This window comes from Lycorma delicatula, chromosome 5 (assembly GCF_047948215.1).
Source record: "Lycorma delicatula isolate Av1 chromosome 5, ASM4794821v1, whole genome shotgun sequence".
NCBI classification, from domain to species: Eukaryota; Metazoa; Arthropoda; class Insecta; order Hemiptera; family Fulgoridae; genus Lycorma; species Lycorma delicatula.
Window position 1 is genome coordinate 90,031,676 of NC_134459.1, and position 144,179 is coordinate 90,175,854.

At 29.5% G+C, this 144,179-nt stretch overlaps 4 protein-coding genes across 7 annotated transcripts in view; 3 read left to right on the forward strand and 1 right to left on the reverse strand.

Moving 5' to 3' along the window:
- Positions 1–465, forward strand: part of LOC142325702 (uncharacterized) — a 6,453-nt gene extending 5,988 nt beyond the window's left edge. Inside the window, exon 3 of the mRNA XM_075367732.1 lies at positions 279–465. Coding sequence (XP_075223847.1) covers positions 279–465 — 187 coding nt within the window. The remainder of the gene's footprint in view (positions 1–278) is intronic.
- Positions 466–3,114: 2,649 nt separating this feature from the next.
- On the forward strand, positions 3,115–55,223 carry LOC142325186 (1,5-anhydro-D-fructose reductase-like). The gene is made up of 7 exons (XM_075366617.1): positions 3,115–3,247; positions 26,378–26,545; positions 29,682–29,879; positions 32,227–32,474; positions 33,426–33,582; positions 49,394–49,491; positions 54,893–55,223. The coding sequence occupies exons 1-7, from the start codon at positions 3,125–3,127 to the stop codon at positions 54,924–54,926; spliced, it is 1,026 nt and encodes a 341-aa protein (XP_075222732.1). The 5' UTR covers positions 3,115–3,124; the 3' UTR covers positions 54,927–55,223.
- Positions 55,224–56,321: 1,098 nt separating this feature from the next.
- Mms19 (MMS19 nucleotide excision repair protein) lies at positions 56,322–120,889 on the reverse strand. 3 transcript variants are annotated; one of them, XM_075366614.1, is made up of 20 exons: positions 120,687–120,887; positions 110,180–110,418; positions 105,841–105,985; positions 100,771–100,958; positions 96,463–96,624; positions 90,690–90,903; positions 89,012–89,124; positions 86,695–86,809; positions 84,930–85,119; positions 82,414–82,508; positions 81,351–81,501; positions 79,943–80,134; positions 77,369–77,477; positions 74,639–74,807; positions 69,348–69,505; positions 63,554–63,666; positions 61,152–61,305; positions 60,551–60,718; positions 59,682–59,762; positions 56,322–56,557 (listed from the first exon to the last, which is right to left on the reverse strand). In XM_075366614.1, exons 1-20 carry the CDS (start codon positions 120,778–120,780, stop codon positions 56,441–56,443), a joined length of 2,967 nt encoding a protein of 988 aa, XP_075222729.1. In that variant the 5' UTR covers positions 120,781–120,887; the 3' UTR covers positions 56,322–56,440. The 3 variants fall into 3 exon arrangements, with proteins under 3 accessions (XP_075222729.1, XP_075222728.1, XP_075222731.1); XM_075366613.1 differs by having other exon boundaries at positions 74,639–74,810; XM_075366616.1 differs by lacking the exons at positions 56,322–56,557; positions 59,682–59,762; positions 60,551–60,718 and having other exon boundaries at positions 61,169–61,305; positions 63,540–63,666; positions 74,639–74,810; positions 120,687–120,889.
- Positions 120,890–125,755: 4,866 nt separating this feature from the next.
- LOC142325187 (uncharacterized) overlaps positions 125,756–144,179 on the forward strand; it is a 168,070-nt gene continuing 149,646 nt past the window's right edge. The window contains exon 1 of one of the 2 annotated variants that reach the window (XM_075366619.1): positions 125,756–125,923. The gene's annotated coding sequence lies outside the window, so the exon portion shown is untranslated. The remainder of the gene's footprint in view (positions 125,924–144,179) is intronic. The other variant, XM_075366618.1, reaches the window with a different exon arrangement.

The window sequence follows — 144,179 nt, forward strand, 5'->3', positions numbered from 1 at the left end:
CTAGCAATTCCATTGACAAAGCAGATGTATAATTAGAAAGAATCTTGGGAAAGTAAAATTTCCATGTAATTTGAAAGTAAATGTTAATTATTTTTCTTTTCTGAACAAATGTTATCGTGTTGATCAAAACTAGTTCTGAAATAAATAAAAAAATAAAGATGAAAGGTGACAATATTTATAATTAATTAATCTATTAAACATTCCTTCTGAATCTGTATAATAAAATAAAAGAATTCCAAAAACATTTTGACTATTACATGATTTGTTTTTTTTTGTAGGTTCATGAAATTGTATGGAGGAAATTCTCAATCTGTAATGGAAATATTTAGAATGGCTGCTACTGGTGAAGTAAAAACATGTGATCAATACATATGTTGGACTAAAACTGATTCACAAGATTTAAATCCATACAAATATAATGAAAATGATACAAATACAAACATTCCTAATGATAAACAAAAATAATAAAATGTTATTTCATTAATTTATTTCATTTCATTTAATGCAAAAATAATTTATTTTTTCATGTTCTTTAAAAAAAGAAAATAATGATTTTTTTTCAATTTATTTATTAATACTATATTTATTTATTTATTTATTTAGATGTAAACAGTACAATATAAAATTTATGTTCTATGTGAAATTAAAAAAAGTTCAAAAGAAATTTTTATTTATTTTTAATCTTATCACTTTGAAAATAAAGGTTGTAATCAGTAAGAGTAAAAAAAATTGAAACATATGTTATTTACATCTCCAAATCAATCATTAATTATTTTTCCTAAAACATATATATATATTTAATGATTGATTCACTACACAAAGTTAAATCTTGTATATGAGAGTATGGAACGGAATTTTTGAATGAGATGAAAATGTAAATCTAATTAGAATTCAGAGACCTTCCAAATAAAAGGCTGTGACATTTTCTTCTGCATAGAGATCAGAATTTATAATAACTTAAAGGCTATTAAACAGTTCAAATAAAACTGAAATTATAAGTCCTAAAAAACAAAGAATAGTTTTTGAGTAAATAAAAAACAAAAGAATCAAAAAGCAAAGTAAATTTTCTTTAACATAATTTTTTTTTAAATATTTACATTACAGAAATTTTTTACTCATGTCAAAATATTATTAGTAATATACAAGTAACTTTCATCAGTTTTACTAGATTTAGACATTCCACATTTGGTTTTGAGATAACCAACTCATTTTTTTTTTTTTTTAGTCAGCTTTTTTAATTAGTTCTGTATTACGACTGAGTAGGCTAAAACTTTATTTTTAACTGTTAAAATTTTAACCATTTTATAAAAAACTAATTTAAAGTATATAATTGGTATTAAACAATACTTGTTAACTCACTTGTATAACTAACATGTACAATTAACTCACTTGTAAACTTTTAAATGTTTTGTCAGTACAAGATACAAATGTAGAGGAAAAGAAATATACAAAAACTGTGGGAGAATCCCCATTGTTGTAACATTCACTGTTCCATTTCCTACAAATTTATTTTCTAAACTACAAATGTTTATTTATTTTACTGGGTAACATTAGTTTATCACATATGCTAAAAATTTGATATGCTTGTGAATATGATGTAGAAATTTTGTAGTGTATGAAAAATGATAAACCTGACCAGAATTTGAACCAGATTACTTTACAACACATTTTACTTAAGAAATACAGTTTAAATATGCATTATAAATTCTTAATTTGACAATTATTTTTTTTTAAATTAAATCATCATGTTTTCTTTTTTTAACATTTTGGTACATTTTTTAGGTTCCGTGTAATATATATTTTGTAAACCAGCAGGGATTCTTGGAATGTAAAAGTTATTATATCCTTTTTGGTACATATTTATTAAAATAAGAATTCAATGTCTCATACAGTACTTTCACATCTTAATTATGATTTGAAAAAAAACACATACCTGATTCCAAATAATAATATGTGAGCACACTCTAAGCAGATCTAAAAAAATATCTTAGTTAAAATTGTAACAGGATTCATTCTTATGCAGATCACTTCCCATATGGTTAATACAAAGACCAGATTATATTACAGACCAGGTGATTAGTACCCTCACTCACACTTCATTACGAGTGATGTCAGTGACAAAATCACTTGTAGATAGATGTAATGTTCCATTACTAACTACATGTATGTATGTATTCATACATATATGAAATTCAACCTGTTAAAAATGTTACACTGAACAGAAAAATTAAGTATATTTTATTCCATTTAACTAAACTCAGGGATAAAATAAGGGTTAAAATGTAGCGAGTGCTTGATATAACAGTGGCAATCATACTTATAGAAAACAATTAGCAAATTTAATATTAAAATAACAGTTTCACTAAAGTTTTTACCAGAAGAAACCAAATTTAGTAACTTACATTCTGATTTTCCACCTGATAAAAACTACAAAAAAAAAAACTTCTCAGCGTTTTGAGTTTGCTCCTAATATTTTCCCTATATTATATTACTACAAATATCTGGAAAATTATTTTAGTAAAAAAGAATTATTAATATCTGAACTAAATACTGGTTGTTAAATTCCGGTTAGAGTGGTAAACTTCAACTTTATGGTTTCTTAACACTTGGGAATTTCTCAAAGATAATATGTCACATATCAAATCCACTTTTAATAAACCGGTTCTTGCAGATCACCAAAGCTTAACAACAATATTAGAAGCAGTTTTAACACCAATTTTTTTGTGATATGGAAATGATAACATTTATTGAAATTATTTATTAAAGAAAAAAAGTTAAGTTTTATTCGTATACAAAAAAAATAAATAAATAGTGAATTTGTATTAACATTAAATTTCGACAGTAGAATTACAATAAAATATTATGGATTATTAGCAAAGAATTAGATACTGATACTCCTTCAACTGCATTCATTCATTTATTCATCGTTTAATCGCCTGAATCCTTTTTCTTCTTCTAACAATAAATTAATATGAAAAGGATTAAAGAGGTCATAAAGTGAATGTTATTACATTGGAAACCAATAGCTACCGTACAGTACACAAATCCACGCCAGGCTTCACGTACGCCCGTTATATTAGTTTTAGGTAGGGTATGTGAAAGCGGAGAAACAGTGGAAATTGTAATGGGTTGTCACGTTTCTTCTACGAGTCGAACTCAGTCGACACATTGCTCTCGAACAAATAGCACCATGCAGGTATTCCAGAACGGAATTAAAATGCCCTCCATCGGATACGGGACATGGCTGGTAAATTCATATTATTATTTTTTTTTTTAGGATTTTATTTTAATGTTAAATTTTTAAAACATGATAAATTTTTTTTCTATTTAAATTTATGTAATTCGCCGTTATCATTTTTTTACCCAATATTAAAAAGATATTTTTCAAATTAAACACTTTTAAGCTTAAAATATTTAAAAATTGATTTTCAATAACTTATGGTATACCAACCCAACCAAGGTAAACCCCAATTTTTTCCAAAGACCGATATAGACTTCGTTTAAAATTTTAAAAATGTAATAATGTTAAAATAAAATAAAAACCTCTAGAAATTGTATTTTTATTCAACAATTTTTATATTTCGAATATGTGAAATATGTACAAATAAAATTAAACAGTATTAAAATACTCGTGTGTATATATACTATTATATATATATATATATATATTTTTTTTTTTTTTTTTTTTTTTTTTTTTTTTTTTTTTTTTTTTTTTAACTGAAGTTGGAATCAGCCAAAATTACAAGTATTTTTCTTAATCCGTAAATATCATTGAAAATACGTATATAATTATTTACTTAAATGTGTCGATAAACCATATTATCCCATTATTTCAAGTCGTTTTAAGAATCAACAGAGTCCTTTGTGGTCTATTCTTAAAATAAATGTTAAAAAATTATCTTGTTATGTATTATCGTAACAATTTTTTTTTTTAATTGAAAACAAAAATTTTTTTTTAGTTTATAATTATTTGCCATTTACCATTTCATAATATATATTTTAGAATTCTACATGTAAACATAAAGAAAGAAGTGCATGACATATTCCTGAAAGGTCCAGTTTTAAATATTAATAAATAATTTTTTCAGTTTATAGAACGTAATAACCTAATCTTAAACAAAAATTACAAGTGCAGGTAGCAATAGGTTTAAAATTTAATAAAAAACTTATCAATGTTTACAAAACTTTGAGTATATCAAAATATGCTAAAAGACGACATTTATAAATAATCATAAAGCAAGAAAAAAGTTAAGTAAGGATTCAAAAATAAATAAAAACATACCCAGATATCAGACGATACACATTCAATCAAAGTCATTTTATAATTATCATTTTCTAAAAGTACCGTTAGAAAAAAATGAGAAATAACTACGTATAATTTTTATCACAATACACGACTATTGGGATTAAATTCTATTTATGTATGGAATCACTTAATAAGTTTTGTCATATTTCCCAGATTTTCTGAGCTTAAATAAAGTGCATTTCGCGGTGTATTTGGATGTTCTTGATATTAACCTATCAGAAAAATTTACCAAGATATGATGAAAATTAAGAGTCACCTACAGGATTTTAAAAGTAATTTATATCCGAACAACTTATAATAGAATATTTGTACGGGAATAAATAAAAACGCATTGTAGCTAAATATAGTCTGATGTATTAATTTATGGTTTATATTTAAAAAATGTTTAACCGCTCAATTTCAATTAGACGTTAAGGAGACAAACGTACGCCTCCTTCGTCAGTGGATAGCATTAAAATGATAAACACAAATATTTATTGGAGTACCACAGAACTCCACCAACAAAGTGTCCGTATTACCTTCTAAAACATCTTTTGGAAGAACAAATCTGTCAAAAATTTTTCCAAGTAATTGATTACATTGTCCGCAAGTTTCGAAGTAAGTCGTTAAAATTTGTATTTATATTTTAAAAAGTTGCCATCACATTTCGTTACGCGAATGAACTCGTTTAATAATAATTAAAAACGATTCTGTATATTTAAGAAGCACCATTCTGACATCTTAAAAGTGAAGATAAGCCCGTTAACAAAGTAAGTTAACGATTTGTTCTTAAAAACCAAATCATGCCCATACATACGCAAAACTATCATTAAATAAAACATTAAAAAACCCTCTAAATGTGTAAAAACACGTTATACAACAATTGCATAAAAAGAAAGATTCATTTAACAAATAATTACACGATTTACAGCTTCTCATTTTAGTACACTTGCAAATACAAAATTACATAAAACAACAAAATTATACAACTTCTGGACTCGTAATAAACTTAAAAAAAAACCACGAAACATACATTTTGTAAAACCTTCCCACCTTAAACAGCGCCATTAACAACATATCTAGATGTCGTACACGAAAATCTTAAACGTTTCACTGATTATAACCTGACATATTACTAACAAAGGTGTGATTTTATATTAGCTTTCAATAGATATTCTTGAAAAACAAATTATAATGCGAAAATGTCATTAAAATTTTACCACGTTTCGTTATGCTAAATAAAGAAAAATGTATAGTTTTTCAGGAAACAAGACTTATAATTTTAAAATTTATTGAAATATAAAATAAACGTTTTTACCTGTAAAATTCTCTGTATAATTTCTCTTTTGGTTTAATTCATAATTAAATTAGATTATTTCTTTTCAAATTAGTCTACAATTTTTTATACAAATATTACACAGATTCGGCCGAACTGATTTAAATGGAACTTGCTAAATAAAATTATTATCTTCTTTGAATAAATCTTAACTTACTTTCTTTTTCCTGTTTAGCCTCCGGTAACTACCGTTTAGATAATACTTCAGAGGATGAATGAGGATGATATGTATGAGTGTAAATGAAGTGTAGTCTTGTACATTCTCAGTTCGACCATTCCTGAGATGTGTGGTTAATTGAAACCCAACCACCAAAGAACACCGGTATCCACGATCTTAGTATTCAAATCCGTGTAAAAATATCTGGCTTTACAAGGACTTGAACGCTGGAACTCTCGACTTCCAAATCAGCTGATTTGGAATAAAGCTTAACTACTTATCTTAAACTTAACTCTGTTTAATACCTTAACTTTAAGTATTTGTAGTGAAACTCCCCGCTTCTTATGAGGAAAAATATTTTTTGCAACTGTAATTTTTAACGTTTCAACGTTTATTCCATCAGCAAACAATAAAAATTTTAGTGCAGTTTTTTTACGATTTACTCGCTGAAGATTCACCTTAACGAAAAATTTCAAGGTCTTAAAATAAAATCAAACGTTCAAATTTATTTCAATTTTGAACTTCCAAACCCCCTTGTAAATAACAAATCACCAATTATATATAATTTTCTCGTTGAAGATACCTTTAACAATAGATTTTGGAAGGCGGAATAAAAATTAAAAGAATGAAAAGAGATGCAACTATAGTATACAATGTTTTTTTCAGATTTTAATTCGAGGATTCTCTATTGGGTAATGGAGGTTATCCGAGGAATGTCGGTATACCGACATTATGCGCATTATGCTCATGCATCCTCATATCCTCATGCTCGTTATGAAGTAATGAGAAACGTTTATCAATTTTATTATAACAATTTTATTCATTTTATAATTAAACATTACACATATTAGTATAAATGCGAAAGATTGTCTGTTTTTTCTGTTTGTAACAGCATCACGCGAGAACCAACCGACCGTTGCTTTCAAATTTTCAGGATACATTCGTGTTATCCCAGAGAAGGTTTTAAATTTTAGATCGAGCATCCAGCCTCCTTGGGGGCGAAGTTGTGAATTAAAAATATTCATTAAAGAAACAAAAATTAATTTTTTTTTTCCATTACATTTTTATCATAATGGCAACAGAAATATATTGAAGTGAAGTGATTAATTCTTTTTTATTTAATGAATATCTGTAAAATACAGGATACCTGCAGAATTACTGTGCAGTGCAGATGAGGAAGCGATAGATAGATTACACAAACCCACCGGGTTGGTATAGTGATGAACGCGTCTTCCCAGATCAGCTGATTTGGAAGTGGAGAGTTCCAGCGTTCAAGTCCCAGTTATCTTTACACAGATTTGAATTCTAGATCGTGGATACCGGTGTTCTTTGGTGGTTGGGTTTCAATTAACCACACATTTCAGGAATGGTAGAACTGAGACTGTACAAGACTACACTTCATTTACATTCATACATTTCATCCTCATTCATCTTCTGAAATATTATCTGAAAGGTAATTACCGGAGGCTAAACAGGAAAAAGAAAAGAAAAGATGGATTATACAAACTGATATGTAATATTTACGAAAAAGGGGAAATTCTGTCAGACTTCAAAAAGAGTGTTATTGTCATTATACCAAAGAAAGCTGTGAAGAATACAGAACAATTAGCTTAACTACTCACGCATAAAAATCTTAACTAGAATTCTGTACAGAATTTGAGAGAAGTGTGGAATAAGTATTAGGAGAAGACCAATTTGGTTTTAGGAAAAGTATAGGAATAAGGGAAGTAATTTTTGCGCTCAAATTAATAGTAGAAAGAATATTAAAGAAAAACAAACTAACACACATAGTATTTATAGACTTAGAAAAGGCATTTGATAACGTAGACTGGAATAAAATGTTCAATATTTTTAAAAATTTAGGGTCAAAGTATAGAGATAAAAGATCAATTGCTAACATTTTTACAGGAATCAAACTGCACCAGCAATAATCGAAGAATATAAGAAAGAAGCCGTATTAAAAAAGGGAATCCAACAAGGATGTTCCCTATCCCTATTACTTTTTAATCTTTACATAGAACTAACAGTTAATTATGTAAAAGAACAATTTAGATCCGGAGTAACAGTGCAAGATGAAAAGATGAAGATGCTACGATTTGCTGATGATATAGTAATTCTAACTGAAAGTAAAAAAGATTTAGAAGAAATAATTAACAGTATGGATGAAGTCCTGCGCAAGAACTACCACATGAAAATAAACAAGAACAAAAAAAAATTAATGAAATGTAGTAGAAATAACGAAGATGGACCACTGAATATAAAGATAGGAAGAGAAAAGATTATGGAGGTAGAAGAATTCTATTATTTGGGAAGTAGAATTATTAAAGATGGACGAAGCAGGAGCGATATAAAATGCCGAATAGCACAGGCAAAACGACCCTTCAGTCAGAAATTTAATTTGTTTACGTCAAAAATTAATTTAAGCGTCAGTAAAAAATTTTTGAAAGTATATGTTTGGAGCGTAGCTTTACATGGAAGTGAAACTTGGACGATCGGAGTTCCTGAGAAGAAAAGATTAGAATCTTTTGAGATGTGGTGTTATAAAAGAATGTTAAAAATCAGATGGGTGGATAAAGTGACAAATGAAGAGGTGTTGCGGCAAACTGATGAAGAAAGAAGCATTTGGAAAAATATAGTTAAAAGAAGAGACAGACTTATAGACCACATATTAAGACATCCTGGGGTAGTTGCTTTGATATTGTAGGGACAGGTAGATGGGAAAAATTGAACAGACAGGCAACGTTTGGAATATGTAAAAAACATTGTTAGGGATGTAAGGGTTATACCAAAATGAAACGACTGGCACTAGGTAGGGAATCTTGGAGAGCTGCATCAAACCATTCAAATCTGTAAAATATTTAATATTCACACTACTATAGTTATTACTATTCTGCCTTTTATAATTTAGTTTTTTTCAAGTATTTTTTAAGTCTGTATATTTTCTTCTTCGACATTTCCTCTTTTTTTTCCTTTTTTATACATAACGTCCCCTTCCATTATTCATTTTTCTTCTTTATTCCATGTGGTTTTTTAAATCTTTTTCATTATTTCCTCTACGAATAGATCGGATCTAGGATGATCATTAAGTACCGTTAAGCGTAGCCGAATTTCACGAAAACAAGAAACCAAAGAGGAAAGAGATCGAGTTTAAAGGCTGAACGAGCATATAAACGCAAAAGTTTCTCACAACCATAAATAATGAACGCGTCGGTGCTCCAGAGGGCGCGGTTGGGCGAGAGAAGTAAGCCCTGACCGGCTAGTTATCATTATATAAAATTATAATTTTAGAAAATAAAAATTAAAAAATATCCTGATCTATGTACAAAACTTTTCGTCAGTATTATCTTTTTTTTTAAATAATTTATTTATTACTTTTTTATCTCCCAAAAACAAAATTGATAGCGGAAAATAAAATAAAAATGTAACTAGATTTTTCTAGTACGCACTATCATAGGTATTTTTTTTCAGTGGAATGGATGCAATGGTTCTACATAAAATCCACGTTGTATAAAAGTGGTTTACTGGGTCACTAGTTATTTTTTAGACATATAGACTCAAAAAATATGTATATATAAATTTGGTAAAGAATTACCATTTTCTCCCCTTTAATCGTTTCATAAATTAACTTTTTTATTTATTTTTTTTTTCATAAATTAATAAATAAATGAATTTATGAAAAAATTACTGTTCATTCTGTAATGATTATTCTCAGCAACAATAATATTTCAATAAGTTACTTACAAATCAAAGAAAAAAATAAGAAAACTTAAAAAAAAAGAATGAATCATATTACCACATTTACTAAATCATCCGACATGCCTCCACGTACCAATTCTTATCTATTACACAAAGGGTAATTGGGGAAAAAATTGTTAAATGATTCCTACGAAAGCTACTTGAATTTGTAATTGTTTTAATGCTTTTACACTAAAATATTTTACTAATAAATTTCTAGAAATAAACTACTTTCACCAGAAAAGGACAGAATTCCCGACTTAAATTTCAAATATTCAAGTGACAGTTTTTTTAAATTAATTTTCTTTTTTACCTTGAAAATCTTCTCTAAAATCTATTTTCAAAGAGTAAATAATAATAACAAAAAAATTAATTTCTTTGTATCTTCAAGATTATTGTTTTAAATCGAATAATTTTTCTAATCTGAGCCTGTAGATGACAAAAAGATTTTCCTTTATTAATCTGGCTCTTAGTTATCTATCATGTTTATATTACAATCTGTCTGTAGCAGTCAAATCAGTTTTTGAATTTACATTTACCTATCCACTACGTTAAAAAACACACCTCTTCGAAATTATTTGTACGCAACCGAAGTCAGGAATTAAAATAGAAGGTGAAAAATGCAAATAATTATTATAAAAATAATTTGAAAAAATAAAAACAATTAAAAAGGAAATCAAGAGTAAAATCTCGGGTACCTAGTCTTGAGGTAAATAATTTAGATGGCGAGAGAATGTTAGAACGAGCGAGAGATTATAAATTGTATGAATGTAATGGACTTAAAACATAAATGAACGGGAGATAATGCCAAAATATAATAATAAATAATAGACCAAATATTAATTTATTCTCTAACTTTATTTTACAAGTATACTTTTAAAAATTTCTCTTTTGTTCAGATTTTATTGACAATAGACTAGCAATGCCTATTAATTAAAAAAGATTTTCACCCTTCTATAAATAGATAATTTTTTTCTCTAACCATTAAAAACATTTAGCTATTACAAAAATAAAATAGTAATTGATCAGTTTCAAAGTAACTTAAAAATATAATTTTTAAAGTCTCTACAATTCAAATAATTCCGTAAAAGTCTTTATTAAATACAAAATGAATGAATAATCAGTCATATAGGCATATTATTAGATTATTAGTATTATTAGATTTAATAGTACCACGTTAGCATTTACGGAAAATTTCAATATCTGTAAAATCCCCATCTTAAAAAATGTTTCTACTTGCCATCATAATATTTATTTGTTTCGCTTCAAATACATATTTAAATCATACATGCAAAAATAAACTTATCTGACATATATTAATTTAAGTTAAGTTTGTGACTCAACGAGTTCTGTTTTTAAAAAACATGAACTTTATTTATACAATTAATGTTATTACAATTAGTATACATGTAATCGTACATAATTAACTGTTAACATCATCATTGCGTACATGCTAAATAATAAATTGAATAGGACGATACAATATCGAACGAGTTCTTTCTATTTAAAACATTATGCTAAGAAAATCTAATTAGAACTTTATGAAGTATAATTCAGAACTCTAATATAGGACGATGTTCATCGAACGAGTCTACTATGAGAACTGAATAATTATTCTGTACACTGGTACAAGATGCAACCAAGATGCATCTTTCTTTTTTCCTGTTTAGCATCCAGGAATTACCTTTCAGATAATACTTCAGAGGATGAATGAGGATGATATGTATGAGTGTAAATGAAGTGTAGTCTTATACAGCCTCAGTTCGACCATTCCTGAGATGAGTGGTTAATTGAAATCCAACCAATAAAGAACACCGGTATCCACGATCTAGTATTCAAATCCGTGTAAAAATAACTGGGATTTGAACGGTAGAACACTCGACTTCCAAATCAGCTGATTTGGGAAGACGGGTTCACCACTAGACCAACCCGGTGAGTTAACACTTTTTATTTAAAGTTTAGTTTTATTACGATAAATTATATCAGTTAAAAGATCTTTATTATAGATTAATTACTAAAAAATGACACAATTTGATATCGGGATCCGATAGAGAGGAATTAGCCTTATTATCGGTATTCAAAACGGGAAAATTCTGCCTATTCTGAAAATATCAAAGAAGTGATATAAACCACCGCAGGATAGTTCTTAAGTAATAAAGATTTTATTTGAGTGATATATTAACTAAATATAGGTAAATACAAATGCAGTACAGGCAAAAACTTACTACAGATAAATACATTACCTGTATCATAATGAACATTAACGATTAACGGCAATAATAAATAGAAAACAAAACTTTCTAGAGTTACAAATATTTTAACTTAAATAAAATTTACATTATATGTACAATTGGCTTATTAAAAATCTATCTAATTTATATTTAGAACTGAAATTTACTTTGAAGTCAATGACTGATAAAGTATGTCACGAGTATTATTATTATTATTATTATTACCACCACACCTGTATTACACTCTAATTTCAGTTGTGCAGTGTTCAATGTTGTCTGCATGTTTCTCTGTTTGTAAACAGTAACATTAACAGTTAATTTTATTATGTATCACATTTATTGCAGTATTAAAAAAAAGATATCTAGATGTGTTTATTGCTGAAACTAAAAACCTAATGAATTTTTCGTTTGAAATTGTACAAATATCTAGAAAAAATTTGTAAACGTGGCGTAAAATAGTTTATTTTATTTTATATTATTACCAAAGAGAATAACATACTTCATACAATGATTACCGTGACATAAAATCTTTTCAAAAAGTATCCGACATCTGGGCTTTGGACCCAGTCGCTTTTCTCACACTGTTGAAAACATTTTTCGAACATCTTTTCAGGAATTTAGGATTGATATTCATAAATTTGTGACGATATCTTTGTTTCATTGTGTTTTCAAAAATTCTCTTAAAATGCTACTCTATAAACCCAAGAAAATCGTTCGGTAACGAGTAATTTTTCATAAATTCTTTTCATTATGAATGAATGATAATGAATTTTTTCATTAACGTCAGCATTCAGCTTCTTAACAATTAACTACAACTTTGATCACTTTCCACCAAACTTCTGTCGTTTTTGAACGTTTATATCGTTACTTTATTGTTTTTAATTCCATAGCATCACCTTTGATATTATAATAATACTTTTCAGGTTGTGTATCGCCGGGATTTTGGCAGCACTTAATGCTTTTCATCATGCTCGAAATGACAATACACTGAAAGTACTTAATTCTATAACATCTGACTGCTGAGTTTAATGTACGATTAATTTTTATGAAGACAGCTTGAAAAGAATTACAGAGCTCTGCAAACGTTATACTTCTATTGAAATCTTACTCATACTCAATTGTTTATTTTTCCAAAAGTAAAAAAAGGTCAGTTACTTCAAGAACTAACTTTTTTTTGTCTATAATCTCCTCACCTCCCGGAGCCGGATCCGCAATTACCCATACATAACTCAGCTCCGACGGGTGTCTCAAACAACCTCGGTAAGGCGCCCCCAGTAAGGCTGTGGGGTTGTCCCCTACAGACACCGCAGCTTAGTTGTGGAAACTTCAGCGGATTCATGACGTGGGCGAAATCCCCTTGCATCCATGGCCTCCAGGCGCATGTCCATGCAATTTGCATGCGAGACACCGAGGCTCCTGCATACAGTCTTTTTGCAAGCGGCCAGGTTCGCCACAGGTAAAGCAATGGCCGCTGCGATCTGGTACAAGACACAATTTTGCCCTGTGACCTGGCTTCCTGCACCGAAAACATAAGTCATCAAAGGTGCGCCTCATCACCCGACAGGCCACCCACCCACCCAATTCGAATTCGTCCATCGGACAGAAGCTTGTCCCTGAAACCTGACGAAGTTCCTTTAGGAACTCGTTCTTCATAGTGAGTACGTCCATGTCCTTAACAACAACGTGGACCCTCCGCCGCCTCTTCCCGTCAGAGCCGTAGTGGCACCCTATACTTTTTCGGCGACATCCTTTCTCAGTTGTTCAGCCGCACCACTATCAGCTCACACCAGGAGATGTAGGTCCTCCCCCTACCCCTGTCGTACGGAGAAGACACCGACCTCACCCGGCGACACAGCCCCCTTGACGGATCAAAGGTGGTCAGTATAGCTCTTACCTTCTGTCCTAACCACCTCCGTTGTTGTCAGCGGACCCACGGGTGGTTTCTTGCTCTTTAACGACGATGCCGATGGTACTCGTGAAATACACATATAATGCTTCTTTTCCACCCGCCTACACACGTACTCCACGGAACGCCGCAGAATCTGCCCAAGCCGACCCGAAGGCCCACAAAAGCAGACTACTCGATCCTGCCTATCTTACATCACTTGCGGTACGGACCTGTAAATGACCGAGGCCAACTCGCAATCCCCAACAGCCGAATCAACCACTAAAAAGCGTAGTCAGTCCGATCCACATCAATTTTACATCCATTGTCCCCTCCGGATAGATCACGTTCAGTGGACTGCTCCACAAGGACCTGGCCCGCCTTCAATTTGTCCACTCGGGCCAAATCCTGAATCCATGGTCCCTTACAGAACAACGGTGCATGTTACGAGTCTTCGACTCCCAACGCCATGTTTATAATCCAAGCAGACCCAACATCCTCTGACAACTGAACGGTGTCCTCCACTAGAGTTGAAGATAGGAAGACCTCCTGAGGCCAGCCTCAGAACTAACTTAATATATAGAAATTCAATTAAAACCGATATATATTTTTTAATCAGTTATTGTAAAATATACACACAATATTTAAGTGGTGGAATTAAAACAGTCAAATTTATTCAAAAAACTTAAAATTACATACTGTCTTATCAGTAACTTTTTTACTTTATTCACTACAGATTTTACCTCTTTCGAGAATGTTGAGGTTACTTGAATGCATTTTTTTTATTATTGTTATTATTTAGGTTATATATGCGTAATCATCGACGTGAAAACTGGTTTCAGTCCTTAATACTACTACTAAAAACCTACACATAGCTAAACATGTATTGTAAAGAGGTGCTTAATTGTACGGTGAAAAGCTAAACCTATTCAAGTTTATAAACCGATATTAATCCATCTAAATTATTCGTTCTCAGAGTGGGCGATAACGCTCCATTGTGGGCGCTAGAGAGGCCTCTACCGGTAGAAGACTCACAAAAACTTGGGGGCGTTCAGGCGATCTAGGAAGGCGTGGCTGATTAAAAAAAAAAGTAAAAATTATGCTTTCCTGATATTTCAAACTAAAATTAAGTACCTACCACGCTAGTATAACAAATTAAAGGAACACGTATATTTCATGATAAAAAATCGTATGATGTGGACAACACATCAGATTTTATGATGACTTCTTATACGCCTATTAAATTACATTTTCACATTTTTTGTAAATGAAAAGAACATAAAATTTCATTTTATTAAAAACTTAATATTTTTTCATATTTATTTTTTTTGTTTTTGAATTATTTATCGTAATTCTTTTTACAATGAGTGGTTAATAATTACTAACAAATCAATATATTTAAATTAAAAGAAAAAAAAATTAAAAAAAAGAGATGAAGTCTGTTTCGAACCGATGTGCCTTCCCCTAAGATCCAAATATTTCATTAATTAAATGTTTATTTGGCTATAACTCTGGAACCAATGAAAATAAGTATCACTTATGACATATCGTTGAAAAGCTCTCAATGAGAACTTATTACTGCAGTTAAGAAAAAGTCCAAAATCCAGATTATTTGGATTTTGGGCCTTTTTGGACACTTTTGGTTCAGTCGATTGCAATCAAAAGAGGAGGTGTACAACTAGATGTTACAACAGTTCCAAATCCAAAATTTTAACATCCTACGGCTAATCGTTTTTGAGTTATGTGAGATACATGCGTACATACACACATACAGATGTCACGCCGAAACTAGTCAAAATGAATTCAAGGATGGTCAAAATGGATATTTCCGTTGAAATCTGGAAACTGAAATTTTTCGCAATCAACAATACTTCCTTTACTTCGTACAATGGAGTAAAAATGATTGTATTCAAAGTACTTTGAATACAGGGTTCAAAACTTTGCAACCAAGAGGCTTAGAGAGACGAATAAAGAAAAAATTAAACCTTGAATACTCTACTTTTTGACAGCACATTTCAGATTTCAAAAATCATCAAATTAAATTAAAATCAGCGAAAAGAAAATTTTTAAAAATTTGAAAGTTTTTCTTCATGTTTGATCGAGCGCATGGGGAAACAAACTTTTCAGTAAACTGCATTAAAATCGTTTAAAAGGTTAAGACATTAGCTTTAATTTTTCTTTCTGTATGTCTCTCTACGATTTTTCTGAACTGAAATACTCCACTTTAAAGAGAAAAGGTCACTTTTGTCTTTAATGCTTCATATCTCCCGATTTAAGCAACGTATTGGTACAAATAAATATGGAAAATTAAAGGGTCTGTTTATATGCTGTTTTTAAGAGCGCATCTTAAAAACAACAATTGCAATTATTATTTTTAATAGATGGTAAGTTTAAAAATTTTGGAGGGTTGCTAGAATATTTTTGATACTCAATGTGGGCGGTGGGCGAAAAAGCTTGAGAATCAATGATCTAAATAGATTTTTATAAAACATTAATAAAGATTTACCACGATCATACTTATACACCGCAGTACCTTAATAAGATAAAGATTTATAACAGAAATAATATATTTCTACAATATTTTGATAAACAATGCATTAACCAATAAAGTTCAAGGAGGGAAGTATAAATTATACATAACAATCAATATAATTATAGAGAAAAGGTAAAAATGTGACAGTTTTTTTTTTTAGAAATGTTTTTGATATTTAATTATTTCCTTTCCTTTTTTATTAATCCTTTGACATTTATGTAAAAGGATTATTATATTATTTTAAAAGTAGCAGGCTAGGAAACAGTGTTGTTTTATAATATGAATTTTCACTCATAATATTTAAGGATTATTTAATAGCAGTTCAGAATACTAATAATCCAATGATGTAAATTTATAAAATGCTATTCTTTACGAAGTTAATGAATGTTATTTTAAACTTTCTTCATTACCTAAAAGCAACCACGTAATTCAAACAAAAAGTCTGGAAGCACGCAAACTTCGTATTGTTATTTAATTTGGTATTTTTCAAACGTTCTTTATAGAGTATTCCCATTAGACAAACCTCTTAAGCATGTCTCTTGTAATTTATTATATACAATACTTTAAACTTTGACGATTAAAGAAAGCATCAATATCAGTTTTAGTTCGTAATTTTTTTCATTAAAACTCTAAAAAGATAAATTTTAATATAAATGCTCTTAATATTTTTAGAAAATATTAACTTAATTGCCGTAAATAATCAAATAGATTATAATTCAATCCTCATAATGAATTTAAAGTGAAGTTTATCTGTATCAATTACAATAGCCAAAAGTTTCACTTGTAATATAAAGTAATTTATAATTACTGTAATAATATAAAATCATGTATATTACAAAATTACACATAAAGTTTTGAAAGTAACAGCATACGATGTACAAAAAACACAGTTACAATGTTTTAAGGAAACCCCAAAACTGCAAAATGTATAAAACCAATATAGGTATACTACATTGGTGTCAATATCATGTTGTGGACTTAGGTGTGTGTATGATGTGAGTGAGAAATAGTGAGAGGATAACTGAAGTAAATTTGTTGTGTGTGTGTGTGTGTGTGTGTGTGTGTGTGTGTGTGTGTGTGTGTGTGTGTGTGTGTGTGTGTGTGAGAGAGAGAGAGAGAGAGAGAGAGAGAGAGAGAGAGAGTTGTGAATTACAGTTTTCTATTTTAATGTTTTTTGTTGTTTTTTTTTATCTGGTACTCCTACCACAAGGGTTTGGTTTGTAGGTAGTATATTTTCATGTGCAACTACAGCATTATCTTTATCAATATCAGGGTGCTAAATTTATTGACATAGCAAACTGATTATATCAGCGAGTGGCAAATTAATTAAGTGCTTTATATTTTATTAATGCATTTCATTGTATCACTTTCGTGATTTTCTGTTTGTTCTATGTATTCATACCGAGTTTAAAATAGATTAAAAATCCATTACTTAGAAAAACAAATTAATAAAACTTAGTCATAATACAAATATAAAAAAACACACAAAAAAAAACATTTATTTAAAATAAATAAATATATACATGAACTATAATAAAACTTATACTAAAGTCTGAATGACTTAAATTTTATAAGTTTTTTTAACCGACTGCAACAAAAGAAAAGATTCTCAAGTCTACCCGCTTGTATTTCATTTTTAATTATAATTATTCGGTTAATTTTTTTTTATTTTGTGTATTTACGTATTAAACTTCACTAAATGAATCAATTCAATGAATTTTTTTACCGATTTTTCGTCGACTTTTACGAAGGCTTTTAGAAAATAACGGTATAACTCAGTCGCATGATAGGATGGAGGGTGTTAAATTAATTTTCTTTACTTTTCGAGGTATGAGTACGAAAATACCATTCACTAAAATGTAATTATGTGTATATACTCGTATATATATATGTATACCTACGCATAAGATTTTGTGAAAAATATATAAAAACAAATCTAAATTTCAGTGAAATTGATCTGTAGTTTTGGAGATTTTCGATCCACTCCAAAACTACAATACTACAATTGAAAACTACAATTTCAATGTAACTTAGATATACTGTAGTAGTGTATCTGAAGTTGTGTATGTGTAAATCTGATGAAGATTGGTTGAGTCGTTCTTGAGTTACGCTCAATTTAAGGTCGACAACAGACAACATAACCTCAATTTTTCTGCACAAGTGTTTTTATTTATTTATAGAAAACGTTTCTCTATTGGTTCCCTTTGTCAAATAACTTAATTAAAAGGTTTTTAAAAAATACATGATCGTCATGTACGTGTTTTTAAAATACTTTAAATTTTTTCGTTGTGTTTAATATTGAAATTTTGTAATGATGTATGGCTCTGATATTCAAAGTATTTTCAAACAAACATTTAAGAAAATTAGTTGAAAAGTTTTCTTTGAAAAAAATCAGTGTATCTATATTCCCGCATTACTGATTAAGTTAAATCTAACTTAATCTAGCTAATAGTCTATTTTTTCTTTGCTCTCTCTCTTTCTCTATTTCTCTCATTTTTATAAAGACTTATGTTTCATAACATTATCGTCTCTTTCAAACATTTTGTTTTTTTCATTCGGGCAGCGTTGTTAAATGCCTACCTTCATTTTGTAAAATTAAAAATTACAAACGAATATAAAATTAAAAAAAATAACAGGTTTTAAAAATATATTAAAATATATTTTAAAAGGAAAAAAATACTTGTTCAGCTTTAAATTCCGTCATTTTGAAGCTCACGCCGAGTTGAAAGTTAATTGTTGGTAGTAGCTTTCAGTTTGGCGCCGATTTCCGAACTTAGGATTAAACGATTTATTAACGCGTTTTTTTTACCTTTCCCGGGTTTGTTAAGTCGGTTTTTTTTAAAGATTATTGTATTTTGCCGTAGAAAAAGAGTACAGTCTGTTTTTTTTTTATTCTCCTACAGCAGTAATAACAACAAGAATGTAGTACAACATAGAACTTTTTTTCGAAGATTCGTTTGGGCCATGCTCATTATAATTTTTTATCTTACATGATTGTATCTAGAAAAAAAAATCAAATACATAACATTAAATGATACTAAGAATTTAACTATAAAAATTCAAACGGCTGATAAATTATGTCTTAAGTTTACTCATTCCTGGCTGTTGCAGCGTTTAATATAACGCAATGAATTCATTACTATCAATCAAACATTGACTTCCCCAATATTTCATTTTGGTATTTCTCAATGTTTTGAGACCTCTGAATTAAAACATGAGATTATAAAATTTAAAAATTATATGTGTTGACGTCTGTTTGCTTTACATCTCAGAAACGACTTATTAACCTGTAATCATTAAATTTGTTGTGGCAACTTCAGTGTTAGGGGGGTTAATTTATTAGGGTAGGGCTGTATATTAGAATGTGTAGAACTCAAAAACAGTTTTATTAGTAGGCGATATTTGGTTTATTCAAATATCATAATCTCGCAACTATTATTCAACTTCCAATATAAACTGTCGATCTTCGTAGCGGAGTGATAGCGTCTTAGCCTTTCATCCGGAGGTCCTGGATTTGAAAAAAAGGAGGTCCTGGAGGGAATCCCAGTCAGGCAAGACATTATTCATACGCTGAAAATTTCCATTATCATAGGGCAAATGGACCAAAGCGTCGATATTTTTTTAAAAATGCAACGAAAATCACCCCTTGTACTGCTCTTTATACTCTTCAAAATTAAAACCATTCTTAAGAGTGGGATGAAATTTAGCAAAACATTTTTTTTTACAAAATGTGTTTATAATATTTACAAAATATAACCTTAAATATAAAAAAATATAACCTTTATGCAAAATCTGGAGAGGATTTCATTTTTTCCCCTGTATCCCCCACCCCCTGATCTTTTGAATTGAAAATTTAATAGCATCAATGTCCCTACTATAGAAATAGTATAGCCAAGTTTGATGAAAATCGGTCAAGTAGTTCTGGAGATATAAGGCGATTTACACGTATGTACGTATGTGCGTACATACGTACGCACATTTTGTCGCGGAAATTTCGATGCCATTTTTCGGTTTTCTGGGATCCTTAGGGATCAATTCGTCAAGATTCGGTGAAAACCGGATATGCCCAATTTTGACCGATCACCAAACTTCCCCTTCTATATAGGTTATACCTTCGCTATAGCTGCTAAATAGACGGGAAAGTAAAAGCATACGAAAAACTGTAAAAAGTCATCATTCCAAAAAGAAACTGAGTTTTTTTAAATATTTTTCTCTAAATGAGGCATTGTCAAAATGAGAACAGTTGTTTATCCTTAACACAGATCTCATAGATTTCCCTAAATGTTTACTGGTTTACTCTAAGGTGGTAAAATGAGTCTTCTCTCCACGATAACATAATTCATCGTACTTAAAATTCCCTTCAAATTGCATAATTTAAAAAATAATAATATTAAGGCATCACCAATTTTTAGTTCTTAAACGCTGCATTTTTTTTAACACTTACCTAATTACGCAAAATATATATACTTTGTTAAAAAAAATTTTTTTTTTAAATTGTAATTTTTCCTGTGAACAGCAATACATATTTCTTTATGTGATTGTTATTACAGTAATAGCGTTATATCTATGCCGAAATTTATTAATTCGTATCTAATAATGGTAACAAAATCGAAGGTCTTATTTTATAACCTACTCTTTTTTTCTTTAACCTAAAAAATTTTACTTCGATAATGAAATTTGCTACTAAAATAGAAAAATAAAAAAAAGAGTATCCCTTTTTGAGTTCTTTTTAACTGGAACTTATTCTTTATTAGTTGCACACAAAAATTATATATATATATATATATATATATATATATAAACAACAATTATATATATATATAATTGTTCTATAAATGTTCTAACTGACTCATACATAATCAACGCCCAGCAAATCTACAGAATATAAATTGATGAAAATTTGTTTATATGTTCTTTTTATGGTGTAAGTGCATACTAAGAAAGGATTTTTTGAAATTCCGAGTTTAAAGGTTTAAAATTGAATTACGGTACTTTAAATTTTACAACTCTTTCAATTTCTCGGTAACAAATAAAGATAACAACTTTATTTTTGGTGTGTGTAATCTTAATCTGAACATCTAAAAACCAATTTCTAGATTTTTTGAAATTCAATCTTGAAAGGGGTAAAGAAGTATAAAAAAAAATTCGAACAATGATTGCAAATTTTCCCCCATTTAATTATACTAAATCAGATATTCACTCGATTTGGGCTTGCAAATACTCTTCAGATAAATATCTAATTTTAGTTTTTTAAGGGATAAAAAACAATTTATATTTTTTACCCCTTTTTTTGGTAATTAAGAGAAATGCTACAAATTTTGTTTCATGTTATATCTCAAACAGAAGCTGAATAATTAGAAAAATAAAAATTACTCATACATTTTTCCGTGGGCAAATGAAACCTGCAATCCATTGCGTTGGAGGTTGCGGGCCATATTGTCCATATTGTGCATCCTGTTTGCATCTTGTACCAAGTATACAGAATAACTATTCAGTCTTTATACTGGACTAGTTCGATTCACATCGTCCTGTTAGAGTCTTTGTACATCACTCAGGGTAACGTTGTTACACAAGACTCGTTCGATATTGCATCGTCCTATTCAATTCATCATTTAGGCCAATAATGATGTTAACAATTAATTATTTACGATTACATGTATACTAATTTATTACAATTAATTGTATAAATAAAGTTCATGTTTTTTTTTTTAACAGAACTCGATGAGTATAGAAGTTAAATTTTATATATATATATATACACACAACACACATAAACATTTGTATGTTTATTATCTGATTAAATGTCTAATAATTAATTTCATTGTCCTCATCTAACTATCTATACTAGTTCGGTAATGCGAAATATTAGTGTCACATAAAAGGATATATTTATAAAATCTTTACTTCCCCGATATAATTTAGGAAATTATAATTTATTTATAAAATATAATTTATTTAGGAAATTATGTTAATTGGGTTAAATTTTGCATGTTAGGGTTTTTGCAGACTTGACGTTTCATAACCCCCTTCAACAAAAAAATAAGTATAATTTTAGCATAAAAAAACTTCGGAAAGTTGTAAATATTTAGACACTATGTATGCTAACTATATGTAAGAATAAGTATATACAGAGTAATTCAGGAGGAAAGTAAACTAACTGATTCTAGAACTTGAAAAAAGGAAAACAAACGTATATTCGAAAACGGTTTGTTATTGAATTACGGCTAGCGAAAAAATTTGCCTGGATTTCAGTTCCCCCGCTGAAATCACGTAATACTGAAAATTTTAAGTCGATATATAACTTGATGGTTTCTTATGTTAATTGACATGAAAAATCGAATAAAACAAATCCCAGAACTATATCTACCGTATTTTTCATGATATCCAACGCAAAACAGAAAAATTCTGAGATGAAAAACACATTTTCTTTAAGTTTTAGGTTAGATAAGATAATTCTTACATGAAATATTTACTAGTAAATAGATTGGATATAGAAACCCGATAAATTGGCCACCTAGGCCTTTTCCTTTAGATTAATATTATGGGGATAAATGAAATGCGAGGTATACAAAAAAAAAGTAGATTGCTCGCATTCTCAGTAATGCTGCCCTCATCATGGAACGCGAAGATACCATTATTAGGTTGACGATAGAAAATGAAAGGAAAAGAGTTGAAAACGCATCGATGTCAGTGGTGGAATTTTAAAATATTTATTGTAGATTAATACATTATATAAACTTCAGTGAGTATTTTTTAAAAGTAAATTAAAAGTGTTTTAATTTTTCAAAGGTCTAAATTCAGTGAACTAAACATAGCTGTTTTTATTTTTTTACAAATTCATACATTTTTCTGATTTGTTCGTTTTGTTTTTAATAATAAAAGTTGATTTTCTTTTTGTTTTTCATAGACGTTTATTACATCAATTTTCTCAGAATTAAATTCTTTATAAGTTTTAATATATAAATTACTCATTTATTGGTCATTTAACAAAGTTATTTTATTTCAAACCTAAAAAAAGCGTTTTTTGTCATCGAATTTTTCTGTTTTAGCAGTTTTATAAAAATTACGGAAGATACAGTTTTGGGACCTGTTTTATACGATTTTTCAGGTCAAAGAACATAAGAAACCAACAAGTTTACCCCTTACATAATTAGATCCTTATTTATTATATACCCATTACAAATTGTAGTATAATTATTTTACTATGAAGTTTAATCTATGTGGTAAATAAAACCGGCGTCCCACTTTAATGTGAAATTTCTTTTGTCGGCTATAAAAATGAGTATTCTTTTATCATAAGAATCAATGATATACTTGTAGAAGAGATTCTTTTGTTATCACGCTGTAGTATTTTATAAATAGTCATTATTATATGCCTATCTACTACAATATATCTATATAGGTTGAATGTATATTTAATCGATATTTTAATAAATCGATGACTTAAATATAATTTTCTTACTAACCTAAATTTCCTTTTCATTCTTTAACAAACAATGTAGTCTACTATATAACAAACAGTGTAGGCTAAGCTACAATGCTTTATAGGCCTACATACTCAAAGTAATAGATTACGTGCTTGTCTTACCTTAATATCTTTATGTCTTACAACATAATTTAAAAAAAGAAAAAACATAATACACTAATATTATGGAAAACAAAAAAAAACTCAAAAAAACAATTAAAAAACTTTTATTTATACATTAATATTAATTATAAATGTTATTATTTTTATTATTATTATCATTATTGGTAAAATTAAGTGTGCTGTTAAATTATTTATTCATATTAGCCTCCTTCATTATTAGTTAAATAATTTGGTGGGTTGTTTCAGGTAATAATTCTTAACCATATTATCCATAAACGATCAAATTTGTAATTGTAAAATAAAGTAGATTATAAAATTACTTTAAACTAATTTGTCATAAGTTTTAGATATTATATGTATATATGTTGTTAATTTTCAATGTAAGTTATTTATTAAAATAACTATAATAATATGATTAATCGACTTATATTGCCTATAGAAATAACAAAATAGAAGCAGTGTCAGAGAAAGACATGATAGAAAGGGGAGTAAAATGAATATATGTGTGTGTGTGTGTGTGTGTGTGTGTGTGTGTGTGTGTGTGAGAGAGTGATGATCAGTGAAGACTCTGTTGACATTTTATTTTTTCTCGGGGGGCACAACGAAGTGTCGTTATCAGCGCCCGGACACAGTATTACTACAAAAAACAATTTAAGTTAACATCAAAATTAAAAATTAAATAATATTAATATAAAACAAATAAAATCAACAATTAAAACGCGCAATATCAAAACGAAAAATATTCCTGCTAAAATACAACATAGATGTAAAGTCCCTATATCGTTTGCTAACGGCAAAATAAAACCACAGTGAAATACAGTATTAGAAATCTGACTTAAAACAACAAAATTATCATCTGGCACACGCCAAACGGAATAGATAGACGACACATATTACAGTAAAATTAGAAATTTGAATACAGATGTGTGACTTTAAGAAGTAGTACGACATTAGATAACATCGTAATATTTTTCCCTAAAATATTTCAGATGTTAAATTTCCAACGCAATGCGGCATAGCAGACACAGTCCAAAAGGATCTGGTGTACCGTTAGTTGGCAGTAGCAGCGAACACAAATGGGTTCATTAGTCCTAGTCATGAGATGTTCATGAGTTAGTCTAGTGTTCCCTATTCACAAAGGGCAGATAACAACCTCCTCTTGACGGTTATTCCTGTATGAAGAGTTCAACGGTGACAGAAGTTCTGAACTGGAGAACGTTTATTTTTAATGTTAGTATTCCATTCACTTTGCCACTCATCACGAACCATTGTCTTCAGAAAACAGGCAAAATCATCCGAGACAACGCGATTTGTGAAAATAGGCTACAAATAGGCTACATATAGTTGGGGATCCAAGAGAAACTCACGCTTGCGGTACACTGAGTCATTTCAGAGATAATAGGCTGTATCTCACATACAACTAGGTGTCTGGAGTACATGTCACTAATCGTTTACAAGGCACTCATGGAATCTGAATAGACAAGTATTTGTGAAATTTTGGGCTAAATATATTTAAGGCCTTATTGATAGCTTACAGCTCCACGACGGAAACACTCACAACGCTGGGAAGGCCAAATGTGTATTTCCTAGTCTCTTATACTCTTTCTTTTCTGTTTAACCTTCGGAACCATCATAAGGTATTATTTCAAAGAATGAATGAGAATGATATGTATGAATGTAAATGAAGTGTAGTCTTGTACAGTCTCAGGTTACTATGGCCTTCTGCCAACTTAAAAGCACAACCAACAAAACGATCGTGTTTAGAGAAAATGTATTATTCATGATAAAATCGGGCCCAAATCATTTAAGCTTACTAAAATCTAGATCTAAACAAAGAATAATATAATAATTTAATTGTAGACATCCTCTCGAAGGAATTGACTTCCTTCTGATCAAACAGACAAGAAAATGTTTTACATAAAATATAATTAAAACAAACAAATAGATAAGGTTTATATGTAGATAAATTTTATAATTGTATATGTATGGTTTTTATATAGATAAGATTGTTATTACTATTATTATCTATCACTTCCTGTTATTTTCAATTAAAAAGTGACAATTAAATAAGGTAATAAATGATATCCAGAAATTAACAAATGACAAGATAACAAAAGATTAGTTGTAACCTTCAAGCAGAAAACTTCAATGTTGATAATAATAATATTTTTCAAGAAATTATAAAAAGTGACCACAAAGATTATAAATTACAGATAAGCAAATATAACTACTATAGTTAAAATAAAACTATATAGTTTTATTGTTTCTATCAACTTCCTGCATTATAAAAGAAATCCTGTAACAATCAACCCAATCATGTAAAGGTCAATGCCCGTAACTGTATTAATTCAATTGTTTCCATAAAGTAAACATAATTTCTATCTATGAATTGTATGAAAACTATGCAAGTAATATTATAAGTAAATAATAAATAGTTGGTAATAAATTCATTTACACCCGTATACTATAGACATTATTTGTATGCTTAAATACGGTAGTCATGTGACTAAAAAAAAAACTATCAACCCCCTCCCACCAAAGCAAAAAAACAATGAAATAAAAATGTGTTTAAAAAAAATGTAAAATAGTGTGCCAATTAATAAAATTACTATGGTTAATTTTTACAGGCAAATGATGATGTATTGGAGAAAGGGGTAGAAACTGCTTTAGAAGCAGGATACAGACACATTGATACAGCTGCTGCATATCGTAACGAAGATGTCATTGGTAGAGTATTAAAACGTTGGTTTGACAATGGAAAAATAAAAAGGGAAGACATTTTTATAACTACTAAGGTATAATGTTAATGTTTTACCAAATTAATGATTTTTTTCTAAATTAAAATTATCAATGAACTTTCTGATATAATATAAAATTGTTTAACTTTCTTTTTTTTTACTGAGAAGAAAAGTTTGTGTCCCAAATTAAACAAAAATACAGATATTTTAATTAATTAAAATAAAAAAACATCTGTTTTATCTGAAAATAATTCAAGAAAAATACAAGTAAAATTTTATACAGTAAAAAATTGTTACAACTACTGAAAATGACTCCTAAAAATTTCACTACGACCTCATTTCACAGGATGACTGATATCCAAGCAAAATCTTTAATTAGACGTGATTTGCAATCAAAGCATTTTAGGTTATATGCTTATATGAAGTTTTTCCATTATTTTCACGAGTAGAATAGGTCATGAAAATCCCAGGAGAACCTCGTGATACACATAATTTTTTAAAAATGTTTCAATAATTAAGAGGATGGTCCCACACATCGAAAAAATATTAATATCAACATATGTCCAAAAACACTTAGTTTACTGGCTATCCACTAATTTGTATTTTTAACATAAAGGTTTATTTCTCAGGAATGATTAATCATACTGAGATGAAATTTTGTATACAGCTACAGTACCTGGAGATTTACACGTATAAAAATAATGAATCTAATTTTTCTATCCATTTCAAAATGGAGGCCATTTAACTTTTCAATTGTTAATATCTTTGCAACTGCTGGTTTATTCTGTGTTATTTGCAAATAAGATTTTAAGCATTTTATGACAAAGAAAATGACACCTTATTTATTTAAATTCGTTCATAGATAAGAAAGTTATGGCAAAAATTATTAAAGAGAATAGAATAATAAATCAGTTTTAATTTCCTTACGAATAAAATTAAATAACTCGACATGATCTCAACTGGAATAATTTTATTAATATTATATAATAATTTAATAATAAAGAAAATATTATTGAAATCATGAAAATATTATAATAATCAGTAATATTAATATTGAAACCTAATTTGCATTCAAACAGATACTGTAATAACAAGTTATTATAAGTGTAAATAAAAACTAATACCCAATTTGTATTTTGCTAATATCGCAACACAGCACTAATATAGCAACACACACAATCTTACAGCAGTCAACCTTGCATTCCATCATGTTGCATTTTGGCATTTTATTACCAGTGATAAATGTTCTGTAACTCTGTTGCATAAAGGTCATTGTCACCAACAGATGACATGTATCATTGTTGATGTCAGATTTAAAATAACGGTACAGTGTTTTTTTCACTAATGATTTTTGCATATATTTAAGGTTTTCGTTTTGAATATATTTTTATTGAATGACATTTACACACACATTTTCACACACATGCACACACACACACACACACACACAGAGAGAGAGAGAGATAGAGAGAGACAGACAGACACACACACATATATATAAATATAATTATTTTTCTTAATTCGTATGTTGCAATCTGTTCAACAAGTTAACAATAAACAAGTCTCCCATGGCCCAATGAATGAGGATGATATGTATGGCATATAAATAAGGTATAGTCTTGTACAGACTCAGACTAACCATTCCTGAGATGTATGATTAATTGAACCCCAAGCACCGAAGTACACTGGTATCCACTGTGTAGCATTCAAATCTGTGTAAAAGCAATTAACTTCTACTAGAATTTGAATCTCATAACCTTTGATTTTGAAAATCAGCTGTTAAACAACTGATTTGTGATAAGTTAACCAGTAGACCAGCCCGGTAGTATAATAAAATATATTTGTATTAATTAATTAATAATTATTAACTTAAATAATAAACATACTTAATATTAAATATTTTAGATAGGTTGTAGTCCCAAATGGTACCCTATCTCTGTGCAGCATGATGTTCACTACATACCAGTACCTTAAAAAAATCACAAATGTCTGCAGAAGCCAGACACTTCCCTTGAAAGGAATCAAACCCAAGACCATTTGATCTAGGAGTCAACATGCTGACTACTACACCAGTTGGTGTAAGGTTTTCATGTTTGAACTTTTGTTTTTAACAATTCTTTGAGATGCAAAAAATTCAATTTTCAACTTCTCTCATATAATGTCTCAATATTATTATTAAAAGTTATGAAAAAATCTGTCTTTCTCTACACACCAGTTGTTGATTCTTTCAAATTTTTTTTCATATGGTCCATCACATGAAAAATATGTTTCCACCATACATGTGTTTCATAAAGTCACATTTAAATCTGAATTAAATATCAATGGTTTGTACAATATTAATTTTGTGTCAGTTATTGAAGAAATGAGGACAAGTTTGTATTTATGAGTTACAAAGACAAAATTATGTTTAAAATAAATATTATAATAATAGTTATGATTCCTAATGAGAAAATTCGATTAAAACCAAACAAAATATCTCTCTGAAAATATAATTATTATTTTACTTGCTGAAAATAATTTTTTAATTTAGAAGTAAAGTTTTAAAAATTTCACAAAAAACAAGCACTATTGCACTAATCTTATACAATAATGGAAAGAAAAGTTTTAAAAGAAAAACATTATTGTATAGCTAAATTAAATTGAAAGTAAATGATAAGAGAAACAGTCAATGCAATGTTCTGTTGAATCCCAAATTAGTAAGCCACCTCCACTCTAATATAAAAGGAATACTACATTGTAATGACCAGAGATTAAAATAAACAATTTAACAGATTTTAAAAATTACATAACCCTTAATAATAATAAAAAAATATTTGAACAGCTATTGAATTAGCTGATTTTTTCAGCTGGGTTTACTGAATTACCAGAAAGCCATTTATATGCATTGTTGTCAATCGCACTAGCCTCCTTTTTTCACTTTTACATTCAGTTTATCTATACTTTAGTCTATTATTGCCAGCCATGGGATGATTCACAAATCCACAACTAAAATAAGCCTCAATTATAAAATAAGCCTGTATTTTAGACTGAATTTACACACATCTAACAAGCAAAACAAAAACATATTAACCAAGACAAAACAACTCATCAAAGAATTACACCAATAAAAACTTAGGTGGTTCTGATGACACTAAGTATAGCTAGTGATAGTTTATGTAATAAATATTTACAGAATAAACTGTATTTATTACAGCTTCCTCCTTCTGGTAATCATGCATCAGATGTTGGAAAATACCTAGATAAATCATTAAAAGCATTACAACTTGATTATGTTGACCTATACTTGGTACATGTTCCATTTGGTTTTGTGGCTGGAGATGATTTGCATCCAGTTGATGAAAATGGTTTTGTAATTTTGGATAATGCAACAGATCATGTTGCTATATGGAAGGTAAGAAAATTTACAGACTATTTGTAATAGTACATCAATAATGTACTATTATTGTATAGAGTGATTCAACATCTTTTTATCCAAATGTTATATATTTTGTTGTCTTGTTTTATAATATAATTTGATTAACTAAAGAGGAATGGATGGATGTTCATTCTTGAACAATACTTTTAATCATTATAATGGAAATAGCATTTCAAGAAAGAACTGTGTACAATCATCTCTTCTATTGCCTCTAAAAAATTAAATTATGTTTGGTTTAGTAAAATTGTTTCAATTGATGTTCATATACATTATACTTGTACATAACAAACATTTTTATTCATGTTTCATAAGAATGAAGAATCTGTAGAAGAATTTTGGATGCTATAAAAACAAGACTTCTTAGTGCATCTTGGAATAATCTATAATACCTTTTACTATAACACTGTTTTGTTTTCCATAATAGAAATATGGCTTAACATTTAATTTACAAAATAATGATAACATTATCATTTTTTTTAAATTATTTAAACAGAATTCATTCGTAATGAAAAATAGAATCATATAAAAACTTATAGAAAGAATCATAATTCTTGGATTTAGAAAAGAGAAAATACTTTAGTGTACAGCTTATTTGGAATTTCTAGCCCAGCTACTGAATATCACATAATGGAGACATAGAATGTTTAATTGTAAATTGCAGAATAATTAGAACTCATTATTTCATAATGAAATGTAAGGAATTTGTTAAATTGCCTTTTAATTGTGTGTGATGATGAAAGTGGTGTGAAAGTGGTGAAATTTTTGATGAAAGTCACTGATTATAAAAGTGGTGCTTTACTATATAGTAACTTGACTTTTGAATTCCTAATACATTTATTATTATAATACCAAATACATTTATACTTATTAGCAAATAGTTGTTTGATTTTTTTAAATTGGCATTATTATATTTTGTATAAGGTTTGTGTAATAAAAAAATATGCTAGAAAGTGAGTATATTAATAATTTCCACACGTACTGTTAATGAAAAGTTAATAAGTTCAGATTGTGGTGGAGAATTATAATATAAATTTAGTTAAGGCTAAAGCTTAAAAAATAAAACACTTTTTTACATTAAGTGATATCAGTTAATATATATTTTAGCCACAAGTGTCAACAGCATACAACCATCGAATCCCGGGGCAATGGTAGAACAAAATCAAGTTAAATTTTCTCAGTCTGGCAATCTACAAAATCAGTTTGTTAGTTTCAGATGTTGGTATTTATTAATTTGTAATTACATATGTATGTTAAGGATCATAACAGTAATAGCTTTTTGTGACCTGACATGAGTCACAACTTATCTCTGAAGATTATATAACCAAGAATATCAAGTATCCAGTGCCAGACTTTCTAGGGAAAGTGAGGTATCTTCTTCACTGAGCCAAAATTTTGGCTCAGTGTACAATATTTTGGCTTTGAGTGTTCAAAATGATACTAAAGCAGAATCCAAGTACAGGAAAAAGCTGTGGGTTTTAGGTAAGAATACCTTCAATTTTTTTTTTCAAAAGATTTTAATTGTATTGTTTCTAATGAATTTTTAAAGGTACCAATTTCTGATAAGCTACAACTTAAATTTTCAGAGTCTTAACATCATTCAAAGTATAGCAACCATTCATTACAACACACCTTCTCATATTTTCTAAATTTTAGTTCGCAGTTACATAATTCACAAGTTACTACACCAAATAACTTCATACACACACACACACACACACACACACACACATGCATATATATATATATATATAGAGCGAAACCCGCAAATAATGAGCTCGCTTGTAACGAGAACTTGGTTGTAACAAGCATAATTACAGGATTTTTTTGGTTTTCTATCTCATTAATGATAAACTAACTTGCTTTTAGCAAAGTATCGTCGCATCATAAACTTAGTTATTATGAACATTTTCATTTTTTTAAATACTGTAATTCAAAAATGTAAAGTAACAACCAAATAATATCAGTGCAAGGGAAATCCCATTTCTTCATTTACAAAATATATATTTACAATTTATACATAAAGATTGTGACATTTTATCTTAGGCTTGTTCAGGTCAGGTCTGAAGGGTGATCAAAAGGTTTGCAACAGGACATTGTACAGTATGTACACTACAAGTTCCATTGCGGATTACAGACTGGTAGTTATTTTAATTACTTGGATTTCTCTGATTAAAAAATTCCAGAAAAGACTGGAGCCAAACAATGATCCATTAAAACCGCCCAAACAGGTTCATCGAACTCTTTTAATAACACTTTAAGAAAGAAAATTCCATTTTAGTTATTTAGAAAGTATTTATTTATTTGTTTATTTTTATTTTTTCAGCAAATGGAAGCACAAGTTGATTCAGGAAAAGCAAAAGCAATTGGTCTGTCAAATTTTAATGAGAAACAACTGAAAAAAGTAATTGATAATGCCAGGATACCTGTACAGAATTTACAAATTGAAATACATTTATATTTACAGCAATCAAATTTGGTAAAATTTTGTAGGGACCATAATATTACGGTAACTGCTTATTCACCTCTTGGATCACCAGGAGTAGCATCATCCAAGAAAACTACTGAAGGAAGGTACATTACATGTATAACATGATCATGAATAATTCATCATATACTAATCAATTTAAATACTTGATTTAATGTAGCTGCCAACAAGATCTGATTTCCACCATCAAAACTATTGTATTACAAAACTCTTATACAGCAGTACCATCTCACACCAATGAACTATTGTAAACAAAAATTGTAGGTTGAATACTATATATTATTAGAATTTTAGACAGAATAGAAGGATTTTAGGAAAAGCCTGATATCAACTAGTAAGAACCTCAGCCACTAATTTAACTTTTTTCTCAACCCCAAAAAGGAATCAGACTTCCCAGATTATCTCGTAGACAGAGTTGAAATCTCACTAAGTTACAATAATGAAGAAGCTGAATTGCTTCTTCATTATCGCAGAAACAATTCAATAATGAAGAATTGTTGTTATTAGTTCCATAAATACATAAATGTTGTTATGCTATTGTAGTAGCTCAAATATTGTTACTGGTCTCGCTTTCTAGTTGGTCATTAGAAAACGATAGTATTACTCTACAATTAAATCTAGGATGACAACTACACAATTTCCACGGTACCTATTCAAGGAGAAAGAGGTAGACTATATTAAAATAAGAGAGATAATCTCCCACAGGGGACCGCCTCTGATCAGAGCCGTTACCATCTCATCTATACCCTATATTAAACTATAGACAAGTTCTAAAGTTAGTATTCATATTCTTCATTCAGTGCTCCTTGATATTGCATTGCATAAAGTATTTATTATGTAATCCCTTCACTTTCCTCAATACTCCACTACAAATATCCTCTTACTTTCTAACCGTGTAAGCTAAAGAATAAACAATTAAATTATCTGTAATAATCTGTAAAAATTATGTCATTAATTATTATTGTTATTATTATTATTTTATTAAAATTATTAATTGTAATCAAATTATCTGTATTAAAGTATCTGTTTATTTTCAGTTCTCCACCATCAATTTTCCAAAATCCAAAAGTAATTGAAATAGCTGAGAAATATAACAAAACAGCAGCTCAAGTAGCGCTTAGATACACAATCCAACGTGGTATTGCTGTTATCCCGAAAAGTGTAACTCCAAAGAGAATAAAGGAAAATATTGAAGTAAGTGAACTGTACATTTTTCAAATAATCTACAGTAGTGTGCAAATTAATCCGACAAACAGGGAATCTTTTGTTTATTTTTATGTTGTGGTTACAGTGCTTGACCCACCCACTCTTTAAGTTATCTGTATAGTGTGAGGTTATTGTTCTTTGGTTATTAGCAATCTTCATGTTATAAATAATGTTGTGAAAGTTTATTTCATTTTTTTATTCCAAAAATATTTTTGTATTTTTTTTCTGTCTTGAATATTTAATAATGGACATAACTCCAAAAAAGCATTCGAAAATTGTTTCTCTTTCTGAGCATACCAGTATGACACAACAAAAATAGCTTCTGAGAGTGGCGGTGGATTAGGGACAGTGAATACTATTTTAAAACAATTTAAAGAAACTGGTTCATTTTCACCTCAAAGGAAAGGCAAATGAAGCTGTAAAAGTTAAACTACTCCAACACAAGATCAATTATTAGTGAGAAAAACGTAAACTTGATCCAAAGATATGTACTGTGGACTGAAGTCAAAATCAAAAACTAGCAGCCAGTGAAACAGATTTAAATCTGTTAGACACAAAATTCTTACAGCTGGATGAAAAGCTTGTCAACCAGCTAAACAGCAGCTTTTAACATTAGCAGTGTGCAATAAAGGACTATTGTGGGCCAAAGCACATGCTAACTGGACAAAAGAAGACTAGAAAAATATTATGTTTTCCAATGAGTCACATTTTTATGTTCAGAGGCAAACAGTTTCATGAGTTAGAAAAATACCAGATGAAAATACATCACTGGCTCATATCAAACAGTCAGTTAAATATCCCCAGGAAAATATTTTTTGGGGTTGTTTCACATTTGAAGGCCCTTGTTCATTACTTCCAGTAGATGGTAAGTTGAGAAGTGATGGATATATCAAGATTCTGAAGGAGAGGTTTGTGACACAACTTCAAAACAAATTCCCACAAGGCAGCGGAGTGTTCCAACAAGATTTGGCATCATGCCATATTGTTGAGATAATGAAAAACTTTTTCATAGAATGAGACATTAGTCCTCCCTTGGCAAGGCAACTCTCCAGAGTTAAACCCAACTGAAAATCTTTGGCCAATAGTCAAAAAACAACTCTCAAAAATGGATTGACCACAAAAGCTGACCTCATTAAAGCAATAATATCAATATTGTTTCATGATGAGGAAATCAAAAAAAATGTTTCGTACACTTGTTGAATCAACACCAAATCATGTATGTGAAGAGATTAAGAATAAAGGACATATTAATTACTAGATATTCACAAATTGTACAGGTATGATTTTTATTCTAAATAAGGTTACTTTCTATTAAATAGCATCTGCGTTCAGATTAATTTGCATGCTAATGTAATTATAATTTATTGTGAATGGTAAATTCAAATATTTATGCTAAATATTAGTCACTAAAATATGATAAAAGCTTGTAATGAAACTGCACTCGGAAATGTTTAATTTCAGTGACTGATAGAAATCAGTTTATTAAATTGCATTGGATGTGTTGGTATTTTTATCCTTATTTTTACACTTTTCAGTTTTCATGATACTATTTCCTGAGATAATCTAAGTGTTGTGGAACCATCTGACTGTAAGCAATCTACTTTCTAACCCAGGATTCATATAAAAACTATTTGTAAATTTCTCTAAGACAAAGTACAATCTTATTAAAACTTAATCTCAGATAAACTTATTACAATAGATCATTTGGCAATTTATTAGAAGTTAATTTAAATACTATCTTAGATAATTAAGTAACAATACACACACACACATACACACAACAAGAAAGAAACAGAGAAAGAGAGTGCCCACATGTTTTGCCACACACACACTCTCTCTCTCTCTATATATATATATATATATATATTCATATACACACACACACATATAGAGAGAGAGAGAGAGAGTGAAAGAAATGGAGAAACTTTCCGGACATGTTTTCTACTGGTGGAAATAATGACAATGTTCATATAAACATAGCTCTGGAAAACTCTGTTTTCGAGTTACGGCTAACTAAAGATTTCGCCCGGATTTCAGCTCTTCTAATAAAAAGAAGCTCTATTACAATTTATTGAACCCAAATTAAGCAGTAAGTTTGATGGAATCTTATGTAATTTGAACTGGGAAATCGGATAAAAGAAGTCCCAGAACTGTAACCAGTATTTTTTAAGATATCCGACGTGAAGCACAAAATTCGCTGTCGAAAAACAATTTCTTTTAGGTTTGTAACACAACTTTGTTAAATGATTAATAAATGTGAAAAATGTTGTGACAAAACTTGTAGAGAATTTAATTCTGAGAATTAATTTTAATACAGCCAATAAAAAGTATATAAAAACGTTTAAAAATCCTTTATTTAATAAAGCGAAACAGATTATTTAATACCGTTTATTTTTCAACAGACAGAAAATCGTATTATTCTTTCTGTACGTTAATAAACATTATATTTAATATAACAAAACAAAAAAATAAAATACATTAAATGATAAATGATAACAAAACCTCAGTTACAATAATTGTTCAAAATTACCTTCTTCACAGTGTTCACAGCACTACCCGACGTAAAATATTTCCGATGGTTTTCCGTATCATCTCAGGATCGTTTCGTATAAATTCAATAGCATTTCGTATTTTAATGAGTAACTCTTCTTTAGTATTTACTTTTTGTTGGTATACTGTCGTTTTCATATGGCTCCAAATAAATAATCTAGTGGTGTTGTCAGATGATCGTGATACTAATTGGTTGGTCCACCACGTCCAATCCAGTTTAAGAAATTAAAATTAGCATTCAAGTGATTTCTAGCTACTAAAGAAAAATGTGGCGTTGCAACATCGTGCTGGAAAATCATTTACAATCTAGTGAAAATGATTTTCAAAAAAGCGGCAAAATTTCTTGAAATGAACGCATGCATCTCCCGTAAGGTTTCCATTAAAAACAAATAAACCAGAATTTTGTCGTAAATAATGCCACATCAAATATTAATGTAAAATCCATGTTGCAAACTAATTTCCACAGTACCATGTGGGTTGTCTTCGCTTCATAAATGATTTTTTTTAAAGTGAAGACTCCGTTTTTCATAAAAGTGGATTCATCAGTAAACAAAGTTGAATTTACCTTATCAGTGTTGTCTAGAAGCCAATAACACAAGTTTAACCGCCGGGTGTAATCTGTTGGCCGCAAATTTTGAACCTTCTGCAAGCGGAAAGGATAAAGATTTTCTTTCCGTAGGATGCACCACACTTTGTTTTTTGACAAATCAGTACGAAATGAAATTTGCCTTGTACTAGTGCCTGGACTACGCTGAATATGCTGAATCACACGATGTTCATCATTAACATGATAATTTGTTTGGCGTTCAATAGAAAAATACACGTTGGAAATGACCTTTTCGTTCATAAATACTGATACACCGATGAATATTTAAAAAGAATTTTTATTAGGTACAGAAAGAATAATAAGATTTTCTATCCAATTTCCGTTTGTTTTGCTTCAATAAAAAAACAATTTTTAAACGTTTTTATTTACTTTTTATTGGCTGTATTTACATAATTTTATCATAATTAAATTCTCTGCAAGTTTTGTTACTAAAGTTCTCGCATTTATTAATCATTTAACAAAGCTAATGTACTACAGTATAAAAACAATTGTTTTTTGACATCGAATTTTGTGTTTTACGTCGGATATTTTAAAAGATACTGGAGTTACAGTTCTGGGACCTACTTTATCCTATTTCCCAGCTCAAATTACATAACAAACCACCAAATTTACTCCTTATTTTGGATTCCAAATATTACAGTAGGGCTTCTTTTTATTAGAAAAGCTGAAATCCGGGCTAAATCTTTTGCTAGCGTAACTCGAAAACAAAGCGTTTCCAGAGCTACGTTTATATGAACGTTTTTCATTATTTTCACCAGTAGAACATTATATTCTCCGTTTCTTCGAGGGATATTTTCTATATATATTTCCAAAATATTTAAAAAAATTTATCCACAGTAAATGCAGTATTATAAGAGCAGCTTGAAACAAATTCAAGATGATGAGATTACTTTAATTATATTATTGACTTCATTATATCTTCAATAATTGGAAAAAAGAATTGCAATATTAAATAACTTTATAATATAATTTCACAATCTCTTGATATTGCTATTTTCTCTTCTTAAAATGATTATTTTAATCTTTTGAGCAGCTTTGCGGACCAAAATAAGACAAACAGAAATTTTTTAATGAAATTTAAAATAAAAAAGTTTTTTTATAACTAACTAATCGTAAAAGATTTTTTTTTAAAGCAAAGAAATAAAACTGATCATGTATTCCTACTTGTTTAATGACTAATGAGTTAAATATTTAAATTAACGAAATGCCATGATCAGGTAGAAGAAATGTGTACTACCCGTTAGAAAAATTAAAAATTGCAAACGACTACTTTCAAATTAACAGAACGTCGTTATCATTTGAAGAAAAGAGCAGGTAGCACGACTTTTATATTTTTTTGTGTATCTGATTTCCGAACTCAATATCTTTCGAAACACCAGTCTAATAAACATACAGTTAATATGTACTGAAAATTTACTAACTTTTATATTTGCTCTTATTAAATTTCATCATTATTTCAATGATAATGGACCTTTAAAACAAATAATAACTTCGTCTCCAACACTATACATGGTAACATAAATTTTCGATGTAGGTGGTTGAAAAGAATGAGGAAAATAAATAAAAACAAATAATTATTTAAAAACCTAAATAATATCAGGTTAACTTTCCAAACACATAACACAAACAGTTTTACAATCTCTATAATGGATTTCTTAATAGAATACTCCAAGCGGCGAACAATGAACCATAAACAAGAAAACATATTAGTAACAATAATTTGTGAGCTTCATGTTTACGCCTATTGTGGTCTTGTTTAATTTTTTCTTCATGTGTTATATTGTTATTTATGCGAAGACCATTATCCCTTCTTTATCTACAGAAAACGACGTCATTTTTTAAGACGGCGAATGTTATGAATTAGTGCATGAGTTATCACCGTTGATATCTGTTTATTCAACCAAATACACTCTCGTCATTGTCATTCCGTGACAAACAAAAATCAAAACATTTTAAGTCAATTTAGAATTTAAATGGTTCTTAAAGCAGGGTTTTATTTACGGAATTATGACGTTAGTGAAATGATTGTAAATAATATCAAAGTTTGAAAATTCGGTAACTTAAGTGACATCCTAAGTTAACATAGAAGCAAACAAACTTGTTAACACTGACGGATATCTTTCTACGATAAACGTGGAATTATTTTAGATTACATACTCGGGATATCAGATGAAAACGATGAAAATAGTACAGATTATAGTAACGGAGATCTCCAAACAGTTCATCATGTATTATAATAATGAAACCACCCAAGAAGACGTAGCTCCCATGTCACGGCGGCCGATGTTAATAAACTACTGCGCTACTAGGTAAAAGAAGCTGCCAATTATTAAATTCAATATTTAGGCCAACATATAGATTCGATATTTTACATTGTGCATCCGGCCATGGCAACCAAAACGGTCGTTGTTCTGACCAATATCGTCTCCGATTCAGCCAATCAGAATTGTATTATCGCTATTCCAGCACCAATAAAAGACCGTGCTTTCAGATAAGGTTATGCTAAGGAAGATCTGTTAATTTGTTACCGCAGACATCCCACAAGTTGTACCTGAAGACCAGTTACTGCAATCAAAAAAAAAAAACGAACTCGGTTTGAGAGTGTTTAATTTTTAATTTACTAACAATAGAATAGGTATTCATTTTAAAAAATGTAAGAATTCAATTAAAAAAGGTAGAAAAACAAATTTTTTTTTTTTTTCAGTTATTTATAGAACTAGGTTTTGTGTGTTTTTAATTTATTCGTTTCTATTTATGACTAATAACTGGCACCATTTTATATTTTCTTTAAAAAAAACGGGTATACTGCAAATATAATCCCTATTTTAAATTTTTGTTGTATAAAATGAACTAACTGACTAAATAATAATAATAATAATTTTATAACACACCATACTAATTTTTGTCTAAAGTATTGAGAGTTAGAGCTAGTATTCGTATGGAACAGAAGTAAATTAACAATTTGGTTGTACTTTACTGCTCTTCACATTATCTATAATTTGTGTATCTACGTCTTGCCTGTTAATTCATCATATTCGTTTAATATAATATTATATTATATTATATTATCATTATATAATGATAAAAGTTTTCATTAAACTCAGTCATTAACTAGAATTGTAGATTTTTTTTTTATCATGCTCTCTCTAAACTAGAACGCCTACGAACAGTAGACATATTTCCAAACCCAATATTCTATGATAAACCCATCGTTATGCGATGGTCTCATTCTACTGGGAACCTTACTTTTATGACCGCTGGACAAATTTGTTTAATCTTGTAGCAATAACTTAAAGTTGATTTAGTAGCATTACAAAATCATTTTAATAATTTTAATAACAACCAAACGATTAATTAATCATTTGCTTAAATAATTTTAATATAATAATGTACTTTTGCGTAAACATATAATATACATATATATTACAGGGTGATGTTTTTTTTGTTTAATAACATAGATAAAATACAGCATAATTTAGGGATAATACTATAAATCAATTAAATCTTTACGTTACATATTTCATATAAAATTATTAAAAGTTTATTATGATAACTGAACACAAAATCTATTTGAAAATTAATTTATTTCATTAACTATTGCTGATAAAATATCTACGATATTAATTAACAATACCACTTCGATTATTATACTGTTTTAATTAAATTTGATCCTGCAATTACTTCTTAAGACGTATTAATACAGAACGACCGCACAGTATAACAGAAGCAGCACTGAAACAAAATATACTTTTTAGATCTAATCAATAATTATTTTGGTAACTGCAACCTATAAACTACCTTTACTGTTTTGAACTAGTAAAATCTTGTATATAAAATTAAAATTGTATTCAAAATATTACTAATATTTGTGAATATTATTCATTAGACATTAAAACTTAAAACTTCTCGAAAACGACATTAAGTATTTTTAATCTTAGGAGACAGAAACTAGCTTTACTCATCTCTCACTCAACACATGAGTGAGACCCCCTGCGTCAGGATGCACGAAGCGCGCGATTTTCGCCTTTTTTAAAAGAATCAATCGTCGCTTCCGTTAATAATAGTCAGATTATTCTGATTACTATTAATGATATTGACACCCTGATCTTTTAGAGGCGTCCGAGGTGTTTCCGGACGCTGCAAGCAAAAGTAAAGCAGTATTATAAAATTCACCTTTTTGACGGAAGTGGATCCTAGACGGTTCTAAATTAAACAGACTTTTTAAACAGTTTAAGTTAGATATATATTATTACGGTATTTTAATTTACTTTTTAACCGAAAATTGTTATTGTACATTATAGTATACTATAATAAAACTATATTATATATATATATAAATATAGAACTATTCTCAGTACGCTGTACTGAGAATGGTGCCTCAGAATCGAAGGCTGGGAAATCTGATAAGATCTTTAAAGACACCAGTAATAGTTGCTAAGGAACTAATCCGTGCATCACAAAGCGGTGCAGCAGATATAAATTTGTTCCGGTTCAACCAGGATATTGAAATATGAAGAAACTAAAAGTTTCTTATTAATACAATTTATTACCCTAAATACATACATACAAACAAAATATATGAGACATACGTAAATATAATATACAAAATAGTAATCCCCCAATAAAAACGACAAGATTTGTTCAATGACGTTTAAATTAAAAAAAAAAAAAAATACAGTCCAACTTTCTAAAACCGTTATAATGACCGCTATTGCATTAACAACAAGATAAAACTAGAAAAGTCTAAAGTTCATACAATTCAATTCTCTGGAAATATTATTACTTTTAATGTTTATAATAGAACTACCCTACACTTTATAAATTAATATAAAACTATCACTTTCACTACAAAATATAGTTAAAAGAAGAGACAGACTTATAGGCCACATACTAAGGAATCCTGGAATAGTCGCTTTAATAATGGAAGGACAGGTAGAAGGGAAAAATTGTGTAGGCAGGCCACGTTTGGAATATGTAAAACAAACAAATTGTTAGGGATGTAGGATGTAGAGGGTATACTGAATATATCCCTGAATATTTATATCCCCTGGTCTGCAAAACTAATACCCGCCTCATTCTTTTAATTGATGAAACGTAATAATTTTCATCGTTTGCGCCCTTACGTCTTTCTATAAATTCTTATTTCGGTCCGGTAACCCTTCTGGCTTAACAACAACTTTTGAAGGTATCATTGTCTGTATTATAAAGAAAAGATTGTTAAACAGAATTGTTAGTCTGAGAAAAGTATCCCTTTAGTTCCTTCTGGATTCTTCTTTTCATTATTATTTTCTCTTTTTTCTTCTTAATTGGAAAAAATTCGTTACATGATGGTCCGTTATACTAGTCCTGTTAGGCTATGAATTCAGAATGTACGAGTAATATCTCCGTAGTTTAGGCTGAATCATTCTGCCACTCCCACGTACAAGTAATTGTTTTTATGCGTATAAAAAATATACTTTAGCTATCACTTGTCTGGCGTCGTGGCATGCCGATGATAAGCAACTAGAAATTATGTTATGTACGAGTAATATCTCCGTAGTTTAGGCTGAATCATTCTGTCACTCCCACGTACAAGTATAATTGTTTTTATGCGTATAAAAAATATACTTTAGCTATCACTTGTCTGGCGTCGTGGCATGCCGATGATAAGCAACTAGAAATTATGTTGTCTTTTTAATATTGATAACGTTATTTGCAATGCTTTCACAGCAATATTCAGTTAAGTGAAAGAAAGAATTTCAGTCTGTGTTACTCCATACGGGACTTTAAGTTTTATGGTTCATTTTTGTTAACTATTTTATTCAGCGTTATTTTCATTAATTTTAATTTACTGTTTTTTTTTTCCAATCGGATTTTAACAATGAGTGATTCTCTTGTGAAACATAAACCCTTTCTTCTCTCTTTTTTTCCTGTTTAGCCTCCGGTAACTACCGTTTAGATAATTCTTCAGAGGATGAATGAGGATGATATGTATGAGTGTAAATGAAGTGTGGTCCTGTACATTCTCAGTTCGACCATTCCTGAGATGTGTGGTTAATTGAAACCCAACCACCAAAGAACACCGGTATCCACGATCTAGTATTCAAATCCGTGTAAAAATAACTGGCTTTACTAGGACTTGAACGCTGTAACTTTCGACTTTCCAAATCAGCTGATTTGGGAAGACGCGTTAACCACTAGACCAACCCGATGGGTTGTGAAACATAAACCCAGAAACCCTTAAAGTAACTCCAAAAAAAGTAATCACCAACGTATTTATAATTTTAAAACAGTCAGAGACATTGCTCGGAACCCAAGTAGTGCAACAGGCGTTAGCGAAAGAATAATTTTTAATACAAGAAACACAAAATTTATGGTAAACGTGTTAGCCCTAAAATGACTCGAAAGCGTGTGAAAAATATTGAAAAGTCGGACGATTTTACTAAAACCGCTATCAGAAAAAAGTTCATTCGTTTTATTTCAATAACAGGCTTCCTCACTTGAACAAAATATTAAATGCCGTGAATACCAGTTCTGAACTACCGAATTTTTAGAAGTACATTGCATCGTGTTTTAAAACCGATGAATTTTCGTTTCATGTCCAAAAAAAAATTCTTTATTGATTGGAGGCGAAGATATTATTTCATGGCGTAGGAAATATTTAAGAGAAATTAAGCGAGTACGCAGATGATTTATTATCTAGATGAAACTTGGTTTAATACGGGATACGTACAGTAAAAGGTACGGGTGGATAACAAATAAAGATCACAAAGATGCTAATATTGATGGTTAGTTGACGGTTTGTCAACTAAGGTGAAAATGGACATAGGAAGTAAAAATGGGTTTTTGAACGGTGTTTTATGGATATCTGAATCCAGATCTTCCCAAGAGTACCTCGATGAAATGAATGGTGACAATTTTATGCAGCGATTTAAAAGAAATTTTCGAAATTGTTAATGAAAGATCCATCATAGTAATGAATAATGCGCCATACCAGCCTGAAAACTGAAAAAAATCCAAACGCTTCGACCCGAAAATCGGAAATTGTCGTCGAATGGTTAAAATCGAAGAAAATCGCGTACACCGCGTCGCGAAGACGTGTTAAACGTAGTACTTATAAGATTAAACTAAAACTTAAAATCAATTAAACTAAAGTAGATAAAATAGTAAAATTAAAAAATTGCGTCGTGTTGCGTCTTCCTCCATACCATACAATTTTAACCCGGTAGAATTGATATGGGCACAAGTCAAAGCCTACATTGGGAGTAATAACACAACATTTAAATTAAGTGATGTAAAAAATCGATTGATAGAAGGTGTTTATAGAGTAGACGCAAATGCTTGAAAAACTGTATTCAACATGTAATTAAAGAAGAAAGAAAAGCATAGGAAACGGACAGATTGTGTGAAAATATTTTTGAAGATCTTGTGATAAATTCGGGAGACGATAACAATAGTTTTAACAGACAGCAGCTTACCGGAATTGTAAGAAATACACTGAGGTAACAAATATTATTTTCTATTTTACTTGATGAAATTTTAATATAGCGATTACGTACTTTCTTAGAAATGTTATTTTTAAGATAAATACATAATTTTATCACTATTTTCTCATTTTTATATTAAAAGCTATTTTTATTTCATTTTTAAGTTTAAGAGGTGTGTTTTTCTCTGATAGACTGCGCTAAAATAAATTAAATTAAAATCATCATTCTGTTATGTTTTGGTTTGCTGCACGCTTTCGTAAAACAAATTATAGGATGGTTATTTTGCATATCAGTGAGAAAATAAGTTCCATTCCAAACTGGTTACCGTATGAAGATTAGTATCAGCAGCACGAAGATTAGTATCAATAGCACAAATATTGTGAGGGTCACCATCGTGATAAGACATTTAAATTTTACAAGTGCGCTATCTACCTACAACCGTGGTGAGAAACGCTACCGAAAGGAACACTCCAACTGTACCCAAACAATCCCTGCTATAATAGCCTCCTGGCCATAGACTAAATCCACATTTGCATCTAGATCAGTGTCCGATCACTCTTTGGTTTTAATGTTATCAAAATACTCGGGAGAAGAACCCTTTGGATTTAAAATCAAATAAAAGGCATTAAACTGGTTAGTATTACACCAATATTTTTTCCTTAATAATTTAAAGTTATAAAGCTACATAAAATATCAGACAAAGTACTTTTCATCGAAAAAAGTTGGTAAGTCAGTTTATTCCGATATAAACCGTGTTAAACTTATTATGGAAGATGTTAAAACTGCGTTGCACATGCTACATAATAATTGTGCGTAAAGATATTATGTATCTTAACAGAAATATGTTCTTTTATTTTGTTCAGAATAGTCGAAGCGAAAAATCGAAACCGTTTGTCAATTGAAAATAAACAGAAAATTTTTATAAAGTCCAGTAAAGAATACCGCTCAATCATTTGTAATAAATGTGGGTAATAATAGCAGCGATGAAAGTTTTCTATGGAAAAGATACCAATGACAAATTAGAAGATTGTATTAAGTCGAATGGAACAGAACACAACTGTGTCGATAGCGATGCATTACTCCCCTATGTAATACAGTGTCAGGAAATTTTTACCTTGCTGCTGGGTGATTCTTATTTAGTAAATGTTATGACAGATACTAATAAAGTTGATTAGAATGAATGCTAGAATTTCATTACGATCTTCTTCTAAATCATAGAATTACGAGATTAATATCTCATAATTCTAGGAAACTTCATTCTCCTAGAATGAGGTTCCCTTTCAGTCCATCCTCTGAAAGTCTTTTCGGGTTAGAACCTTGGTGGTCTAATCGAAATGCGCCTGGTGCAGGCCCTAGGTTTGTGAAAGTGATTTTAAAATATCTTCGTGGAGAGAGGTTTATGGGATGGCTGCAGGCGACTGATTACTCTCAATGAGTTTTGGAAGATTAAAGGCAATATTGATCAAGAAAATACTATATACTAACAGCTTTGTAAAAATCCTTGAATGTTTAAGCGACGAATACAAGGATTCTTCCACTTCTCCCTCCAACTACAGCATTTCTTCAATTAACGCCTATTAGATTGATACTAGCTTCCAGGGAATACACACAACTCTGTATACAGGTGACCTTAAAAGATGAGGCCAAACTAGGAAGTAAACAGACAACCCTATATACAGGTGACCTTAAAAGGTAAAGCCAAACTGTAGGAAGTGATTCTATTTAAGATACTGAAGAAAAAATGTCCAGTGAACATAGGTCCGAAAACGCATATTTTTCTGTCTGTCCACCATTTTGGGTTTTCTAAGAAAATAATTATTTTTCAAGAACGGTTGGAGATAACGTAGTAAAATTTTGTACTTTAAACTAACATTTTTTAATAGAAAAAAACAACGATACTCTTCGTTGATAAATTTCAAAATGGCGGTCGTTTCAATTTTTCAATCTTAAATAACTTAGAAATTGATTAGATTTATCAAACTGTGTTGTATTCGGTACAACAAACATCAAAGAATACCCGTAACCGAGTAACAAATACATACGGTTTGTTACAAACGTATGTATTTGTTACTGGTTCACTGCCAGCGTGAACCAATATCAGCTCGATCCTTTGGATACAGGTATTTTATAGCCTTTATTTGAGCCATCGGTCCGACCACAACTTTTCCCGAGTGACGAGTGGATATAAGATTCATCTGAAAAAATTATTGGTCCTTCGCGTCTGTAAATGCTCATTTCTTTAGATAATTTACTCGTTTAATATGTATATACTGTTTTTCTACTAAAATTTTCCTGTTATTTTTAGTTTTCTTCCATGTAAAACCCATACTCCTCAGAATTTTCCATACAGTTTCACGACTGTGAATCATCTGCAAAACTGGGTGTTCGGTTTTTAAGACGAATAACTTTTTTTAATGTCAGCAGGGCTTCATGTTGTGTATGATATTTCGTAACGCGCATCTTTGGAAGTTGTCGATGTTAACTTTCATTTTCATTCTATTACGACTTTTTTCCGGCGTAGTAAAATTCTCATTTTCTCCCAGTTTATTTGATTCTGTTATCACTTAGCACAATATGAACAGATACTCCACAAAGGTCTGCTACGCGAGCTTGAATTTCTGCACGTACAACTGCTGGATTTTCTTCGACTATTTTTTGCTGTAGACATTCATTATTATACATTTACTTTTTATTGGTATTCCTCCTTCCCAATCTACGATGAATCTTGGATGTGGCATTTCGAAGATTAGGTATTTAAAAATTCCTTTACTGAAAGAAAATAAGTTTTGAAAAAACTTTTTATAAAAAAAAAAATAGTATTGAAAAATACTGTTATAAACGCCAGTAACAACGTTCGGGTAGACTACAAGAAAGCAACAAGACAAATTAATTCTTGTTTCTACTCAGACCTTGAACGCATCGCACTATCCCTTCTTCCGTACTAGCGTTGCCCACACCACTCCCAATCGAGTTTCTGCGCATCCATTTGTTTACGATTTCTTAGTACCACGCCCACCGCGGTAGTTCCATAAGGGCGTGGGGATCAAGTCCTCTTCACGCCAAGGTTTGCGCATACTATGGTCCGAGAGGCGATTTGTTACATAATGGAATATTCATTTAATTATTTTTTACCATAAATATTGTACAAATTTACTATTATATTTAAATTCTATTCTATTTATATTACAGTGCAGAGGAATAATATGAATCTTAAAATGATTAATTTCAGTAAAATAATTTTAAATGTACTATTATGTACAATTAGATAATACAGGTGATTCAAAGAAACGGGAAATTTTGAAAATTGTGTTGGTACCCGTGGGCGATTGGTACCACTTGATAAGTGGCGCCAGCCTCTCTAACCTAACCTTCAATTGAGTTGTCATGGATCCTTGGAGTGGTGCGCAACGTGCATTTGCTATCAAAGCGTTTTACAAAAACAATGACAGTGTGGAGGGAGCGCGTAGAGAATTTCGCTGTCAATTTAATCTGGGACGGCACGACCGTGTTCCATCAGCACATGCAATTAAAACATGGATATCTAATTTTGAGGAAACTGGTTCGGCAATGAAAAAGAAACCTACAAGCCGTGTAGGACTTGCAATACCATCCATACAAGTTGCAGATCGTCCAGGAACTGAAACCGAACGATGCAGTTGTGCGAGCACAATTCTGTAATGTAATGCTTCAGAAGATAAATGATAACGAAGAGTTTGTTCACGAACTGTGGATGTCAGATAAATCGCATTTCCACCTCAGTGGATTTGTTAACAAGCAAAATTTCAGATACTGAGCACAAGAAAATCCTATGCAGCTACACCAGCGTCCGTTGCACAGCCAGAAAGTGAGCGTGTGGTGTGCTATGTCATCTTACGGTGTTATAGGCCCTTATTTTTTTGAGGATGACAACGGTCTTGCGATTACAGTGACGTCGGCTCGTTACGTAGCCATGCTTGAAACCTTTGTTGTGGAACAACAAAAGAGATTTCCACCAATTCTTAACACAGTCTGGTTTCAACAAGACGGAGCAACGTCACATACTGCACGAATATCGATGGCAGCTGTACGCCGATTGTTTGGACAACGTGTCATTTCACGAAATGGTGTCATTAGATGGCCTCCCAGATCGCCTGATCTCTCAGCTTGCGATTACTTTTTGTGGGGTCACCTTAAAAGCAAAGTGTTACACAGTAGACCTGCTACAACGGAAGAACTGAAGGCAAAGATCCGAGAAGCAATTGCGGAAATTCCAGTTGAGATGTTACGTCAAACCATGAACAATTTAACGAAGAGACTTCGTGAGTGTTTACGTAGAAGAGGAGGTCACCTGCAAGATCTTATCTTTAAAAAATAAACTAAAATGTATGTATTCCTAAACATTTGAATTAATATTTTTTACCGTATAAATATTGTGCAAATTTACTATTATATTTAACTTCTATTCTATTTATATTACAGTCAGAGGAATAATATGAATCTTAAAATGATTAATTTCAGTAAAATAATTTTAAATGTACTATTATGTACAATTAGATAATATTAAACTTAACAATAATAAATTAACCGTTTTATTATCGTTTAGACTTATTTAAATTACACAACGTTCTTCTTTTCTTTATAATATACAGAAAAAATTCAGAAAGAAAACATGCATTAAAGCGATAATATACTGTAATAATTTTATTGAATATTGCTAGTACACTATTCCAACCACTCACCATGTGAAATAACATCAGCTGTACTACAACTTTACATATTATTTCTTTTCTACACGAGTGTATTGTATATTACAATTAATGACACTTGCACATACAACCCTGCCATTGATATGACATTTTCTATACATATGGTGTATTATGTACCAATCAAAATAAGTAATTTATTTGAAAATTTATAGACGTACCCCAAAAATTGATTATACGAAACAATGGGAATATAAACTATCACATAATTAAATATTAAATTCTGTAATACTTCCTGAATACTATCACATTTTATTAGGTAAATTTATCCTTAAATAAATTATTGTAAAAGGAAATAATTTGTACAAAATTTATGGAAGCAATACTTCTTAATTTGGTAACTATATAAATTTGAACAGTCAAACTTAGTAACCATTTGCATAACTCATACATGATATTGAATAATAACAAATTAATCACTTAATCGGTTACAGATTTTTGATTTTGCTCTATCTGAAGATGAAATGAAAGTTCTACAAGGCTTGGACCAAGGTGAAAAAGGAAGAATAGTTGTGTTTGATTTCTTCAAAGGGTAAGATATTTCTATTACTACAACCTGCTAATATTAAATCAAAATTAATAGGCTAATTTTCCAAAACCTGGAATTACTCTTAAAAAAATACTTTGCAATAAAATATCTCAGTTCAGTAGAACTTACTGAATACTGCAGATATTGTTTCATGATTGTATTAAATTTAATAAAGGCACCTTGACATTCTTGTAAACCTGAGAAAGCAGAAGCAAGACAAAATTATAATTATTGAAAAGATAAAGAAGATAACATTTTAATACTATCAAGTTCATCTTTTTACATATTTATTTAAAAAATTATTACAACTTTTCTTTTTCTTTCATGTTAAAACTGACATAAATTTTCAGTTGGCCAATATTAAAAGTTAACTTTAATTCATTAAACTTTAAACCACATTAAAGTTATACGATTACCCATAGTAAAATTTACACCATTTCAAGGTCAACTTAATTTTTTAACAAGAAAAAACCCACAAGAAACACTTTTATACAAAGGTTAGGTTTCAGCAGAAACCTCACTAGGCTGAAATATAAGACTGCTAAAATACTTTAGCTAAATAAGTTCTGCTTAATTTAAACTACATGTTTTACATAATGAAAATAGTTGCTTCTGTTAAAAAAAAAAAAAAAAATTGAATACAGTTAAACAATGGATATGTAAACATCTTTTATATAGTTATTTTATTTTTATATATATTATATTTTTATATTTCTTACAATCTTTTTGAGTTAATTTTTGTTAATCATTAAATAATAAATAATAGGCAGACTATTTTTAAGAATATTATCGCTTAATCTTTCATTAGATAATTTATAACCTAACCTATATTACAGGTTTACAACACCTTCTACATTGTACTTAATTACAATCTAATTGTAACAATTTTCCCAGTTTTTTAGTTATGCTACATGGACAGGAAATGTCATACACAATGCATTAATATAAAAATAATAATGCCACTTAACAAAAAATCTACCATACTGATGCCAAAACAAAAATTTAAACTTAATTTCCTTATTTATATTCTATGAATTAAGTCTGATTAAATCATGGCGTAAAATGGCGGATTAAAATCATGGCATAGAATTCATAATTCTATGAATTAAGTCTGATTAAATATGTACACTAGAGTTATCGATTAGAAACTGAATTTGTTTTTATAAATTTTAAAAATAAAAATACATTTAAGGAACTGCTTCTACATTTTTCCGCCGTTGTTACACTTTCTATAGTAGCGTTGATAATAAATTTTCCTAATCACTACTGTAAAAATGTCCTTTTAAGGCCATATATATATTGTGCAATATGCATACATATATTGTCATGGTACACTATTTATTATTTTAACAAACACCTTTGGCCACTTCTCTCTAACTTCCTGTCCCACATACAAGATTATTGTCAAATAAAAAAATTCTTGTTGAGAGTTTGAGTTTAGATACAACTAATGATGACACCTATTCTATCAGTTTAAAAAAACTTGCATACTTGGACAATGCATACTTGGGAGTGATTTCTTTGTTGTATTATTTTTTGGGTATTATATATGTGGGATGATTTTACATTTACCATGATTGTTCTATGGTTTCTACATGTTAACCATCCATCCATACTAGTTTTTTTTTTTTTTTTTTGTTATTTAATTGACTCAGAAATCTCCTAACTGATAATAGTGCCATTTTTCTACTTTCTTATCAGTCAACTGCAATACAAATTTTGCCAGAATGTAATACACGTTCAGTTTTTTGGTAAAAATTAAGGTGACATGATCCTATAAATTGTCACTTCTTTTGACAGAAACTAATGTGAGCGCCACCTTAGAGATAACATACATTACTATATCACATAGTACAATGGGTAAATCTGAAAAGTGAGATAACTAGAACACTTATACTGTGTGAGTGTATGAGAGAGAGAGAGAGAGAGAGAGAGAGAGAGAGAGAGAGAGAGAGAGAGAGAGAGAGAGACATTCACCAAAATATAGAAATAAAATAACCATATTACCTCCCTGTAGTCCCCATAACAAATAATACAATGAGATTTAAAAATGCACTAAAATGTGATAAAAATGCCATAGTAAATATATGTACTCTTATTAAAATTAAATAGACTTCTGACAATCTCCAAACAGGTAATCATTAATATTCACATCACCAAAACAAAAATCCGATAAGATCCTCATGAAAAATACTCCAAAAGTTTTACAATTATTTTTAAAATTTCAATGCAGTCTCAATTTAGGTCCTGCAGCATCACACAACAGTTTTAACACCTAAAAATTATTAATAGTAATTGCGATAACCCTGCCAGCTAATTAAAAATAAACACAAGAATAGAAATGCTGGTTAAAATAAAATCCACGAGACTAAACAAAGAACTTATCTGTTTTATGAGATTATATTCCTTAAAAGGTTATATATACACAACACGAATAACATTATTCAGCTGAAAGTTCAATGAAATACTGTATACTTAAATGTATAACAGACAATTTCAATTTGACAAACAAATTATTTAATTGTATAAATTAAATTTACATGTATATCAACAACTTAAAAAGTGTAAATCCTAGTACTTTCGGAGCTGTTACTCCATTTTCAGGGATTTTCTAAAAGATGTTAATTTAAATTCAAATCAATAATAGTTTTTAAATTAAACAGTTATGTTCATAATAGTCGGTCATCATGAATAAAATTAATTCCTTTGTCAATAAGATAATAACATCATGTTTGTAAAATGTTTGCGACTATTATCTCAGTAGTAGCATCACAGCTTAGTAAATTAAATCTAAATTATATGATATTTATCCCTAACAGACAAAATTGAGATCCTAATCTCAGTTCTAAAATCCTTTATTCCTAAACCAGCAAACCCTTTATAGTCCCTTCATACAATTTACAATATTATAGTCTAAGTATTAAAGCTAAAAACAATATCTATTTATAAATTCAGGAAGTTCAATTGTACAAATATTCTATTTAAAATTATTTTATCATGTGACCTTTAAATTTGAAAAATTATAGTTAATCGTAATAAAAATTAATATAATGTTGATTTGTAGAAACTGGGGAAGAAGTAAACACACATTTACATATGCGTACAAACCCATAAATTCTAGCAGTTACCCTCTTTCAGATTCACCCTAAATGGGATAATTTTAAGAGTTTTGATTTTTCTTGACCTGATTATTCATCACATAAAATCAAAGTATGTATATGATCCTACAAGGTACTGAACCATAGAGTGTATTAAAAATCCCCAGCCTAAAGAGGAATTAAACCCAAGAACTTAGTGATGAAAAGCTGATATGTTGCCAATTTAATGCAGTGATCAGCTATAAACCAACAGTAACCAAGGTCAATTATAATACGAGGTCTGTTGAGAAAATAACCGAACTTTATTTTTTTTAATATTTATTATTAATTTTACACATTGCTGGTCCTTGTCCCTTCAAAGTACTCCCCTCCCCCTATTCCCACACTTTTCCCAGCACTGTTTCCACTTCATGAAGCAGTCCTGGATAGCTTCATTTGAAATGGCCTTTAGGTTCCATGATGAATTTGTTTTAATGTCATCAATCAACAGTCTCAAAACAGTATCCTTTCATCACAGATTTTAATTTCGGAAACAAGTAAAAATCGCAGAGCCAGATTTGGCGAGTAGGGAGGGTGAGGGAGGACAGTCATCTGATTTTTTGCACAAAACTGACAAATTGACAAAGGTTGGTATGCGGGCGCATTGTCGTGGTGAAGGAACCATGATTTATCTTGCCACTGTTTTTTCACGTAACCATTGTAAAATACCTTGATAGAGGGCACAGTTGAGTTTCACTTCAAAGCAAGAATTCAAAATGTACAATTCCATTATAATAGAAAAACAGAGAGCATCACTTTGACATTGAAATCGAGACAGACATGCTTTCTTGGGGCATGGAGATCCTTTGCCAATCCATTGTGATTATTGAACTTTTGTCTCAATCTCAAATCTATAAACCCAGCTTTCATTTCCCGTTATGATCCTTTGCATGAACATTTCATTATCATTGGCTTGTTCTAGAAGTTGCTGACAAATGTTCACTTTATATTCTTTCTGCTGTTTGGTCATCAAACGAGGAACTAACTTTGCTGCAACTTGATACATTTTCAAGTTTGCAAACTGTCATGGCATGCTCCAATTTAGATGCTAACCTCTTCTGCAGGTTCTCTGACAGTCAATTGGTGATTAGCACATTCCAGATCATTGATTTTCTGAATGTGGTGTCATCAGTTTAAGTCAAAGACCTTCCCGGTTTAGGATCATCTTCAAGTGACTGACGATCACTTTTAAATCGTGGAAACCATTCTTAACATTTAATATGACCCAGAGGATCATCTTCATAAGCTTGTTTCAAAAGCTGAAATGTTTCGTGAAAGTTTTCCCCAGTTTCATGCAAAATTTTATGTTGTATCATTACTCCTGAAAATTGCTACTTAACCTTATACACATTGCACTCAAATAACAATAAAACAAAAACTAAATGAGATATCAACAATACAAGAAAATGTGGTTACAGAAGAGGTTACGGGGAGCAATATGCTGTCAATCGCATATCATTAAATATCTCCATTACCGCTAATTAAAAATGTTCAATTATTTTCTGAACAAACCTCGTAAGAACAGTTAAAGTCAAGGGTATCACAAAATTAATAGCATACAAGTTATTACTACACAATAATTTAATTAAATTCCAATAATTTACTAAGGAATAATGCACAACTATAATTTTAATTTTGATTTTTATATTAGGAAGATGATTTTTATCACAGATGAAAAATTAACTTAGGGGGAAAATATATAACATTAAATAAATTGTTAGGTGTTAATAAAATTAGTTTTTGCTATTTAATTATAAAATACATTGAATAGTATATTTTAAATCTTGATGACTTGAACACTTCCTTACAAATGCAGCTTCAAGATTAAATAATATTTAATTTTTAAAATGAATGCTAGAATAAATGTATGTTTTAAACATTTTGAAAAATATTTATTTTTTTTAACTAATAATCATAATATAATTTATTCAAACTTTTTTTTGTAAAGAAAGAAATCAATTTCAATAAATCATTGATTGTATGCAGCCTGATCTTTCAAATACATTAAAGATATTTTAATGTATACAAATCCAGTCCAGTGAATCTAAAAAGATGTATTACTAAAGAGATCAATGCTGCAACAGCAGGCATTTCATAGATTATATAAATAGGATTTTTACCTAGGTAAGGACCTAGTTGGTTAATAAACACTAGATAAAATGTTCATAAAAATATTTGAATGTTAGATTTTTTTTTATTATGAGCAATGTTTCTTTTAAAACACTAGTACGTATATCTATTTCAAAGTCTTATTTTTTTTGTTTCAGAGTAAAGGAAAATCATCCAGAATATCCATTCTAGTCTCATGATTTCATTTATTATTGATAATTATTTTCTTACTTAATACTTTTACATATTTAATACAGTGTTTAAGGACAAATTAAATTTGTACTTAAACCAGAGAAACAATTTATCAAAATACATTATAAAAATTAAAAAAAGAAAAAAGAAGTTTTTATTTTAATTAATTTGTTTATTATATATGTACACAAAAGTACACATTTACTATAATTATTGAATAAAGTAAAATTTTATAAACATTAACAGCTATTTTTACTTTTAATGCCATTACGTTTAACATTATGGACTACTAACAAACAAAAAACTAAGCACTATTTCTGCCATGAATATAACTTCTTTAAACATAATAATTTATTAATACAATTTTACAAAAATTAAATGGATAACCTTTTTTCTAAATACAGGAGATGTCTCCCACAACTGTATTCTTTTTTGAACATTGGTGTTGTCACATTCAGTTTTTTTCCAGTACCCCTCAGCAGAAAACATGAGGGGGACGAGGGAGCAATGTACATTCGCGGTCAAAGCCTGTTTTTCTAACAACCGTTCCTATACAGAAGTACAGTGTGCAATCTGTATTTACTTCAGAATTCAACCCACAGGTATGGTGTGGTAGAGCTTTACAGCAATCAGGAATCTGGTGAAAAAATCCCCAGGATGATGACAGAGTATTACAATCCCACAAAATGTGGAGGCAATTTGACAGTTGATTTTGACATCTCCAAGATACTCTGCTCACAAACATGCAGTCGCTCTAGGTATATTGAATCGTTCAATGCGTCGAATTCTTCACCATCTTCACTTCCATTCCTACAAGATGTTTCTCATGCAAGAACTGTTAGCACATGATTTCCAGAACTGAATAATGGTATGTGAAACTTTACCCCTTGACACAATTGTTTCCTTTATTGATGAGGTACATTTTCATCTATCCGGAAGTGTCAACAAACAGAATGTGCATAATTGGATTGGTAAAAATCCTAGAGAGGCCACTTTATAAGTAAGTGATAAAGTGACAGTATGGTGTGCATTGTCAAGAGTTGGATTAACCCTTATTTTTTTGAGGAAGACAATTAAGCAGTTACTGTCAATTCACAGCAGTATGTAGACACACAAAACTTTTTCGGACCAACACAGGATGATCCCATGGCCATCGATGACAGTTTTGAGGGCAATGCCCCATATACAGAAATCATTGTGTCTAATTTCATCCAAATCATTTAAAAATGCTAAATTTTTTTGTATGTAAAAAGGGATCAAAAAATTCAAAAACCCTGACGTGCAAAATTTGGCCCAATTAGCATATTTTCCCATACGCAGTATGTATATTGGGTAACTATACAGTATAAGTATATAACCTGGGCAGTAAAAAGAAATAATGAAAAAGAAACAAGATTAAACATAAATACTATAATTAACAAAAATATGTTACATTCTATATATTATTTTATAATTAATTATAGGGACATATATTTTACAATTAACAAAATTAGGCATCATTAAACATAGTTTTGTCAATCATCGTCTTCAGAAGGTGATCCTATTAAAAACCACCGTGATCTAGCATCAACCGCTGCTTTACGTACAAGCCGTTTTTTGTCATCTAAACAAGTTGCCAACTCATAAATCACCTGTAAATCAAATAAAAATATGATAATCACGACTGCTACAAACAATGGATTATTGATATATCACATTAACCATAATAATCCACACAACTAATCACTAGAAAAAGAAAATTTTAAAAACTAGTGCAATGGTTCTTTACAACCCGGCATCATTCTCTCATTATAGGCAGTAAGCTATCTTTGAATAGCATTTTTTTAAATTGTTTGAACATAAATCAAGACAGAATATGTAGTTCTATGTGAAAGAGATCTTCAGAATAAAAAGACAATAAACCTTAATGCAAATACATCTTCACTATGTTCAATTTTCAGTCAAAATAAAGAAATGTTGAGAAATACTGTAGTCAGGAAATTTTATTGTTTTATGTTTGTTTCATTGGCACAATGCCACAGTTACTCCAGTCTAAAATAATAATGATCACATTTACATTGGGCAGATGCAAGCATATAAGCACAGTGTATTGCAACAGCAAAAATACTACAGTAATAAACGGAATGAGAACCTACATGTCAATGTGACTATGCGAGTTGCATTCATTATTTTTAAGAGTTATCACAACCACTACATTTTTTCTGTACAGTATTTAAAAAAAGTTGTAACTATAAAATTTTCAATACTCTACTTTAAAGCAGTTGTTTTAACAACCATCACATACAAAACTTTGCTTACCTTTGAATTAGCTTACTGCTGCTGTTCAACAGTTGTAAATTAATTTTTCACTAATTCCCCAACTATTTAGACTGTCTTCAGACATGTGCCTTTTGAACAATTGTGCATCAAAGAGAAATCTTCAACACAATCCTTCCAGTATCTATGAAGTTAATTTTTTAGAATAGTCAATACCTGCCTGCTCCTTTTGAATAATACATGTTGGAAAAGTTGATTCCATGCTTTCTGACCATGATTTTCAATCCTGTACTGCTTACAAGCACTTCTTTCCCAATTTAAAAGTTAATTATTTTGGTACTTTTTTAGGTTGCTGTGACCCACCATGAAATTTAATTAATATTTTGGCTGACAGTTTGAAGGAGCTTGGAGTTATTCAAGGAAAATAACAGGCACTTACCTATATTGACTAAATGCTTATCTCCCTGTAGTACTAAATATACCCTGTAGTAGCTATATAAAGTTAGATATACCCAATTTCATTAAAATTGAAATATTAATTTTTACATTACTGAAAGCTAGATAACAACTTTAACAGCTAATCTAATATTAATAACTAATGCCTCAGTCTTCAATAAAAGAACTACAGCGGGTTTTGCACAACTTCAACAAAAAATTCAAGAACCTTTTTTTTGGCAGAAAATAAATAGCATATACTACGAGAAATTAAAAATAAGGTTTCAATTAGTGAAAAAAATGTGCCCCCCCTCTGATGACAGTATTAGTTCCCAGTTTAATTTTCTTAATATTTAGGACAGATCTAATTTACAGCCGCCAAAGATAAAAGCTTTGTTCCTTTACTGTATACATTAATTCAAAAACAGCAAATATTGGAAGAGAATTAAATTTCAATTATTCTTCTCTTGTTACCGAGTCTGTCATTGAATTTACTGGTAAAAATTACATAGGTTCAGATGTTTCCCATCCTATTTCCATATGAAAATGCAGATTTTTTGCAGTCTAGGTAGATAACACTTTCTCTTGAGTGTTTTAGGATTTTCAAGTACTATATAATGATATCACAATCACAAGAGATTGTGGTTTGATCTTTTACTATGAGCACTCTGATAAACTATCAAGGCCACAAGTACAGCTAATGTTTTCATTCACAGATCTTTCCTGTTTAGTTCCAGAACCACCGTAAGGTGGTACTTCAGAGGAAGATATGTATGAATGTAAATGTAGTCTTGTACAGTCTCAGGTCGACCATACCTGACATGTGTGGTTAATTGAAACCAAACCACCAAAGAACACCAGTATCCACAATCTAGTATTCAAATCCATAAAAAAGTAACTGCCTTTACTAGGATTTGAACCTTAGAACTCTTGACTATGAAATCAGATCCTTACTGATGCAGCTCAACGTTGATGACCTAAATGTTTCAATATAAAGTGAACTAAATTTTGAAAACCATAATGAGGTATTCTTCAAATCAACAATCTACAACCCTTGGTAGCAAATATACTCTGTGCTTTTACAAATTTGGGATCTAGGATAACCTACTATATTCTTTATGTTTTCTACCACTGACTATCACAACTTATTTAGATTGCTTTGCCCGTCATTATTGTATGAATTACTGACATACTGAAAGGAGAAATCTAATGCATGAGAACTCCTTAATTGTTTTATTTATTGTTCAAAAACTTGTTTTTTTTTTTTTTTAATGCTGAAACCACAATTTAGAGATCTCTATGATAGCCTTCCACAATAAAAATCTCTCAGAGTGACTGTGGTCTTTGATGTAAAGAAGAGTACCCATTTTATTTATGTTGAGATAAAATCATTTTCAAATAGAATATAATTATTCCTGGGAAATGGAAAAGTTGGAGGCTAATACTTATTATTTAATGAGCATGGCAACCAACTGCTAGATAAGTTTCGGAAAAATTCCTAGATGTTGCCAAAAGCACTGTTAGACTTCTTTGAGCTACATATTGTACTTAAGCAGGTTATAGAGTACACAATTATGCTATGATGTAATTTAAGGATAGAAGTCAGCCCTTAGTCAACAGCTCATTAGGCACTGTATGGTAAAAGGTAGATCTTTCTTTATTATTTATTTTTGGCTCATGCAGAAACAATACACAAGTCTTAAAAAGATATAACCAAAAATTGTTATATATCTACACTCCAGAGAATCTACAACAGGACTTACTTATATTGTTCTTACTAAGGTAAGAAAACGATTAGTTCAGGTGTTAGTTAAGCCTTATGGCAAGGTAAGATTTGATTTGATATCAAAATTTAAAGCTCATACTGAAAAAGATTGTTTCACTCAAACATACAGGCATATCCCCTGTCTTCCACCAACAAGTGGAAATATGGAAATAAATATATTATACAAGCTCTTTATATACCCTGAGTATTTTCATATCACTACAGTTTATAAAAAAATGACTTTATTTTTAATTATAAAAATACACAGTTCTAATAAAATTTTCACAAGATTTACTGACAGTCTGAACATATGGCATAAGAAGTACTTGAGAGTAGTCTGCATAATTCTTTAAACAACTCAATGCTGCAATTCGAACTTTCTGTAAAAAATAAAACATTTACATTTTTAATTAATACAGAATAATCAATAATCAATTTTATTCAATCAAATAATTAATCAATTACATTGTTAAAAACAAAGCCTTAGTAGGTTTCAACCTACTAAGTTATAAAAAATATAAGCTTAATAAATTCTTTTTTGGTTTAAATACTATATCTAAGTCATTTACAAATATATTTGTAACAAAGCAATCAATATAATCGAGTTCAATGAAATTAGATATTCCTTAGAATTCTACGGTTGTGTTTTACCATGTGTTAATCAGTCTGCCTCCATATGCACAGCCATAACATGAATGTTTGAATGTACTACCAGAAATAAAAAAATCCTGAAGGTTATTTGCACAGTACAAAATTTCAAACCGGCATGTGAGCACTTATATTATTACAACAATTTAGTGAATAATAAAAGAAAATATTGTAAAACATAATTGCAATATGTATAATAAAAATAATTTCCATTAACATCATATGAATACTCTTTCTAATAACTAATAAAATTCCTATAGCAATAATAAAATAAGCCAGTTACTACTGTCATTAGAAATTAGCAATATTCTGTGTGATCTGCATATATGAATAATCTGTATTACCTATAATCCTACCACTGTAGAGTGATCCTACTATTGTAAACTTATGGTAGATAATATCATACAAGAACCTAAACCCTAAATGTATATTAATTAAAGTTCTACTTTGCAGTGTATTCAGAATTTAACCCCTTCAAAAATTTGTTAACTATAGTAATAATTATATCATTATTAATTACCATGTAAGAAGACTGCTGTGCCAGAGTTAAAAATCGTGGTATAAATGTATCTGTATAAGATTCCAGAGCTGATTCTTTTTCCAATAATAAACTGGATAATGTTTCAAGTGTTGTTAATTCTAATTCACCTTCATCACAGTCCAAAGATTCAACCATAGGTAATATAACCTGTGTATAAACAGAAAGAGTAAATAAAAATCAAAAGAAATTTGTCCTTGGATAATTAATTAATAAATGTAATCATTTTTTGAATGAATTAATTTAATACAGATTATAATCTCTTTCTATAAAACCATTTAATAAAAGTTTTACTACAGTTTTATAACTACAGTAGAAGTTTTATTCAATACATTACATAACTGTGTTCTTTTTATTGTACCTGAAGTGAAAAATCTAATACAACTTTCAGGAATTTCATAAAAATATATATAAACCTGATTGTACAGCATGATGCACATGATTATTATGATGTTTACAATATAATTTTAAATTTTAGTTTATTGATTTATTAATAGATTACTTAATATACACATTCTTAGTAATTTTTTCTGTATTTAGTTAAAAATCCACTACGAATAACATATGTAAATAGACTATTAACCTGTCGAAGATGTGGCAGTAAAACAATTCTAGGAACGGCCTGGACAAAATATGCTATAGCTAACAAATAATTCACTTTACAACTCGGATGACAGTTCCTACTAACTGATACAAGTGCTGGTATTCTTTGAAATAACCTCTGTCGATACAGAATTCTATAAACACAACAAAAACAAAAATATTAAACAAATATTTAAAAGTTAAAGAATAAAGTAAAAAGAAATATGTAACACATAAAAAATAGTAGTAATTATTTAAAGACCAATACCATTTCAAATCTAAATCAAAACAGGATGACACGTTTTTCATGTCACGGCTAATTTCTGTATACCATGATGAGCTACGTAAAACAAGACATCTCAACTGTCTCGATTTCTACCTCTTCATTTATTACAGCACTGCAACTTTATTGTTTGTTGCATGTTATCAATTGAAAGGAAGAATTAATGATATTTTTTATTTTATACATTATAAAATGTTTTTTTCAATAAACTAGTACAGTAATGAAACAAGAAAATACAAAACGATAACATTCATGTACGACATACAAATTTATACTTCATGAACATGCATAAAACCATAAAGTCAATACATTACCAAAAAGAACACAAAAACAGTTACATATAGTGATTATATTGTTAGCAAAGACTACTGGAGTTTAATATATTATATGGATGCAGATCATGGAGTGTTTAACTGTTATTATTATATAAATACTTCAAACTTTAACTTAATTATTCTATAGAAAGGAAAAACAAAATGGAGAAATTCATTTAAAATTATCTAACACTTAAATAAGAAATAAATAAGCCTAAGACAATTTATTTAGATTATTTTTTTTATAAAACACATTTTCATAGTAGGTAAGACAAAATTCCATTTAGATCAACTTTTATGGATTAAAAATTCACTGCAGAACATCAGCATTCCTTTAGTTCTTCTTAAAATACACGCACAAGTGACAGAAAAAGTAAATCATAACAAGATGGTTTCAAAACATCTGGAATGTCTCAGGAACTTATAAAATAAGGATATGAAGGATAAAATGTCAAAGATCACAACCATGTCTAATAAAACCTATTCCTGTTGATACCAAAGTTAAGTAACACTGTGTACAGTCATGCTACAGATAACTTAATGCAGGTGGCATTTCTTAGTGAGTAACAATCATATAAGTCAATTCCCAATATAAAATGACGAAGAGTTACTTTTGGAATTTGAGGTATGCAGATAAAATAATATAATATCAAGAGTAAAAAAGATATGATTTTAATATTTTTCTAATTAAAAAGAAAAACTAGAAACTTCTTCACTGTAACAAATAGTTTATTCATCCTCAATAATAATTCATTTATTTTAATTTTAGGATAAAATTCCTTACCAATGGGCTGACCATGCAAATGCTACTGTTACAAATTTTTTCTTACAATTAAGAACATAATCTTACCATAACATTATAAAGGCTGACCAAAACATTTACAAAGCCCGTTACAAAAATTAATTAAGACAATGTTTTTATTTACAATTATTGCAAGTAATATAAAAAAAATTAATCATTTCTACCTATTGCTTAATATAAATACTAAAATAGTACAATTTAATAATAACCAATAACACATAAATTCCTTTTTTAATTTGTATACAAGACTATCTTAAAACAACCAGACTGATTTTCATTCTCTTTAACTCAATGAAGATGTTTTCTAATCAAATGAGAATTTTATAAAATTTACATTTTAATTGAAAAATTAAAATTTTATAAAAATTTTAATATATTATTATGATTTTTATATGATCATTAAGTATTTAAAATAACCATGTGTGTTAATAGAATACGATGAATGTGTAGGGAGCTTATTAAAGTAAAAGTATCCATCTCTCATAATTACATATCTGTGATGTTCATAAATTTCAAAATAAATAATTAAATTCATAAATAAAATTGTTAACATCTGAGTTTTATCATATTATAGTCATATCCTAAATGAAAAAAAATATACAATAATATCCTTTTATTATCACATACTAGTGTACTTCATTTTCAAGATAGTCATATTTCCTTGTTAGACCCAATAAATGAGAATTAACTCAGATATCATTCATTATTAAATATTTCTTCTTATACACCTAAAAACAAACTGCCAGCATCAGATTACACATTTAGAGATGATTTTAAATTATGTTCAATTAAATAACTATTTTACCTCAGAAATATAAAATACACAAATTCAATTTGGATAAGGTTAATTTGATAGAAAAACACATATGAGAAAATTATTTTATAAATAATTTTCATCTATGCTGTACACAACATTTAGAATAAAAATTAAATGCAATAAACTGGTTAATTAAAATACATTAACACAAGCCACACCTATATAATACTAACATTTATAAACAAACCTAACTGTGCAGTGACTTTTGGTAGTCAAATGAAGTTTATCTTCAGACATAATTAATCTAAAACCTTCTGCCGCAATTTTTCCTATCCTTTTATTAGACAATTGTTCAGTCAACTGTAACAAATTTATAAAGAAAAGTAAAATTATAACAGGTTACTGATTTTAACATATTTATTTTGGAAAAGCAGTTTAAACACAAAATGATACATGACTAATGAATCATGATTCACGATATGAATTAACTGAAAATCCTGTTCAATTACAAAATTATACAGTTAAAAAAAATAACAGAAATTTTCACCCACAAATGAGTATAATGTAAGCAGAAAGTGATATTAATAATGTAATGTCAATAAAATATTCAATTTTCAAAGGGCAAACAATTGTCATTCCAGTTAATATTTTTTATTTCCAAATTCTATATTTAATCTATTTAATATACAGAATATACTGCAATTCATTTAATTTAACTGTTTTTGAGTATGGTAGACACAATTCACTTGAAATGCATACATGCATACATAAATGTATATATGCGATTATGTAATACTTAAATGTACATACTTTCTTCCAGACAACACAAACACAAATATCAGAATAATCAGTATTATGAAAAATCCTATATATCCACGATATACCCTATACTGATATAAAGCACTTAAATGATATAAACCTAATGCTTTTATTTTTTATCAATCCGGCATAATTTGTTATAATTATTAGTCAATAATGAGTTAAAAGTCAAAAGCAGTAAGGATACTGCACTTAACATCGTTGTAATCTAGAGTAACCACCTTATTAAACTACCATCAGCATTTTATCCTTAATTCACACACTTCAACTTGATGTAACTCACCAAGAAATTCCAGGAGTTAAATAAATAGCCATCAGTTTTTAAGAAATGCAGTTTTTTATCTTACAAAATATAAAAAGATTTTGTAATCCAATAACCAATTTTTTTTACACATTACTGTTTTTAAAGTTCTCATTTGACTTAGATTCATGAGAAACCAAGTGCTCAACATTTAACATTAAAACTAGTTTAAAAATTACAGAGGAAGATTTATTGTTTAATTAAGAAACAAATTGACTAGTCATTTAGGGTCATTGAACGTATTTTTATACTGTCTATATTTACATAAGATATGTTTTAAAATTTCTTAAATTTGTGTAGTTCATAAATCATAAAATATTCCAACAATAAACCTTCTCAAAACTTGCAAAACATACATGGCAAAATAATACCTAATAGAGCACAAATTGAAGATCAATACTGATAGCCAGATGCAACACAAATAATATATATGCAGACAGAGTGTCCAGGCTAAAGGTACCCAAAAGTAACAACTTATAACTTACAACTTACAACTTTGTCTGTTGTTTTTTTTTTTTTTATATTAACCAGTTAATATAATTTAATAATTTTTTATTAATAAATACAGCAAACCACAAGTTTTAATTGAAGTTAGTCAAGTTCAATGAGTGCACCTTTTGTAGCTCAGCACACATCTAGATGATAATCTAACTCTTGCCAGATGTTTAGGAGCATCTGCGGTGTTATTATGTCAACAGATTCAACAATTCTTTGTTTTAAGTTATCCAAATCTCAAACTTTTCTTTAGTACACACAACTTTTAATGAATCCCCCAAACAAAAAAGTTCAAAGGAGTGACACCTGGAGACATAGGTGGTCATGCAGTTGGACCTCCTTATCTGATTCAGCGTCCAGGGAAAGTGTTATTCATGCACATGGTAACATCTTGATGAAAGTGTGGTGGACCACCATCTTGTTGGAAACTGAAGCCTGCAGAAATCTGAGGAACAGCACAGTTCTCAAGCATGTCAAGGTACATGTGTCCTGTCATAGTGAACTCCATGAAAAAAAAACAGACCGATGATGCATTTTTTGTGTAATCCTAACCAAACATTGAGTTTCAGCGTGTCCCTTTCATTTTCAATTACTGTATGGAAGTTTTCAGTACCCCAAATTCAACAATTATGTCTGTTAACATTCCCGCACAAATGAAAGACTGCCTCATTACTAAATAATAACATATAAATAGAACTGTTATCAACACAGCGCATTATCTCTGCAGCAAACTGATATCGTAGGCAGCGATCATTTGGTTTAATGTGATGTAGTAGTGACTCACTCTTTTTTCTGTTTAGCCTCTGGAACCACCATAAGGTATTACTTCAGAGGATGGATGAGGATGATATGTATGAGTGTAAATGAAGTGTAGTCTTGTAGTCTCAGTTTGACCATTCCTGAGATGTGTGGTAATTGAAATCCAACCACCAAAGAACACCGGTATCTACAATCTAGTATTCAAATCCATATAAAAGTAACTGCTTTTACTAGGATTTAAATCTTACAACTCTTGACTTCAAAATCAGCTGATTTGCTATGACAAGTTCACACTAGACCAACTCGGTGGGTTCAAGAGTTCTAAGGTTCAAATCCTAGCAAAGGCATTTACTTTTATATGGATTTAAATACTAGATCATGGATACCAGTGTTCTTTAGCGGTTGGGTTTCAATTAACTACATATCTCAGGAATGGTTGACCTGAGACCATGCCAGAGTGCACTTCATTTACATTCATACATATCATCCTCATTCATCCACTGAAGTAATACCTTAAGTGGTTCCAGAGACTAAACAGAAAAAGAGAGAGCTGAAGGAGTAGTAACTTGTACACTCACAAATGGGGCCACTTATGAAAAATATCATGAACAGTGGAACAAGGATTTGCAATTCATAACTAGCCCGCATAATTGATACATTGAACACCAAGCATGCACTGAACCTTCTTTGTGGGGTCCACATTGTGACTGACTACAACTGCATTGAATTGGCTTGCCTGTGCGTGCACATTCTGCTGAGCTTGAGAGTATACAGAACAAATTATGGAGATATTTTCTGTCCCAAATGAGCCTACAATTAAGAGATTATGACAACTGGTTTTCTACATATACACCATTACTTTTGGATACCTTTACCCTGGACACCTTGTATATTTTACAGTAGGTATTATCCTGATGTACTAATTTGTTTAGGCACTGCTTAACAAATTGAATAACCTTTCTTTTTTTTTCATAAACCCCATGCTTTAAGATCTTGATAAAAAATAACCAGAATCATAAATGTCACCATTCTACTGTATTATGTAATTAACTTTTTATCTGTAAATGAAAAATAATAAGAGAATATAATGTTTTTCACATAAACATATCAAAAGAAGATCTACATGGTGGTGTATAATAATTCTGCTCTTCCTTTTACATTCTTGAATTTACTGCTCCCTCTTAAACTGATAAAAGGTTTTTGAGTTTAATACCAGAGGTGTTTGTAAGTCCCAAATCACAAAGAACTAAAAAAGATAGTGATAGCGCTGATAATATATTATTTATATTAATTAGTCTTAGTTTCCCACATCTCTCCTAGGAAAATATATAAAGATTCAGTTAGATATATTTATAATTATATTATTGACAGTTGTCTGAATCAAGTATTGCAATTTGTAGGAAATACCTAATACATAATTTATTTGACAAACATTGATTCTTGAAAGTCAGAATCACACATGACCCTAAATCAAAGCTGGTAAATATTATGGAGAGTAAGCTCAATCAACTAGAACTGTTTACAAGTGCTTTGGTTATTTTCGGAGTAGTCATATAAGCATAAAGTCACTGAATGTTTCTAGTGGTCTGTTGATATTACAACTACAGAGAATTTGGATAAAATCCAAATTCTCTGATGATCCACATTTTCTTGATGGAGGTAAGATTGAAATTATTTAAGATTGCTAAGACAATAAGGATTTCAAACAAACACGTAAGGTGGCTGCCACTCATGCTCACAATTGATCTAAAATGAGAACGAGTGGATATTTCTACGCGCAGTTTGGGCCAGTTTCAATATAACTAATAAGAATTTTTACACAATTTCATAACAATTTATGGAACTTGGAGATATCACTACCAACTTGAAAGCAAGTAATGATTGTAATTGGAGAAACCGTTCCAAATAAGGCAAAAACCATTCCACCAACAGTAAAAATAATGAATACTGTCTTTCAGGATGCTCAAGACATTATATTAATTAACTTTTTGGAGAATGGTAAAATGATACTGTTGCATATTATGCATCTTTACTGGATCATCCAAATAAGGAATGACCTCACTGATAAAAAGAGGTTCTCTTTTACCAAATCAATCTTCCAACTCATTCTTTAGGATTACAACAGTAAAACTGTTCAAATAACACTACAAAATTCTTCCGAATTCAACCTACAAGTCAGACTTAGCACCTTTAGACTATTATCTATTTCCAAATACTGAAGAAGTGACTTCCAGAAAGAAATTTACACAAAACGATGAAGTTATTATCAAAATGATCTGGCCATTTTAAAGACTTTCCTAAATCATATTGTGAAAAAAAGGAATCAAAAAACTTGAGCACTGCTGGAATATTTGTAAGACTTCAAGAAGATTAAGTTGAGAAACAAAAAGACTTTTCCCGAAAAATTGTCTTTAGTTTTGTCCAGACTTATCAAATAAGTTTAAAAGCATTCTAACAAATACCTTAACAATGAATCTTTTATTTCATCTTTTACACTTATTAACTTTGTATTAAAAGTGATTAATAAATTTAAAAACTAACCTACTAAATAATATTTAATAGCATATAACAATATAGTAATAACAATAGACATGGATTACACATAAATTTGGTAAAACCAAATTTAAAAGTATGAGGTCATCATCTAATAAGTACTTAACATAATAATTTGGCTTTTTGTGGAATTACCAAATACAATCATAGAGAAAAAATAGCCAATTCACAGAACCAAATAAACAATGGCTGTTCTGATAGCTACTAGACAGTATTCTGACACTAAACAGTGTCAGCATGGTAAGTATACCAGCAGAACAAGAAGTTGAAATAATGTTAAGTCATAACTCCAATTTGACATAAAACATTACTTTTGATCGCGATTTGCTGCAGCATATATTTTAGTTTTAAACACAAAACACTGATTATTAAAGTGCTGAACCTGCATTCTTAGATAAGATATCCTAATCTTCCAACAGAGTTACAGACGTGATGGGTACCTGCAAGCTGTAGAAGCTTGAAGTACTCATTTGGGCAATTTGTAAAGCCAAGCTTCCTAATCTTTCATGATACATATAACTTGAGACAAGTTAAAATAGCACACATACACAAAAAAAAAAAACTACTTTCCTGTAAGGAAAGCAAGGACTGAAAAGAAGAAGAAAAAACTACATATCTGCCAGCTAATCAAAATGCAGGTGCACCAAAAGAATTGTTACAGTTCTAACCAGTAATATCAAAGAAAGCAACTTTTTACCTGATCTTTAAACTTCAATGCTTTGTTTCAATTTAACTACATAGAGATTGAAAAAATTGCTGTTTTAAAATACAAGCTACAACTTAATATAAGTTAAGTAATTACTTATATTATGTTAATTAAGTTGTTTCAATTAAATCACTGAGACAGTCATAAGTAAGAAGATGTATATCAAGATTTTGGGGAGAGACTTAAGTCATTTTATCAAAATTGTTCTTAACTATTGTTTTGCATAAAGAAATGAAAAATTGAATTTTTCATATAAAGATGAATTTATTTCAGTCAAATTTGACCACTGACTTATATACATTGAGTCAGAATTTACCCTTAATTGTTTTTTGGTAAATATACAAACAAATAAGTTGGAGAAAGTAATTTATTCAAAAACATGTTTTGAAAAAAAAATAAAAATCTAACCTTATCCAACCAGTAACTCATTAGGCCATGACCACGAAGTACAAGAGCTTTCGCTATCCAAGACAACAACCTAACAGCATTAACTTCAGTATTTTTATCTGAAAGTCGTTCTTCTAAACATTTTGCTATATTACCCAATACTGTTACCATACTTTCATCTGTAAAAATAAATAAATAAATAAAAAATTACATTAATGAATTAAATGTACATATTAATTCAATTTAAATATGAGGTCATAAAAAAAAATGTAGCAATAAAAAAAAAACATATTTCCATATGCAACTGAGATAAAGTATTAATTGTAACTGTAAAACAATTGAGATATCATCAATTATTTTTTGGATGTGACCAGCCGTGACCTTGAGCTGATCACACAACGCCTCTGCACCAGTCAGTCAATGCAATGGCAACATTTCAGCAGAAAGCAAAGTACTTTTGTGGTTAGCAGAGTATAAATTAGTTATAACTGTCCAACAGACTTTCCGGTGTGTTTATAGCAATGATCCTCCTCTCATGCAAACAGCATTAGACTGTGGTAAGAGTAGTTTAAGGAATCTGGGAATGTGGAAGTGAAAAAGTCCACCAGATGGCCCAAAATGAATGACTAAGCAGCTGAGCGTATATGCCAAAGTTGTTCAAGAAGCCCTAAAAGTTTACAGTTAGGAATTCCCAAAACAACTATTCAAAATGTGTTGTGCAAGCATTTACGCCTTCACACTTACAAAATTCTACTTAAACATCAAACTCTAATCTGCACATCATCCTATACATGTTGAATTTGCAAGTAAGATGCTTAATAACAATGATGATGAAACACTTTTAAAAGACGTTATGTTTACAAATGAACCAACTTTCCATGTCAGTGGTTGTATCAAGTGACATAAATGTAGGATATGGGGATCTCAGCAAGCCAATGAAATTATCGATTATTTCAGAGATTCCCCAAAAATAAATGTACGGTGCAGTTTGATATCCGATTGTTTGATTGGCCCATTTTTTTCGTGAGCCTAATATCACAGGGAATGTTTATTTAGACATGCTACAACTATGTTTTCCCATAAGTTGATCAAACTGAACAAGAAAGTAATGTTGCTGTAATGTTTCAACAAGATGGTGCATCCCCACACTTTGACCTAGGCATTTGACACACTCTCAATGAAAGATTCCCTAATCACTGGATTAGTAAGGCTGGTCCTGTGCTTTGGCCTCCAAGAAACCCAGCTTTGACACCCCTAGACTTTTTTCAAAAAATATTGTCTACAGTGAAAAAACAGGATGTACAACATTTAGACAACGAATCATTGGTGCTACTGCTACAGTTATGCCTGGATAGAAATCGATTATTGGCTGGATGTTTGCAGAGCAACCAACAGAGCTCATATTGAAACACTGTAAGATACATAAAAGAACTTTATAAAAAACTTTCTGAGTAGGTGAATTTAAAAAAAATAGTCATTTGATTATCTCTACTAGTTTCTGACATATTATTTTTTAAAATTGCTGCAACCTTTTTTGATAACCTGTACGTATAAAATAATAATTATTTTTCTAAAGTCATACTTATAAGACCTCCATATTCCTATCTACCAATACATTGCATTTTTTTCATAATCAAAAACCTACTTGAACAACCCAAGTACAGAATTACAAAGTAAATGAAATGACACTTACCTTATTTTTTTTTTTCTTTATTCCAATAGCACTTTCGCGGAATCGTGCATCATTAGTTATATAAATTATATAAAATTACATATCAAACGTAGAATAAAAATAAAAATTACTAATTTATATATAAAATATGAAATCAATTAAATAAAATAAGTACATATGTATACATATGATGTCACTTAAGAATTAAAATTAAATTTAAAAATAAAATAATAGAAAATTTATACCCTGTAACCTGTTTAATAACAAACATTTTATATCTGATATTCGAACAAATCTAGAAATAGTGGAATTCAAAAAAATTAAATTTAAATAATAATAGTAAAAATTTTGGAGATTATATACATATATAATAGAAATTATAAAACGTTAAATGAAGCACCAGAATACACCAATGCATTCATTACAACTATAAGAAATATTTGTCTTCAAAATTACTTTGAGTATGAGAATAATTGTTATTTACAAATAGAAGGCTTGCCAATAGGATCACCTATATCTGCTATTATGAAATATCTGAAATATCTACACGAGAATTTAAAAATAATATAGTTCATGGCATATTAAATATACACCAAATATTATTAAGGATAAGATATGTAGATGATATTTTAGTCTTATATAATCCAAACACAAATAACAAACAATTGATCATTTTAAATAAACTTACTAATTACAATAAGAATTTAAAATTTACATATGAAATACAAAATAACAGAAAACACATTCACACTCTTACTTTCATAAACAGAAAAGTACATTCTTTAGATATGGAAATTGAATAAATATAACAATATAATAGAAACCCACAACAAATAATATTACAATACATTTAAATTCTAACCATCCATTGTCACAAAAACATGATATTTAGTACTATTCATTATACAAAAAAAAATAAATAAATACAAAAAAGAAATGTATGAAATAAATTCAGTATGTGTTGTGCTATAAACACACATCTTAGCCTGTTTCATAATGGTATGTTTAGTGTTTTGTTCTGTGATTCTATAACTACCACTGTAACTTTCAAAATGGGAGAATACAATAGTTATACCACTGATTTTAATGTAACAGTTATTGATTACTGAACAAAATGGTAACAGAGCAGCCGAATGATAGTTTTCTATTAGTGAAATGTTGGCGAGAGGATGGTAAAAATTAAAGTCAAATTAAAAAATACAAATGTTTCTCCCCATGCTTTCAAAGGGGCTAAATTTGGTAAGTATCCTGAGGTAAATGTGGAAGTTTTTAATTACACTATAGAATTAAGAGTCAATGGTTTCTGAGTTACATATGACATAATTCAACGTAAGGCTCATGAAGTGCCAAGAAGTAAAAACATTTGTGGAGAATTATAACAAGGAAGAGGTGGTTGGACTTATAGATTTTTGTGGCGGCACAACTTATCCATGAGAAGACAAAATTTTATTTGCCAAAAACTGCCAGATTATAAAGAAGTTGTACAATTTCATAGTTTTGTTTTACACAAACAGTAAGCTACTTTGTATGAATTATCGCAGATAGGTAATGCAGATCAGACCCCTGTATGTTTTGATATGCCACATAATACATCCATCATAAAAAGGGGATCAACTGTAACTATACGAACAACTGATAACGAAAGGTTACGCTGTAGGAATGCTAGCTGTAACTGCTGATAGAAAAAATTACCATCCTACATAATTTTCAAAAAAAGCTTAAGCTCTTAAATTGCCACAGGGAATCCTTGTTGAAAAGCAGTCAAAGGGATGGATAGATTCCAAACACATGATTAAGTGGGTCAAATTAGTCTGGAATAAGGGCCCACCTGTGTTGTCAAAACACACAGCATTTCTAGTTGTGGACAGTTTCTGAGGTCACACTACTGATGAATTTAAACAACTTTTACAAGAAAATAACACAGAATAAATAATCATCCCCAGTGGTCTTACATGCATTCTTCAACCCACAGATGTGTGAATGAACAAGCCATTCCAAGACAATTTATGCGGTCTTCATGGGAACTGGATTGGAAGTGGAAACCACCAATTCACTGCAAATAGTAAAATTAAGCATTCTTCAATAGAACGTAATAGTTTTAAAAAGACTGGAAATTCAAATGCATTGAACGGCTATGAGGATGGTGCTTTGTGGAACACTAACTCTATTTTTGGTGAAGCTGAAGTAGTCTCATCACAATCGCCCAATAGTAGCAGTGCAGATGGGAGAGAATGTCCCAATATGGTTAACTAACTTAAGTCTGTATGTTTTTATATGTAATAATAATAACACTAATTTCAACATTTATCTTACAACCAAAATAATAAATAAAATGTTGTATTATAGGGATTTCTTTTGTTTCTTTCCAGGTTAGAAAAAAATGGCAGCCCATCTACCTAGAAATCACACGCAAAACAGCAAAATTGTTTTAAACAGCAATACTGTTTTTTGATCTTCCATCAAAACACATTATTAGAATAATAAAGTGTACTGCTTGATAATTGTCTAATGTTACTACAAAAACATGAAAATAAACTGTTTTTTCTTATTCACAGAAGCTTTTTTTTTAAATTTTCATGTAGGCTACAAAAATATTTCAGATAATAGTTACACCCTAGTTTGTCAGGAAATTTTTGGATACAAAAAGTATGACCTATATTATGTGATAAAATACAGTAATAGAGAGGAATTAAGAAGAATATACAAAATTAAGTGCAACAAATGTAATATTCATATCAATAAAACCAATAAATCATTTAAAAAAGGTTTACAGTACACAGCATACAAAAACAAAAAAGAGATATATATCTAATGTAGCTGACCATTTATTAGAATGCAAACATAGTATTACTGACTGCAAAAATAATATAGAGATTTTAGAAGTATGTAATGATGACAAAAAAAATGAATATACTTGAAAAATATTACATTTATAAAAATATAAACAAAAATAAAAAATGATGAACCACCAGATCATAATTGAAAATGATGATTTAATTAAAAACAACAAAATTACAATATAATAGTTGACAATAATGAAAATAGAACAAAGGAAAATAATACTACAACTTTTTTCAAATTTCATAATTTCAGTACTGGATAGCAAAATTTGCTTATGCATTCACAGAATTAAAAATTTCAAAACAGAGAACAATTTAAAATAAAATAACAAATTTCTAAAAGAATTATATCATAATACAATTACAACATAAATTGTTACTGTTCTATAAATTTTGAAATTTATTATGGACGAATATGCAAATTCTGTTGTCAAATACTGGAATAATGCAATATTTAAAACGCTGTATTTTCCTAAGTTCTAATTACTGCCAACTGCCAACTGTCAGATTACTTATTGCTGCCAACTGTCAGATGTGTTTTATTATGTTATTAATTAAATCATCATATTTGAATATGACATGGTCAAATTTGAAATCAACTCAAGGATAACATCATAGATAATTTAAATTAAATTTTACCTTTTTCCATTCAAAGATAATTAATTATTTGATCCAAAAGAATAATAATGAAGTAAAATCACAAATAAGAACTTTGCATTTGCTCATAAGAATTTAACACCTTTTTTTTACAAATCTTCACTCACACATTAAAATCAATACAAAAAAAAATTATTACCTACCGTTTTGTTGTTTATTCATTAAAGTAGCTAATAATCTAGATGCTGATAGCTGCGCCAATGAATGACTAGAATTAAAAGCAATATTTGATAGAGCCGTTGTTAGAATTTGCCAACCAGGTACAGTAACATCTTCATGTAATGATTCTAATAAACCTTCAAGTAATATTACCTGCTAAATGTATTAAAAACCGGAATTATATGATTATTTTTATTATTAATAATATTAATTGTAATAGACAAAAAATTCTTAAATTCATTATATACATCACAATAGAAACAATTTATTCATCAAGAAATATAAAATCCATTTCAATGAAGAAAATATTAAATTAAAGGAAATACGTTTAAGAAAATAAAATATAATGTTTTAAATAGTAAGTTAATTACAAATAAAAAAAATTTGAAGGCCTGGAAATTGACCTGAGGAGAGTTTTAGTTGTAGTCAAGGACTACTTTCTCCTGTTTAGCCTCCGGAAATCACCGTTCAGGTGTTACTTCAGAGGATGAATGAGGATGATACGTATGAGTGTAAATGAAGTGTAGTCTTGTAACAGTCTCAGTTTGACTATTCCCAAGATGTGAGGTTAATTGAAACCTAACCACCAAAGAACACCGGTATTCACGATCAAATCCATATGAACTGAATTAACTAGGACTTGAATGCTGGAAATCTCGACTTCCAAATCAGCTGATTTGGGAAGACGCGTTCACCACTAGACCAACCTGGTAGGTTACATAGTGCAATTTAGCCTACTGTTACACCAAATGGAACACAGCCTTCTATACAAATGTTGATGAACTCTGCCAGTGACTTCTTCTGTTAGTCCCAGAAATTTTCATGAATCAATTGATAGTCCGGATAATGCATGGCAGCACATGAGTTTCTGTTATTATGTATCAAAATGAATAGAAGGCAAAGAAGTGAGCTTATAAAGCATTAAAATGGAGGCATTTTGGCTAAGATATAATATTACTAACAACATACTCTCGATTTTCTTGGGAGGAGGGTGATGAATCAGTAACATAAAAGCCAACAAAAGAAAGGTTTTTTTAACTACTTGCAATCCCCAAAGAACAAAACATAACTAACTCAAAAATTTTTGTAAACATAAAACTAATACAAAATTCAAACAGAAATCTTGAATTGTGGTTAAATTAAATGTTGCAACTTGGAATAAGGGTGGAATTGCCAAAAAAAAAGAACATAAGTTGGAAAATAGTTTAAGGGAAAAACACATCAACATCACAACAAATTCAAAGAAAAAGCTTCTTTGTGCTTTTCATCATCTTTGAATTGATGAAAAATCCAGAGCAATCTGATGAGACAAAAACAAGTTAATGTAGAACTAATGAAAAAAATGTGTGGACAATATAATTAAGGACTACAACAAAAATAATAGTACACAAACAGAGATACATACAATTGTAATGCAAAAACTGCAAAATTCAGAAATTTTAACAAGTACTTTTGAACAAAATATTAATAAAATTATTTTGGTCACCTTTGGGTACTTTAATGCCAAGGTTTTGAATCAGTGAATCTCTAGTTCATCAAATACTTTTTGAAATCCTCTAGCAATTGATAAATATTAAGTATCTCACTGTAAGTGAGTGTTAGTATTTAGGATCAGATTTGCCACAAAGTATGATGATAATATATAGAAAAAATTGGACAGATTTTAAAGATAGAATAATATAATAGTGATAAGATACATATTACAAAGCAGGCGTGAATCAACTAAGCTCAAGCTATCTATGAAACAAGGAAAAACGTAAAGACACTTAACTTACATTTTATGAAAGTATGATCTATCCAAATAGAATGCAAACAAAGACTTAATATCTGCTCATGAGAGGAATAGGTAAAAACAGCCTTCTAAAAGGAAGTTTCTGCATTCTTCTAAGGGATGCAGAAAGTGGTATATGATGAGGAAATGTACTATAAGAAAAAAGAATTAGAATTTGCAAGTAGAATGCAAAAAGTTGATCTCCACTAGGAGTAGTTTCAGTATTCTATACAATGCTAACAGTGACTGCCAGAAAACAAATCTGTTTAGATTTTTAAGCCCAATCCTTGAAATGCAAAAGAGAATAAATAAACAAAGAAAAGTTAACATGAACCAAATAATTCAACACAAAGAATGCACTTCAATTGCTTTCAATAAAGTCCTCTTTTTGTTATTGTTAATACTTTCAAAGAGGTTACATAAAGTTGGAGATCAGTAGACAAGTATTTGCATTAGTTACCCAAGATATAATACACAGAGCTATAGCAATTAGTTTATATTTGTAGTTGGTTAAAACAAGCATGCTTCCCAATCACACACAAAGTTTACATGCACAAAACTATATTTCTCAATAAACGAATAACAGAATTCATCAATAGAATAGCATGAAGTATAGGGTTAATAAAATATGTGGTTATACATTCTTTAATTTAACTCAAATAGAAACTTCTACCTTAAAATTCCAATTCCAAATAGTTCTATATTTCACAGAAGCTGAATGAATGACTGCAGATGTTAGTAACCACATATGTACCACAAAAATCCTAATAATTTATTATTTTTCTGTGTAAAACAGAAAACAAAAAATATGTTAACCAAACTGAGTTTCTAACTGGAAAACTTTTACCAGGTAGAAAGATTTAAAATTTTAGTTAATGTATTGTAAATTAATCTAAATTTTTACACAGTAACTAAGCAAAATCCTATATAAAAAGAAACTTACTGAATTTGGTGATGATGAATAATCATTACCTAGATTGTTTAAGCCATTTCCACTTTCTTTCATAGGTATAATAACTTGAAGTAAAGGAGATATTACTTCTATCTGTAGGCTGAAATAAATTTATTGTATAAATATATTCTTTCACATATAATCAGCATTATTTTATGAATACCTTTACAAATAGAATATATAATAAAATGTAATATTTTAAAACTGAGTATATAATCTAAGTTTAAATGCATAATAAAAACTTTAAAAGAAACCGTACAGCATAGGTTTTTAAAATTAGTAACTAATTTACAATTTATTTCAAATTTTAGAAAAAACGAAGTAAATATTTCACAATGATCACCTTTTTTTTACTAAAAGTGAATTGGAAGAAAAATACATACAGTACAAATTTATTTTTATTACAGGTGGGAAGAGAAAATCATCTCCCATCAGGACAATGCACCTGTCCATAAAAGTGTCTTGGCGATGGGAAAATTGAGGGATTTATACTATGAAGTGCTGGAAGACCCACCCTCTTGCCAAATTTGGCTTTCTCATACTTCCACCTCTTCCCAAAACCCAGTCTTCCTTACTGGTCAGAGTTTTTCGTCCAATCAAGAAGCGATTGTGGCTATAGACAGATACTTTGCAGCACTTCTGAAGAGCACTACAGAGAGAGAATAATGGCAATGAAACACCACTGGATGAAATGTGTTAATATTACAGGAGATTATGTCAAAAAATAAAAATCTTTTCAAAATATAAATTTTCATTTTCACTCTCAGGCCGAGAACTTTTCAGACCACCATCGTAATACAGATACATGGTGCTCATTAAAAAATCATTACAACTTTAAATATTAATAATAATTTGATCCCAGATGTTATGAGTAGATATTATTTAAGAGAAGTATTCAAAAGGCTGAATGTGGCACCACCTCATACCCAAAACAGAAGTCATATTTATTTCACTCAGTAATAGTCATGAATGCTCAAGAGAAGGTGCAGTGTTGAGTGGCTCACAGAAATGAAATTGAATACACTGGTTCAGTATAAGTTTAGAACCCAATTCAACAGATACCACCATCACAGCCTAATATTCATGTTGAACAGAAAGATTATGTACAGTCAAAGTGTGTGATGAAAATGTGGTATGAGTGCAACAGGTATTTATTCACAGTCTGCACAAGGGAACATGATAAACACCACATGAATTAAATTAGCATACCTCATTCAACTGTTCACAATGTGTAAAGGGGGATTTGAAAATGTGTTCTTATAAACTTCAATTACTTCAGGAAACCACAAAAGAAGACAAAATTGCTTTTTCCAATAACATTAATTTTCGTTTATCAGAAAATGTAAAAAAATGAAATGTAAGAATCTGGGACAAGAAAAAAAAACTTGTAATTCATTGCTTAGCATGTTAAGAGTCTGAAAGTTAATGTATAATGTTGCATGACAAATGACCAAATGATTAGCCCAGTTTTCTTTCATTAATAAACTACAGCCAACATTTACCTTAATGTGTTAAAAGACCTATCCTCAGCTACAACATTCACAACCTAATATTATCTTCCAGCATGATAGTCCCCAAACACATCAGGCTACATACATTTGTGAATTTTAGAACAACAAATTTCGTAATCAGTAGATTGATTTCACAGTGGTCCAAACTGATCCAGGCCACTGAAAAAATCTCTGTTATAATCAGACTTAACATCTTGTAATTTCATTACGTGAAGTTTTGTCAAGGATCATTATAACTCTCAGGTTGCTGACATGGAGGATTTGAAGGCAAGAATCATCGCTGCATTTATTAATATTGATGCTAATAAGCTGAATCATACTAGGCAAAAATTAAATTATAGCCTAAACACTGTACATGCTGCCAGTGGGACACATGTTGAATACTAGTAACTTCATACCAAGAAAAAACTTTTAATTGTGATTTATCTTACTATAGAAGAATCATAAAATTTATTTTCACTCAAAATTTAATAATTTTAATGAGTCAAAGTTGTAAAAATATTTTTATGGATATTCTGTGTAAATTCAATAAATTTTTTATTTTAAAAAACTCGCCCTACCTAGTACACTTAAAATTCTAAATTCATTGGTGAAAATGTTAAAATTTCCAATGATTACAATAAACAGCAAAAGCTCTTGCAGCTTAATAAACAAATGCTGTATAAGAACTTTTATCTCTTTGCTATGACTTACTGAAAAAACTTACTAACCATACCTTTTCCTTACTCCAAATACCTTACAATCATTGCCATTGACAAATAAGGTTAATAAATGAACAAAGAGAAAATTCCCAACCACAGCTTTCAGAAGCTAGTGATAAAACAAGTCGCACTACCATAACTTAATGTTAAGCCCATCAGATGCATAAAAAATAATGTCCTCAAATTTACAGTTCAAATAATTGATTTTCATAGAAACTATAAAAACTTACAGCAAAGATGTAATTGTTTTTCTTCATATTTAACATCCATTCAATTTCACCTTTTTGTATTAAATTAAATGAACAATTAAAAAAATTATATCAAGTTCTTAACATTATAAAAAATTAAATCACCTGCTGTTTTGATTCCTAATAAGACATTCAACAATAGCGGCAGAATCTAATAAAACTTCTTCGTTGTTAAATATTTCTGGATATTTAGCTTGTTGTAAACCATTTATCCACCATAAAACTATTCGTTTTGTAATAGTTTCACATAATATTTTAATGGCCGGATCATTTAAATCTGCGTTATTAAGTAATGATCTGCAACAAATATTTAGTTTTTTCATAAAGAATTATTTAACATCATTTAAATAATTTAAAATAATTTTATTAAAATTTATTAAAATAATTTTTGTTACATTTATATATTTTATGGCTATAAATTTGAGTTAGCATTATTTCAAATAAATAAATAATTTCAAACTTTTTCATTAACATGTTAAACGTACAAATAAACATTAGAAGCAAATTTAAACAAAGTTTATGGTGTTTATGCTTGCAAAAGAACTTCTCAGACCAGTCGTAGACCAGGTATATAATTGGTGCACCCACAAGTAAATAGAACTAATTTTAAAGTGATCAGGAAACTCATTTTGGCTTGGCAAAATGGTTACACTGAGCAAAATGCTAATTTAGTACACTCAGTCTTCTATACTTTGTATAGTCCTGTCTTACACTGAATACTTCTGATTAACACAAAATCCTAGATAGAAACATTTAACCGCAATTGACTACACATTATACAGCTGAGACATATACACATTCATATGCCAGCCAACTGGCACAAACAACACATTCAACCACTACTCTCAATAGAACCAGCTTTTCAAATCACAGTAGAAAAGGTATACACACAGTGTAATATTAATCAAGACTCACAATGCTATACAAATAAAAATAAAAGCCATCAGTTTAATGTAGTAAAACTATAACAAATTTCATACAATACACCTGACAAAAGAGAAAATTTTAAAGAAAAATTAGATAATATAAAATAAAATATTTAATATTAATTTTAAAATTAAATTAATTTTATTGTCTAACAATCACATAAAACAGATACACTTGACATACTACATATAGCAAATTTCCTAGGGCAAATTATTTCACAAAAAAATGAAATTTTTTATTCTCATTCAAGATCAAGATAAATATTTACCTTAAAATTTAAAAACAAAATTCTTATGAATTCTTAAAAAATAATTTGCTCCAGAAGTAATTTCTTCAAGGAAAATTACTGTTTATTTGACATCTGTCAATGGTGAAAAGAATAGAGTACATTCAGCAAACTTACAGTATATTTTTAGTAAAACTTTGAAAGTACGATTTTTTTTTTTTTAAAGAAGAAATACAGTATTCCCATAAGTATAGGGTTGATCATAATACACTTTCATAATACAATTAGTCATTAAATTTTATTATTTTCTAATAATTGTAACTAAAAATATTTTTTTTTATATATAAATACTTGCATTACCTAATACTATGAAGAACTACTGAAGTAAAATCACAACATTCATCTACCAAACTTAACAATATATCAGACACAGGCTCAATAAATTCAGGTAACATGATTAAAGCACATAACGTTTCAATACGCCACTTCTGTTTATCTATATCTGGACAGCCTAAAAAAAAATGAATTATACATGCATATAAAATAAAAAATATGTTAACAATAATCAACAAAAATTAACAATAATCAACAAAAATATTTTTTCAACATGATGAAAATAAACAATAATAACTGTACTACAGTGCAATAGAATGGATTTATAGTAATTAAAAGTAAAAAAATAAATATCAAACAATAGAAATATTTTTCAAAATACAGAGTTAATGAAGCTAAATAGCAACATATTATGATTAGATAAATACAAATAAAATAAAAGTTTCAACATAAGAAAACGTGCTTTCAAAACACAATAATATAGTATAAATATTATTTAAAATAATTATCTTAAAAATATTTTTCCTCATTATCAAGCTAAACACCACTATACTATAATAGTCCAGTACTAAGAGTTTATAAAAAAAGTCTTCAAATTGCCAATGCTGAACATGTAATCTTTTTATTTAAAACATCTGACTTGATTTAACTTTATTTTGGTTTGATAACTGAAAATTCATGCAAAAAAATGAAAGGTATATCAATTAACAAAAATCAAATGAAAAAATATATTATATTTAATTGTTAAAGGTCAGAACACTGATTTTTAAGTAATATGTCAAACTATAAATTATAAAAATCCTAAGCTCATTTTATTAAATTATAAAAAAAGGGGTATAATAAAAAAATAAAAGTTCAAAATTTATTAACAATTAATTATTTATTTATATGCAAATAACAGGCTGAATCCCAATAACAGTTACTGATAGATGATAATGAATCTTAGAGCATGTAAGAAATGCTATGCCTGACCAGCTCAATCCCAGAACTTCCATATAAAAAGCAGAGACACTACCACTATGCCACAGAAACTGGCAGATAACAACAATAATGATTAGATTATATAATTCAACTAATTGTACATAATTACCTTTATCTATTAATAATTTTGACTGAACCATATTTTTCATTACTTCTAATGGATACAACTCTGCCGATGATTTTAAAAATCTTATACAGTTTTCCCTACACAAAAAAGGAAAAATATTTATTAAAATACAAAACTAGAATAAATAAATAAATAATAAATAATTTAAAGAATAAGGCAAAACTTACACTTCCCAAAAACTAAAAAGCTAAATAAAATTTTACTTAATTACCATATTATTTCTAAAAGCACATAAAATAGACATCATTTGGGAGATTCAGTGGCTTTGTAATTAACTGAGTGACATAACATCAACTGATGTGTCTCCTGGTTTAAAAGAATTGCTTATTTTTTATCATGAAACTGCTATGAAAACATTAGCAGAACATCAAAATTTATGTTGATACTATGAAATTATAAAAATAAAGATTAAATTCAAAAAATCACTCAATCGATGAATTTATGGTAGTAAACATTCTAAACTACTAATACCAAAATTAATAAGTCTTCCATTTATTTAAAAAAATAAGCACAATCAAATACTATGGGAAAGCAAAGCATTTTTGTTTTGCATAGACATTACGTAGTTGATAATTATATCTATTATTGTTTTAATAATTAATTATGCCACAGAAAAAATTGTATGTTATTTCTCATCAAGTAGATACATTTTTATTCTCAATTTAGTAAAATCTAAGCAAATTTGTTTTTTGTATTAGTTAAACCTTTAAATTTTAACATTTCTTTTCAGCATGGTATAAAACTTGTCAAATTTGTTTTCTTTTTGAAAAATGCATTTGAAAAAAAATAAAGTTTTTCATACATAAAACATATTATTCATAACATAGGATAAAATCAGTGTTTTGATCTTGTTGAAATAAATCACTAAGGCACTGGTGTTATGTTATTTGGATAAGACACAATTTTTGACAAAAAAATACTTCAGCCTTAAGTTATAAAAATGCAGAAGTAATTAATTTTCTTTTATTTAATATCAAACCCTGGAGACTCTACTGAGTATAGGGTGTCAGATTTTAATCCTGAAACTATAACTGCCAAAAATGATCACTAAAAAAAAAAAAAATGTACTTAGCATCCATGCAAAAAGATTTTTTTTTTTTTGTAAACAGTTATAATTAAACAGATTTATGTTTTGTAAACAATTCAATATTTTAGAAGTTATAAAATATTTTTAAAAATTAATATATAAACATAACAATTATAGAGATACCTCTTTGCTGCCAATGTCCTATAACCTTATCTAATATTTTATTTTCATGATTAGCATCTTTTGTCAGCAAAATTATCAGGGATTATCAATGTAAATTTCAAATAGATAAATCAACAACGGATCATCAAATCTTCACTGTCAGACAGATTTTGGAAAAAAGATACAAGTATAATCAGGAGGTTCATAAACTATTTATAGATGTCATAAAGGCCTCTTATAAATCTCTAAAATTCATTTAGAAGAGATACTATAAGAGAAATTAAATCAATTTGGTATTCCCAAGAAGTTACGATGATTCAAGTTTACATGGATGAAACTAAGGGTGGAGATCGTATAAGAAATTAATTATCAGATGATTTTAATATTTAGTGGAAGGAATATATCTTTGAATGGAAACATCCATGTATTTAATTATACAGACAATTTGAATGTTATAGGCAACTGTAGAAATATAATTGAAAACAATGTCAAAATCATTACTGAGTATGGGAAAAATTAATATATATAACTATAAATAAAAATATATATATATAAAATAAATTGTTTTTACAATCTGTGAATTTTGAATTTTTTGAAAATGTTTTATAATTTTTTTTATGAAAAAATATACAAATTCAGTTGTCCAGTTCAAAATTTATAATATAGTAACATTTTCAACAAATTCAAAATTCACAAATTTTAAAAACAATTTATTTTAATGTAATTATAGAATTAATAGCAATTTAAGATGCGGGATCCTGTGAAAATCAATTCTTGGAATTAATATGTTAAGTTTAACTTATCTATTTATGTGTTTTGGTGGTTTAAATTTTATTAGCACAGTAGTCAATATGTATGACATATATATCTTTCGGTAGCTGAGGTTAGTGAATGGAATGACTTAATCTGGAGAAATCATGTGTAGGGACCACAAATGGGTCAGGTTGGCTCATGACAAGGAGAATTGGCAGATCTTTGTTAGTGCAGCTACAAATTTTTGAGTTCGAAGACCATGGAATAAGTAAGTTACACACAAACATAAGAACAGAACTACACTTTTTTTTATAAAACTCTGTTCCAAAAGTAATAAATCATATTCATTATTCAACAATCAACTTCATAACTTTTCAAAAATTAACTTTTATTAACTTAAGAATTGTTTTAGTACAACTCAAGGATCCCAAGATTCCTAGAAGTTGCAAACACCAAAAGAATTAAAAACTAATACTAAAACTGAATATTCTATACAAGAAATATTCATACAAGAAAACAGAAGAACATGATTTATATTAAGAAAATAAATACTGACTTTACTAATTCATTTCCACTGGATAAAACAATTTCACAATGTTGATAAACAAAATTTCTATTACTTTCAGATAAGTGACGTACTAATGTTTTTAGACCTTCAAATGCAGCAGCCTGTACATCATGATTGTGGTGACAAGCTGCTGATAAAAGCATGTCAGGATATAATGACCAAATATCACTATAAGAATCTGAAAAAGAATTTAAACTATAATAATTAACATTTTTTCAATACTTCTGACATTCAAAATAATCAATTATACTAATTTACAATCTCATCATTTCAATTAAACATCCTTTTTTCCAAGCAAAATTTTTAATGCATTTCACTCAGTATGCTTACTTAGATATAGAAATAAGTAATTTAATTGTATATTCTTTAGCTTACAAAAACATGACTTATTAACTGGCTTTTATTGCTTTAACCCTTTTCTGTAAATTAGATTAATTTTAGATTAGATTTGTAAGAAGCATCTTTTGTTTGAAATACACATGGTAATCAGAATCTTCTTAATGAAATATCTTACCACAATTAATCTAGCCATTGCAGAAGTAATTTTGTTTCTTTTTTTTTAAAAAGATACAATCTTAATAGAGATCATATATATATATATATATATATAAATCATATTTTTAATAATACATTCCAGCAATAATGATAATACCAGTTTTCAGGTACACTTATATAAAATATTGCTCAATCTGCTAAATGGAGTGTTCTGGAATGTATTCGCCAAACTTCAAGTACTAATTCAGGACACAGAAATGAGCAAAAATGTTCATGTCAATATAAGTCCTATTTTGTTTTCTTCTCGACGACATTTTGTGATTTTCAACAAAAAAATTATTTCTCAGGAGCGGGTACACCCACTTTAATTATATTTGACAAATCTAAGACTGGTGTCTTATTCTAAAAAATAAAAGATTTTGAAAATGTACCTTCATAAATTTCAAAATGGTAGACATCTTAATTTTTTAATCTTCAATATCTTAGTAATTATTTGTTTGATAAAATTTTTACTTCTTATTACAACATTTATTAAGCATCTATTTTGAATAAAATGACACCTCATTTGTAAAAATCCATTCACAAACAATCAGTTTTACTGACAATTTAAATCAGCAGTACACTTGCATGCCATAATGCAAGCTGATAATTTTTTGCTTGTTTTTATTTCCTTCACTAAATGTAATAAAAAGTATTAATAATAAATAATAATAGTAAATTAATGAAAATAACCCCACAAGAAGGCAATAATAAATTAAATGGCTTTTTACATGTTAAAATCCCAGGAAATAATATTCACAAAAAATAAGTCATTCATCTAAACAAACAAATTTTACGTTACAGCACTTTAGCAAAACATCTGAATATGCTTAAAAATTCAACAATATTTTTCTTTCAACATACATAAATATTCAACAAAATATCTTAAATAATGTATCTTTTGAAAAAACAGAACACAATAAAAAACTAAAATAATCACAGGACTTCATTATCTCTTCCATACCAAAACACTAAATTCAACAAAATATCCATAACATTATAGTTTATCAGTTTTGTTTAATAAACAATCTTCCTACCAAAATCATATACACAATAAATTTCAAACACATTTCTTTCAAATTTAATACTTAAGAAACATATTTACTTTTAAACAAAATACTCTTTGTTCCCAATTCCAATCTTAAGAAAAGAATCATTAAAGTTACTAATATATATACATATAAACATTAAACCAAATTAATAGTACTATGTAACTTACCATCTGCATTTGATAAATGTTGTAATTCTGATTTTAAAAATAAATCTAATGTTCGAATAACAATAACTGTATCTTGAGAGGTATTCTGAGGTAATTCATATAGTTTTGGTATAACCTAATTAAATAATAAATACATAAATAAAGTAATTCAAACATTACAATAATCACAAAATGATAAATCTTTTAAAAGATTTAAGTAACAATAAATTAAAATTGTAAACAATAAATAAATTAAAATACAAGGCAGTAAATGTTACAAGATGCATCTTTGATTCTTGAGAAACATAAAAATATAAAAGAGAATTTTTAAGAAATAATTAAGTATATAATTAAGAGAAAAATTAAGAGATTAAGAATAGAGATTATAGAGAAGATTATTAATACAGATTAATAGAGAATAGAGATTAAGAATAATTAAGTAAAATCTTAACACTTATTTCAGGAATTCCAATATCTTATTAACAAGGGAATTTCCTGATGTGTAATTAAAATTAAAAAATAGTTGGAAAATTCAACCAACAGATTTAATTAAATGATCCAAGTACTTTCCAATTATGCAAGTATCAGATAAATCATAAAAATTTAGGTAAAAATTACTTAAAACAATTAAAAATATTATACTAGAAGTCAGTCACTGTTAATATCTGACTGCCAAATGTTAAAAATAGTGTAATTTGAAATCAGACAAAATGTAAAATAAAAATGAAAATAAAACCAAAATACCAACTTGAAAATTAAACATATACTAAATTTTCAGTTTAAAAATAATTATTTGATGTATCAAAGATTTAACTGTAATTTTTTAAAAACTGATAATAATCAAATGTACCTTTTTAATTGGGTAACATTTAAAATAACACTTTATTAAATGTACAAGCAATACTCATATTTCAAATATTAATTGGTGAAAAAATCAAATAAGGATGACGATGTTTCCTTTTACCAACTACAATAAAAGAAATACAACAATACATACTATCATATGACCATTCAAAATCTAAAAAATGTCTTTTGCAAATCATTTAAAAAAAAACCACTTTAACTTGCAAAATAATGAAATTAATAATGCAATATATAAATTTCAATGGAAATTATTGATATTTATAAATCATTCTTCAAGTATAACTTTGAGAATAGGATACTGTTTCCATATAAAACTTTCAACCAACAACACTCATATATTTAATTATATGTTTCTAATTTAAAATAGTGCAAGAACACTGATACCAAAGTCTACAGTCAGCCAAATTGAAAACAAATCCACATCAATAACAAAAGAATAAAATACAAACAGAAAAGAATTCCTTTGTTATTGAGAAATTTGTGAATGTAAAGTTTTACATTTATTTATAGGTAAACTGCAACTGCAGTTTAGTTAAATCCATCTCATACAATTAAGAAACTCATACATATTTAGACCCATATAAAAGTGTAATATCATCAGCAAATACTGTAATTTTACCAATAAAATTACCTGTAAAAAGGTCAACATCATAAAAAATATACCTATTTAATAAAAACATATATGGCCCAACTAGGAACTGAGGTATTCTATTACAGATAACTCTCTCTAGATTACCTGATACTATTTTGAAAATCAATCAAGAGTTGGTCAACTTCCAAATGTGAAAAATTTTGAAACGCTTGAAAACATTTTCAACACAATCAATAATTACTGTTGCTCAAAGGTCAACTGAGTGCTACAAGACTAGAAAATTAATGACTGTGACAAGTAAACAGATTTAGAGGGGTCTAAAAGATGACCTCTGGTAAAGCCTATCAGGGCTAGGAACAAAAGGGATGATGGTGTCGAGACCGGAATCTCACAAGGCAGGTGCTTCCCCTACAGGGTCAGGATGACAGCTACTAAAAAAAAATTCATTTGAATGTTTGTGTCACAATTTGAAAAAAAATTACCTACAGCTCTTTTTAAAGACGTGACTGGAGTAGACTTTTACATATTTAGGACCTTAAACAAAGCAAGCTCAAGTAAATAGAAAATGGCAAATTCATTAATACTTAAGATGGGTAAACAGGTCTATCTAATTCAATGTTAATAATGTGTTAATCTTTTCTTCTTGAGAACTATGTACAAAAAATTTGTTCCCCTAGGACAAACTGAATTTCCAATTCTGTCTGCAGTTATTATGAGTTATCTGCATAAAATTTTGCATAAAGTTTTTTTTATATATATGACAAACATATATAATTTTAAATTTTATACAAAATAAATTGTTTTTTAATACATGTATTATGAAAACTACATCTGAATAAACAATAAAAGATAAATAGAAACACATAATTAAATAATACTTGCTTGAGAAATGATTTCTTTGCAGACAAAATTTGATGCTCTAGCAGAAGTTACTAATATATGAATAGCAGGGCCAAATAAACTTAAATTCATGTCTGATAACAATCCAGAAGTGCCTATAACAAAGAATAAAACCAGAAAATAACTCTTTAAATAATTTAAATATTCCAGAAGTAAAACAAAAACTTCACTTTTTAAGTAGTTAAATAATTAAACAAATATTAGATAACTACACTTAATAACACTTACACTGCTTCAGTATTTTTTATATCGTTAACAATTAGTAACTAAAAAAAAAATAATGGCAAATAAGGCCAATAAATTTTAACCATAAATATGAAATCTAATTAAAAAAAAGAATAATATAATAAAACCTTTAAAATATTTTGGATCATTAACAAATTTTTAACATTACCCAAACAATCACTGTAACATGAATTGCATGTGTGATGCAGTTCTTGGCTAAAGAGTTGCCCATATTGACAAGCACTTGAGTGATGTACAATCAGATTATTTGTTCAGTACTTCCTCAATATGAATATGTAAGGAATCCAGGAAGAAAATTAAAACTTCTGCTGGATTTGATGAATCTATAGACATCAATATTTCTATAACTTTTTAATCAAACCTTGCATGAGAACAATAGTACAGAAAGCTATAGACCTGTGATTAGTATTTTCCTAAAAATACTAATTACTAATACTATTAGTATTTTCCTAAAAATACTAATCACAGGTCGAAACACAATTATTCTGTACCTGATCCAAACTGAAACGAGTACTTGAATGTTTCTGAATCAAAGTATCAGAAACTTTTAGTATTTGGTACCAGAATACCTACCAAATGGAAGATATTTTTAATTCTTATACAGACAGGCTCTGGCCTGACAGAAACAAAGAACCAAAGGTTCTCTTTCTACTATTGTTTATATCAATCTGTTCCGATCTGCAATGTTTCGAGGTTTGATGGTATCCAATCCTACAGCCTCCTCTTAGCTTACATAATGATATTGACACACCCATTGTGTCAAACAATACAGTTTGCACATGCACTCACCGAGGCACAGCACCTCTTTGATTACTATGTTTAACCTATGACCACAGCTTTTTACAAAGCTAGTTCTCCACGCGCCAATTAAAAGGAGACAATGAGTACAACAGGATTTAAAAGTGGTGGGAGAAAAGCAAAGGTTACTGTATACGATTTGAGTTCAACTTTAATTGAACCAAAAAAGAATCAGTTCGGTTTTATTTTAAATGATAAGAAGGAAAGCGAACCGAACCATCCATCACAACGCGTTGCACAGTTGTTCATTGTGCTGATTCTGCACACTTGGTGTAATATTGCTTAGTTCATGTACTTGATACAGAATATACCAGGTGATATAGTTCTGTACCAGTTTCATGTTTTTATTACACACTTGCATCAGAACCCTACTATTCGCTAAACTCCAGAAATACACCCTGAGGAGCTATTTTACCCAGTATTAGTGAATTTTTTTCAAGATTTTAGTCCATTAATATAAAAATCTAATTATATTTTCTGCTTCAAAGCCATACAGTGTAGAATCTATTTCAATCATTCAGCACGAAATCCAGATTTAAGTTATTTAAATCTAGAATTTACAAAAAGATATAAATTACTGTGAATGCATTAACAGATAGAATAATATACAACATACTTGAGATAATATCATCAGTGAACGCCTTAAGAATTGATTCTCTTTTTTCATCAGGTGTATCATTTAACTTTCTTATAAGAGATGTTAAAGTTAAAGTTGAAGAGTTACGTACTTCAGCATCACTACCAGGCAATAATTCTTTCTTTATGGACAACCAAATATCAACTAAATGTGGCTCAATACTTTCAATGTTCCATATTTTCAAACCTTCTCTCTAAAAAAAAAAAATAAAAAAAATATGGTAAATATGAGGAAGCATTTTTCACTTTCTACTTATCAATAAAGATATACAAAGTGTTACAAACTAATAATTATCACCACTGTACTCTAGTTTACAATTAATTAAGCTAAAAATTTAGTACAAACTAATCCCTACACAAGACACTTTACACCTGTCGTCATTTACAAACTGAAAAATAGCCAAAATGAGCTGTTTAGGGCCAAATTATAATTTTTTTTTTCATTATGTAACCAAACACTACATTCAAACCAAAACCCTTCCCTTTAGGCAACAGTCTTGTAATAAGTCACACCAAGAGCCTGTGACTATGGCGAGATTTATTTTAGTAATAACAAAAATTCTTCTTTACCTTTTTCATTTACAGAAACATTTGTTCTAGTAAATTATTTTTTTTAACAGATTAGGAACAAGGAAGAGAATTTACATTCAGTAAAGTTCCTAAGCCAGCATAGCACTTACAATTTCTAATCACCACATTTCATTCTAAAAATTAAACAGTATTTCCTCACATACCATTAGAGTTCTATAATTCCTATATAAAAACAAATGCACATTACTGCTTTAATTTTACACAAAGATAAACAGTTTCATGTAATTTTTACTGCTGTAGAGCAGAAGCTGTATATTTTTTAGGTTTTTTATCAAATCTTTCATGTGCATGTCAATTTTTATAGCTGAGTCTTTTTATTTCATACTTGTTAAATTAATATTTATTTTAAGATTACCTAAAATATATTATCAACCCTCAAACTCATAGAAAAGTAATATATGAAACTTTGAAATATTTACAGTACCTAATTATTTTCATAAATTTAGTTCATACAACTATATATATATATATATATATATATCCTATGGTTTACCTGAAGCACTGTTGTTTGAATGTCAAGGACTGATCCAGAATGCTTCTCAGATATACTGGATTGTAATTATGGGGCACTTTGATCCCATCGAAAGTAACATGTAGCTTCCTTAGGACTTCTTTATTATTTAAATGAAATGCAGTAACCTCAATCTTATTTGCGTTAGACTGAACTCTCCATTTATAGAAGTACGCACTTAATTTCATCAGATCACCTGTCAGCACACTCCCACAGTATATAAGATCCTTAATATGGAAGACCAATGCTACATCATCCACATACTGGATTTTCATGAAGCCTGTGTCTGGCACGTCATGGATATACAAGTTAGTAGAATGGGAGCCAGAACTGATCCTTGAGGTAGGCCATTATTCAGAGTTCTCCATCTATCACCCCATCCATTCAGGATCACCTTAAAGCGTCTGTCAGAGAGCATGTAGCTCACTAGAAACGCCAGCCTTTGAGATGGAATGACTTCAATAAACTTCAAAATCAATCCCTCCCTCCACACAGTGTCATAAGCTGCCGTAAGATCTACAAAAACTGCAGCCAATTTGAGACCTCGCTGAAATCCTGCCTCCACTAGAGTTGTCAGTGTTAAGACCTGGTCGCAGCAGCTCTGATGCTTCCAAAAGCCACCCTGCTCAGTGGGGATGATTTTGATCAATGGCCTCTTGAATGCGATTTAGAATAACCCTTTCTAGTAGCTTATAGGTAATGCTGAGTAGCAATACTGGTCAGTAATGAAAAGCATCAGTTACGGCTTTGCCTGGCTTCAGGATGGCAATTATCTCAGCCTGTTTGAAAAGCTTTGGCAATTTTCCAGTTCGCAGAATCTCATTGAAAAATTCAATGAGCCACAATCTAGTTTTAGGTCCAATGGCCTTAAGAGACTCCAGATATATATCATCAAAGCCAACAGCTTTAATTACCTTCAGCATATTCATAACTATATCAAGCTCTTCAATGCACAAGTTACATGAGTAGTCTGGATGTAGTTTCAGATGGGACCTCTATATGTATAATTCATTTTTCACGATTCATGCCTTGTCTATTTTTGTTTTCAAAATCTTCATTAGTCTGAATGCAACATCATTGGCATTCACATGTGTGACTGTACTTGACAATCTTGAATCTGCACCAAGCTTCCTTATAAGGTCCCAGGCCTTCCGACTAGAATGCACAAAGTTGAGTCCTGCCATTGTTTTATGGCATTTCTCTCTCCTGTTCTTATTGAGAGCTCTCAATAGGTTATAAGCTATTGAGTCATTGTGAGATTCCTGATACTCAGCATATAACTCATTTAACCCACGGGTTGGGCTAGTGGTGAACACATCTTCCCAAATCAGCTGATTTGGAAGTCGAGTTCCAGCGTTCAAGTCCTAGTAAAGCCAGTTATTTTTACATGGATTTGAATACTAGATCGTGGATACCAGTATTCCTTGTGGTTGGATTTCAATTAACCACACATCTCAGGAATGGTCAAACTGAGACTGTACAAAACTACACTTCATTTACACTCATACATATCATCCTCACTCATCCTCTTAAGTATTATCTGAATGGTAACTACCGGAGGCTAAACAGGAAAAAGAAAAGAAAAAAAGCATATAACTCATCACACTCTTTAGAACATCCGGGGATGTACTACTTCCAAAAACCATGTGGAATACATCTCCTGGCATTAACATTAATCGCACCCACATATCGCTCATATTTGGATGGAATTGGGGGAATCCACTGAATGGTATTATCAAAACCCCTCTGAAACAGTTCCCAGTTCGCAAGCTGAAAATTCCGTTAAAGTTGAGGGACGAAGGAAACCAATGGAATTTCAGTACCATAATGAATTATGACTGGTCTATGCTGGCTTCATGGAAAAGACCCGATGACCTTTTGTTGTATCATATCGTTATGTCCAGATTTAGATACGATGAACATATCAGGAGAATAATCCTTCAGTCATCTACCAGATCGGAACGTTTCTGGATCTTTAGTGTTGTTCACAAGATGGAGATTGTACAATATTCATCCATTTATTTAGAATATTTCCATTGTTGTCCTATTCCTGATATTCCCAGGAATGGCTATAGCTGTTGAAATAACCAACTCACACAACCGGGTGACTGAAGGATCTTACAGGTGGACTTGGTCAACTGACCTGCGGAGGTTTCTAAATATTAAAACAGTGCTGCCAGCAATCTCTGCACCCAAAAAAAGACATGGGCTGTTCTGTCCTGATAAGTTACTTAGTAATCGATGAGATGGGACCTGATATATTTCACAATGCCATATTGTTCATCATTTATGGACCCAACCGGAACATATCCATATAATCTTCCCCTTCTGTAAAGATGTGTCATCCTTGGTGTGAGTCTCTTGTATTGCCACAACATCTACAGCATTCTGCAGCAACAGGCGTGAGAGATATTGACTCTTAGCAGCTGAAATCGATTCAATGTTCAAGTGATATATCTGTAAGTTTTTACCAATGGGGACTGATGAGTGCTCCGTGCTGGTTGGTCCTGAAATGGGCTATTCATACATAGATCCTCTTGCATACTTGTTGCTGTGTAGCAGCAGCTTCATGGAAGAATCAGTCGGTACTAGACTGTTGCCCAGGTTTCGCCAAATTGCAGTAACCACAATCTTCAGGGAGGCTTCTTCCTTGATACCCAGCTAATACAATTTATATACCAATACAATTTGATACAAATTTATATAATCATAACTTTTATATATTTACATTTTACTTTATATAATGTAGCCTATTGTACCGTAATAACTACAAGGACTTAAAATGTTATATTGATAAACAATTTGTTTTTGAAGTACCATCATCAAAAACAATTAATTTTTTCTCTCTCTGCCAACCATCAATGATGGTCATGAATAACTGGGCCCTTAAAAAGTAGCTTCAAAATAGCCTCAAAATAGAAGCTTAAAACAATTTGACAGATGGTGTTAAATAGTTGGAAATCTAGTAATGAAGAGGAAATTAAAAATACGAATGAATTACAAGAAGGTTAGTTAAAACAAAGGAAGGTAAAAGCAATCTTTGGCCTTTTATTATCTTTTGTTAATGAAATAAGTTTTTAATTGCCTTTTTAAATATATTACTTAAAATTTTATAATAGATACTCATTTTAGGAAGTCACTATTAATTTCAATTACAACATATGCAACAGACATGCATTTAATAAAATTCTTTTATTTTCAATTTTTAAATATCCTTTTATTTCTATTTAATCTTTTTAACAATCTTTATTTATTATCTGAACGTTTAAGATTTTAAAATATCTAATCTATAATGTTTCATTCTGTTTTTAGTACAATATTTTTCTGTAATGTTTCTGAATAACATATATAATATTATTATTAATAATAATATAATATAATAATTATCAGGATGATAAGTCTGAACTGTAAGAAGGGTGCTCCAGTGTACTCCTAAATAAGGATGCAATTTTTTGTTGAGTTTGAAGTGGTATGGGGAAGCGGAATGACGTCTCAGATTGGAGATATAAGAATTTTTTCAAAATAAATTTAAAGAGATGCTTATTATTTTTGTATTTTATTAGCAAATGTACATGCTCCATCATATACTGAAGCGGTGGTGATAACTGACAATACCTAGCGAAAGCAAAGATCATCTCAGTATGTGTTTAAGTCAGACTATAAATACAGTGCTCCACATTTTTACCTTTTTATTAATTTAATTGTTCTGTTGTATTCACTCTTCTGTATTAATGTTATATACTTTTAGTTATTATGGTTAAAAATGCATTAAAAAAATACTGTCATAATTATAGTTTGATTTTCTTTGTTTTATTACTTGTGTATTTGTTTCATTGTTTTCCTATTTAGAATTCATTAGGCAGTCCTCTAGAAATTGGCGGATATATCAAAATTTACAATACATCAACCATCATAATACCAAAAAAGCCTATTCTGTTGTATTCCATAAAAAAAATTTAAGAAGATAAAACTCATGGACAGAAAAGTGGTTTTCAATTATAAATTATATTTAGATTTTCAGAACAAATAATAGTCATTACACAGGTAATATAATCTTACTATGCTTTATATTTAAGCAGTGAATAAAAACTGGTGTATTTATGAATTAGGATTATAAGTCAAGAATAATGTAAGTAGTCCTAACCAACCTAGCATTGTTGCAACAGATTATAACTATATAAACTTATTTTTACATCACGCCTTACTAAAATATCACTAATATATAATATAGAGTAAGTTTTAGTTGGTAAAACATACTTCTTTCAAGATGTCAAAAAAAATGATATTAGAAATAAGTTTTTTATCTTTTTTTGGGAAAAATCAGTTAAGAAAAGAAATTTAAGAGAAATCTAATTTTACATATAAGATTGCAGAAAGCAAAAAGTGATGAAATAAGCAACATTAGCATCCTACCTATTTACAAAAAAATATATATATAAAGCACCCTCCTCAAAACACACTCAATAATTAAACATTTTACTATAAAGAACAAACAATTCTTATCGCTACATTCCTTACAAATGTAATAATGTATTTTTATTTAAATTGTGGCCATTAATTAGTACTGATAATAAATAGTTCTAAAATGCATATTACACAAATATGAAAATAATACACCAATTAATATTCATATTTCATTCTAATAACATACCAATACATGGAGAGAGTCCAGTTTTGCAATATGTAGATTTGAGTCAAGTTTTTCTAATGTAAGAGGAATACAATATTCAGCAAACTCAGGTACAGCAACTAAACAAGGAGCTAATGCTAAGGCTAAGTCATTCCTAGTAATGGTTTTTTCGTCTTCTGCTCCCTGTAAAACAAAATTAATAAACATACACTGTAAATAAAAGGTAGACAGTACACTGTAATAAACATTAATATACACAGTAAACAATCTTTACAGTTTGAATAATAAATATACAGTCAACTCCTGATTATCTGCAGTAATAACAGGGAAGAGAATCGCAGATAATCCAAAATGATAGTTGATCAAAAAATAATATTTGAGTAATATGTATTAAAATGACCTAATACTATACTGCAGTTCATGCAGTACTTACAAGCAGTATTACTGGAGTACTTACATGCACTACCATATTAATGTATAACTGCAAATAATAAAATAAAATACAATACACTACACTATTACGTACCTGGTAAAAGTAATACCTAAAGGTTTATTCAAAATACATATTAACATATTACAAAAGTTCAATATCACTAATACTTTACATAAATAAATCGTACATGAAGTAGCCTATGTACTAAGTAATGAATTAATGAACACTTATTAAAACTGTAATAGCTAAAGAGAAAAAAGTAGACATTAAAAAAAAATTGTACATTTTATTCTTTTAGATATTATTTTTCAAATAAGATACAATCACTTGATTTAATGTCTGAAAAAAATTTCCTTTAATTGAATTTTGTAGTTCCAAAGCATAATAATATAGTACAAAGAACCCTATCTATATATGAATTTTATAGTCCTATCATATCTACAATGAACTCTAGTACAGCATTAGCGTAATCAAAACATGCACACATTTAAGTAGCAAATGAATGAAGGAGTAAAACCTATTACAGAATGATGAAAAAACTTTAAATTTTTAACTTCTTTATAAGTTTTTAAAACTTTATTTTTTCCAAGAGGCATCACAGTTAAGCCGCAATGCGGTTAAACCACTCAAGGATAATCAGGAATTGACGTTTTTATATATATGAGGGTAAATCAAATATAAATCAGAATTTTTGTTTTATAATTTATTGAAGGATAATAAAAATACATACAATATTATTTTTCTACATAATTTCCTCTTTTGGAAACACATTTTTTCCAGCGGATAGATAGCTTTTTGATCCTACTAAAATGAAAGTAGGAATGACATCAACCAATTGTGCACATATGCTTCAACAGCAGCATCGTCTTCAAATTTCTGTCCTCCAAGAGCTTCTTTTAGTGGCCCAAACATATGATAATCACAAGGCGATAAGTTTGGACTGTATGGAGGGTGCTTCAGTGTAATCCAGAATAAGGATGGAATTTTTTCTTGAGTTTGAGCTGTGGTATGGGGCCAAGTGTTGTGAAGCAAAATGACATCTCGCACTGGAAATTGATGTCTTTTTTGACAATATGAAAGTTTTGCTTCATCTAAAAGTTGGCAATAGTACATAGAATTCACTATGCGACAATCATGAAGAAAATCAACATGCAAAACTCCTTTGAAATCAAAAAATACTGTGTCCAGAACCTTACCAGATAACAATTGAGTTTTGATTTTAATGGGTGCAGTTTCTTCCTTTTTTTTCACCACTCCATACTTGCCTGTTTTGATTCTGGGGTGTAATGGTGCACCCAAGTTTCATCATAACAATTCAACAACCACTGGCACACCCTAGCCGTTAGAGCTTCTCTTCTTTGATGAGAAGATGAGGGACCCATCGTGGTGCCACTTTTTTAAATCCAAGATTGCCAGTAACAACTGCCTGAGCACTGCCGTAGCTTATTCTGATCTCAGAAGCAATTTCTGCAATTGTTAATCAACGATCATCTTTGATAAGGCAACGAACCATGAGAATGTTTCAGTAGTATAACCTGTCCTTGGGTGACATTGGTGACCTTTATTTTCAACTAGTTCTCGTCCTTCTGAAAACTGCTTATGCCGATCATACACCCGCGTCTTTGTCAATGTGTTATCCCCGAACTGTGCCTGAAGTCTTCTCAAAATTTTGGATGGTTTCACACCCTCTGCCGTGAGAAATTTAATAATACATTGCGCCATATGCAATGACATTTCCTGCTCTGACATTCTGATACTGAATAGAAAAAGATAGTGAGCTGGCTTTCTAAGAGTTGGATCCCCTCCACATATCCTTACATACAGCACTGAGAAGCCATACCCCCTCTCCATTAGTCGTGCATCAGCGACAACAAAAATTCCAATTCAAATTCAATTCAACCTCATATATATACATATATTATGGAAATACTAACTCATCAATAAATAAATGTTGTAATAACAGAAAACATATTCTTTTTCAGTTTTTCAATTGCTGTAATGTACATGAAGTCATAGATTTTACCATACCAGATACGTGATATTAAATGGTTGAACTATGATTTTGTTAAGTAAAAAAATTGTCTAAATTTATTTCTTAGGTAATATATTTTAACAAAACATTTAAATAGACAAAAGTAAAATCTGAATGGTTTTCTGCAGAATCCTTATTTTACTTTGAAGGAGTGACCATAACTCTACTTAACATTGTTTTATGATGTATTAATTAAGGATATATTTTATTAAAAATTTCAAAGGAATAAAAACTAAATGAAATAGAATTTTAAGCAACAATCGTGAGAAAGTTTTCTCAAATTCAAGAGGGCTGTATCCCCTTCCCTACTCAGAACAGTTTTTGTAAACTGTCAATTGTTTTCTCCTACCAGCTTTTCAGCTACTAATCAAGTCTGGATGTGTGTATAGACAAATGCAATTAGTGCTACTGGCTTGCCAGGCCTGCTGTATCTGCAATGTAAGTGTAAATGTACCGGTAAACATGTAGTCTGGAACAGACTCAGGTTGACCACTCCTGAGACTTGTGGTTAATTAAAACCGAAACACTAAAGAACAATAGTATCCACAGTCTAGGATTCAGACCCATACAAAAGCAATTGCCTTTTCAAGGACTCAAACTTTAGAATTCTTCACTTAGAAAATCAGTTGATTCTGTGATGGCAAGTATATATAAATGATATATTTCAAGAAACACCAAATTACTGAAATTAATAATAAAGAATTACTAAAATTTCTTTGGTATTAAATTATTAATTTAACCAGTGCTTGAAACTATGTTTAATACAGTTAGTTTTAAATTAAAAAACTGAAGAACATTCATCTTATAAGTGTGAATCGCTTTTGAAAAATTCAAATTAATTATGGAGTGATTTTTAGGGCTTTTATGGTTTTGTTCTAAGAAAAGATGTTTAAAAGAAATTTTTTCAGCAACTTAATAGAGAAATACCTTTTTCTTAAATTCTTAAAGAAAAACTACAAATACTATATACAAATAATTTTACATAAAAATAGAGAAGAGGGAGCAAGGGAATCACAAACTCATGAAAAAAGACACACATGAAATAAATACACTTAATATTTAATGAGGTAATACCCATTTAAAATGTAACAAATGAGCAATTACAGATATTACCAGGTCTGGCCCAAAGTACGTTTTAATCTTACCTACTATACCACCAGCTGACATATAAAATCTAGAAGATATTTAAGTAATTCACTAAACCATTAACTAAAATCAACAGAAAATTGAAAGGACACAATTGTAAAAAAAATGTTAAACATATTTTGGTCCCACTTTATTATGTAATCTTTCAGTTATTTAAAATCATGAAATCATGGAATTATTAATTAAAAAAATTATGGTTTTCTATACTAGATTTATTTATTTTAATTAGGAAAGCAATGTTAATTTGACAACTTCACTTTCCAGCAACATAGCTTTATTGAAAGGTAACTCTTTCCCACTTCTAAGACTACACTAAATAAAATATATTGCACAATGAATACCTCAAAGATCTCAGATTGATCAACATTAAATAATCATAAAAAACTCTATAAAAATGAAGGTTGTCAACTTTCATTTTTATATATCATTCAAAATGTTTAGCCTCTCCCCCTTATTGTTTAGCAGGCAATCCAAATGAACAGTCAACATTATGAACATTATGAGAACAAATAAAATAGGATTTTTTAATTTTTAAGTTCTAATACATCTTCCAATTTTTTTAAAAATCACAAAAAGTTAACTGAATAGAACAGAAAACTATGAAAAAATTAATAACAGAAGTTAATAATGGATACTGATAAGTTTCTTTACAAACAAAGTTAACTTATCAAACTTATTATCACTAAAACACATCCCATGATATGAAAAAAATACTTACAGCGTTAAAATCAACTGGAAAATAACATGAAATAACACTAAAAGCTTCTTCAGATAAATGTAGCAAAGGGAATGATGTTAAAAATTTTGGTAAAATGGAGAATAATAATATTAAATTTTGTGGATCACGTTCACTATCAACAGCTGTGATGAATCCCAACACAAACTCAAGACCCATTGATTTCACATCTACAAAAAGTTAAAAACATATAAAATTAGATAAAATAGTTATTTTACGTAAATATTAAAAAGTAATAATAGGTACAATGTCCAGTGGTCTATGGTTTGCACATTTAGTAAACAATTGTCATTATTTTGATCAGATTTACAACACAGATATATTAAGATAATGCAGAAAAACATTACAATAAAAAAAAAATAATTTTTTTTTATTCTCATCAGAATCAGTACAGAAATGGATAAACGTTGTTATGGAGCTCTCAGGTAAATTACACCTGTTCCTGCATAGCACTAGAACATATATTTGCACTTCACCTCAACAGACAGGTGATTTATTCATTTTCAATGGATGGTACAAAAATCCCTGGCAATTAAAACACGATTTAATGTTTATTAATGTACCACAATTAAATTACAAATATGAAAATTTCTGATCTTTATGTTTCATCTTTCTTACCAAATGAATGTCTCAAATCAAAAAAAAGATAACAAAGGTTCACTCACCATGGGAGCAGTATCAATTACAAAATAATAAAGAGTTACTCTTTAACTCTTAAACAACTGAGTTGCTTCCTTTTATTTCATGTTTTTTCTTAACCAGTTGTTATATTTTGAAACAGCCTTGAGTGAACTTTTATAATTTTAAAAATATCAATTTTTTCTGGTTCGGGACAAACAATTGCTTTTAAGAGATACCTTTACACTGTAAGGTTTTTCCAGGGAATTTGATTATCACCATTTTTTTATTTCATATTTTTGTCATAAGAATATTCACAACTTTTAAAATAATTTTTTTTTTTAGTGATTGTGATATCAGTTATATTGATTATAATGCCTTTCATTACTTTCATAAAATTATTAACATAAAATAAAAAAAAACAAATAGATCATTTTATCTTTACAGTAGTTGTAGATTTTCCTTGCAAAAACTCTAATTTTATATAATGTATTACTTAATGATCTTTATTATTCTTTATTTACTAATAATAAATGTATGTGTTCCATTTCCATATAAATGGTAATTACCTTACCATACTATAATTTAATAGTGTTTACCCTTCATCAAAAATATAATGGCCTTTATTATTATTTTTGTTATTAATTAATAAGTAATTCTAATTTAATAAAATTTAATTAATTTACTATTAATTACATTTCATTTTATAATCATATATATACATATTTAATTTTATATTAACTTTATTTTTATACTTAATTTTTTTAATAATTTTTTATTCATACTCTACTATGTTTGTATGTATAATTTATTAAAAGTGTTTCCATTATAACCTTTTGATATATCCTAGTATTTTCTGAACCCTGATAGCTTGCACCATCTGATGGAATAAACACAGAAAAATGAAGGTTTCAATTTTTCTTGATGAAAAAAGAGTAAAACATGTGATTGTAGCCTGCACCATCTAACTAAATACAGATGAAGGATAAACAAAACATAATCTACAGAATGATTAGTTTAAAAGTACACCATTTAATAAAATTAATTTTATTCCTATTTGTTAATTAGACTGATTTTATACCAACTCATCTACAGTAGATGCTGAAAGTGGTTACAATTTTGTTCCAGACACTTATCCACATGTTTAACCATTGACCTAGATACGTTTCTTAACATCCCAGGCGTAATTGTTTGTATTGTAGCATTAATTTTCATCTTACTTCTAGTGTATGAGGATTGTTCTGATAAACCTTTTCCTTTAGAAAACCCCATAAAAAAAATGCAAACTGGAGAGGTTTGGGGAACATGGTGGCCACAGACCTCTAGAAATCAGCCTATTACCGAAAAATTCAAGAAGAAACTCTGTCATACAGTAAACAGTATGGCTGGTGGCATTATCCTGTTGTGACCAACAATACCTCTCCTCCTCTTCTAACAGTGTGATAAACTGAATAACAATCTCTTGGTACCATTCAGAATTTATAGTTTGATATAAAATATTGGTCCAACTAGTTTCTTTCTTGACAAAGCGCACCAAACACCTAATTTTTGCACATGAAGAGGTGACTCTACAAAAACATGTGGATTATCTGTATGCCATACACAACAGTTTTGGTTGTTTATGTAACCATTAAAATGAAGCCAAGCCTCATCAGAAAAGAAAAGTGTATCTAAAATTGATATGTTACCACGAATAAATTTTTTGAACCACTGACAATAATAAATATTTTTTTGGTAATCAGTTTCATGGAGTTCATGGAAAACTTCAGTAAACATAAGAACATGTGGTGAAGTACCATTCAACAATAAACAATCTTTCTTCTATTGATAAACGCATATTGACACAACACTATTCAAACAACTAACCATGTACTGAGAGATGTAACTGCTACTGAGTCAGTTACAATCCAGTCTAACGGTCTTTTCCTCACATACCAACTGTAATGCAATAAATTTCCCTCATTCAAATGAATTATTCCCAATACGATTCAGAACAAAAGTAATGGTGTACTTTTAAATTGATCACCCGGTATTTTTTAAAATGCCAATTTAAATTAGTTTGCTGTCAGTGAAGAATAAAAATGGCAATTTCATTTTATGTAATGAAAAATATTAAAAATATGTAAAACGTGTCAATTAATGAATATCCAATACTAAAAATGTTTTTATATAAAGAAAAATATATAACAAAACAGTATTATTAAGGGTTATCTATTAATGATTTTTTTTTTTTTTTTAATGAATGAGAACTCATACCCTTTCATAAGAAGCTATACATTATACTGTGAATAACACCCGTTTATTATTTTTTTGTGTTTAATTTTCCTCTCTTGTTTTTTGGCGAAGATGCAATTGACTTCCAAACAGGAATCTTGATCAGTAAGTGCTTAAAAATATTCCAAATTTAAATTAAAATCTTCTGTAATTAGACTTAATAACTAAAATATTTGAATTGAAAGAGAGTTTCTGTTATAATAATGTATACTTGAATGTTGACTTAGTACTAAATACTAAATATGTAGAAAGAGAATATGGCATAATATAAAATGAATATTCTTAAAAAAAAATTAATACAATAAGCAAATAAATTTAATACAAAAGAACAAAGACTTTAACAAGAAAAACAGCACAGGATGTTTAGAACAATGTTAAAAAATTAAATAAAAATTAAAATAACAGCAACTACGAAAAAATTTATCAGAAACAATTATTATATAATGAGATAGAGTTAGACATAATGAAGCATCTTGGGAAGTATGGAGCATATTTTTAAAGGCCCATTTTGAAATAAAAACAAAAGTGAAAAATCTGAACAAACTTCATTACTAAAAACTACATTTATTTATTACTTTTCTACATAGCTGCCTGCAATTTCAACACATTTATCAAAGAGTTTCACTAACCTCTTCATTCCCTCTCCAAAGATTTCGCTGCCAGTGACTTAAGCCACACAGTAACATCATTTTTAATTTTGTCATCATCGTCATACCTTTGTAATGCAAGCCAATGTTTAAGATAAAAAAAAGAAAATCTCTGGAAGCTAAGAAAGGGCTAGAGAGTAAATGATTGAAGATTTTCAAACAAACCTTTTCTGTGTATCTGCAATATGTGATCAGGCATTGTCATGCACAAACAAAATGCACTGGATAGCATCCTATGTCATTTATTTTTATAGCTCTTCTACGATTTTTTAATGTTTCGCAATATATATTGTATTTTTAATACACTTTGGTTCCAAAACCACTAAATTCAACAAGCAAGACACCCCACTTGTCCCAAAAAAAAAAAATAATAGCCATAAGCTTCTATACTGAACATTCTTGTTTGAACTTTTTTTCAGTAAAGATGATGAATCCTACCATCGCACTGACTGCTGCTTTTATCAAAATTCAAATAAAAAATCCACATTTCATCTCAAATAACAATGTGATCAAACAATTCATCACCTTCATTTTCATAACACCACAAAAAATGCAAGACATATATCCTTGTGTACCATCTGGCACACAATTTTTTTATAGCTCAATTTTTCAGTTGAAATTCATAAATCAATTCTCATGAAACATCAAAGACAATTGTGACATGATGAAATAGCATTTTGTCTTTTTCTCATCAAATGTTTTAATCAAATCATCCATTACCACTGATGGCGCCCGCTACATTCATCATGAATGTTCATTCGTCCTTCTCGAAATGAACAGCACCACTGTCTTACTTTAACATCACTAATAATGTTTGGCCCATAAAAATCACAAATTTGCCTGTGAATTTCAGCTGCAGAATTGTTTTTTCCTATCAAAAATTGGATTACTCCTCATACTCCACACTTAGCAGGATTGCAAATTGAACATTCATTATGAATGAATAAATATAAACAATTAGCAATAAAATGATTAAGCTATTGCAGCCAACAGCTGACTGTTGATTGAAGTAACTGAACTACCCAAGTGCCATCTGTTTATATCACATATAGAGGCAGCAAATTCAAAATGGACCTTACAAGAGGACTGATTAAAACAGCTCTAAAAAGATCAACAGTATATGCAAGGTCAGCAAAAAATTAAAAATTATACATAAATAAAAGGAATGGTTGCATTAAAAGTCATAAGTTTAGCTACCAGTTGAAGAAAATGGTAGTCATTTTGTTTCAGCAGGAACTCAATGCAGCTCCTACGTACACAAATCAAATAAAGGATACCGTCTCACTCTTTGAAGTGAAAAAAGGAATTATCTAACCAAAGAAGAATCATAAAACATAACAAGAAACCAATAAGAATACTTCTAAGCTACCCTACAGGCAATGGACATTCATTCCATAAATCAATACATTAAACATAACAATTAATAATAAAAAGAAAATCTATTGACCCAAGTCACACTCACTATAATAAACTTTGATTAAATATATTTAAAAAAAGCATTTTTTAAAAATACCTTCAATTCTATATAATAAGAATTTCTGAAAAATAAGATAAACCATGTTCCGTTCAGGCTGTTTTAATGTCTGGCAATGTATATGATTAAACAATGAAGTACAAACAAGCATTGGACTATCAGATGGCAAATTATCCATGTCAATCTGAAACAAAAAATTAAATTAAATAGTAAATAGCATACCAGAAATATTTTATTTGAAACACCAAACATTAACTAAAAACAATGTAAAATCATTAAATATTACTTAAACCATCAAGTTCTGCTGCCCTATTATTAAAAATTGTGGACACCACATGACTTCCTTTATGCCTATTAAATTACATTACATTTTTTTATTAAATTACATTTTTTCGGACTTCAATGGATGAGCCACAACTCCCCGACTTTGTCGGAGACCAACTACCGAGCCTAACAGCTCTTCTCAGAGCTGACGCAAAAAATGGCCCTTTTCAGGGCCACCACAAGGTAATGGATTACAAACCGTCGAAGCCATTCGATGACAATACCCCTTCTCAGGGCTGCCCTAAGGTTAGCAATCACAATGAACTGTCGACACCAATCGACGACAAAGACGGCCCTTTCAGGGCCACCATAAGGTTATTAAGTACCATGTGCCATCGAAGCCATTCGGCGACAGTACGTACATACATACATATGTATGTACACATTTCATGCAGAAACTAGTCAAAATGGATTCAGGGATGGTCAAAATGTTTTTTCCATTGAAATCTGAAAACCACAATTTTTTGCGATCACAATACTTCCTTTACTTCAAACAAGAAAGTAAAAAACTGAGAAAGGTAATAATTTTTAAATAAATTTTAACATCAACCATTTTTTTTGCAAATCATAAATTAAATAGAAGTGTTCAATCTGTACTTCATATTTATACAAAAAAGAATGCATATCTTCTAATACATATAACAAAATATTTTAAATTGTTAAAATTTAATTATTTTAACAAATTATTTGGTAGTAGAGCTGATTTTAATTCGGCAAATTGTCTATAAGATATTAACATCTTCACTGTCAATTCTAATTTTCTACAATAAAAACTAAAAATTTTATTTATAGTTCATAAAATATAAAGAGAGTATAAGAAATAATTATCATAGTTTGCTTCCTTTTTATAAAATTCTGGTACTTGAGATATAAGTTTATGTCATGACAGGCTGTAACTCTGTGCATACTGCGTTTTATAATCCATGTCTATATTATGAAGATTAATATTTAATTTCAACTACAGCAAAATTTTGTGGGGAAAATCATCATCTGATGAATTATGGATGATATTTGTAGTAAAATATTTTGGATAATCTAATTAAGGTATACTATTCTGCCCATATGGTTTGGGCTAACAGTGAATGACTATGAATTGCCCACATTTACACCCAATGTCAATACATCTCTTCTCTTATTAAGAATTTCTTATTGGTGTTATAAATTTGAATTATACTATGGCAACGAAACTTTACAAAGTGATATAAAGTATCTTTAATAAGATTGAGAGTAAGTCTACATATGACAAATAATCTTAACGATACAATTAAATGATAATAAAAACCAAAGTTAAAAAATTGTAAGTGTAACAACAATAATCACTCTGATGGTATGGAAATTCGGTGGTGACTTAGTGAAACCTATAAAATTAACTTCTTTAGTCTTGCAAGGGAAGTGAAATTAAAAACAACAGTTCTATTTTTATTTTTTTTCGCTTACTTATCAAATTACGTAGGTGATGATAAAACACTTTATCATTCTAACCAAATTTAGAGTAAAAAACTGATATCTTACTAAAAATCTATTACAAGACTAATAATAAAAATTTTGAAAACTTACGAATCATATGCCATAAACATGAGATATATAATTTTCCTCTTTTCTTTTTAATTGGCTTGATGAATTAAATGAAATTTTACTTCAAAATAAATTACTGGACATAATTTTCTTTTTTTGAATTTAAGTTATATTTTGAGAATAGAAATATTTGTTTTAATGTATTATTTATTGATTTATAAATATACACAGATATTTTAGGTAAAAACCTTTCTCATCAGAACTATACTTTTCATTTGCTTTTCTAAAAAAGGAACATAGCTTACAAGGATTAGCTAATCTCTATAAATGCACAACAGAGAATAAACAATTAAAATGAATGTAAAACATAATTTGATTTATCTGACAAATAAGATCAGCAGACAAAAACAAAATAAATTTAAAACAAATTACTAATGACCAAAATCACCAAACAGTATGGGTGGGTAACAAAACTAACTGGTGAGTAATAACACTAATTTAATGGTTTAGGGTATTATTGAAAAATTAAATAATGATAGAAACACAACTGTAGATACACATAAAATATACCAAATCGCATTTCTTGACTACTATATTTGTTTACTCCACTATCATATTTTGATTCGGTCTACACAAATGAAGTATACCAAAATAAATCAAAAGAAGTCCCTAAAATGAGTTTACAAAATGCATCTAATTAAAAAACAATAATCAACTCAATTCCAAAAAAAAATAAATAAATAAAACGTGTATAAATATATATATGTATATATATATAAATATATATATATATATATATATATATATATAATATTACATGAAATTTAAACCAGCAAAACACAGTAAATTGATAAGTTAAACTTACAATATTAATTCCAAGAATCAATTGCATAATGTTCAATTTTATAATTACATTAAAATAAATTTTTATAATTCGTGAATTTTCAATATATCACAATAGCTACTGTTTAATACATTTTGAAATTTATTATGGATGAATATGCAAATTCTGTTGTCCAGAACTGGAATCAGTATGGATGCTATACTAATCCATAATAAGCTTAAATATTTATAAAACAGTAACAATTATGACATAATGAAGATTTACAAATCAAAATAACAATTTACTTTAACGTTAATTATAGAATTAAATACCAACTAAAGATGCAGTATCTCACAAAAATCAATTCTTGGAATTAATATGGTACTTCTCTATTTACTGTGTTTTGGAGGTTTAAATTTCATGTAATATTAAATTTTATTAGCACAGTGGTCAATACATTAATCAATTATTTCAATTAAAAAAAAAATATATATATATATATATATATATATATATATATATACATACACACATGTACACAGTGTTTCTTTTTTAACTGCCCTAGGCAATTTTCTCATAAAATATACACAATACAAAAAAAATAGCCAAACAAAAGTTGCCCAGATTGGAGGGGGGGACATCTCATGGTGACCTTGGATTTGACATATTTCACAGTTAACACAATTTTGTCAAATGGCATGACCTATTTTTGACCCAACCAATGTAAAAATCAGAAAATTTTACACTGTAATATGGGGTCACAATATGACCTTGGACCTTTTTCCAAGATATTTGTTTCATTTTAATCACCCCAGACAATTTTCTTGCAAACTACGCATAATATAAAAACATTACCTAAACAAAAGTTCCCCAAATTGGAGAGGATATCTTTTGGTGGCCTTGAACTGATATTGGCTTTATTTCAAGGTTAACACAATTTTTTTCAAATGGAATGATCTATTTTTTGACACCAAAAATGAAAAGAGCAGAAAACTTTGCATTCAAATATGTAGTCACACATATGACCTTGGATATTTTTTGAAGGTCATATGGCTAACTACCAGAAATAGTGTTACACACCAAAGTACAGTCATTTTTATGCTCTTTCCCATAGTTTTCAAGAAAAATGGCCTGGAATAAAAATATTCCAGGAATATTGTATGAACTTCAAAAACATGTAACTCATATAACACTATCTCTGATGGTTAGTCGTATGACCTTCAAAAAGGTCCAAGATCATATGTGTGACTACATATTCCAATGTAAAATTTTCTGCTCTTTTCATTGGTGGGGTCAAAAAATATAGGTGAATCCATTTTAAATTCATGTTAACCTTGAAATAACAATCAAGATCGAGTTCAAGGTCAAGTCAAAGGTCACCATATGATATCCCCTCCATTCTGAGTAACTTTTGTTTAGGTTATTTTTTTGTATTGTGCATAGTTTATGAGAAAATTGCTCGAGGCAATTAAAATGAAACTATATATATACAATTTTTTGCTCACATAATGAACAAAGCATCCACATTTACAACAATGTGAAGTAATGAAATTATATACAAGACAATAGAAAATTATCATCCTCCAGAAGCAAAAAAATCAGAATCTTTTTTTCATGCACACTTAATTTATGTAAGGCAATATTACTAAATGTGTGGAACATTGTTTAAAAATTTCTGTACAATTTTAATGATACAGAAAAAACTATTAATCTTACCAAAGCTATGACACCCTGTAACACAGCAGTAGCTAATGAATGATGATCTTTCATCCTATCACAATAAAATGCAGTAAGAAATGTAAGCTCAGCAGCTGACAGATAGTCAGTTTTTAATGAGCCAATAATCTGAGAAAGAACCAAGACACCTTTCCCTCTTTGTTTTGTCTCAGTGTTTGTTAATAAAGGACCAAGCAATTCAACTACTTTCAATAACTGCAACCTGCCTGAGATGACATCTGCAAACAAAGTAAACAGACAACATAATTTTTAAAATTAAAAAACAGCAAAAATCTGATAAAGAAGAAAAATTGCAATATTGAAGTAGAGATAATTTGGCTACATATCTGTTTACAAGAATCCTTAACATGCTGACTCCTGAAGGTTTTTGTAAGACTAATACGGTTTGCAGACAGCAAAATGTCTACAGACAAGCAATTGAATCATGTACATGTCTTTTAATCGTGAAATTTTTCACCTCTCCAGAAATCATCTCTCCCTAGTTCTTTCTTTACTCATCATAATTAGAGGCAATATTTCAAATTTTTACTTTCCTAGCTGCAGCAACTATAGCTAAAATGAAAAAGTTTAAAAATCAGTCAAAAAAACTTGTATTTTTTTTAAGTTTAATGCGTAAGATAAAAAAAAAAAATGTTATTTAAATAAACTGCAGAAAAAAATGTTTATTCCTATGCCAAGTCAAAAAAACTATTTTTGTCAATTGGACATTTGTGTGTATGTACATAAGTATACATGTTGGCCTGTAATTGGTCTTACAACTCTGGACCTCAATGACATATTTTTTTACCTATATATTACTTCAGAAAAGGAGTTAATGGGAGTTTTTGCATCTATATTTTCTACATCAATAGAGGTGTATTCTAATTTAATTCAATAAATTTTCAAAAACTTTATTGCATCACTATTTTTGATTTTGATGATATTTGGTATATGATAACTGCCCACCTTGTAGTGGCCAAAACATATTTTTTTTTTTTTAATTTTTCTTGAGCAATAGACTATTTTCTAACTTGCCAACAGGTAAAAAAAAAAATCCCCATTTTCGTCACTTTTTCCATGAGCTGTAGCATTCTTATTTTAATCATACAGAGGTCAAAAAGGGCTTTTTGTAAAAGTAAAGATGTAAATCCATTTTAGTGTACTCAAAATTCATTTTATTACATAAACAAATCTTGTAATGTTTGCTGAAGTTATGTTTACAAATTGTTTTTTTCAAATTTTGAGCCCAAAATAAATAATGAAGGGGATTAGGGTAATAGGTCTGTTTTTTACCTTTTAACTCTTAGGTACTAGTACTACTTCTTTAAAAAATTGGACTGTTACCGAGTCCTTCCTTACAAAAAAAATGGCTGCCAAATTGTAAGATTTTAAAATGTCTCATTTTTGGGGCCCAAAAACCACATGTGGGACAGGTGGAAATAATCTGATATTTTTAAAGCAGTAAGTCCTTATTATGTACTTTAAAACTTTATAAAATTTATTTTTTTACTCAAAGGGGTTGATGAGTAATGAAGCCATCAAAACCGCTAAAAACACAGTGAACAATGTATTCAAAAAATTCATAGGATGTATTTTTTCAGATAATAATGTAGGCCTACTCTACAAAATACTTTGATATGTCTATAATGAGATAGTTATATTCTAGATAGTTTGTTATTTAAAGTATTACTCGTACACACAAACTCATGTTCAAACAAGATAGTGAATAGACATGCATGGACATGAATGTAAACATTGTAGAAGGCTCAGTTGCTGTTTTGATTTCAATGTGATATGTTGTATTGTTGTTAGTGTTAATACTGTGGTTAGGTAATGTACACTTGTTTATAAAGTAATTTTATTAGGAGTGAACTTCTCTTTTATGCGATATCTTTTATTTTTAATTTTATTAATTAAAGAAATTTTTATTTTAGCTGTAGAAAAACTGGGATAAAACAAACTGAGGTGCAATTGGTAGTTTTATAATTTTTATAAATTATACTAACTGTATTGTTATTGTAAGAATCCTTGCATTTTAAAAAATGGATTATGAGTGTTCAACTGGCATTCTCACTGAAACAGTATGTCACAAATTGACTTGCAATAGATCTTCAGTATTGCATGATATTTTAGAAACTACTGAACAGCAAATAACATTGCTATCTTTAAGAAGTGGATGTACTGAAACAAAAAATATCTGTACTTTTCATAAAACCGAATATTTAGATAAATATTTTTATATTAATGAGAAAAATTGGTCTCACTCATTTGGCTGTCATACTAAACCGGTTAAGAAATCTCTTCGAGAAATACCTTTGACACTTTCAACAAGCATCCAAATTTAAAATTAATTCCAGGCAGAGCAATGTGTACAAAAAAACAAAAACCACAAGATGATACAGAAAGTGAACCTGAATATCAAGACATATTTGAGCCTCAATGTGTTATAGTAGAGTTGGTATATAAAGCTTGTTCAGCACTTTGCATTTCCCCTGTTAAGGTTCAAAAATTATCAGGCAGCACAAAGGTAGTAATTTAAAAAAATAGCTAAGTCACTTACCAGTAAATAATGATTCCTTTGATTTAAATATTTCTACAGAAAAAACCAGTTTAGTACCACAAAATCATGCTGGTTTAGGTAGGGAATATGAAGAATTAATCATTAAAATAAAGGATAAAATGAAAACAGTTACATCAATCCAGGAAAAAATTATTATTTTAAGTTTATTACAAAGCAGCTGGAGCATTCAAAATGAGTTTAGTGTTAGTCAGTATTTAGCCTGTCAATCCAAACAATTAGTTAAAACAAGTGGAAATTTGCCACAAATAGGCAAAACGTAACCCAGTCACGTAATTAATGAAAATGTTTTTAAATGTGTCCAAGCTTTTTACCAGAATCATGAGCACAGCCAAATGATGCCAGGCAAGAAGGATTGTCTCTGTAAGACAGGCTGATGGGAAGAAAATTAATATTCCAAAAAAGGTTTATCTTATGTAACTTAAAATAATTGTACACAGCCTTCAAATCAAAACATAATTTAAAAACTGGTTTTTCAAAATTTGCTGATTTAAGATCTAAATTTTGTGTTCTGAGTGGTGGGTCAGGTACTCAATCTGTTTGTGTGCGTGTCACCCACCAGAATGGAAAACTCCTGTTATCTGCTCTAAAAATTAAATTTGATTATAAAATTCTCCTTTCAACCATGGTATGTGATATAGAAAATGAAATGTGCATGCTGTCACACTGTGAAAATGTCCAGGCACTAATAAAGTGCTCAGATTACTGCAAGAAAGCTGGGATGATTTTGATTCTGAAATTATCTTCAACAGTGAGTTTCTGTTGACCATTGTGAATTAACTACTCAAATTCTTCCATTTCAAGAGTACTTAGATAAACTTACTGAAAATTTAGATAATCTAAAAAGGCATTATTTTGTTACAAAGAAACAAGCTAATTCCTCAACATTGAAAAGGAAAACTTGTTGGAGGGTGAATGTATTGTAATGGAAGACTTCTCTCAAAATTTTCCTTTTGTGATACAAGATGAAGTCCAGTCACATCACTGATCAAAAACTTATGCCACAGTACATCCATTCCTCATACATTTTAAAAAAGAAGGAAAATTACAAAGCCAAAGCTACTATGATTAGTGAGTACTTGAAGCACAATATTACATTGTTCATCTGCTTCCATAAGCAAGTTATAAAGTAAAAACACTGTTACCACAAGTTAAACAATTTTTTTATTTTTCTGATGGCTCCTCAGCCCAGTATAAAAACAAAAAAATTTCATAAATTTATGCTATCGTCAAGAAGATTTTGAAATCGCAGCTAATGGCATTTTTTGCCTCATACTACGGAAAAGGACCGTGCAGTGGTATTGGTGGAACTGTAAAAAGGAACTGTGACTAAAGCAAGCCTTCAAAGGACAATCAACAATCAAACTGTTACATCTTCTGAAATTTACAATTATTGCAGACAATATTAAAAATAAAAATATAACACTTATTTTCTGCTCTAATAAAGATGTTCAAGAGACTGAAGAATACCTCAATTCTCGTAATCAGGTAATCACAACAGTCCCAGAAGTCAGAAATGTATTCTGAAAGTCTGGGTGACCTCTGAATCAGAAACAATTACATTAGTATAGATACACAAGGATATCAGTGTTTCTGATTGCTTCATAGGTTTACCAAAACCAAAATGTAATAATTATGTCTGCTGCGTATACAATGGCAAGTGGTGGTTGGGTGAAGTCAAAATACATGAACTAAAGAGGAATACAGTTTTTCCATCTGCAGAGACCTGGTCCTTCATTCAAGAAATCATTGAGGGATAATCAAACATGGGTTCAACTGGAAAATATTTTAAAGATTCTCATGCCTTCAGAGCTTTTTCTACTAACTACTGGAAGAGGGCACCAACATTACACCAAAGATGAGTGAGGACTTATCAATTCTACTCAATAAAAAAATGGCAAGTGCAATAAGTTATGTTAGTTAAGTCTGTTATCAAAAAGTGCAAAATTTATTCATAACTTCCATTAGCAGGAGTAAAATAAGGTAAAAGTGAATTGTACAACTTGTTAATGTATTTGAATTGTTTATTATTTTGTAATTATTATTTATCATTCTGTAACTGACTATTTATTAATTATCGATTTATTCGTTCTAATGAGTTTAGTTGTAATTTTTATAATCTGAAAAAAATACATAACATTATTTTAGTTCATGGTTAGAAGGAACGGTGGTTTAGCGATTTCATTGGCTTCATTACTCATCAACCTCTTTGAGTAACAAAATAAATTTTATATTGTTCTAAATTAAATAAAATGTATTTACTGCTGTATCAGTTCAGATTTTTTCCGTCTGCCCCACATGTGGTTTTTGGGCCCCAAAAATGAGACATTTTCAAAATCGTATGATTTGGCGGCCATTTTTTTTTAGTGAAGGACACTTGGTAACAGTCCAATTTTTTTTTATAAGTACTACAAGCCTGTTACCTTAAGCCCATCATTATTTATTTTGGGCTCAAAATTTGAAAAAACCATTTGTAAACATAACTTCAGTAAACATTACAAGATTTGATTATGTAACAAAATGAATTTTGAGTACACTAAAATGAAGTTCCATCTTTACTCTTTCCAAAAATCCCTTTGTGACCTGTGTATGATGTAAAATAAGAATTCTATAGCTCATTAAAAAGTGACGAAAATGGCTAATTTTATCTGTCGGTGAGTTAGAAAATAATCTATTACTCAAGAAAAATTTTTTTTTAAATATAAAAAATATGTTTTGGCCACTACAAGGTGAGTAGTTATCATACACCAAATGTCATAAAAATCAAAAATAGTAATGCACTGATCATTTGTTGAATTAAAGTGGAATACCCCTAGACCTTCAACCCACTATAAAACCTTTTTGCTCATTCCCCTCTGGTCTGTGACAAAAAATATTTTTTAATTTAAATCAATCTTTTGCCCATTGCATTTAAAATGTAAAAATCCTAATTTTTCAATAGCCCTTTTTCTTTAGCATTACTTGAAAAAAAAATTAGCAAAAAATAATCGCCCCTTTCTAGAAAATTACTACCTTGTTTATTTAGAATTATGGCTGTAGCTTTGTATTTTTTAAGTTTAAAAGTTCTTTTTTAAATATTATGATCACTTGTGTATTATTTTCTTAAAAATTAATTTTACCTCCCTTGACTAAGGGAACCTACAAAATGAAAAAAAATTTTGCAATTTTTTATGCTCAAAATGTATTTTTTAAACTATAAAATAACTAAAATAGCTTATTACCCCTCTCATGATCTGGAAACAACCAATGTTTTTAAAAAACAACAGTTTTTTAATTTATTTTTAAATCAATTTTAGTGAATATTTTAACCATTAAAAAAGCCCTCTGATGTATGAGCCCCCAAATTTTCAAAAAGTCAAAACATATTTTTCAAAATTGTGATATTAATATACTAATATTAAACATTTTGTTATCACTTTATTTTGTTGAGCATCTTAGCTTTAAAAATTAGAATTAAGATTTAAATATAATCAAACACGTGATTTTATATTTAATAAAAAAAAAACATTAAATTTATTATGTTTTTTTTTTATTATTATTAAATGAAGATATAACTGAAACTGGCTAATTGATATTTTATGACAATACAATGTATAAAAATTCATAATTTTTGTTGTTTTTTCAATAAAAAGGAATTATTTTATAATAAAGATACAAATAAAGCTTAAATCATTGAGCTAATTGATATTTTTTTCAAAAATGAATTGCACAATTTGACCAACACAGCCAGGAAAGTTATACAATTCATTACTCGCTTTTTTATCACTCAAGATGTGCACTAAATATAGAATTTTCTGTTCTTTTACATAGTAACCCTTATTATTTCTCATCCTATGAGAACCTGCTATTTTACATTTTCTTCACCTAAGTATATATATAAATATATATATTAATTATATATATAAATATATATACCTAAGTATATATATACACACATATATCAGCATAAACATTTTACAGACATTTTTAGTATCAGATTCCAAAATTCCAGCTTTCACAGCCATAAAGTGAAATAGGGAACAAATAACAGTGAATCAAAACACTATAAGCTAAGATCAGACCTCAAGAAAAATCTCATGTTCCTGTTTCGTTTTCCTCAAGTTTGTTCAATCCTAGACTACACCTCTTGAACTAACCATGAACATTCATAATAAAGCCTAAATATTTGGTAAATGTTACCTGCTTAACAATCTATGAACTTTCTATTTATTTTGACTTTTACTGAAGTACTATTTAAATAAAAACTCAACATTAATAAGCTAAAATTATTGACAACCTGTAATGAAACTAACCACAAAATAACAAAATTAATCTTAAAGTTAGTCAAATGTTGAAATCTGCAAAAACACACAATAAATGATCTGCATTTTTGACAAAATTTAAAACTTTACTGTATTATAACAAATCCCAAAAAATCAATACAATAAACACAAAGAAACAAATTCATTACCTCATGAATAGCATATACAATTATACTTAATAATCAAATTGTCAGTTACAAAAAAATAAAACATTCCAAATGATCTCAACTCTTCATTGATAGTTTTTTTAAACACTTAATATATATAAATATTGTTGCAGGTACCTACAAGTCCCAATTATATAAAATTACAGCAGATATCCAAAGATTTTGGATAATAATTTTATGATTATCAAAAATCACTTCCTCAATCACTTACTTACTGAATAAGACAAAGGTCAAAACTAAACATTACAGCGTTCATCTATTTATGGATTTCTCATGCAGTTATGACCAAATGTATTTTCCAATATTTATTATTTTTTCCAGTAATTTTCCTTACTGTTGGGCAGAACAAAATATGTATAACAGGTTTCAATAAAATGTAATTAATACCAAATGCAGCCCTCATAGTAACCTCATTTACTATCATATTACTAATCATAGTAACCTTTTAACTAATTCTCTTTTCAAAATACTTTTTCTAATAACTACTCTAAAATATTAACTTTGTTGTACAATTATTGTACATGGTGTAGTTTAAAATTAATTTAATAAATCAAAACATGTTAATACAGTCGAGGTAGCTCCTTGACAGAAGTCAATCAGAATATGTTGTATCTGACGAAATAGCATTTACAATATTATTAATAAAGTAAAATTATTTTTAGAACTAACCAAATATCTTTGCAGTCAATTACAATTGACAAATCTGTCTTTGTACTTTTTTCATTTTATTAATTCAGTTTCATTCTAGCAGTGGATTCGATATAATTGAACAGAAAATGAAGTAGGTTAACACAACTACTAACACTATTTTCTTACATTATATATCAAGTTTAAAAACTCCAAAATGTATTGGGAAATACTTTATATAAAAATCTGAAAAATGTTAGTTTATTAAGGCAAACTAATTAGCATATAACAACTTTTCAAAAAAGACAAGTACATTACTCCTAATTAACTACAGTTTTCATTATTTCTTAATAAATTTAGATTCTAAACTAAAGATTGAATAATAACTGAAAAAGGTTATTTTTATATTCCTACTATATTATTTTACTATTCAATAGAATGATCAACAAAACCTTAAACAGATATGCAGACTAAGCAACAAAAGAGATAGTTATTCCTTAAATCTATAATAGCCACATAATACGAGGTCTGTTCAGAAAATAACAGAACATTTTAATTATGCACCAATGGAGACATTTAGTGACGTGTGATTGGCACCATTGTGTTTCGCATAACCTACTCTGTAACCACATTTTCTTGGATTATTGATATCTTTTTTATATTTCATGTTATTATTATTTGAGTGCAACATGTTTGTGTCAGTAATGATTTTTATAATGTGCGACATTCAGAAGCAATGATACGACACAAAATTTTGCATGAAACTGGTGAAAACTTTCATGAAACATTTCAACTTTTGAAACAGGCTTATGGAGATAATGCTCTGGGTCATACGCAATGTTAAGAATGGTTTTCATGATTAATAAGTGGTCGTCAATCAATTGAAGATGACCCTCAACCAGGAAGGCCTTCGACTTCAACTGACAACACCCATAAAATCAATGATCTGGAGCAAGAAAATCACCAATTGACTGTCAGGGAACTTGCAGAAAAGGTTAGCATCTTAATTGGATCATGCCATGACATTTTGAAAAATTGAAAATGCATAGTGTTTCAGCAAAGTTAGTTCCTCGTTTGATGACCGAATAGCAGAAAGAATATCAAGTGAACATTTGTCGACAACTTCCAGAATAACCCAATGACAATGAAAAGTTCATGCAAAGGATCATAACGGGAAATTAAAGCTGGGTTTATGGCTACAACATTGAGACAAAAATTCAATAATCAAAATGGATTGGCAAAGGATCTCCCCACGCTGCAAGAAAGCACATGTCTCAATCCCATATCAAAATGATGCTCTCTGTTTTTTTCAATTTTAATGGAATTGTGCATTTTGAATTCTTGCCTCATATTGAAATGGTGAACCGTGTATACTTTCAAGGCATTTTACAAAGGTTACGTGAAAATATCCAAAAAGAGCCCAGAGATGTGGCAAGACAATTCATGCTTCCTACACGACTATGCGCCTGCACATATGGGTGGGTGCATATGGTTTACGGTTATGTATAGTAAAATGGTTTACCATGCATGGTAAAATTGAAAAAACAGAAATAACAAAAATGTACTATCAATAAATATTTAATAAAAAACCCAAATAATATAATTTTTTTATTTTTATCTAGAGAATTCCAGAAAAATTCTGCATACGCTTCAGAAGCATTTTGTTATTGTATGTTCTCAAAAGATTCTAAAAACATTCCAAGAATAATGTAATAATTTTGGTGAATTAGGGTAACTTAAAAATAATAACACAGAAATCTATGTAAAGTTGGGCATGGTATTTGCTTACAAGACAGAATTGGGCTAAAAAAAGCCTCTTGATACACATCCATAGATACAAAGTTAATATCTAATATAAATAATATAAGGTAAATTAGATACAAATGTTTAATGTAGTATGCTTAGCCTCTGTATAGTAACAGTGTAACTATTTATAGTATTGAAATTGGGCAACAGAAGAGCCACAAAGATTCTGCAAATGGTATTATAAAATAATGTTGAAAATTAATAATAATAAAATTGAAAATGATGGGGTCTAAAAAATATGAATCTGGGAATAAAATCAGTGATTTCTTCGGCCAAATACTCCAAAAGATGCGAGTACCAGATGTGAGTATATAAAACTAATTGCAAAAATAACAAATAAAGCTTAAATATTAATCACATAACACCATAATGTAGATATAATGTATACAAAACCATAAACTTAACACAATCTTACAAGGAAGGAAGGTTTCAAACGAACATGAATGTTCATACTATAAACAAATGAACATATTCATATAATATGAGACAGACTGGCTGCTCATGAAATGATAAAAGGTAATTTCAAACATTAAAAAGAAGATTCTGGAAAAGAAATTCAATTCACAGTTCCGTACAAAAAAACCAGTAACAACACAATATCTTTTGATGAATTTCGTCCAATATTTTATTTCTTTTTTTTACATAAAATTAATAATGGAAAATAGCAGTATACTAAAGGTGGTGCAAATACCGACATAATAAAACTTACATTTCAATTACACGTTGTTTAATAACGCATGAAAACTTTTACTTCACACAAATGAAATCATTATTTAAAAGAATTAACTCGTGTTACATTATTCCATAATGTTTACCTCGTGCAAAAATTATATAATGCGTAAAATTCCATTAATTAACAAATAAAATTAATTAGAAAGTCAGAATTAACTCATTACTTGAAATACGACTTAATAACAGATCAATCAATAATTATTTGTAACGTACATTCTTCTGAAATGTAATATAATGATTGGAAAACAAAACTGATTTTTTTTAGGTTATAAATATAAAATTACGTTAATTAGTACCTTGTCCAAGTCTGTTACTAATGGAATGTAAATCTTCGGATGGTGTATTTTCAATTTCCTTTAAATAACCTTCAGTATCTTCAGAGAGGGACATTTTTTAAATTACAAATTATACTAAACACGAATACACAAGCATTAAGTAACTGCACACCGCTTTAACCCCTACAGCAACCGTAGGCGTCCTTTATCTGGAAGTACTGAATAACCAATCAGGCTAACTTCGAATAGCAACGCATTCTAGTGATGAATTCCAAACTACTGCATTCATAACACTGAATAAAGCAATTCACTTGCAGTAAAAAACATTGTCAATGAAACGTAGAAGTAAAATGGTTTAAGTAACGGATCCGTAACACCCGCTTCTCACACTTAAACGAAAATAAAATATATAATAGACAACGAAGAGTAAAACTGACTATTTTCAGAAATTACAGTAAAAGAATAATACATGCCAAAAAGATAAAAATATAATTACAAATTAATAGCAAGGAGCATTATGTTTAATTTTTCAAATGTTTGTTGAATTATTTTAATTTATTCACTTCACTTATTTGAAATTAAAATGTTTAATTTTTATTACTTTTATTTTCCTTTACAGTATTTTAAGCACTTTCTCAACCATACACAGCAAAACATGTTGAATGAGGTGAACCAACCTCCTCCACTGGTGGAGATTAGCTAAAACTATCCTCCCTTTCCAACAGGACTTTCATGGGTGCGAGTATGTCACCAGTATAACACATTGCCAGTGTGGTTTGGTTTGTCTGCCATCTAAACAAATAATTTAATTAGGGATAGCATAAATCTACAATAAAAAATAATTATGTGATCCTAGTTAATTCTAGGAATTTTCTGTTTTATCTTACAATCTTACCATTCCCACATGCAGGGAGATTGTTTTACTGTAATTTAAGTTTGAAAGAATGGCATGGAGCAAGCTCCAATGAAAGAGTGTTCACACCCAGGCGTAAACAAAAATAGGATATAGGATCCTGAAGGAATTAGACCTTTTTAAACAATTTATTTTAAGTATTATTGAAATATCAAACATTTTTTTTCAGAACCTGCTCAGTGGCAACCTGATATATTGTAATTAGTCACAGCTTCCAATCAAAATATTAAAAAAATGTTTTATATAAAACTATTTCAAAAATAAGAGGATATATTTCTCATAATCATTAGAAAATGGCATTTGGTCTTTTTTCTATTGCAGTAATTAATAAAAGAGTAAAATAAAAACGAACCAATATGGTTATGAAATAAATAAAAAAAATATTAAAGATCAAAATTGTTGTAAAATTTTATTCTTACCATCAGAGTGAATGAATGTTTCCAGTCTATGAAAGCCAGCCTTAATTTTTCTGGATAATGAGTTTGATAAACGTCAAAACATGTGACGTGGAGGGTACAACTCCGTTTCATCATGTGCTCAGTTGTCAACAGGCAGCAACTCCTTGCCCATAGAATTCTTCTACAATTTAGTCTTCTGTTCAGTTTAACAAATCTCTGCACACAACTATTCCCTGGAGGTATTTAGCATACCATGAAGTACAACCTCAAAGTCTAAAAGTCCAATTTTCATGGCTTTGAGTAGCTGAGATGACTGTAGGTTGTTGATGCTCCAACAAACAGTCCCACAGCAGTCTTCCATGTCTCCTTGACAAATCCTCCTGCAGCTTCCATAATCCCGTGAGTAATCACAAAAGAACAGATCTTGGTAAAATCCCCGTCATATTCTTTATCACTAAATATTTTGACATCACCTCACTACCGTTTTTTGAAACTTAGTTCAATCCTTCTTTTCTGTATCATTAAACTCAATGCTCTTCCTTCTCATCGCTTGCAAAGGAAAAGCTCTCCTAGACAAGGGTTTTTATGTGAACCCCTCTGCCACAGAAACTGTGGAAGTTTCCTTAAATAAAGTTTTACCAGTCAATATGTCACAAGGTGCGGGAAAAGAGGTGGTTGGGTATGCCCCAGATCTTTGATCCTGCCTGGGTTCCCTGAGTCAACTGCCTCCCACAAATTTAACCCGGGTAGGGGAGTCAAGTACTGCCTGACCAGTCCTTTGTACCAACATCCTATGATTCACACATAGCCATAAGGCCTTTGTACCCTCACTCATGTGCAATCAGTGCCAAGGGCTGACATAATTGACTCCTTTGAACAGTGCAAGCTCACACCAGCTCACCCCCAACCTGGATTCTATTACTGGGAGGAGGGATGAGTAGGCGAAAAACAGACCACGGTCATATCACCTGACCTCGCTGCAAGTAGCAAAACAGAGAAGCACAACAATGACCAATTCAGACAGCAGGATCCGATAACCCCGTATTTCACAGGGAGCTCCTAAGCAATACCATTGCCTCATTGGCAGACAGAAGTAAAAATTAAAGAAAGAAGGAAAGAAGTGAAAGAAGGCTTACTCCTTGTTGCAGAACTCTTTTGTTAAATCATGTCTGTTTTTATCCTTGATGGCTTTGGGCTGCTGTCCTAGTTGTTCAATTCTTCAACTTTTGATCAATGATTCATTCTACTAAATTTACTAAGACTGGCGCCAGTTCTGTTATCACGTCTTTTGGTTTGAAGGAGGCTGCAGGATCAGCAGCAACCTGTGCATAAGACCTTTGGTATGCTGCTATGAAAAATTTTTTTTAGTTTCAAAATAGCTGACCTTCTGAATGGCATTTACCTCCTATATCACTATTTCTTCCTTATATTTTGGACAATTTCATAATCTTGCACTGTTATGCCATTACAATTAACACAAATCGGTGGGTCCCCTGCACAAATCATTCGGGTGCAGCAGATCGCCACTAGTACAAATATGTTTTCTCATGCATTTCATTGCTGTATGTTTGAATTTCTGTCATCAAAAACAGCATAATGGTATTGGAATGAATGAACGAACATCTAGCGTATGAAATCCAGCCTTTATCTTTTCAGGACATTTAGGTTTGTTAAACGTCAAGATATGCGACGTGATGGGTACAACATTTCTGTTTCTCGTGTATTCAGTCATCAACATGCAACAACTTCCTCTCCATAGAGTTCTTCAACAATTTCATCTTCTGTGCAGTTCAACAACCTGCACACATCTACTCCTTTTGAAATATTTAGTGTCCATGTGTTACAACCTCAATGTTGATGAGTCTTACCTTCTTAGTTTTGAGTAACCGAGACGACTGTATGTCATTGACGGTCTCAATAATCCCATCACAGTCTTTCTTGTTTCCTTAACAGATCGTCCGGCTACTTCTGTGATCCCTCAAGCTATCATAAGGACTGATCTTTGAATACTCCCAATTCAATTTCCTTAATCACCAAATATTCAGGCATCGCTTCATTATCTTTTGGTCGAAACTTAGTTCGATCCTTCTTCTCTACATCACTAAACTGCACACTCTTCTTCCTCTTTGCTTGCAAAGATAAAGGCTCTAGAGGACGAGGGTCTTTACGCTGACCCTTGGCCATGGAAGTTGTGGAAATAGAATGTTCCACACTCTATAATTTCGCCAGTCAATATATCACAAGGTATGGGCAGAGAGATGGCTGGGCATGTCCGGATCATTGATTCTGCCTGGGTTCCCCCAGTCAGCCGCCTCACACAAATTTAACCCGGGCCGGGGAGTCAGATTTTCCTGACCTTCGAAACAGGCATTCCAAGGCTCGTAGGTAGCAGTAAGGGCTCCAATGGGTTATCCCATGAGACAATCTCTGCCAAAGGCCGAAATGACTGACTCACACTGGATGGCGCAAAACGTAAGCAAAGCAAGCGCTTACAGCAGCCCACCCTCAACCCGGCTCCACAAATGAGAAGAGAGATTAGCTGTTCCCGTACGCATTTCTTCCAGCATCGGCAAAAACAGATCACGGTCATGCCCCCCGCCGAAACCGAGAAGCACAACCGTAATCAGCACGGATCCGCAAAACCTGTACTCCACACGGAGCTCCTGAGCAAAACCATTGAGCGATAAGTGAAAGAACCGATATAACATGTCATTGCCCACCCCGGACGTGTGCGTAGATTTTATTGCAGGGACGTAAGGTTGGGTTTGCCCGGGGCATTATTATTAACTCACCGGGTTGGTTTAGTGGTGAACGCATCTTCCCAAATCAGCTGATTTGGAAGTCGAGTTCCAGCGTTCAAGTCCTAGTAAAGCCAGTTATTTTTACACGGATTTGAATACTAGATCGTGGATACCGGTGTTCGTTGGTGGTTGGATTTCAATTAACCACACATCTCAGGAATGGTCGAACTGAGAATGTACAAGACTACACTTCATTTACACTCATACACATCATCCTCTGAAGTATTATCTGAACGGTAGTTACCATAGGCTAAACAGGAAAAAGAAAGGGGCATTATTATTATTTTAAGTTAAATATGTCGATAGCATGTAGTAAGATACTTCATGGCCTGTCTATTTATGACTACGTTGCTTTTAAAGTGTATTTAACCGATTTATACTTAGAATTATCGTTATTAAAGTTTTATTTGAAACCATCATTTTGTTTTTAGATTTACATTTTTGAATATACATTTTTAATCGCATGTTTTATTAGCGAGCTAATTTTTGTTTTTAATTACGTACGTGTTTAAATGTTAGGTTTTTATATGTTTAATGTAATTTTTAGGCACTAGATGTTAGCATTTGCATATTTAGATTTTCTGGGATTTCATTATTTATATTCCTCCTGTCACAAGTACCATTAGGTAGGTTTTTCATGACTTCTATCGCACTTCTTCTGCTCGTTGTTAGGTATCCCTCTTCCTGCTTAGAGTAGGTTTCTTCATGGAGGTTAGTATAGCTATAAGGGCAGAGAAGGCCATCAAAATAAATAAAAAAATTATTATTATAGTTTGATCTATTTTTTCCAATATTCAGTTAAGAAATGGTTTAACAATAAACACATTTTGATATCTGAAAGAATAATATAAAACAGAAAAGTAAAGAGAGGTAGTTGAACGGATAGCATGCTACCACGTGATTCAATAAAATAAAAGTAGTGGGGATAACACGTGCACCTTGTATCAAACAAGACGGCAGCGGTATGGAAGTGGAGTGACGCGGCTTAAGTGGCGTGCCTGGCCGCCAGTGATCAAAGAGAGAGACGGACGGCAATCGCTCGCGTGCGGGGGATGTGGTATTCAGAAGACTGGCTACGGAGGCACTATAATCATTTATATGACGAACCGAGCACATGACAATTAACTGGACAACAACAGTATTCAGGTAAGTTATGCAATATAATTTTTTCTGTAAAACCGTGAAATTAATTTTTCAGTTACTGTTAAAGTACCATGTGTGTACTGTTTAACAAGTACCACAAGTACTAGTCTCAAGTAAAATAAACAATTTTCCTTTTTTTTATTTATTACTTTTAATTAAAACAACATATACTATATCCAAATTTAACTGTCTTCGTTACAAAAATGGTTTCTAACCTGGAGCTAGACTGTTTTAAAGTCTTATATATATATATATATATATATATATATACACACACACACCCACACACACAGTCATGTATATATAAAAATTCGTAACTACTTCGCACACATTTTTTATATAATTTTAATTTTTCCAAGTAGCTTCTTATTCACACTAATTCAAATATACATATCTTCATTAAAATTATTATTTACTATTTGAATTGTATTATATAATACAATTCATAATGCATTAATTTATTGTATTTTATAATACAATACAATAATTTATTTGTAATAATTACTTTAAAAAAAGTAAGTATTATTTGAATTTAAAGTGTGTTTGAATACATTGCTCATTTATAATTATTTTTTAAAAAATTCAAATTTATTTAGTCAGAAGCCCACCAAATAAATTCTTAATTTCACCAGAATGTTTCAAGATTGTACTTTTTGCAATGCGGTAAAAAGACTAGGAAAGTATCCTTTGATTACAGTGTTTTTAGATGTTGTTGTTTTTTTTTATTGTAATTATTAAATTTGTTTAATATTAATAAATATTATTAAAAAATATTTTTAATTTTAAGAAGTACAGTATTACTTCAAACAATACTAAAAAGGACTTATATGAAGTATCTATTTATTATAAAACAAACGCGTTTCGTCTTAAAAGAAAATCCTCAGTAGAAAATAGGCTTATCATTATTTTTAATATTTAAAAACCTAAATGTACGGTAGACATTTTTAATCAGTCCTTCAATCATGTTAGATTACGAAAAAAATATATGTATGTATAAAAGAGATAACAGCATATAATAATAAATATTTCACATTAATTCAAACGAATGAATATTTAATAATGTTTTATTAATATTACGTTCACATTAATATATGTTTTTAATGAATTATTTCATAAGACATTTAATAAAAATGCATTACCCATTACGTTTTTTTTTTAATTCTAAAAAAATACTAGACATTTAAAAATAAAAGACCTATTTTTTCGCTAAAATAAAACTACATCAAATCCATTAAATTTTCATACATATTTATATTAAAATTAAAAATAATTTGTTCTCAAATAAGCAAGGGACACTTTTTTCAAGTTTTATACAAATCAAATGGCAAACGTAACATTAAGAGGAAAAAAATAGAATTTGATTTTTTTTATTCGAGTAAATCTAATATTTAAAACTGATTTTTTTTTGTAGCTTTATATTTTTACTTTAATGTTTTAAAACTTAATAATAGAATTTTTCCAATAGTGTTATTATTATTCTTTGTTTTATTGCACGAGGAAAAAATGCAACTATTGATAAAACAATGTAAATTTATCTTTTAATTGTTACATTTCCAAAAAAAAAAGAGAAAAAATCTTATTAACAATACACAGGCATTTTTTTCTCTCTCGGTAAAAATGTACTAGTGATCATAATAAAACGTACATTCCGTCAATGCTTCAGTGGTATACGCAGACCTTTAATAAAATAAAATTATCTTTTTTACCAATTTTTTTAGTAATTTTATTTTAAGTCCTCTTATGACAAAGGTTTCAGGATTAAACAATTAATTAATATTCTCTTTAACTTTATATTTTCTTTTCATTATTTAACTTTTTTCTTTTATTTCGTTATGGCCGCCTAAGGACTACGTAACAACTTCATTTCTTTCTTTTTCATTGTTTCCTTATCTTCCAGTATTCTTTCACTTTTCGCTTTGCGTGTTTTTCTTCCCTCGGACCACTTTGTTTTTATCTTGGAATTCTATTTTTCGCATATTTTTTCGAAACAAATCTTTTTCTGTTATTTAAGCCTCTTTTTATGTTATTGCTTTCTAAATCTTTTTTTTTTATTTTTTGGAACCAACTTGTTAACTTCTTTTTGAAGAAAGTAATTGAAAATTTGTTTCGAATGTGTTGTCATTCATTCCGTAAGTAATCAAAGAAAATTCATCTTCTTTTTCTCTTTGTTTCCGAAATTTTTTCTACGTTTTATATACTTCTTATTTTCCAGCCTTCATTGGTTTTTAATGGACCCAATAATTTCCTAATAATTCTTCTGTCTAACAATTCTAATTTATAATTAATTGATAAGCATTCACAAACATATACTTATGAATGCTAAGTAGATGCGATATATATTATTTATTGATTCTCGAAAGAAAGCTACAGTAATTATCACTTTAAACTACCTATATACCTTCAGTTTTTCTTATTGCTGTGAGCATGTAGACATCTGAGGTTCAAGAACTAGATAATTGCTTTTTATTAAAGTAATGATATTTACTCTTCAATTAGTCTCGGTAAGAATTTAAACTGAAAGTGTCACTTTCAGAACTGAACATCTGGTCGTGTGCGTGGGCATGGGATGTCGATGTGCAACAATGCATTTAGCTTCGTAAAAAAGACTACCAGAAACAACTTCGTTCATATTTTTTGAATAACCTTACATGTGATGCTTAATATCTTGAGGATGGCTTCCTCAGTTTCAGGAAACACTTGTATCTCATATCAGATATCTTAATACCTTTTTGGTTAGGATACGTAACCACTCTTACAACTCAGTAGTGTAACAAAAAACAAAAAAATGTTTGTATTTTTGACAAACAAGCTCAGCCCAGGTCGTATAATCAATTCGAAACCATGTTTTAATAATCTTTTATATTTAAAAAAAATCTTTTGTAGATATAAAGAATAATTAAAAATTATATAACCACCTTAGCAGCAAAAAATATATATGTTCAAGATCTTTCGTTTTTTCAAACCATCATCAGGAGATTAAAAATATTATAAGTCAAAACTTAAAATGAATACACAGTCATGATGATACTCATATGAGTATACTGTTGACATTCAAACAGTCGTGACTGTGGACTTAATATTATTCTCCTGATGATGATTTGAAAAACCAAAAGATCTTGAGAACATATATCTTTTATGGTGGTTATAAAATTTTTAATTATTTCTCATTTTTTAAATATATCAGCGAAAACCATGTTTAAAAAATTGTTAATCTTTTTTATTAATTTTTTATATTCATAATCAGATGAAACCATGTTTTAATAATCTTAGAAATTTTTAACTTTAGTCGTGAACTCAGTTTGTAATAATTACATTAAATAAGAATGTATTTTATTAAGTTCATTAGTTAGTCGATCTTTAGTTATAACTCAGTAGTTAGATACTGGTTGACATATATAATAGTTCAGAGTTCGATTTCTGATGTAAAATAAATATCCTTTCTTTACTTTTAATTTTTATTTCACGTACATCTTCATTGAATTGTTTTCTATGAAGCACAATGATTGTAATTAAGAAAAATGTTAACACCTTTCGCAGTTCGTAATCAACTAATATTAAACTTGGGGAACGGTTATTCAAAGATTTTTTCCGAATAATTTTATTTTTCTCGGTGACTACTAGAAGAGAAAATTAAAAAAAAGTGACGTTTCCATACTTATTATTTATACGATTTCTCGGAAAAAGCGTAGTTAGCACATTTGAATTTGTCTACAACAAACGTCGCTTAGACTGATGAAAAATACTTAAATTACTTGTATAATAATTCGAATACTTCTTGTTTCCGTTGAACTTATTTTAGTTTTACACATTCTAAACTGTAACTATATGTATCCCTTTTTGTGAAGTTAAAATGAAAATGTATCTTTGTTACACATTAGGTTTACCAATTTGGAATATTTTTTTAAGAACTTAAAAGTATTTGGGTACCATTCATTTTTTTCCATTTTTGGGTTGGTCTCAGGATAAAGCTGAAAAACGAGCATTACAAATTAATGAATTTCTCAACTTTCATTGTAGAAAGCCAAGCTCTTAACATCTCATTTACCCAAAAAAATCAAACTAGTTTGCACAGACGTAATGCATTAAATAAGTGAAATCTGTCAAGAACGGAATGGCACTTCCACTTTGATGTGCAAAGAAGTGAGTATTGGGGGCAACGAGATAGCATGAGTATAGCATTGATTTTCATATATGTGTATAGAATTCTGAACTCTGTTTCTATAGATCATTTCTTCCCAACAATTCAGGAGGAATTTCAATTTTCTCGGACTGTAGTTTTCTTGAAATTCACAAAACCTCCTGCAGCTACTTCCCAACTGATCATTAGATATCAGCTGTTTTTCGGATGTTCTGTGTTCCTTCTGTTTTTTCAGGAACCAATTTCAAATACAGTTTCAAAGATAAATATTAGTTTTATCTGGATGAATATGCATTAATTTACCTAGATCGCTCAAGTTTGTTTATCAACCTGAGACTGCAAAGACCAAATTCTAAATTTGTACCTACTGTAAGTAAAAAAAACGCATTTTTTAAATTTCATTATAATTATATTTTTTAATTTAATTTTAGGGAGAAAGCCCTTGTTGTTAGGATAATTATAATAAAGTTTTTTATTTGCTGCGAAGATAAAATTCTACGTATATTTTACACATACCTTGATTTAACTTAAAATATTTGCTTATTATAATCAGTTATAGTAACTTATTCAGTACGACTACTAATCATCTGTTATATACACAGACACTATTTAAGTTTAATAACAAGTAAATTATAATAATAAAATAATAGTAAGTTAGAAGTTATAATAGTCAAATCATTTACTATTTTTTTTAGTACCACCATTTGAAATATTAAATTCTACGAACTCTTTCCGAGTTAAATTATAAAATTAAAATATTAAGATAATAGAACCGAAATTAAAATTTTTATCTGGATCTACTTTTGTTTTAATTTAGACAATATGTTAACTTAATTTTCGTATTAAGTAAGGGAATATAAAACAAAATCAACGTAATTTTGTGAAATAATTATTCTATCACGTTGAACGATTACATTCAGTTTGCTTTTATTTTAAGTGACAACTCGTCAAACCCGATTTTTAGGTTAGTAGCTTAGTATGAATATTATTTATTTGAATATATATATATATTCTGGTAGAACTTCAAAAGAAGATACACTCTCAGTAATAAAATAATTGAAAACTGATGCTACAATATAACACCGTAGTCGGATATAATAAATAATAAAACTCAATTCAAATCGGTTGTAAAATTTTAGAAACAAAATAGGAAAAAGATTTAAGATTATGTTGTTTTTTTTTTGTCATCGGTTACCTGTCTAGTTTATTGCTAATTTATATATCTTGTCCGTTTTGCATTAATATTTTAATACCAAAATATCTATTATACAATACATATTGAATCTATACAATCACATTGAACTAATGGATCTGCTTTGTACTTTCTTCTTTGCCTTTATTTACCGTTTTTATCTTTCACACTATCTTCACCAAAAAAAAAATTATCTAATTACCAAAATGTAATCAATATCCGAACTTCATAATACCAACAATTCGAAGTAAAATACGGTATACTTTCGGTTGCAAGGTGGAAGGAGGTGAGGTGGAAGTGAATTTTCTTTACGTTTTGAGGTATGATGAGTACAGAAATATCATTCACTTAAAATGTAATTCCTTTATATATATATATAGGTCTATGTATAAAATTTGTAGCTTGAAAATCATCAAAATTAATAAATCAATTTCATTGAAATTTAGATTGCTGTAGTACTGTATTTCAAGTTGTCCGTGTGAAAATTTGCGGTTCAGTTATGCTCAATTTAAGGTTATGTTAAATTTGTGTTTGTGTATTTTTCATACGCGCTTATGCAGTGAGTGAGTTTAAATCTGATTCTCGTGTGTAGGGTTCACTCGTTTTTAATTATCAAATTACGGTTTGTAATAATGTAATTTTCTTATAAACAAAAAATATTTTAATATTAGATTTTCAAAATATATATAACTCTTAGTTTTCTCATTTAATTTATGATTTGTATATTTGTTGACCAAAAAATTATACAAAATAAAATAACTAAAAAATCAGTTTTCTAGCGCAGAACTACGCAGGAATTTTTTAGTTTTATTTAGTGGGTGTTTGTAGTAAAATTCAATACTGAATCAATATGAATGAAGTACCTCGTTCAATATTTCTGAATTAGAAATCGAAAATATAAAGGATTTCTCTTTACATTTATTATTAAGGGGGTAGTCCTTCCTAATAATACATTGGTGATTAGTGTCGTATCTCATTTTATTCGACAAACGCTAAAAATAAATATACTAACTTCTTTTTCCTGTTTACCCTCCGAGAATTACCGTTCAGGTATTAATTTCAGAGGATGAATGAGGATGATATGCGTGAATGTAAATGAAGTGTAGTTTTGTACAGTCCTAGTTCGACCATTCCTGAGATGTGTGATTAATTGAAACCCAACCACCAAAGAACATCGGTATCCACGATCTAGCATTCAAATCCGTATAAAAATAACTGGCTTTGATAGGACTTGAACGCTGGAACCCGCGACTTCCAAATCAATTGATTTGGCAAGACACGTTCATCACTAGACCAAGCCGGTGGGTTATAACAACTTCTTAGGAAGAGTTGTACCCACTTCAAAACTGTCATAATTAATGGTGGTGCAGGACTTGCTCTTTCCTTCAGAAGATTCCAGGATTGAATTCTGGTTAAGCTTGGAATTTTTTTCTGGTTAAGCTTGGAAAATATCCAATTTGTATTCCCTTTTACTAACTTATATGTTACAGGTTTATAAATATAAGCTAGTTTATAAATATTTTTATTTATAATAAGTGAATAAATGATGGTGTATAAAAAGGTATTTTTATATATTTTTCTTACAAGTATAAAAATTAGAATCTTTATCAATCTCATCATTAATAATTAAAATCGCCAAACGTGATCATTAAGATATAATTTATAAATGTAACTTATTTATATTAACTTATAAATTGATGCCGAGTTCGGATGAATCCAGACTATTCGTCCTCGGGTTTGTGACCTGATTTGAGTTCTCCATCATAAATTAGGGGGATGACATCTTTCGTGAAATTTCGATTAAAACATTGAGGGACTCTCCGTAGGGGTTGAATTAAAAAAAATCGCATATTTAACGCCGAAAATATCTATAAGAGGAGTACATGCCAATTATATATTTCTAAAGGGGCTCGAGTTCTGTCGATTCACACAATTTGAGAAAGAGAGAGATAGGATGAGAAAGGGTGAGGGAGATATAAAGAATCGCCCGTCAGATTACTCCATTTAAAATTAATAATTGTTAGCGAGGTTACTTTTCACAGATTTACTGTTTTATTTTGTTAATTCAAACGGATATTAGAGAAATAAATCTAATAATAATTATAATAATATATTATTCAAACACCTTGGAATTTTTTTTTAACACGGTAAAAATATTATGAAATATTATATTTTCTCTTATAATACATTTTAAATTAAATAAATTATATTAAAAAAATAAATAAATTTACATTAATGTAATCTTTTATTGTATATTTAAATGAAATTTAAAGTATAGTTTATGAGGTTGTCTTGACCTAGTAATACATATATCCAAATCAAATAAAATTAAGTCAATATTATACGTTACTTTGTAATTTTAAAGTTTGTTTATGAATTATACGTTTAGGTTACACCAACCCCACGTGTTTTACTTCACTAAAGGAGGCCATAGCGCAACGGGTCGATCATTTAATTAATGTTCAACAGAATGACCTGTTTTTTCTCCCTTTTGAGAATAATAGAGTTCACCGCAGTATATTATTCCTGTCACTATAAAACAATAGAATGTTATTTAGATTATTCTCACAATCACATATAAGATAAATGTAGTCTCTATATACGAAAATCATTTGCTATTCTGTTAGTAATTATTAAACTATTAGAAGGGATCACTGAACAAATGAATGTTGATGTTTATTTTTGTATTTTATATAACTCTTGAATTAAAATGGTATTTTTGGGCTTGTTCTTTTTTTTCAGTTTCAATCAACTAATGAACCCCGTTTAACACTTTTCTTAATATCCACTCTTCTTCCTTTGCTGCCAGAACTTTTTAAGTATCTCAATGCCCTTTTTTTAATACTTCTCTTACAATTTATAATTTGTTGCGGAACTTCTTTTTCGTAGAAAATCCACCTTTCCGAGATTTCTTTTAATCTCTTCTTGTTTAGTTTTTTTTTTTTACTTGCTTTTCTTTATTTTTTTTCATGTTTATTCTCAAATTTTGCATCCTTAATTTAACATACTTTCTGACATTGTCTATCGATGAAATTTTTCACAGTTACTAAGGTCGAGTGACAATGCAATATTCCACCATTACTTTTGCAAACATCCCCCCCCCCCCGTACGGGGATAAATTCAGGATGGAAATTAATAATGCAATTAATTATACATCAATAATGATGCATTATCAGAGATGGATCGATGAGAAATCTTTTATAAAAAGATTTTATAGTTTTTAAGAGAAATCTTAAAAACGTTTGTCGAAGATTGTTAATTAAGCAAATGAAATAAAAGCTTCACTATAAATTTCACTATGCAAAAACTTCACTATTTTGTTATTTTGTTAGTAAATGTTTTATAGAAAATTTGTTTGATATTTTATAAATATAATAGAAATTTCAATATATGATGTTATCTTTAGAAATCGAAATTAACCTGCTAATTAAATTCACGATAATAATTTGATTAAAGTACGACTAAAAAGTATAAAGCAAGCTTTTAAAATTTTGAAAAGTTTTTGTAATATTATTCTAATTTAAGTCCAGAATTTCTTAAGTCTTTCTTAACTTTATTAATACACGCTTTTAGTATTTCTTTCTAGATGAAAGAGAAGGATTTTCTTGAAAATTTTATTATCACTCATCTTTAAAATTTGGCCTACGAAAGCCAATCTCCTCTCATGTACATTATTTCTGTTATTTTTTTTAATTTCTTGTACAATATTCTGAGGGGGCATAATTTATATATATATTTATATATATATTAAGTGCGTCATAAGACTAATTATTCTCCTTAAAAATTTCCTTTTTTTAGATTCCTTTTAAAATACCACTTTGGTCATTTTCAAACGGTTTTTTATTTAACAACGCTCCTGTATGAAATACTGTAATCAAATGCTTTCATTTTACATTTCTTGAGATAAATTTTGTTAGCTTTGATTTACTTTTGTTTTCCAGAATTAATTTAAAAGAAAAATTTATATTGTTGATCAGGTAAAACTTATATAGGCTTTCTGTTACATTAGATGGTAGAAATGGTAAGAATCGAATCAGACAGCATAAACGTACACCACAAATAACTTTGCAGAATTGCTGATTTGAGTTTGTTCCTACAAACAGTTTAAAGAAGAAAAGGAAAAACATGTTCTGAAAGGGTAAGAAGGATTAATAACAACAATTAATTAACGAACAGTTTCAGGTGAAAAGAGGTATGGATGGGAGAGATATGAAATCGTTAAACGAAGTTAAAAATGCAGAATATAAGATCTACGAAAAACAACAGGTAGGATTGGTGTACGGATTGGGTTAACTTCCTCACAGTTGATCACGCCATGACGTCACGAATGTGGAGTAGTCAAGCAACGATTACAAACTTTTAATAATCGAAGTATTTTTAATTTTTTTTCTTCTCTAACCCATTTACAGTCGGCACGTAGATTTTATAAAATAAAGCCTTTAAAATACTTTTGCTTCACTTAAATATTTCTTAAATTTTCCTGTATTATAGTATTTATTATTCTGAATACAAGAAATTTTTTAAATAGCTTCATTTTCTTTAAAATCCTAACAGAAGTCGTTTATTCTGTTAATATCACACTCAGAAATGTATGTTAGAGAATACAGGTTTCATCAGCAATAATAACATTGGTACCACAGAACTTTTATACAATTATAATTAGTTCCAACATTTGGCCTCCTTATGAGGATGTTTCTAATTATCCTGAGAAATTAATACAGACCTCATTTATGTCTTACTCAACCGAACTGATCTAGTAGTTAACTCGTCATCGCAAATCAGTTGTTTAACAGCTGATTTTCGAATTCGAAGGTTCTGAGGTACAAATCCTTTTTTCTTTTTCCTGTTTAGCCTCCGGGAATTACCGTTCAGATATTACTTCAGAGGATGAATAAGGATAATATGTATGAGTGTAAATGAAGTGTAGTTTTGTACAATCTCAGTTCGACCATTCCTGAGATGTATGGTTAATTAAAACCCAATCACCACCAAAGAACGCCGGTATCTACGATCTAGTATTCAAATCTGTATAAAAGTAATTACCTTTACCCTTTACTAGAACTTGAACGCTGGAACTCTCCAATTCCAAATCAGCGGGAAGACGCGTTCACCACTAAACCAATCCGGTGGGTTGAGGTACGAATCCTAGTAAAACCTAGTCGCTTTTATACGGGTTTGAATACTAGACAGTGGACACAGGTTTACTTTGGTGGTTGGGGTTTAATTAACCACACGGTCTCAAGAATAGTTGGCCTGAATCTGACTACATCTCATTTCATACATTTCATCTTCATGTTATTGGTGGCCGGGGGGGGGGGTGAACAAATTGCAACGTACACATTAGAAAAATGACATTATGTCTTCCTTTTTTTCAAGGAGATACGATAATGTAAATAAGTAAATGATAATTGTTCAGCAGCTATCCGACCTTTGGTATCGTTCTACTGAAAGGATTCTTTCTTTTAAAACCATAGTTTTTTGGGGGAGAGCTGGTGTTTTAATTACTGTACCACCCCAACTCGCAAAATTTATTAAAAGTATATATAAATAATTTACTCAGGTCACAACATTATTATATAGATAACATCAGGAAGATACATTTTGCATTCCAAAGATAAAGAACTGCTTCAAGAGCATTTTCGTGGAAAAATGAAGAGAACGGAAGAAAACCTTGATTTGTTCTGCATTGCAATACAAAATTATAAATAAAAAAGGTTTTTTATTATCAATATTAATATATGAAAGTAATTATTTTAATGAAATAAATGTATGCAGCTATGCGAAGATATAATTATAGAAATAATGAAAATATTTTGGAAATAATAAAGAAAACGCCTAAATATAAAATATATTGTTAAATATAAACATCGAAACACTTCTCAGATATGTATTATTTGGCTTCCAGAAGTTCTTTTTCGAATAATGTTAATCAAAAAAATATTTATCGAATCATAAAAATAAAAACAATTAAAAACAAAAACGATATTCATTGTAAATACGCAACAATTAAAAAAATTTCCGATATTTTCAGAAAAGATGGTTGTTCTATGATGTTTTCAAAATCATAAATAAAATATCAAAGTTCATACAACAGCAGAATCAACCATTTAAATCACATCTTTGTACCAAACCAAATAAAAAGATATCAAAGATGTTCATATTTTATACATATCCCATGAAAGCTAAGAAAGCAATATAGAATTTATAAATACTTAAATTTGATCTAAACAACGTTATAAAGGAACAACTCAACACAGGAAAAAATATGTTGTTTAATCACATGTAAGATGGGCTGAAATGTAATGCTCACTGGAACGTAACGGGAGAAAATTGTCAAAGCGACAGGTGCTACCACCTTTTAGTTTCATTCCTCTACTCGTTGATCCACATTCTCTTTTTTTCTGCCATTCTCTCATTTTCTGATAATTTTTATGAAGTTCAGTACGCCTGTTACGTCAATACGTATAAAACAACGTACAGTGATTGTTTAACAGCGGAAAAATGAACGCTAGTGACATTCATCGTCGTCTTTGGTGATGAAACTGTTGATTGAAGTTCTGTAAATAGGTGGGAAATAAAGTTTGGTGCATCAAAAGCTGGTAAAATAAATATTGAGGATAGATTTCGCAGTGGTCAAACCAGATTCTGAGACGAAAGCACCAACGCTGAGGCTTTCGTGAAATTGAAATATGAATCTATTCTAGAATTTCCATATTCAGCAGATTTGGTTCCCAGTGATTTTTACTTCTTTGAGTAATTGAAAAAGGATATTCATTTCACCACGGATTATGAACTGAAGTAAAGTCGTGGATCAATAAAAGATCGCTCGCTAGCATTCTTCATTGATGGAATGAGAAAACCGATTCACCGATAGGAGAAATGTGTAACTGTAAATGATGACTATGTGAAAAAATAAATTATAGTTTTTGTAGCAAATATAATTTACTTTTATAGCATATTTGTTTTATTTGTGAGTTACGAGCGACTGTACATTACATTCATGCCTCTCTTCTTACTAATCTTCCATAATCAGTTCAAGACAGATGCCTTTAATAAAAGTATTAGCTGTAAACACTGCTGTGAAAAATTAATTTTTTTTAAAAAGATTTAGCAATTTATTTCAGTCTGTCATTAAAATCTATCTATACTGCCTGTATATATATTCTTATATGTTCTATTTGAACAAAAATAAAAGATACATTAAATTGTTATTTCAACTTAAAAAGAAAAAACGGAGAGGAAAGTAGATCCATCGAATTGGTGACTCTCCATCCCAATCTCCGACTGTCCCGAATTTTCGATGTAATACTACATAATCATGGACAATAATATTAACTTATTAGCTACTCTCATTTTATCAGAATCCATGATTTAGATTTTGTTCAATTTTTTGTACATTTATACAAACAGAGATACAAAACCTGCATTGGTAGTAGATCAAACCTAAGTTTTGTATTTAATGAATGTATTAATTCTATTTTATACTTTAATTACATAAGACCATAAAAATAATAATCTTTCCTCGTTTATTGTAATTTAACAGTTACCATTAAAAATAATTTAATCATGCACTTTATATTCTAACATTAAAATTAACCTAGAAACGTTTACTCTTTCATTCTTCCTTTTCCTGTTTAGCCTCCGGAATCACCGTAAGGTATTACTTCAGAGGATGCATGAAGATGATATGTATAAATGTAAATGAACTGTAGTCTTGTACAGTCTCAAGTCGACCATTCCTGAAATTGTGGTTAATTGAAACTCAACCACCAAAGAACACCGATATCCACGATCTAGTATTCAAATCCATACACACTAAAAGACACTCTAGATCCAGTTCTTGAATAGGTTAAATTACATAATCTATTACTGCATTATCAAAGTCCATATTATTCCTTAAAAACGAATTGGTTGCCTTTATTTTATTACTCTCCAGTACTTTACGTGCGTATTTCTAAATGCTTTAAAATAAACCGCGATATGCAAGAGTCTGTATAGTCCTTCAGTTGCAAAATGTTGGGGTTTTTTAATTCATCACGTAAGTTTGAAATTTTAGTTAGAATAAAGATTTTATAGCCTCTAAAAATCTCATGCCTAACTGGAATTTGAACCCAAGATCTTCTGGATTAAAGACTTAAGACCCTATCATTCTACCACACGGAGGTCGTAACTAAAGACAGATTTCCAAGCGTTCATTAATATCAATTTTCACTCAATTACCGAAAAAGCATGCTCGAATTTTTGTTTTTCAGCTTCCACAAAGATTAATCTCATTAGCCTAAAAAGTAATTGGCAATTACGAACATTTCTATAAAGAGTATTAAAAAATTAAAAAACAGATTATTAGAATAGCATTTTAGAAAAGATAAAGTCATTTTTTCTTTACTTAATTAGTAAAAAGCTTTTAGTTGAATTGTAGCATTTATAATATACATAAATACAGGCCTATATATGTCATTGATTATGTGAGTGCACAAAAAAGGGTGGAATTAATTAATAATTTTGTAATTAAGGTCACTATATATATATATAATAACAATATAATACAGCTGTTGCACGCAAATAATATATATTTACTTTAAATAGTACATGCCTAACACATATATATTACATAAATAAACAAAACTATAGATGAAAATTTTTATATTAATGTAAGCTTTTGTTTAATTTATAACATGAATAGTTATGTATATACGTATCAATCACGAATATTACTATTGGATTTGCGTATACAGGGAAAAATTTATTTATTTAAAATAATTAGTTATGAATTTGAATAATAAAAATTATTTCTGTTTTTATATTATTTTCTAGTTATAAGATTAAAATAGATATTAGTTAGTTGTGTGGAAAAAGTGAATCACTCATCATTATTCTTTACTACCTACTAATATGATGCCGTATTGTTCCATAAGTTTCCTTTGTAATTACAAAGTGGGTAGTAATATTTTAGAAAGAAAAACAATAATTATTTAAATAAACAACATCGTTATTATTACATAATTTTACCTTGAAATATACTGAATAATAAATATTAACATTTACAAACATAAGCTGCCGATGTTTATGAATGAATCTTATATTATTAATATTTAGTACTTGTACACAAATATTTTTTTAGAAATTTTTTTATTTAATGAACGTTAATATCGCTTAATGAACGCTTTTATCCTAAAATGTATAGACAAATTTTCACTTTTGAGTAGGTTAATAAAGAAGTTATAAAATACTAGCTCTACCCGCCACGCTTCGCTGTGGCACATTGTGGTTGCATGGATGAGAAATGAGAAACATAACAAAGCATAGGTTTCATTGAAGTTTAATTTTGCAATACTTGTGGATATACAATATTTTATGTTTTTCCACTGTCTGCGTAGATATAAAGGCTATCTGGTTTGCCGACTCGGGAACACGCAACATACAGTTGCCCATGTGAGAAGCAATCCGCATCTAAATCTAAACCACACAATTCTAAAGATTGACCTTGAGCTTTGTTGATTGTGATTGAAAATGTCAATCGAATTGGGAATTGCAATCTTTTAAATTAAAATGGTGTATCGGTCGGGATTATGGGTATTCGAGGAATGAGGACATCTTCACTTTTGAAAGGGCCCGTTAAAATCGTTGCTTCCACTACGTTATTCATCAATTTCTTAACTGCAAGTCGCGTGCCGTTGCAGAGTTTTGGCTGATTAATATTGCGCAACAGGATAATTATCATTTTTTGATCGAACCGTTGCTAGAATCAATCTAATGAGGAATGTTTTCCCAGTTCCTCCTGGCGCATCCAAGAAACTCACTGGAATTATTTGCTGAAAGCGTTTTTTTTTTTCGTTTTTTGTACTACTACCTTCTTTTTCCTGTTTAGCCTCCGGTAACTACCGTTTAGATAATTTTTCAGAGGATGAATGAGGATGATATGTATGAGTGTAAATGAAGTACGTAGTCTTGTACATTCTCAGTTCGACCATTCCTGAGATGTGTGGTTAATTGAAACCCAACCACCAAAGAACACCGGTATCCTCGAACTAGTATTCAAATCCGTGTAAAAATAACTGGCTTTACTAGGACTTGAACGCTGGAACTCTCGACTTCCAAATCAGCTGATTTGGGAAGACGAGTTCACCACTAGACCAACCCGGTGGTCTTGTACTACTACCTACAATACTTCTACCATACTTTTTCTGCTTTCTTTATTTTTCTAATTTTGTAGGATTTTTTTGCTTTATTCAAAGATGCGTTTTGTGTTCTGAAGATTCACTTTTTTATTATCTAAATTTATGTAAATATTAATTAGATAACAGCAAAATTATTTTTAATAATATGTAGTATTATAATATTTAGACTGTAAGACTGATATAAAGTTAGGGGAATTACATCGGGAGCGCCAGGCTCAAAAGCCTAGTCTTCCGCGGTCGGACCCAATAATGGGTTGAGAACGCTGGTCCAAAACGGATAGGAACGCTATCACAAATCTGTCCATAAATATAACAAAACTTAAAACTTATAACCGACATTAAAAATAAACCCTTTAAACACGCCCGATCATAGAATCATACAGCAGCAAGGGACATTGTCCAGGCTCTGCGATTCGAAGGGAGAATTGTGATACTCCCGCCACTTTTGCGTTCTGTTCCATATAACATTTTGTATAAATAATAATTATAAACTCACATCATCAACCCGCCGAGTTGGTCTAGTGGTAAAACTCGTCGTCGTAAATCAGCTGATTTCGAAGTCCAGAGTTATCAGGTTCGAATCCTAATAAAAGTAGTTACTTTTATTCGGATTTGAATACTAGATCATGGATACCGGTATTCTTTGGTGGCTGGGTTTCAATTAACCACACGTCTCAGATATAGTCGGCTTGAGTCTATACAAAACTATATCACATTCACACGTCACGAACTTGGGACGCGGCTGCCTATGGGCGCCGAATCCAGAAAACTGCATGGGATATTTGAAGACTTCCGAATATTTATAAGAAAACAAAAACACAAACTCATCATCAGGGAATTTGGTTTGAACCATCTGTCAATTTGATTGGAACCTTTTATCACTTCTACTTTTTATGTTTTGTCTAGTCACGGTCAAAAAAATGTTTCGATTTTTATGGAATCTTGCTGTTGAGGGGAACGACTTGTATGTTACAATTTTTTAAAATGTTGTCCGTTTCAAAATTGCGGTTGCTCTTATTTTTAGATAGTAGTGATATGTATTATACGGGACGTTTCAATTCCTCACTTACATCTTACGTCTCCTACCATTTTCATTCTACCTCAGCAGCTACGTCTTAGATAATTCTTTAGGTTTTACTTAATACGCTTAAATTTGTTTTTAAGAGCATTCTTTACTAAAATATGTTTAAGCCTTTTTCAGTACACTATCTATGTATATATAACAACATGTCGTGACTGATTCATAATCGACGCCCAACAAAAACTACAGAAAATAAATTTATGAAAATTTGTGTACAGTTCTTCTTACGGTGAGAATGCACACTAAGAAAGAATTTTTGCAAATACAGAGTTTAAAATGGATTTTTGAATTTTTTTTTAAACCTGACTATTTTTTTAATTTTTCGGTAACAAAGAAAGATATCAACTTGATTTTTGTGCGTGAAATCTTCATTTGAATATCTAAAAAACCAATCTCCCTGTATATTTCAAAATTGGACCTTGAAAGGGGGAAGAAAGGTAAAACCTTTTGAACAGTGATTGCTAATTTTCCCAGCGTTCGACTATACTATACTACACTAATACTACTACTATACTATACTAAATATTATATCTAATATTCACTAGATTTGGGCTGGAAAATATTTTTCAGATAAATATCTAAAAAAATCATTTTCGGGTTTTTTTAGATTTCGATTTTTTAAGGAGGTGCGACGGTGTAAGGCGCGGCGGTTTAACTACACAGCCACTGCCACTGTTACTGTTACCTCCGGTTTCTTCACTAAAAAATACAAAATAAAAAAAATTGATCACGACGGGAAACGCAAGTAACCAAATAACGCGGGCGAAGCCGCGTTGAGGATGCTAGTATCTAAATATATTATCAATATATTTATTTGGAATTATGTTATCGAAGTTATAGAGCTTGAAAATTGTATGTACTGTACAACTGTACAAGAAAAAGAGTATTTTTCTTCTTTTTTTTTTGTTGAATGTATAATAAAAATTAGACAACACATTTCATTTTTAAACGAATTTTTAATGAAATAATGTGAAAAATAACAGGCTTTAATTTGGTCAATACAATATATAATTTTTTTTTTTGTAAGATATTACAGCTGAAGCTCAGTTTTTTATTTCGTTTTTCAAAAGATTGTTTTTAAACAGACAGGAAATTATTTTCTACGTTAGCTTTTTTCTCTAATACTAACTAGTTAACTTTATTAATTGTAGATGTTACTTTCATTTAAAGAGGAAATGCAATTTACACCACTTTCTCTGACCTATAACAAACACAAATAATGTTCTTAAAGGCTCTGCCATAACAGTCTAAAGAATTAACTCCATAATTTGTCCTAAATGTTAACAAGCTTGCATGTTTGCATGCTATGGGTAATCGTTAAATGCAGACGTTAAATTATGTATGTTTTAAAAACAGTCAGGCTGCTTAGAAGATTACAATTAAATCTAAAATTAATTTCTTAAACCTTATCGACTTAGATTTTAAATAAAGTAGGCTAAAGTATGCAAATTTTATTCCAGATATAACTGGATATTTTTATTTATAAAAGTAGTTATATAAAAATAAAAAATATTAACTAAGCAGCGCATACCTGTTTTCGTAGGCTAATGTAAATAATGTATCTTTTACACTTTCAAGAAATGTTTGAGATTTTTAATTAAATGATTTATATCGGCAAAAAAGTTTAATATCCAAATTCATTGAAAACTAATTTGTTATAATTTCTAATT

What these genes read in the sequence shown, in the direction of transcription:
- LOC142325186 (XM_075366617.1), top strand. Translation starts at nt 3,125, where the DNA reads ATGGGTTGTCACGTTTCTTCTACGAGTCGAACTCAGTCGACACATTGC. An exon ending in GAATAAAGGAAAATATTGAA is followed by an intron (nt 33,583 to 49,393) that starts GTAAGTGAACTG and finishes AATCGGTTACAG; the next exon opens with ATTTTTGATTTTGCTCTATC. An exon ending in GTGTTTGATTTCTTCAAAGG is followed by an intron (nt 49,492 to 54,892) that starts GTAAGATATTTC and finishes TTTTTGTTTCAG; the next exon opens with AGTAAAGGAAAATCATCCAG.
- Mms19 (XM_075366613.1), bottom strand. Translation starts at nt 120,780, where the DNA reads ATGTCCCTCTCTGAAGATACTGAAGGTTATTTAAAGGAAATTGAAAAT. An exon ending in TACAGGGTGTCATAGCTTTG is followed by an intron (nt 105,986 to 110,179) that starts GTAAGATTAATA and finishes TTTTTGTTTCAG; the next exon opens with ATTGACATGGATAATTTGCC. An exon ending in TGAGTTACTGGTTGGATAAG is followed by an intron (nt 63,667 to 69,347) that starts GTTAGATTTTTA and finishes AATTTGTTACAG; the next exon opens with TTGACTGAACAATTGTCTAA.